This window comes from Oncorhynchus tshawytscha, linkage group LG27 (assembly GCF_018296145.1).
Source record: "Oncorhynchus tshawytscha isolate Ot180627B linkage group LG27, Otsh_v2.0, whole genome shotgun sequence".
NCBI lineage: Eukaryota > Metazoa > Chordata > Actinopteri > Salmoniformes > Salmonidae > Oncorhynchus > Oncorhynchus tshawytscha.
This window is the reverse complement of record NC_056455.1, coordinates 10,059,069-10,203,247: the sequence shown is the minus strand read 5'-3', so window position 1 is coordinate 10,203,247 and position 144,179 is coordinate 10,059,069. Positions and strand designations below refer to the sequence as shown.

General features: G+C 41.4%; 1 protein-coding gene across 2 annotated transcripts; it reads left to right on the top strand.

Annotated features, from left to right (window-relative positions):
* Positions 1-32,831: 32,831 nt before the first annotated feature.
* On the top strand, positions 32,832-123,881 carry LOC112226029 (protein ELFN1-like). Of its 2 annotated transcripts, none has more exons than XM_024390218.2 (3): positions 32,832-33,207; positions 78,440-78,535; positions 118,929-123,881. In XM_024390218.2, the coding sequence occupies exon 3, from the start codon at positions 119,318-119,320 to the stop codon at positions 121,724-121,726; it is 2,409 nt and encodes an 802-aa protein (XP_024245986.2). In that variant the 5' UTR covers positions 32,832-33,207; positions 78,440-78,535; positions 118,929-119,317; the 3' UTR covers positions 121,727-123,881. The 2 variants fall into 2 exon arrangements, with proteins under 2 accessions (XP_024245986.2, XP_024245987.2); XM_024390219.2 differs by lacking the exon at positions 32,832-33,207 and adding an exon at positions 34,122-34,251.
* Positions 123,882-144,179: the final 20,298 nt, after the last annotated feature.

The following is a 144,179-nucleotide window of genomic DNA, read 5'->3' as shown; positions in this document are numbered from 1 at the left end:
ATTTTCATGGTTTAATGTATGCCACTTTAAAGTTTTTAAAAAAATAGACAAGTCACATGCAAGCTGAACTGGGTCATGTTTATAGTGTTCCTATATAAAAAAAAGTACTTCGTAACGATTTATGCTTTGTTACATTTAAAAAAAATAGTAGCTATTTGCAAACAACACTCCTGCCTTCAGAGCCAAACTGTAAACTTAGTTTGTGTAATGGAGCGGAATGGTGCACCAATAAACTTAGTTTGTGTAATGGAGCGGAATGGTGCACCAATAAACTTAGTTTGTGTAATGGAGCGGAATGGTGCACCAATAAACTTAGTTTGTGTAATGGAGCGGAATGGTGCACCAATAAACTTAGTTTGTGTAATGGAGCGGAATGGTGCACCAATAAACTTAGTTTGTGTAATGGAGCGGAATGGTGCACCAATAAACTTAGTTTGTGTAATGGAGCGGAATGGTGCACCAATAAACTTAGTTTGTGTAATGGAGCGGAATGGTGCACCAATAAACTTAGTTTGTGTAATGGAGCGGAATGGTGCACCAATAAACTTAGTTTGTGTAATGGAGCGGAATGGTGCACCAATAAACTTAGAGATCAATAACTGCACGGCCATCACATATTCTGAAGACGGACAGTTACCCTGCATATGATTAGTAGCTTTAGTATATATATCAAATAATATAAACTGCTATATGAAAACAACAATTGACCACGAAAGAGATTTGCTTCTCTCATGTGCCTTTGAATAAAGAATGTCAGAGTACATTTCTGTGTTTTCACTCCAGGGATACCCGCGTTAATTATTCAGTGAATACATAACTATGGACACCTACTTCTTCCGCTCACTGAGTGTGTGTGTCATGGCGTACCGACACCCCGCAGCCCTACACAGTGGGGGGCCCATGGCTGACATCGATGTTAATGTACAAAATAATTTTGACAGTAACCATCCAAAAGTCATTCGTAAACCTTTTTCATTTCCATACGTACTAGGAAGCTAAGTATTTGTTTGTTGGGCTTCAAGAATGAGACTAAGTGCCTCAGGCCTTGAAAAATAAATAATTTAACTGATATTGGTAAACAAATGTTGTGTTCAAGACTACGATGACGCCACTCGCCAGTGCAATGAGTGGAACTTACTCAGGTGTTCAAAAGAACATATCAGACCGAGAGCCTAATGCTTCTCAAGTAGTTCTTTGTGAGTCGTTCAGAGAGGACACTGGACACAGTGGCTGAGGAGTACGGTTGATCCGAGTGTTCTGACCTCACAAGGCAGTCAAGCACCCAAGCTAGGTGGCCAAAGATGGCTAGCTTGCTAGCTACTTTCAGACACAAATGAGAGAACACCTCACTCTGAACATTTTACTCGCCCTAGCAGAGCTGGTTAGGCTGTTTTCATGTTATTTAGAGCGTTTGTGATTAACTGTGCTGATCGTAACAATTTAATCACGTTTTTTGCAGACGTTTACTGACACCGGTCATATTCAACAGGTGTTGCTCGTTAGTAAATGAATCAGTTATTCTGTGCATTGGCACACTCAGATGGGAGTGCTCTGAAATCAGAGTAGAGTGAGTGAATTTACGAACGCACCCTTAAAAAATGATTTCTCCAGAAGCGACAGTTACAGGGATGGTTAAAAACAGCTTGATTGCCATAGCAACATTAGGGAAACTGGGTAGAAGGAAAGGGTGCTCCAAATACTAATTCTCCTTAATTGCCGTCCTCAACATTAACTGTATAGGAAGCTATGGGGTAGACCGTCTGGATACTGAACAGCCAATGAATTAGCAGATGCAAACAGATTATCATCTTTAGTAGACAACAGCTCTTGAGGGCTCAAACAAAAAAAAGCGGTTTGAGGTTTTGTTCATAATGGTGAATCTGCATTTGAGTTGTGTGATTGCAATATCAACAGTGCCTTGTCTCTGGTAAATCTTGGCATACATCATTCAAGATTAAGTTCAAATTGTGTGCAGTGCAATGGACACACAGTGCACAATGTCTCAGGAAAGACGGTCTGGGTTGTCAACACTCAGTATAGAAAACAGTCTGGACTGCAACCTGGACCCACAGGCCGGGGTGAAAACATTTGCACACAAAAAAATGCAAGGCGACACGGTCACATACCGTAGCTACTATAGGCCTTTACATAGAATAAAGAGATTGATATTAATAGACTGGTTTTACGCACAACAACTTACTATTCGAGCTGGGAGAGAGCGCGAGGACAGCTCATGTCATGCAGGTTCAGGTAGGCTAAACAGGACAGGTGTGTGTGTGTGTGTGTGTGTGTGTGTGTGTGTGTGTGTGTGTGTGTGTGTGTGTGTGTGTGTGTGTGTGTGTGTGTGTGTGTGTGTGTGTGTGTGTGTGTGTGTGTGTGTGTGTATACAGTGCATTCGGAAAGTATTCAGACCCCTTCCCCTTTTCCACATTTTGTCACGTTACAGCCTTATTCTATAATTCATAAAATAGTTTTTTCCTCATGTTTTTTAAATCACAATACCCCCTAATAATAAAGCAAATAATAGATTTTTGGAAATATATTTTATTTAAATCCCTGACATTTACATAACTATTCATATCCTTTACTCAGTACAGTGTTGAAGTACCTTCGGCAGCGATTACAGCCTCGAGTCTTCTTGGGTATGACGCTACAAGCTTGGCACACCTGTATGTGGGGAGTTTCTCCCATTCTTCTCTGCAGATCCTCTCAAGCTCTGTCAGGTTGGATGAGTCGTCTCAGAACTCCACGTGCGTTACCACCATGCTTCACCGTAGGGATGGTGCCAGGTTTCCTCCAGGCATGACTCTTGGTATTCAGGCCAAAGAGTTCAATCTTGGTTTCATCAGACCAGAGTATCTTGTTTCTCATGGTCTGAGGATCTTTAGGTGCCTTTTGGCAAACTCCAAGCGGGCTGTCATGTGCCTTTTACTGAGGAGTGGTTTCCATCTGGCCACTCTACCATAAAGGCCTGATTGGTGGAGTTCTGCAGAGATAGTTGTCCTTCTGGAAGCTTCTCCCACATCCACAGAGGTATTTTAGAGTTATGTCAGAGTGACCATTGGGTCCCTGACCAAAGCCCTTCTCCCCCCATTGCTTAGTTTGGCCAGGCGACCAGCTCTATGAAGAGTTTTGGTGATGCCAAACTTCTTCCATTTAAGAATGATGATGTCCACTCTGTTTTTGGGGGCCTTCAATACTACAGAAATGTTTTGGTACCCTTCCCCAGATCAATTCCTTCGACCTCATGGCTTGGTTTTTGCTCTGACATGCATTGTCAACTGTGGGACTTTTATATAGACAGGTGTGTGCCTTTCCAAATCATGTCCAATCAATTAAATTTACCATAGGTGGATTCCAATCAAGTTGTAGAAACATCTCAAGGATGCTTAATGGAAACAGGATGCACATGAGCTAAATTTTGAGTCTCATTAGAAAGGGTCTGACTACTTATGTAAATAAGGTATTTCTGTTTAATATTTTGATACATTTGCAAAAATATCTAAAACCCTGTTTCTGCTGCGTCATTATGGGGTATTGTTTCTAGATTTCCGAGGAAAATGTTTAATTTAATCAATTTTAGAATAAGGCTTGACAAAAAATGGAAAAAGTCAAGACCCTTTGCTATGAGACTCTAAATTGAGCTCAGGTGCTTCCTTTTTCCATTGATCATCCTTGAGTCCACCTGTGGGAAATTAAAATTATTGGACATGATTTGGAAAGGCACACGCCTGATTGGACATGATTTGGAAAGGCACACACCTGTCTAAATAGTGGCCCACAGTTGACAGTGCATGTCAGAGCAAAAACAAAGCCATGATGTGGGATGAATTGTCTGTAGAGCGCCAATTCAGGATTGTGTCGAGGCACAGATCTGGGGAAGGGTACCAAAAAATGTCTGCAGCATTGTAGGTCCCCAATAATACAGTGGCCTCCATCATTCTTAAATTGAAGAAATTTGGAACCACTAAGACTCTTCCTAGAACTGGCTAACAGGCAAAATTGAGCAATCAGGGGAGAAGGGCCTTGGTCAGGGAGGTGACCAAGAACCCGATGGCCACACTGACAGAGCTCTGGAGTTCCTCTGTGGAGATGGGGAGAACCTTCCAGAAGGAAAATCATATCTGCAGTACTCCACCAATGAGGTGTTTATGGTAAAGTGGCCAGACGGTAGCCACTCCTTAGTAAAATGCACATAACAGCCCGCTTGGAGTTTGCCAAAAGTCACCTAAGGGACTCTCAGACCATGAGAAACAAGATTCTCTGGTCTGATGAAAAAAAGCCTGAATGCCAAGAGTCATGTCTGGAGGAAATCTGGCACCATCCTTACTGTGAAGCATGGTGGTGGCAGCATCATGCTTTGGGGAGGTTTATCAGTGGCAGGGACTAGGAGACTAGTCAGGATCGAGGGAAAGATGAACAGAACAAAGTACAGAGAGATCCTTGATGAAAACCTTCTCCAGAGTGCTCAGGACTTCAGACTGGGGCGAAGGTTCTCCTTCCAACAGGACAACAAACCTAAGCACACAGCCAAGACAACGCTGGAGTGGCTTCGGGAAAAGTCTCTGAATGTCCTTGAGTGGTCCAGCCAGAGCTGGACTTGAACTGGATCGAACATCTCTGGAGAGACCTGAAAATAGCTGTTCTGCAACGCTCCCCATCCAACCTGACAGAGCTTTTACAATCTATTTCAATTTACAACTTTAATTACTGAACAAGTAATTACTGCGACACCATATATAGCTTTGTAGAACGTTAGGCTTAACATGAAAAAATGATGACCAAACTGGCCTACCAATAAACATTTATCCATTAGATAAAGCAAAGCTATAGGCCATATGCCCAGGCACCACAGAAAGCCTATCATCAATTCAATAGGCAGCTGGACATTTCAGCACCATGGACAGCGAGCGGCAGTCTATATTTTGTGAGTGACTGTCTTGCAGACGCATTCGATTTTATTGCGGGGGTCCAGAGAAACTGGAATGTGTGTGAGTGTGTGTGTGTGTGTGTGTGTGTGTGTGTGTGTGTGTGTGTGTGTGTGTGTGTGTGTGTGTGTGTGTGTGTGTGTGTGTGTGTGTGTGTGTGTGCAAGATAAGTGCATTGGAGTTGCCAATATTTTGTATATACTGTACCATATGGCAACTGTATGTGTGAGTTGAATGTCACAGTACAGCAGGTGCGTTTATTTCTTTGGAACAAGAGGGTACTTGAATTAAGCATATTGAGGGTTTTCGTGGCACCCTGTTGTATACGAGTACGTAATACATGACAATTGAGAGGCTTTTGACAATTACAGTGTAGCGTGTTGGTTTTAAGATCCCAGCTCTTCAAGGAAATAGACACATCATATTACATGCTACATGGTCACTTGTGTTATTTTAAGAATATAGAGGCCTCCTATACAAACTCCCCGGCACTCCGAATGATTAGCTATTGCATAACCTGTAGCCATGCCAAAGGGTTAAAGCCCAGTTTTAATCTAGTTCATGCATTAATGGGTTTCAGTAGATTTCTTGGGCTGCAATCCAAGAGGACAATTTAAGAGAGTTATTGGAGACACATTAACTTGTCAACGTAACCATTCCTTCCCCTGAAAGCCTGAAGTAACATGTTATTAAGAGGAGAGGTGTACCAGAGGCTCCACTGACAGTGGAGATAGTTGGATGTCTGGAATAAATAGGATAGAATGTGGATTATGCATTTGTTTACTGCTTTTTCTGCCACACTTTTTTCTTTTGAAGATATTTTGGTCCTTTTTTTTATCTCACTGTCTTCTTTGTCAACAATTTTTTGTTGTAGCGCTTTCATTAAGGCTCTGGCTGTGTGTGTGGGTTTCCGTACAGTGTCAGTTTGTGTTAATGATAGAGACAACATGCTCTACAGAGTAATCAATGATGCATCCTCCAAACCTAGGAGGATTCAGATCATTCCCCAGTTGTCTCCGTTGTCTATTGATCAGTCTCAAATCGCGGCTCAGCTTGACATCCATTACAGTTAATTAGTGATCACAAAGTGTTGTGTTATGACATTGGCATGTTATGATGATGTCATGAAGTCCCAAAATGGCAAATAGTTTTGTATTCAAACTTTTTGCACATTGAGCAGTCTGTGCTGTGTAACTATACAGCCAGTGATGGGAGATACGTTCTACGCGAGACGTTTATGGAGACGAGCAACGCTGCAACAACCTCATTGGGACCTGATCATTCACTGCCCGTTATCATGTCAGGCTTCCTCTGTTCATCCTCATGCTTTGAATACCATGCCTTTTACATGTGCATGATAGGCTTCTATGAAACATCACATTTCTCTTTAATAACCAAATCATACTTCTCTAAAGCATATGTGGAAGATAACACCATTTAGGATCACAGCGTTCAGTGCAGCTCTGAAAAGACATGATGTTTTATTGTCTGAATGTCTGTGTTGTGGACCAAAGTATGATGCCTTAAAGTGGGAAATGATGATGTAGATAATAGAGGCTATAGTGGGAGTTCCCCATAATAGATGTTTCCAGATGATCGTTATCTCCCACACATCTGTGCTAAACACGGCATTGTTTGCTTACTGTATGCTTTTAAACGCACGCTGGAACACATCTCGGGTGTCTTTAAACATTGAAGCCTTTGAAGTCACTGCGGAGGAGTTTGATGGTTTAGTTCCCCTCGCAATGCACTTTCATGGAGACTGCAGTAAACTGTCCTTGCAAGGCAAAAGGATCTAAACTGAAATTGTCACAAAGTGCAGCTCGTCAGTTCAGTTAGGAAATGGATGCCATGAACTTCTCCTAAATAAGGGGGCTGTTTAGCAGAAGGGCTACTTTAAAAAACACGAGTGTTCCTTTTGGGGAACTGGACAGAATCTGGTAGAGTCTTCCGTAATGTAACTTGCAATCTTCTAGTCAGTATCTCATGCCTCCTACCCCCATCCCACCAACCTCTCCATCCTCTTTGATACAGTGTCCCTGGATGGATGAGTGCTGTGGAGGAAGTCAGACCAAGTGAGGGATTTGACAGAGAACCCAGAATCCATCTCTCAGGAGAAGTTATATTGGCAGGCCCACACCACCCACAGCATCCATGTTAACTTGAAGCTATACAGTATTATGATTGGATAGGGACTGATACCATAAAATAACATGTGTCCATGTAATTATTAGGAGGCAGTATCTGGGAAGCCATGAGGGATCATGGAAATATTTAAATTCTTCTGATCATTCTGTAACACTGTTGATTGTCTCCCTGCATTTTTATGTTCCTTTTGTCATACTATGATGTCTAAGAAGTAAATGACTGATATGTGGAAATTGTTTTAAAAGCATGATGAAATGTACAGCATGTAAGTTACACTCATTTTAACCACACTGTATCACGTTTCAGGTAAGACCCAGATGCAGACAGTGTCGAAGTAACAAGAGTTTATTACTAGAACAGGGGGCAGGCAAAACGACAGGTCACGGGCAGGCAGAGGTCAGTAATCCAGATAGAGTACAAAAGGTCCAGAATGGCAGGCAGTCTCAGGGTCAGAGCAGGCAGGGGTCAATAATCCAGTGTGGTGTGGCAAGGTACATAACGGCAGGCAGGCAGGCTTAGCGTCAGGGCAGGCAGAATGGTTAAAACCAGGAAAAACTAGAAAACAGGAACTAGAACAGATAGGCACAAGGGGAAAAATGCTGGTAGGCTTCCCGAAACAAAATGAACTGGCTACAGACAAATGGAGAATACGGGTATAAATACACTGGGGATAATGGGGAAGATTGGTGACACCTGGAAGGGGGTGGAGATAAGCACAAAAAGGGGTGAAACAGATGAGGGTTTGACACACTGAGTCATAGCAGAACTGCCTTTGAAACATTCAAGAAAGAAGTAGGGCATGGATCGTCTATGTTTGACAGGACAGCACTGTGCTTGCCCTCTTACAGAAACCTAACAAAACATCCCATTTACAGGACGATTAGCCACAATCTATATTCTTCCTACTTCATTCTGTACTTCATTCTGTTCCCTAAGTGCATTAACTCTATTTAGCCATCTTAAGGAAACACATTATAACGTCAAACAAACATTGAATTCATTATCAAGTTGTGAATATTACAAGGACGATGCTCCAAATCCATTACGGACCACTTTAGTGTGGGCTGAGAGGCAAGCTAATTAATAAATGAATGAAACATTCAACATTTCTCACCATTAATGTAAAGGCTAATGTGCTTGTGTTAAGAGCTTGCTGTTCTGTCCAAGCTTTTTAGTAAAATAGCAGTGGGTATTGCAATTCAAACAATCCTGTGTGGCTGTGGTTCACTTTAATTGGGATTGATGCAATGCCAAACCAAGGGGGACATTACAGATACACCAGTAAACCAGATATGACAAGATTTACTGAGGGGCAATCTTGCATTTCCTCAAAATATTCCTTTGTCCACAGATGATCAGTCAATGGGTATTTGACACGAACCAAAGGCATTTTGAGAAAATATGACATTAGTCATGTTGTTAGTGTTCCCATTGACATTGGCTGAAGGTGTTTGTTTGTTCACATTCTGTATCATAGTTTTCATTGTTATGGAGAGTTTTTTTTTAAAGTACACTATATGATTCCATATATTTTAGTAGTACACAGAATTTCATATACATTTATTAAGCATTTTTTTCCCCCAGGGGCCTGAGCATTCATCAGATTCATCATGAGGTAGTTGCCTGAACTCCCAACATGTGTTACCAAATCAAATGTTAAGGTCCATAACAGTAGTTAGTTAACCAGCTTAGCTCTTCTCTTGACTGCTGTTGAACATAATCATCAGTGACGAAAGTACATAGTATATTTTCATAGTCTCTTGCTTGAGAAATACCCGAGGCACCCTCTAATCTCAATGCAGCATGTGGTTCAAAGTAGGGATTTAATGCTTACAGGTCGAAATTAAATTAACTCTGCCAAGGGTTCCAACCAGGAATCAAAGACCCACAAAATACTGTATGTGTCCCCTTGTATGTTTTCAGTTTCCATTCTGTTTCATGTCAAGTCGTCTGATGTGTTGTCCATCCCAGCAACTGTCAGGGGAAGAAGTGGGAGGTCGGAGTTCTTCCCCTCCGCGGCAAGGCCAATCAGTAGCTCCTCTGTTCATACCGGTTATATTCTGATAGGAATTCAATACCTCTGAACGTTTATCAGTCAACTTCAAACACCCCATCTGTTCTTAGTTTTAGAAATGGGCTATTTTGGTAAGGGACTCCTACTAGTTACTTGTCTGATTCAGTGGACACTTATAAGGTTTGTTGTGTAACCCCTGTTGCTATGGTTGCTCCTGTGTAAAGCCTCTGGTACCATGTGTGTTTATGTTCTGATTTGCTCCCTGGTGACATCTGGTGACGTTTCATGTTAGTGGCCACGGTGTGTGGAGGCACTTGAACATATCTGAATCCGACCAAGATTGTATTCAGCATGACCATAGCCAGAAGTTGATGAGCAACCCCAGGTCCATATTCAATCCATTTTACTTGCAGCAGCTATGACTTAGAGGACATTGGTAATAAAGTACATTGCTCTGGTTCTGAGGGAAGGCCTTGTCAGGAAATAGAGGAGCTGTCAAAAAAGCACTGTGTTCTTATTTATTTTTGTGTGTGTTTTCAGGCACCCAGCTGCATTACCTAGGAGATGAAAAGGGGCAAAAGTAGGCAAAATACACTAGAAACTGGAATAACCAAGTGAATGTTTGCAAAGACAACAAAAAGAACACTCTCACTTGACTTTTCTTACTAGCACTGACTTGGCTGATACCTATTGAGGGACAATGTGCTTACTTTGACTGTGATTTGCGGTTGTCTCTTTTCGACCTGAGATGAATGAATGAAGAGCGTCTGCTTAACGACCTACATGTAAATGTGGAATGTACTCTTTCTGAGTTAAATGGTCCGTATGCATAGCCGATAACAAAACATACAATGCACAGAGATGCTTTTTTTGTTGTCTTGTAAGTCAGTGAAACAGAGCCTTGAATACATGCTTCTCATTCTGTAACCCGAGGTAAATGTTAATCAGACAAAGCTTATCACGGTCACACATTTAAATGACAAAATGTGTTTTTCCGCATAAAATTATCATTCTTAATACCTTCATATTCACAGACCCACTCGCCCTGCTGACCCTCACAAAAGAGTAGAAATGTCCTCTGAATTTTAACGAACCAATAGTAAGATCTTGTTGCGAGAGGGTCAAAAGGCTTCTATTTTCATTTACCAATGGAGTCAGTCTGAAATTGATGCATACTGGCCAGCAAGTCATGACAAACTAACTTGAAAATAGTTGGTTCTAAGACACTAGTGCTATCAAATGTTTTCGATGTCATTCATGGACCAAAACTAACTTTGTCTTGTTTTGCCAACCTATTAAGTATTTATCATGTTCTATTATTCATTTTGAATGAAATGTGTCATCTGTGTGATAAAACTTGCGTGGCGTATTTATTGATTAAACAGTTGGGAAGTATACAGAAAACAACCTTTGAAGTAAATAAGCCATTTTTAATGCACATACGTTTTCAGGATGCCTGTCATTTTGAGTGGGTTGCATTGATATGCCATCTTCTTTGTGTAACTATCTCAATATTTTCAGCTGTAATGCTCCGGGAGCTGTGGTTAAGTTGTTTCTGTAGAGAAATCCCATGTTGAGCTGCAGTGAATGACAACTTTTTTTTGCAAAAGTGACCTAGAAGAAAACGAGTGTATGGTGATGAGGAAAGAGATAGAAACGGGGTTTTTAAGAGCTATTCTCTTGCTGAACGGCAAATAAAAGATGCTCAACGAAAGTTCCGTGCAGAGGAGCCAGCAGCAAATTTCAATTACTAATAACGTAAATTCACTGCCTAATTGGCAGCACACCATCTGTTTCTAAGAAAATAATGAGTCTGATTTTTTTGCCATTCAGAGAAAAATATGATCTACTTATTTTTGACAGTGCAAGCTCATTTTTTTATTTGCTAGCTTTTAAGATCTGTCTTAAGCACTCTCTAAGGGATCAATATACAGCGGATCCAGAGTTTCCAGCTTTGAGAGTTTTCAAAAGAGTGGGAAGAAGTTTATGGAGGGGAAAAAAAAGGCACTCTCCAAACCGGTGAATGACTGATTCATTTCCCATCCGGTCATTCGGAACGCATACTCTTCATCGGGGTTCTGCTAGGTCCTCATCCTCCACTTCTTAATGGCTGGCTGCCCAGTTTGATTGTATGCAGATGAGAGGACCTGATGAAGATATTACCGTGTGCACAGTTATAGCTGCAGGGTTTCAGCTCTGCCACTTATTAATGATCTGTGGGAATACTTACCTATCTATGCACTGAGCAATACTGAGCTTAATAGACTGCCTTTCTTTCAGAGGTAAAGTAATCGATGCAGGGAAGGAACGCATGAACTGGTGGACAGACTAGAATCTATGTTGAGTTTCAAGGATGTTATCAGTGTTTTTTTATTTTGATGTTGTGAGTTTTTTGGGATAACCATGAGCAATGTAATACGTTGTTGTTCGTTAACGAGGTTACATCTGTAGATATGTAGCTTCTAATTAAGTTCCCGTTTGCACCTAATTAGCAGACTTTTACACAATGTCAAGGAAGGCCCTTAAACAATGCCTACTAGGTACTCTCCGGGGCTAAATACAAATATGAATACCTCAAGTAACCCAGCGAGCAAAACAATAAGTAAGAGATGCCAAGTACACAGCCTGCTCATTGCATTACTGATTTGATTGAAAAAGTGCATTTGAAATTTAGGCTGACTTTCAAAAAATACGTGCCAAAACGTACCAAGACCTATGGTGTTGTTTTTTGTTTTTTTTACTTACATGGTAACACTAAATATTAAGGTGTACTTTATGAAGAGTTTATAAAATAACATGTAACACATTTAAAGTGTTACCATTTACATAAGTGATAGACCGACATTACAGGGATGATCCAAAGAAGTACACGATGTCACTTAAAGGGAAAAATGTTCTACTTCATGATAATCATCTCCAGCACCACCCCAACATCAACATACCTGGAAATGGTTCGTTTCTATGTTTTGTAGTCAAAACAATAGAGGGAGATAAGGGTTTCCAATGACATCATCGGTGTGCATCGTGTGATTTTGACCAATTGTGAGTAGGCATTGCCTACTAATTGGTTGATGATGTCATTGGAAACGCTTATCTTTCTCTATCTTTTTTACTACAAAACATAGAAACACACCATTGTCACATATGGTGATGTTGAGGTGGTGCTAGAGATGATGTCTATGAAGGAGAACATTTTTGTCATGTCAACAGTAAGACTAGAGACAAACAACCGCTGGCAACAAACGAACTACTGTGGTTCCTACAGAGAACTTCTTGATTTGCATATTAATGAATGCTTATGTTTTATTGTGTGGTAGCACTATGTTAACCGTCTTTGAAATGGATAGTTCCGGTGCTTTGTACCTCTGCCATTTGGCTGTTAATCATAGAGAATGACTTTGCGGTGACCAGAGTGACAGAAAAATAATGAAAAACACTCTCTCTCCAATGCAGAACTTCCCATTAATTCATTTGAACATGTCTCTCCCTCTGCTCCTTTGGAGTGTCACAGCTGATGGCAGCTGTGGAACACTACGTGGGTGCAACGCTCGTTAACTGGGAGGAATAAAAATCCATTCACAGTTGAAAATATCCAATACAATTTACACAGAAGTAAAACTAGAATAGGCATATATGTTCTCTCTGCTCTTCTATTGTCAAAGGAACCATTATAACAATATTAGAGTGTTGAATCAGAGAAAATGTATTTAAGTGTGTGAGAACTGAGTTTTAGATTTATCACTGCTAAAAATCCCAGTTTGTAAAGTCTCGCAATTCAGATAACTTTAGATTTCAATTTTAAATTGTGCATCTAGATAACTTAATTTGTAGTCACAGGACAAAGCTGATCAACTGTCCAGTCTGCAGCCTCAGTGCCTTCTCCTGTTGCTCAATGTATTCAGGAATGACTGCGGTTTGCCCTTGACCTCAATGAAATATTCAATGAAAGGCCACACACATTCAGCCATCCCTCTTTATTGAGGAGTACAGGCAGGTCTGGCCCTACTTTCGGACGGGAACCATCGAACACGTTCATCTCCCGCTGACAGTGCTGAAGTCACAGGGTCACCGTTGTCCGACTCGGAACTCTTCCAAGCTGCACACAGACAGACCTGAATCATATGAATGGTCTCATTCGAACATTCTGTCTCAGAAACATTAGAGAAAAGGACTGAGATTTGCTCTGTCCCTGGACAGTGATATGTGTCTGGCTAGTGAGGTCATATTGCAGTGGTGTGTCCGCTGTCCAGGATCCAGTATCCAAGCTTGTGCCACTACCAGCAAACCACCTGTAACCTACACCAAATGCTTTTCCATTATGAAAGAACACAATCAACACTGCAGTGTGTATGGTCTTACAGTTCATTTAGATGCTAAAGCCCTCTGTTATGCAGCTTCCTCGAAATGCATATATTAGCCGTAGATATGTTCAATTGTACTAATGCACTTACCAATTACAGTAGCAGCCCTGAAGAAAACACAGCCAACATATATGTTATAGGAGCAGTATCACAGGTATACAATACATACTATGCATATGTCTCATTTCAATTTGATTCAGTCTGCAGAACTCACAGCACTGCTTGGGTACTTGGAGATGTGATCTGAAAACTGAAACCCTTGAGTCTGCACGATTCAATTAAATGCATAACAACAAACTCATGTATTTTTTGTTTATATTTCTTACAAAAAAGTTTGATGTGATGTCATATCAAAGAAGAATCCTTGTAAGTAGCCTAGTTCAGTTCCATATGTCTGGGACGGAAACAGAGATCTGTGTCATCTTTGCTAAAGCACCTGGTAGGCTTTTCAGTTGACTGCCTCATACGCTGTATTTTTCACACATGAGAGCCGCGGGCCTTAGACAGGACTGGAGCTGCTCTCAGCGGGATTGGCTCCATGCTGCCTCCTCTGTCTCTGGGGCTCCACCATGCACATATGTGAGGCCTAATCCATTCAGAGCACTGGAAACTATTCTGCCTCACATACAGTACCACACACAGCCAAGAAGCATATTTTTTCAAATCATCATACAACTGGCAGTACAAGGCAAAAAATAGGTTGTTGTGTGTGCGTGCGTGTGTGTGTGTGTGTGTGTGTGTGTGTGTGTGTGTGTGTGTGTGTGTGTGTGTGTGTGTGTGTGTGTGTGTGTGTGTGTGTGTGAGTGTGTGTGTGTGTGTGTGCACATTGTGTGTGTGTGTGTACTGGACAGGGGCCAAGCGCTGTCTATGTTTCTCTTTCTATATCGGCGCACCCTATGGTGAAGCAGTCAGGAAAACACTCTCTTAAAGGGGCAGACCCTATATACCTTTTCCTTGTAAGAGCTTTGTGCTTTTACTTCAGCATTCAAGTATTCATCATTCAGAATGGTAGATTAAGTCTCTCAGGAAAATTGGCATTTGCCACAGGCCATGAAATGAACAAAGCCAGCTGTGGAGAATAAGAGAGAGAGAGCGCAAGAAAAGAGGGAGAGGGGATTTAAAAGACACTTTAAAGTGGCGTTTCACAATAGCTGCAGACAATGAGTTACAAGGAGCAGGCAAGAAGTGGTAAGGATTATCATCGATGGGAGATACATTAAGTGTCAGCTTGTTTGGACTCCTGATCCCCCAATCCAACCTCCTTACTAGACAGTGGGCTGGGTTGTAACATGGCAGCTGTGGATGTGTTAAAATGTAGGCTAATCTCACTATGTTGACGTGTTGCGCTATTTTTTTATTTTATTTAACCCGAACAAATTTTTATTTACAATGACGGACTACCCGGCGACGCTGGGCCGATTGCGCGCTGCCCTATGGGACTCCCAATCACAGCCAAACCAGGTACTGCAGTGACACCTCTTGCACTGGGATGCAGTGTCTTAGACCACTGCGCCACTCGGGAGTTATGTAAATGTTGTGTTCTAAGTCTCCATGGTGAATATCCATCATCATCACCCATCCTCAACATCGTCATGAATACAATGCACTAAGATGTTCAGTTGGTTAAGTATTCACAACATTTCCAAATGTCTTAACCTTTTGGGTTAAATCCGGGTCACAGTGTTTCTTGGTAGTCTTAAACAACTCTACTTTGAAACAAAAGTACCCACCTCACACCATGTCAGATTTAGAGTTGAAATGTAATACATTTTGAGTTTGCATCCCAATATTACACTTTATATGCATCACAGAAGACTGAAATATAACAACACTGTTTGACAAAGAAACACCGGATTTTCAACGGCTTTTTAAAAATAATGTTGATTAATTATGAAATGATATATATTTTTAAATTGCATTTCACCCATGAGGCCACTAAATAATTTGACTGCAGGAAAAGGCCACATATCGTTTATATGAAGCCATGTCTTCTATGAGACCATAATTCTCCATTTAAATCACTCTCTGGTCATTTGCATGAGAACCAAAGGCATAGGATCGTTTTAAAATGCAAATTACTAGACATAGGTGTGTCCCTAGATGTCATTTCAATAATCTAAACTGCTTTAAAATATATAGTATCGTGCTCTTTTAGCCTTCACTTGCTTGCTAATGCTAATCAGTGCCATTATCTCATAATGCAAATGTTTGTAGGAGGCCAGAGTGGAATTCATCCCTTAGATACCACACAAAGCCGATTTGTGTCAAAGCACCGGGGCGCATTACTTTGCAAATGAAATTCAGGAAAAGCACAGATTATAATCCAGTTACTAGGAGAGAGGGGAACTACATAATAGTAACACAGCAGACACGTACAACTGAACTAGTTGTCTCTAGCATTGAATGTTCTCTAGCATTGAATAGTTACCTAGCATTGAATTGTTATCTGGCATTGAATGTTCTCTAGCATTGAATTGTTATCTGGCATTGAATTGTTATCTGGCATTGAATTGTTATCTGGCATTGAATGTTCTCTAGCATTGAATAGTTCTTATTAAAAGAGTGGATTTAAATATGTTTCCTCAAGGCTAGTTAACAAGTTCAGCTGATGACTCCGAGCCCACAGATACATGCATGTAATTAATGCAAATCTCTTCAGTGTCATTAATCTATTGCCTGCCTGCCCATGGGCACTCATACTAGTGGAGCTGGTAGATTGCTAGAAGCCAATCAATGGCTATATTTGGATGTGTTCAAAAGCAGGACCTTTTTAGAAACAAGGTAAAAAGTTGAAAGTGAAGCGAAGATGTGGAATGTGAAGGAAGTCATATTCCATTTTTGAGTTTGTGGAGAATGCCCGAGTGAGATATTTCAAGATAAGGTTGTTATTTGTTGCAGATGTTGGGTACATCTTGGAACTTGTGATATTGTGATTTTAGGGCAATAGTTTCCCAACTCCACAATATACGTATGAAATGCGCTAAAATCCAAAGATGTGGTTGGAGGCTCCTTATGGAGGGTGTGAGGCAATTGCTAAATGCAGAGGCCAAATCGAGCTCCGTACCACATCGCTGTGCGCCTCCCAAATTTGCATTGACATGATTGATTGGTTGACGGTAGGTGGAGGCGGAAGGTCCTGTAGAAACACAAACTTCCTTCCCAACAGCTCTGTGCTTCTCCACGAAGCACAATAAGTACTTCAGCAGAGGCCATATCATGGTAAATGCTGCACGCCCAATGCAGACGTTGGATTGGCCATGCCTTTTACTGTAATGGGTGCATATGTCAGTACCTTTTACAGTAATAGGCGGATATGACACGTGTCTTTTACAGTAATGGGTGCATATGGCAGTGTCTTTTACAGTAATGGGTGCATATGTCATGTGTCTTTTACAGTAATGAGTGCATATGGCACGTGTCTTTTACAGTAATGGGTGCATATGGCACGTGTCTTTTACAGTAATGGGTGCATATGGCACGTGTCTTTTACAGTAATGGGTGCATATGGCAGTGTTTTTTACAGTAATGGGTGCATATGGCAGTGTCTTTTACAGTAATGGGTGCATATGGCAGTGTCTTTTACAGTAATGGGTGCATATGCCATGTGTCTTTAGCGTAATGGGTGCATATGGCAGTGTTTTTTACAGTAATGGGTGCATACGTCGCTGTCTTTTACAGTAATGGGTGCATATGTCACTGTCTTTTACAGTAATGGGTGCATATGTCACTGTCTTTTACAGTAATGGGTGCATATATCACGTGTGCCTGCGGCTCTATTTAGTATTTTTTCTTTATTACATTATTTGCTTTATTTTGAAAGTATTAACCTTGAAGTGCTTTAAATATTTACCCTATCATGTGCTGTGCTTTGGTTTATTTCGTATTTACTAATTAAGTAACTTCTTTTACTTTGAATTGGTTAAACTCCTTGAGTGTTAGTCTCCTTGTGCAAATGAGTGTCTTAATAAGGGACCTGAGCCACGCCCCCCACACCTGAGGAACTTTGGGGCTAACGAGCTGTACCTGCACAAAGGCAGCTCTCTGACATTGTTCAGCAGAGTCAAGCCAGCAACGGGAGAGTACAGGTGCCACAGGCTGTATTCAGCCACGGTGGCGTCTGGGGAGAGGGGACCGGATGAGTGTGACCCTGCTCGGGATGAAGAGCCGACCGGAATGACCCTGCTCGGGATGAAGGGTGGAACGATGTGTGAGTGTGTACCAGTGGTTCCCAGTATATTGACGGTACTGATATAGAGTGGAACGACGTGAGAGTGTGTACCAGTGGTTCCCAGTATATTGATGGTACTGATGAAGAGTGGAACGACGTGAGAGTGTGTACCAGTGGTTCCCAGTATATTGACCGTACTGATATAGAGTGGAACGACGTGAGAGTGTGTACCAGTGGTTCCCAGTATATTGATGGTACTGATATAGAGTGGAACGACGTGAGAGTGTGTACCAGTGGTTCCCAGTATATTGATGGTACTGATGAAGAGTGGAACGACGTGAGAGTGTGTACCAGTGGTTCCCAGTATATTGATGGTACTGATGAAGAGTGGAACGATGTGTGAGTGTGTACCAGTGGTTCCCAGTATATTGATGGTACTGATGAAGAGTGGAACGACGTGAGAGTGTGTACCAGTGGTTCCCAGTATATTGACCGTACTGATGAAGAGTGGAACGACGTGTGAGTGTGTACCAGTGGTTCCCAGTATATTGATGGTACTGATATAGAGTGGAACGACGTGAGAGTGTGTACCAGTGGTTCCCAGTATATTGATGGTACTGATATAGAGTGGAACGACGTGAGAGTGTGTACCAGTGGTTCCCAGTATATTGATGGTACTGATATAGAGTGGAACGACGTGAGAGTGTGTACCAGTGGTTCCCAGTATATTGATGGTACTGATATAGAGTGGAACGACGTGAGAGTGTGTACCAGTGGTTCCCAGTATATTGACCGTACTGATGAAGAGTGGAACGACGTGAGAGTGTGTACCAGTGGTTCCCAGTATATTGACGGTACTGATGAAGAGTGGAACGACGTGTGAGTGTGTACCAGTGGTTCCCAGTATATTGATGGTACTGATATAGAGTGGAACGACGTGAGAGTGTGTACCAGTGGTTCCCAGTATATTGACCGTACTGATGAAGAGTGGAACGACGTGTGAGTGTGTACCAGTGGTTCCCAGTATATTGATGGTACTGATATAGAGTGGAACGACGTGAGAGTGTGTACCAGTGGTTCCCAGTATATTGATGGTACTGATATAGAGTGGAACGACGTGTGAGTGTGTACCAGTGGTTCCCAGTATATTGACCGTACTGATGAAGAGTGGAACGACGTGAGAGTGTGTACCAGTGGTTCCCAGTATATTGACGGTACTGATGAAGCTTTCTCCACTCTCTCCAGACGTAGCCTGCTAGACTACCGCATTGGAACCCTATGATGCCAACTAAGATGCGACAAACCACCATGCTAAACAACAATGGCCTAGTGTGTATGTGGAGTGAGTGTGCCTGTCCAGGGCCTGTCCTTGTGTTTTGTTCTGTGTTGCTTTTATAGTGTAGCCCCCTTTTTTTAAATACTAAGGAAATAAAGATATTAAAGAACTGTAGACACTGACTGTCTGTTATTGAAAGAACTTTCTGGTCCCCTATGGGATTTGTACCCACAACCCTGGTGTTGCAAGCACCATACTCTACCAACTGAGACACACGGGCTAGACATGTGGCAACATATTGGAAGCTTTAGGCTAAGGACTACATGAGGAAGTCATTTTAGGACACATTAGCTTCACTATTGCAGCAAGCTAAAAGTGAAAAGAGATCTCCTGGAGCCTATTAACAGTCACTGGGAGTTCAGCCATCGTTGAATTTAGAACAGCTTAGATTCAATCTTTTGGGGAATATAAATTGTCAAATTGCCCTTCAGCCATAAAAGATGGCTGTCAACATGGCAGCAACATTTTGAATGAAAAGTCTGAGTCTTCATATTGAGGGGAACCCAGTGTGTACAGTTCATATTGACAGAGGGAATGTGCAGGGAACTCTATGACCACACATATGTAAAGAAACATATCTAGTTCTAAAACAAAGATGAGCCCATTAGTTGACAGATTAAAAGTAATGGGAGTCTTAGGAAATATTGGACATGGTGAGTTAAATTGTCATTCCTTTTAGGGATGGGAATGATTTCTCCTAAACAGGAGATCATGAAAAGCAGACTGTATATAAAGGCAGGCAGTGATGCAGGCTTTTGTGAGGAAACGACAGACCAAGCCTTAAACTTAACTGGAGTGCTCAGTCAGCAGAACCCCTGGAAGCGGTGTCCCAGCCTACCTTGAAATGGATGAGGCTTGATACCGCTACCTTGAAATGGATGAGGCTTGATACCGCTACCTTGAAATGGATGAGGCGTGATACCGCTACCTTGAAATGGATGAGGCGTGATACCGATACCTTGAAATGGATAAGGCTTGATACCGCTACCTTGAAATGGATGAGGCTTGATACCGCTACCTTGAAATGGATGAGGCTTGATACCGATACCTTGAAACGGATAAGGCTTGATACCGCTACCTTGAAATGGATGAGGCGTGATACCGATACCTTGAAATGGATAAGGCTTGATACCGCTACCTTGAAATGGATGAGGCTTGATACCGCTACCTTGAAATGGATGAGGCTTGATACCGCCACAAACTGCAGGAGTGACGGTTGGATTTTTAATCATTCTTAAAGTAATAAAAGTACTGAAACTATGAACACAAATTGACTGTCAAAGTCGACATTCTGGACTCTTTCACTCAGTTTTGCGCACGGTATATGGTAAAGTGCACGGTATATGGTAAAGTGCACGGTATATGGTAAAGTGCACGGTATATGGTAAAGTGCACGGTATATGGTAAAGTGCACGGTATATGGTAAAGTGCACGGTATAAAGTACATCTTAAGCATGCAAATCTTTACATAATTGAGAATGTAAACATTTTACTAACATGCTATTTTAACCCCTGACCCTTTATTTTTGGTTACTACATATTCATCAATATTTTTTTATGGCCGTGACTCAGAATGCTATACTATGAATATATACGGTTATGCCATGACACATTCACTACAGTCCAGTCACTCTGCCATTTGAAAGCTTTGTTGTAAATATTGCATTTAACTGGGTAGTATTTTAAGTACGGTTCAGCACACTAAAATGTATTTCTGGGTCATGCCTTACTAAAACATTTTGGCTTGATAAAAAAAAGTCCTGTCTTAATGTCGATCTTAAATCTGCTCGTCAAATTAATAATTTTGCATTGACTTTCAGCATGTTTTTATTTACGTTGCGTAATATCCATTGCTAACATTTTATCCCTGTTTATTAACGTATACCAAATTCATTTCTAACATATTCTAGTGCAGATGGTGTGAAGAAACACAGAGGTCTCAGAAGTATTGTAAAGAAAAGAGAGAATAGTAAGTCTCAGAAGTATTGTATAGGAAACAGTAACTCTCAGAAGTGTTGTAATGAAAAGAGAAAACAGTAGGTCTCAGAAGTATTGTATAGGAAACAGTAACTCTCAGAAGTGTTGTAATGAAAACAGTAAGTCTCAGAAGTATTGTATAGGAAACAGTAACTCTCAGAAGTGTTGTAGAGAGAACAGTAAGTCTCAGAAGTATTGTAATGAAAAGAGAAAACAGTAAGTCTCAGAAGTATTGTATAGGAAACAGTAACTCTCAGAAGTGTTGTAGAGAGAACAGTAAGTCTCAGAAGTATTGTATAGGAAACAGTAACTCTCAGAAGTATTGTAATGAAAAGAGAAAACAGTAAGTCTCAGAAATATTGTAATGAAAAGAGAAAACAGTAAGTCTCAGAAGTATTGTATAGGAAACAGTAACTCTCAGAAGTGTTGTAATGAAAAGAGAAAACAGTAAGTCTCAGAAGTATTGTATAGGAAACAGTAACTCTCAGAAGTGTTGTAGAGAGAACAGTAAGTCTCAGAAGTATTGTAATGAAAAGAGAAAACAGTAAGTCTCAGAAGTATTGTATAGGAAACAGTAACTCTCAGAAGTGTTGTAGAGAGAACAGTAAGTCTCAGAAGTATTGTATAGGAAACAGTAACTCTCAGAAGTGTTGTAGAGAGAACAGTAAGTCTCAGAAGTATTGTAATGAAAAGAGAAAACAGTAAGTTGTGGTAAGAAAAGTTGATTCCAACTGTAGACACATGACCTAATGTTGTCTGCCACATTCTACACTGACACATAGCTCCCTCAGGCTTGAGCAGCTGTGAAGCTATTAATATCATATGATTTCACAGCAGGTAGCTTAAAAACATTGTTTCTATGTCAAATCATCAGTGAGTTTCCTTATCCATCAGGAACATCACCACTAGACTGTAAGATAGAGCTTTTGCACAACCGTTTTACTCTGATCCAAAGCAAACGACCCTTGAGAGCACATCAACAGACTGCAGAAGATGGGATCAATGCAATTTAGAGATTTAATATCACGCTTCATTTTGACATGGCACATGAATACAAAGCGCCAGGAGGAGCCCAGGAATTTTTTACCTGCATAAAGCATCACCTATTATTAAAACTGTGTATACGGGAACACAGCGGTTTGAAGATGTGTTAAGTTGTGAAGGACTGAGGTGGGAAATAGCTCATGCATCCTTGAGAGACCTCTGCTGAGAATGCGAAAAGGAAGCATTCACGTCACTTCACATCTCTCTTAGATATCAAGCCTCAGACAGATTCTCATTGATACAACTGGAATTTCAATTTCAGATGGGAATGGAAGTGTGTGCGGTGGTTTTGAGCTGGAGTGTTAGTCAGCGTGACTCTGGATGAAATGCAAAGACTCTCTGGCGGTGAAGGAGGGAGATGATGAGGGTTCAGTTCAGGAGAGGAGAGGCCATTGCACTGACTGCTGTCTGTCCTGAGGACCATGTACCAGGACAGGAGGATTTCACAGCTCAGATCTGATGTGAGGGACTATCTTCCTATCCTGAGAAGCTTAAAGGGACTCCTCTGGATTTTGGGAATTGGAAGTAGCATATTGTTAGCAGAGCGGAATTGCTGGAATTCTCAAGGAACTACTGGCCAGCTCCTCTCAAAAGCAGGGAAATAGACTTTCTAACTAGTAAAAAGCTGGGCGGTTGGTCATTTATAATCTTACAAAGTTATACATAGTAATCAATATTTAATATATGTGTTAATTTTACTAATAATCGTAAGAAACAAGATTCTATCCACTTCTTCATATTCGGTCAAGTTGTTACATAAAGATATAGAGATCGCACCATTATATCTGTCTCAATGACACTGCCCATACACATCAAACACATGGTTCCCATGTGGTGGATACCATTCCATTGACTCCATTCCGGACATTATTATGAGCCATCCTCCCCCCCAGCAGCCTCCACTGGTCTCTATACCTCTTTATGCGACAATGGGACAGAATATGAGGAAGTGGTTAGAATCTTGTTCCTTATGATTATCAGTAAAATTAACACATGTATTAAATATCAATTACTATGTATAGCTTTGTAAGACTATAAGATCTATTTCCCCACATTTGAGAGGAGCTGGCTAGTAGTTCATGGAGAGTTCCAGCAATTGGGCTAAGCTAATGATATGCTACCTTCAACTTCCTTAAAACTGCACTCAGAGACATATAACTGGTATCCATGAGTTTGTCTGACTCTGGGTAAGTAGGAAAAATAATTCCCCAAATCCCAAAGTATCCTTTTAAGGCACATTCATAACTTCTATGTGCTAACAGTCAAGTGCAGACATTTCAATTCACTTTCCTACAGATCTAAATGGCTCAAGGTTATTTTTGTCTTGATTTAAAGGAAAGTGTTAAATTAGAGAGCAATCTTCTTCGAGTGTGTCAGTCTACCCTCGAGCGTCTGTTACATAGAAGAAACCCAGACAGAAATTGAAACTCCATTTCAAATCCAATGGTAAGGCTTGTCAATTACAAGGAATTATAGAAAATTAAACCAACAGTTTATAAATGGGTATATTAAATATAACAATTGTGTTTTAGTACCCTCATTATGTAACAGAAAGCACAGTCCATTAATTTTAATACACTTTAGTCAGATATTTTGCTCCCAACAATTCACCCGAGCAGCAAATTGTGACAAAAAGTAATTATTACAGCTTAGACTGAACAGCTTTGAAATATTAACATTTCAAACTGGAATTTTTAAATGAAGGAAGAATGTAATTATTCTGAAAAGTTACAGCCCAACAGGACTTCATAAATGAATTCATGTCTTAATGAACAGTGATTATCAAGTCAAGCTGATGCTCATGCGGAATTTAGAGATTGTGGTTAATGGACACATCCAATCCTGATTAAAGTTTCAGCACAGTTGGATCACCTTTTAGAGGATTATCAAACCACAACAAGAAGGGTTTGTGTGTGTGTGTGTGTGTGTGTGTGTGTAACTTGTGCATTAATCCACTTTGAACCTGTCTTAGCTGCTGAGAAGTAAGTGCTCCTAGGGCACAGGGTCAGAGACCTTTTCCTCCACAGGCAAGAAAGGCCTTTCAACTAAGTTGATTGAGAATCTTCCTTTACCAACAACGTATAGGCATTTATTAGAAAACTACATATCACTTTTGCGGACCTAAAGTCGTGGGAGTATACGAGTGACCCTTGGATATTCAACAACATTGCTTCCAACTTCCAGAGAGACGTTGTGCAAAAACATTAAAAAAGTAGTTGAGAAAATGAGTCAGGTATTTTTCAAAATCGCCACCCCCTCCCTATCATCATGCGGCACTCAATCTATTTTTTTTTTCTTCTTCTCTCCCCTGCTTCGTGAGCTGGGAATCACTTGGCCGACAAAGCGTAGGAGGATGTCCCTTTTGTTTGTGCGCTGAGCGTCTGCGTGGGAGGCCTGCTGGGCTGGGCTCTCTCATGGAAGGGCCACAGAACCACACACTCCCCGGCTGCTGCTTCTGCTGCTTCTCACAGACAGATGCATACTGGTGGGCGCCCCGATGGGAACTAACCGCCTGCAGTCAGAGACAGACAGAACCACAGTCCATGCCAATGTAGAGTGATGTCAAGAAGCCCTGGAAATGGATATAAATATGCATGTGGATCTTTCTAACTCAAGCTTTGCTTGCCTTTTGTCCCCTGACCCCTAGTAGTAGCTAACGGTATACGCTTCAGGTCTGGTATTTGTCTACAACGTAGAAGAATTACATGAGATGAGAGAGAGTGCACATTAATGTTTCATCTTAAAAAGCCCCTTGAATGAGTAGACTGCACTGTATCGCTAGATAGATTCCTTTGCAGTCGGTGTTCGCAGTGCACAATGAGTCTAACAGTACTTGTACAGCATTTTACTGAAGAGAACATCAATGTGGACCTTGATTTATGGTAAGTAAAATCCCAATATCATAACCAAGTGCGTCATGGTGATGTAAGAAAACATGTTTGGAGATCTTTGGTAAGTGCTCACAGTATCACAGTTGAAGCATTCACTATACTGTATATCTATAATGACATTTCCTAGGCCTAAATAATGAATCCAGGTTCTTTAACTCCCTTGGGCATGAATGAGGTACCAGTATGTGTGCAGACAGGTGAGAGGATTGTGGACTGCATTAACAACTGCACTGGCAGGGAGTCAGAAGGTCCCATGGTTTCACGGGCCTCAGCCAAGCTAGCCAATTAATGACTTGCTTCTTTCTAGGCGTATACCATGTTTAAATGCAGCCTGCTGCTTTCAGATTTCTATGATCTAAAACCCCAACATGTGAAGGCTCAGTCTTCCTTCTTGATCAGTGTATACAACATCATTAACCTCTTTCAACGACACAGTCAGGGGAATGATCTGAAACACTTCCTCATACACTGCCTCAACTTTCTTGGGTACTGTATTTCACACTTGTCTTTGGAGATTTTACACCTTTACAAGGGTGTCAATTCATGTAAAGGAACCTGCACTGGCAAGCATTTCCCTCCTCAATTGTTACCTTTCACAAAATCCTTCTGCCAGCTATACATTCCGTTTAACCCCTTCCTCCCAGAGACTCATACGTCTCTGTCAAATAGAGTACATCGCAAGCCAGGACAAGTCAAATATAGACCCTGTAAATCTCTGAACCATGCAGGATAGGAAATTCTCAGCTGAGTTATCAGGGGATGCGTGATATTTAGCCATAGCATACGCCATATTTTCCACCCTTTGCTCCACGGCGAATGGAGAGAGGGAACAACTGGAAGGTAAAAATGACCACGGCAGTGCGCCCAGGCACTTAGCCAATTTTAATTATGTATGGTCTGCATCCACTGTCAAAGTAACTATTCTGCTTGTTGCTTATAAGTGTATCAATCTGAGGCTGGCACTATTTCCAGACATGGAGCACTGCCCCCACCGGGAGCCTAGCCCCAGGTCCTGCTCCCCGCTGCAGCCCAGAGGAGCTCCAGACCCAGACAGCTGAAAGCACAGACGTCAGGCCGTTTCTGACTGTTTTCCCATCTCCATTTAAGCCACAAATAAACCTTGTTCATTCCAGAGTCATGGGGGTAGAGGCAGCATGTCACAGCTGTTTGAAAAGCCATGTGTCTTTTGCAAGGCTTCTAGTGTAGGTGGTGTGTTTATCCCAACGGCCAGGCCAAGGGAGCCACCATGGGGCCCCACTGTTCCTTACTGAGTGAAGACTGACTGAGTTAGCCCACGCTCAGCTCTCCACTCCTCTCCTCTGAGCCTGTCGACTCATGCTGTGCTGAAGCCTTCAAAAGCCTTTACTGTAAATTTAGAGGGAAAAAAATAATTTGCACTAAATAATAGAGTGAGTTTGACCCCCCCCGCTGATTCACTCAGGGTTGATGAAAGATGATGAAAAAAAATGGACACCTCCACTGTTTGATGCTTAGCATAGAGATAAGTCATTTAAATACATGTAAAGTACAATCCAGGAAGCTGCTAAGGACAATGCACTGTAGAAGGAAAGTCTCTGGAACGCTTTTGACTCTGCTGTATCTTCTATATCAATGGTGGATTGTATTGGCTACATGTTAAACAGTAGGGATAAACCCATTGTGTGATTGTATCTGATTTTGTGTTGTCTTCTTGGGTTTGCATTTTGCATGACAGGTTTTCCTTGAAACAGAACCATGTAGCATTTCTTGTGTTTTAGTAGGTGAATGGATGCTGGATATTCTCCTCAGTGAATAAATTCCTTGACTAATTTAATTTAGAAACTTTTATAAATTTGAGAGAGTGAAATGTGAGGGTGAATCTGAACAGGGATACTGTTGTTCATAGAGTCTATCGCTTCAGACAGCCTATTTAAATGAATTCAAATGGAACTCCCACAAAATAAACTGCTTTGGCTCTGTGTTTGAACCCAGCCCCACTCATTGTAATACATAGTGTTTATGTAAATCATTCCTTGCACCTCATCTAACTACCCCAGAGTTAGTTGGCTCATTTCAATTCTTTGGTAAAAGTTCCATGGTAAAAGTTCCATTAGTTGCTGCATAAATCTTTCAGTCAGAGATTCCTTCTTCTGTCTGTTTCTCGTTACTGTTTCATTGTGCACTCTGTAGATGAAGTCCAGAACGTTCAATGAAGGCACTTGAATTAACTCTGGTTGTCTCACTTTTTACTTGTAGCTTTTAGAGTACTACCTATGTTAGCCTGTCTATGTCTCACACATCTATGTATCTCATTAATAATTCTTTAGAGGCCTCCCGAGTGGTGCAGCGGTCTAAGGCACTGCATCGTAGTGCTAGATGCGTCACTACAGATCCGGGTTGGATCCTGGGCTGTATCACAACCGGCCGTGATTGGTAGTCCCATAGGGCGGCGCACAATTGGCCCAGAGTCATCCAGGTTAAGGGAGGGTTTGGCCGAGGGAGGGACTTCACTTGGCTCATCGCACTCTAACGACTCCTTGTGGCGGGCCGGGCACCTGCAGGCTGACCTCAGTTGTTAGTTGACCAGCTGGGTTTTTCTTTATTTTTACTATTTTCTACATTGTAGAATAACAGGGGGACATCAAAACTATGAAATAACACATATGGAATCAAGCTGTAACCAAAAAAGTGTTACTCAAATATAAAATCTATTTTGATTTGTTTATCTTCAAATAGCCACCCTTTGCCTTGATGACAGCTTTGCACAATCTTGGCATTCTTTCAACCAGCTTCACCTGGAATGCTTTTCCAACAGTCTTGAAGGATTTCCCACATATGCTAAGCACTTGTTGGCTGCTTTTCCTTCACTCTGCGGTCTGACTCATCCCAAACCATCTCAATTTTGTTGAGGTTGGGGGATTGTGGAGGCCAGGTCATCTGATGCAGCACTCCATCATTCTAGTTCTTGGTCAAATAGCCTGGACGTGTGTTGGGTCATTGTTCTGTTGAAAAACAAATGATAATCCCACTAAGCGCAAACCAGATGGGATGGCGTATCGCTGCAGAATTCTGTTGTAGCCATGCTGGTTAAGTGTGCCTTGAAATCTAAGTAAATCACAGACCCTAAATAAAGCAAAGCTTCCCCACACCATAACAACTCCTCCTCCTCCATACTTTACGGTGGGAAATACACACGTGGAGATAATCCGTTCACCCACACCGAGTCTCAGAAAGGCACAGCGGTTGGAACCAAAAATCTAAAATTTGGACTCCAGAGCAAAGGACAAATTCCCACTGGTCTATTGTCCATTGCTCGTGTTTTTTTTGGCCCAGGCAAGTCTCTTCTTCATATTGGTGTGCTTAAGTTGTGGTTTCTTTGCAGCAATTCGACCATGAAGGCCTGATTCACACAGTCTCCTCTGAACAGTTGATGTTGAGATGTGTCTGTTACTTGGACTCTGTGAAGCATTTATTTGGGTGCAATTTCTGAGACTGGTAACTCTGCAGCAGAGGTAACTTTGGGTCTTCCATTCCTGTGGCAGTTCTCATGAGAGCCAGTTTCATCATAGTGCTTGATGGCTTTTGCGACTGCACTTGAAGAAACGTTCAAAGTTCTTGACATTTTCCGTATTGACTGACTTTCATGTCTTAAAGTAAAGATGGACTGTCATTTCTCTTTGCTTATCTGAGCTGTTCTTACCATAATATGGACCTCGTCTTTTACCAAATAGGGCGATCTTCTGTATACCCCCCTACCTTGTCGCAACAAAACTGATTGGCTCAAACGCATTAAGAAGGAAATAAATTCCACAAATGAACTTTTAACAAGGCACACCTGTTATTTGAAATGATTTCCAGGTGACTACCTCATGAAGCTGGTTGAGAGAATGCCAAGACTGTGCAGGGTGGCTACTTTGAAGAATCTCAAATATGAAATGTATTTTGATGTATTTTGATTTGACACTTTTTTGGTTACTACATGATTCCATGTGTGTTATTTCAAAGTATTTATGTATTCACTTATTTTACAATGTAGAAAATAGTAAAAATCAAGAAAAATCCTTGAATGACTAGGTGTGTCCAAACTTTTGACTGGTACCTCTAAGTGAATTTGTCCCAATACTTTTGATCTCCTAAAATGGGGGACTATGTACAAAAAGTGCTTTAATTTCTAAACAGTTCACCCGATATGGTTGAAAATACACTTAAATTAAAGCTGTCAGTCCGCACTTTAACCTCAGAGTATCAACTTGAGTGATAGTTGATTTCATGAAAATGGGAATGTTTGGGGAATGTTCTGTAGTGGTTTGTTACAGATGTTGTGCACAACGTTTCAGTGGATGTTAGGAGAACATTGGAATTTTTTCCTAACATCCACTGAAACGTTGTGCACAACGTCTGTAACAAACCACCACAGAACATTCCCCAAACGTTATCATTAGGTTTCCAGGTAAAGAACAGACAAAATGTGTTCTGAAAACATATCAGACAAACGTTTTATACAAATATTCTATAATCATCAACACAACTGGACAGTTTTTGTGTAAGGAGAGAACATTTGCCGCAACCTGACGAAGGTTTTGGGAACTATCACATAATGTTAGATATTTTTGAGACATGATTTCCATTGCACTCGTTAGATGGTCTGGAGTCTGCAATGTTATTTTCACGTTAGAGTACACATTCATGTTCTATTAAAAGCCCTGTCAGTGTCAAACAAAGATATGCTTTGGTTATATTATTTCTTTACGTATCTGGATTAATAGCTTTATCTAGCTTGATCTACACTTCCATTCGTATTTACATATTAACAAAGACAAACATTATTCTACGCTTATGAATACTGTCGTACTAGGCCAGTGCATAATTCATGTGATTTTTATAAGAAGAAGAAGGGAACGTCAGGACAGCAGAGCAATACGTTATCCTCACTGACTTTACTGAGCAATACTGATTTAGGTTTGGATCAACTGGATTACTTGGGTTGGTCCTTTAAGTGAAATACAAGTTTGAAAAAGATCAATGGTTATGCCCCTTTGTATAGAAAGACCCTCCTTTAATCTGTTCCATTTTTTTTATCCGGTGAGATTTCCATTCCTAAAAAGAGGCCTTTTGGTCACAGGGCTCAAACCCTCTAATCCTCTAAACATGGATTTACTCAATCCAGTTTAGACAATACGCAATACCGTGGGGCAATGAAATCAAATATCACTCATTTAACATTTAGAAAAGGGCAAATACCGTTTTTGGTTGCTCCCACACTTTTACAACGAGACAATCCCATCCACTTCAAAAACCCAAATCAATACATTCTCCACTGGGCTATATCAAAGGCGTCGTAGTGCTTCATCTGTTACACCGGATTAATGCTTTAACGCGGAGACAATGACAACCATGTTACAGGGGGTGTTTAAACAAACAATTCAAACAACCTCCGAGTTGATGGGATCTCATTTACCTTGACGCAACACCATCAATAGGATAGCTGCTGCAGTAGGCGTCTGTTCGTCTGTCCCACCGCCCAGATGTTAAGATGGATCTGGAGCATTCAGTGTCAGCAGATGCTCCATTATACCAACTGTGACTCACCATGTCCTGCCCTGAATTATAACTAGCCCTGTCGTCTCTTCTCCTCAGCCCCAAACAGGCTTAGCCAGTAAATGGAGGATTTGAATAAATAACACCCGACATTCCCACCTATTGGCCTGCTTTGCCTTCTTTCCCCAAAACTCCATTTACTGACATTAAAATATTCTCTTTTGCATTGAAAGCTACTTAAAATATTTAATGTTGGCTTTACATTTATTTGTTTTTTATTTATCCGTTATTTCACCAGGTAAGTTGACTGAGAACACATTCTCATTTGCAGCAACAACCTGGGGAATAGTTACAGGGGAGAGGGATGAATGAGCCAATTGTAAACTGGGGATTATTAGTAGACCATGATGGTTTGAGGGCCAGATTGGGAATTTAGCCAGGACACCGGGGTTAACACCCCTACTCTTATGATAAGTGCCATGGGATCTTTAATGACCTCAGAGAGTCAGGACACCCGTTTAATGTCCCATCCGAAAGACAGCACCCTACACAGGGCAGTGTCCCCAATCACTGCCCTGGGGCATTGGGATATTTTTTTAGACCAGAGAAGAGTGCTCCTACTGGCCCTCCAACACCACTTCCAGCAGCATCTGGTCTCCCATCCAGGAACTGACCAGGACCAACCCTGTTTAGCTTCAGAAGCAAGCCAGCAGTGGTATGCAGGGTGGTATGCTGCTGGCAGGTATGCCTAACAAGCAGTTATTCCTAGAACCTGTACTGTATTCCCCAGTGCATCTTGGTGTCAATGTCTATGAACAGACAAACATATCAAAGAACTGTGGACGACATGCCGTGGTATTGTCATTTTCCCCTTTACTTCACTGCTTCACTGCCTCAGAAATCAATCCCATTTGTTCCGTCACAGAATAAAACAGAACCAGTATAGAACAGAAAGTTCCTGTTCATATGATGTATCATTTGAAACTGTTCAGATCCAGATACACTAGCATTGACATCTACTTCTTCATTCATCTGATGTTAGTGCCATGTTTACTGTTAGCTGCCCTGCAGACTTTGGTTGACAGTCCATTCACTTTGGTTATGATCAAAGGCATTTTTTTGTGGGAAATAAATTAACATTGAAAAGATACAGCACAGCTCCTGTACTGTAGGTTTTGATGGACTGTGCAGAGATAACAAACATAATTGGGTATGTTGTTTGTGGTTGTTTGTGATTAGTGGGGGAGGGGGGGGCAGAAGTCATCCCAAATTCAACCTAGGCAGGTTACAACCTAAATTAATTAGTGCTGCCTGCTGAAACAGAATAAATAGTTTTTACTGGAGGCCAAGGGAGGATGGAGGAATAACCCAAATGTCTCAGAGAGAGAGAGCTGTAGCCCCTGATGCCTGACTGAGGAGTGGGGCATGTGGAGCTGCTGCACCAGGCCCAAAGACATCCAGGCAGCTAGGCAGCACTGCAACAGCCAGGGCCAGGGAAACCCAGCACAGCACAGCAGCAGGCCTCCCCCAGTATCATAAAGATATTAGTGAGAGTGACACTGTGCTCCTGCCAACCCCAGTGCTGCAGCAGCAGAACCATGCTGCCCGGCCGTCCGCCTGCCTACAGTATGTCCAGAGCCTGAGTGCTGCAATGATACAGGGGCAATGCAGCCTCCTGCGCCAGCTCCTCACAAGCCCACTCCCTCACTCTGACAGACAAGCATCTGCAGCCTGGCCAGCCGGCCACACCGGTCATCCCCCATCCAGCCTACGTCACCATAGAGGACATCAGGCTGCACTCTCTATAAATCAAATGTAAGAGCTCTCATGGGCATCAACGGCTGCCAAAGTCCAGCATCAGGAGTTGAACGACCTGTGGTTGTTATGGCATGGCCCAAGTAATACTGGGTGGTCTTAATGTACAGTTCATTTCAACGTCTTTATATCAATTTCAATAAATTTGTGTTTGTATTTTGGAAAGCTATACCAGCTTATCTTTCTGCCAAGTTTACAAAATTAAGCAAAAATATGATGTAATTGATTTATAAAAAATATATACTTATTGCAAAACAGTGTCCCTTTAAGTATTTAGTCAAATAATGTGCCTCAGTTTGAATGAGTGCCATGTTTGCATACAAGTGAACCATGCCTATCAACATTATCTTGATGAAGTTCCACCATAGAACAAATATTTTTCTACATGAACATGTTGTGAGGCCAGGTTAAATATGTAGGCCCTATGATATATATGGCTGATCTATACTATATTTAGAGGTGCAGTGGCACACTTCAACAAAAGGATTTACAATTACCCTTCAGACTGTGTTGAACTCCACCATTTATAGACTTGCGGTGACAAACAATCTTATTATGAGATTTATCTTCACCCCAACTGGGTTTGAGGATCAACATGCTTCTTCTCCTGTCTCATAGTTCTCGACTGAGCTTCCCAACTGAAATAATAACCCGCCGATTATGGTTAAAACGTGGTGTCAGCCCCGATATGATTGAAAAAATGAGCCCTGTCGCGGCATAATGGAAACTCCCGAATCCTGTTCGGAATACATAAAGGCAAGGAGTGAAAGAGATTTCGATCAGGGCTCTCTGGCTTGAATTAATCACTCACTGTTTAATGGATCTTTGAGGCTTGTGCTTGACGCAGTGAGGAGCTGCATTTCTTCTATTCCCGAGACCAACAGGACCCTGGATTTTTCATCAGAAACCTGCTGCCTCCTTGAAAATGTCTTGGGGTTCATGGTGACATAGGGTTCCAGTTTTTGATCGGGAAAGGCTAGAGGGTTTCTGCTCCGCTGTTGTAAGCAGGTAAGCGCTTAAATGTTTCTGGTTAGTGGAGGAATGCTGTACTCTAATACGCTTCAATGCCGCAGTAGACACAATACGACTTAATGTTCTAACATATTCAAGGTACACGTTGTAGTCGTGTCTTTAAATATCGGCACAGTACATTGAAAGTCAACGATGTAAAAGTGATTGCGTGTTATTACCGAGAATAGTTTTCACACATGAGCCATATTCCAATGGCTACGTGTGTTAGCAACACATTGTAGCATATCACTTATCCTTGAGTTAGCTGTAGAAAATGTAGACCTGGTTTGAAGTTGCATATCCATGCATAAAACTTAAACACATTTTGCACATGCCTTTATGATGACATGCATAGTTTAAGTGGTTTGGAATGTGTTTATTTTATCAGTGAACGAACAAATCTAGGTATTTAAACTGTAGCACGTTACAAATAATATTCACGTAGAGTGGTTTCTAAGTTATTTGATATAGCTAGGTTTATAATAATCTGTCCCATATAGAGAAATACACAACCATATTGACTAAATAGAAAATTAGGGTTGACATGCTCCAAACATCTTTATCTTATCTCATTTAATGTTCATTGTATGTAATATGCAATTGGAATGCAAAAGTAAAAGGGACGCCAACATTGAAGTAGCCACTATTGTCTGAAATGCATTTCAGCACCATGGACAGCGAACGGACCCTCTTTACCGCTAGAGTTCGCCTTGAACCATAGAAGATATTTCTCTCATGGCTTCGCTTCATGGGGTTTCTGAGAATTATATGACAACTGTGTTACTTTCCTATTTAATTAATTTATGAACAATTTGCTAAATGTACACTAGTGCGCAGATCCTTGCTGACGTCAAGGCGACACCTTATCGGATAATTTCTCAGAGGTCTTAAACGTTCAGAATTTGAGTTTGCGTGCAGGATTGTAGGTTACAGAATAAGCAACATACTGTATGACATCCAGAGTACAGCCCGATGTGCTAGGCGCGCCAGGTCCGTGAGGACACGAGGAACTGACCCAGTCAACAGGGCTAATCTGTACTGGTGAGTCTACATGACATACCCTACAGTACACATAAATACTTAGCCTACTGTAACATATTGCTGCACCATGTGCAGTTAAACATCGCGGGTATAATTAATCGGTGACTATGTAGACTCTTAGTTGCATGCCTCTGAGCATGGCAATAGATTTTGTAATTCATGTGAAATAAGGGTTTGTGACGTATATAAACACCCAGGCAGGCTAAATTAGGGTATGGATTTATCCCTATAAAACTGACATCAGATGATTGAATTATCTCAGAGATTTTGGATTGCAGTTGATTTTATTCAACGACAAAATATTTGTTTTTATCCTGTGATTCATATCCGTCGTCACATAATTCATCCGGTTGAAGTCAGACCTATACAAACAACAATATGGATATAGGCAGAGCTAGTGTATGGGGCAGGGGGTGCAGCCTACATCTACTTGGTTGAATATAAGGCGTCTTTGCTATTCATCTTGTATGCAAATGTATATTGTATAGCCTAGGTGTTTGTAAATATTGTTTACAAATATTGTTTCTACACGTCTTTTTTTTTTGCAAATCTTTTTTTCTTCTTCTTCTTCTTTTTTTCTTCTTTTTTTTTTAACCAATATTGCAAATATTGTATATTGCATTATTTTTGTGGATCAACTGCACCATTTGATGAATGTGTGGCATTTGATAATGAAATTCTAAATTGATTCACGATATTGAGTAGGCCTTATTTGCATGAGTGCTGAGAAAGTGTGGTTCGCTTACAAAGGTTGCCATGACAAGAGCCTAATGCTCAGCTGATACTCAGCCAAACATATTACGACAACAGCCTGAGCTGTTGCGTGTAGTGGTGCGTAAACCCTCGGCTTACACAGTTGACAAGTAAAATAAAAGGTATACTCGTCTGTTACGCGCTCACCTGGCACATGGCACAAGTGCATTGTATCAATATGTTGAACGAAACATGTATACATAAAGACAGTAGGCTACGAAGACAATAATTAAAACAAATCTATGTTTTTTTCTTCCTATTGTTTACCCCTCATTTTCATGACACCATTTATTTTCCACGTCTTTGTAAATAGTGGTGGGATGAGCAACCTAACTTGATGTTTGCAGCTAAACCGAGAGAGTTTTGACGATTTTAAAACATCCTCACACAGTTTCATAGCTACTGTCGCTGGAGCTTTGCCTCACATTATAGCATCCCGCATCTCCTTCTCCTGTCCCTGTCTTTCTTATCTTGATTATGCAGCTTGAAGATTGAGTCAGCTGTTTTGTATGCAAGTTGCCTTAGCTTGGTTATTTGTGGAAGAGAGTGAGATCGTGCTGCAGATACTGAAAAGAATTACAGCTTCTCATGACGGTAAGGAGTGGAGGAGACGAAGCTGTCCTGATCGATATTGCCATTGGAAAAAGACATACAGTACCTTCAGAAAGTATTCACACCCCTTGACGTTATTCCACATGTAGTTGTGTTACAGCCTGAATTTAAAATGGATTACATTTTGATTTTGTGTCACAGGTCTACACACAATATCCCATCATGTCAAAGTGGAATTAGGTTTTTTGAAATGTTTATTAAGTAACGAAAATGAAAAGCTTGAGTCAGTAAGTATTCAACCCCTTTGTTATGGCAAGGCTAAATACGTTCAGGAGTGAACATTTGCAATAATAGTGTTTAACATGATTTTGCACCCCACACATACAATTATCTGTAAAGTCCCTGAATCTGTGTTTGTGAATTTCAAACACCGATTCAACCACACAGACCAGGGAGGTTTTCCAATGGCTTGCAAAGAAGGGCACCTATTGGTAGAATAAAAGCAGACATTGAATATCCCTTTGATCATGATGAAATTATTAATTACACTTTGGATGGTGTATCAATACACCCAGTCACTACAAAGATACAGGCGTCCATCCTAACTCAGTTGCCGGAGAGGAAGGAAACCGCTCAGGGATTTCACCATGAGGCCAATGGTGATTTTAAAACAGTTAAAGAGTTTAATGGCTGTGATAGGACAAAACTGAGGATGGATCAACAACAATGTAGTTGGTTCACAACACTAACCTAAATGACAGAGTTAAAAGAAGGAAGCCTGTACAGAATAAAATATTACAAAACATGCATTGTGTTTGCAACAAGGCACAAGTCACAGTTGTAAATGAGAACTTGTTCTCATCTGGCCTACCTGGTTAAATAAAGGTGAAATAAACTTTTTTTAATTCTCAATACAAAGCGTTATGTTTGGGGCAAATCTAACACAAGAAATTCACTGGGTACCACTCTTCATATTTTCCAGCATGGTGGTGGCTGCATCATGTTATGGGTATGCTTGTGATCGCCAGGGACTAAGGAGTTTTTTAGGATAAAAATAAACCGAATACAGCTATAAGCACAGGCAAAATCCTAGAGGAAAATCTGGTTCAGTCTGCTTTCCAACAGACACTGGGAGACAAATATACCTTTCAGCAGGACAATAACCTAAAATACCAGGCCAAATCTACACTGGAGTTGCTTACCAACACAACATCGAATATTCCTGAGTGGCCTAGTTACAGTTTTGATTTAAATCGGCATTAAAATCTATGGCAAGACTTGAAAATGTCTGTCTAGCAGAAATCAACACTCAACTTGACAGAGCTTGAAGAATTTAAAGAATAATAATGGGAAAACATTTTACAATCCAGGTGTGCAACGCACTTAGAGACTTACCAAGAAAGACTTACAGCTGTAATCGCCACCAATGGTGCTTCTACAAGGTATTGACTTAGGGGTGTGAATACTTATGTAAAGATAAAATATATATTTCATCCATTTTGAATTCAGGCTGAAACACAACTAAATGTGAAATAAGTCAGGGGGTATGAATACTTTCTGAAGACACTGTAAGTAGTGATGCTTATAATGATGATGATGAGGAGGAGGAGGAGGATGATGAGTCTACTGGTGGTGATAGGTTGTCAATGTAGTTGTCGAACTAAAGTAAACTCGTGCATAACTTTGCGAAGACATAGTACCTTTAATCCGGCATGGTAACTGGTGATTTCCTGGACAAAGCAACAAAGCATTATTCTCTTGTTGGAAAAAAAGTGATAAAAAGTACTACACAATAAGGAATCATACTGAAGATGAACGAAAACATGACTGTCTTGTAGGAGGCATCCATGCTTTGTTTCAGAATTGTTTGTAGTAGATGCGCTGCATGTTGTAGAGAAATTACCTAAGCATGACATACTGGCGTGCTCAAACCCAGATGCTCTGGGTAAATGGTTAACAATGTGTAAAGTGTAATCAAAGAGACCAGTCATGCTTTGTGGACAGAGCTAAGAAACATATGGTACAACAGCATGCCAAAATCTGCAGTTACAATACCACAATACTGTAGCGGACCCAGCATCCGTACAACAACATTATCCTCCTCAATAGGGCCTCTTAGTGGAATGTCTTAAGCTTCTACAAACTCTACGCAGACGCAAGATTCGGTATTGCAATGTCGTTTTTCATCACAAAAGTGGAAGCTCCTTGTAATAGCTGAAGATTGAGTGTGAGACATGCCTTATTTGACACGGAGAGGGGGGAAGCTAAAAACGCTAGCTAGCTTGCTATGTTTTTAGCCAGGCTAAAGTCATCTAGCCAGACTGCCAACTAAACTTGACAAAAAATGAAACAGAACAGCATCCTCTCACTGTCAACTGTGTTTATCTTCAGCAAACTTAACATGTGTAAATATTTGTATGAACATAACAAGATTCAACAACTGAGGCATAAACTGCACAAGTTCCACAGACATGTCACTAACAGAAATTGAATACTGTGTCCCTGAACAAAGGGGGGGTCAAAATCAAAAGTAACTGTCAGTATCTGGTGTGGCCACCAGCTGCATGCAGTGCATCTCCCCCTCATGGACTGCACCAGATTTGGCCATTCTTGCTGTGAGATGTTACCCCACTCTTCCACCAAGGCACCTGCAAGTTCTCAGACATTTCTGGGGGGAATGGCCCTAGCCCTCACCCTCCGATCCAACAGGTCCCAGATGGGCTCAATGGGATTGAGACCTGTCTTGCAGGAAATCACGCACAAAATGAGCAGTCTGGCTGATGGCATTGTCATTCTGGAGGGTCATGTCAGTATGAGCCTGCAGGAAGGGTACCACATGAGGGAGGAGGATGTCTTCCCTGTAACGCACAGCGTTGAGATTTCCTGCAATGATAACAATCTCAGTCCGATGATGCTGTGACACACCGCCCCAGACCATGACAAACCCTCCACCTCCAAATTGATCCCTCTCCAGAGTACCATCCCCCCTGGTGAGACAAAACCGCGACTCGTCAGTGAAGAGCACTTTTCTTGCCAGTCCTGTCTGGTCCAGCGACGGTGGGTTTGTGTCCATAGGCAACGTTGTTGCCGGTGATGTCTTTTGAGGACCTGCCTTACAACAGGCCTACAAGCCCTCAGTCCAGCCTCTCTCAGCCAATTGTGGACACTCTGAGCACTGATGGTGGGATTGTGCATTCCTGGTGTAACTTGGGCACTTGTTGTTTCCATCCTGTACCTGTCCCGCAGGTGTGATGTTCGGATGTACCAATCCTGTGCAGGTGTTGTTACACGTGGTCTGCCACTTCGAGGACGATCATCTGTCCCTCCTGTCTCCCTGTAGCGCTGTCTTAGGCGTCTCACAGTACGGACATTGCAATTTATTGCCCTGGCCACATCTGCAGTCCTCATGCCTCCTTGCAGCTGCCTAAGGCACATTCATGCATATGAGCAGGGACCGTGGGCATCTTTCTTTTGGTGTTTTTCAGAGTCAGTAGAAAGGCCTCTTTAGTGTCCTGAGTTTTCATAACTGTGACATTAATTGTTAGTGTCTTAACGACCGTTCCACAGGTGCATGTTCATGAATTGTTTGGTATGTATGGTGTATGGTTCATTGAACAAGCATGGGAAACAATGTTTAAACCCTTTACAATGAAGTTAATGTGAACTTCTGTGAAGTTAATTGGCTTTTTCTGAATTATCTTTGAAAGACAGGGTCCTGAAAAAGGGACGTTTCTTTTTTTGTAGTAACCTTTTGGTGTTGGATTGGCAGCTGCGAGGTCATGGAGTCCCATTTGGTCTAACCCAGAAGTGGGTTGGTGCTGCTGTGAGAGCATCAGTACGGGGCCTTGGCCTGAGGGACCATCACGCAGAGAAGCATAGGACCTGCAGCGATCACAGCCTCAATACAACACCAACGATCTTGTGAAGAGGTTAAGACCTGTTGGTATTATAGTTTATAGTACTGAGGACTTTGAGTCCAGTTATGGCTACAATATGATGTCATGAGTAGTGTTTGCATTGAGTATTGACTAGTATGTGGACAAACCAAGAGGTTTTGAGTGAGACCAGCATAGTCCAAGTCAGCCTCATCACCAAGAGGTGTTTTGGTAAATTATGCAATAACACCGGCTGGAATCTATAAGATTCAAATATTTTTTTTTACATATTAATGTAGGGGGCATAATACCTTATGTGCTTTACTTCATGTTTCATCTCATCTCATACAGATGAGGAATAGGATTAGGCCTGCTATGGAAAATAGATATCTGAAATGCTATCATGTCAAACATGTTACATGGCAGGATTATGAGAAAAGTTGTGTGCAATTGTGAAATGATCATCTTTAAAATTCAGACAAGATAATGAAATGGCACATGTGAGGGAAGTGTCTGTGGTACTAATAAGATATCAGCTTGAAGTAGCATATGTGCTGCAATTCCTCCCTCTCCTTTGGGATAACAAGTATCCCACTGGGTACACTATGTCATTTCAACGTGGGTAATTGGGTCATATTTGGTTGAGATGTCGATCAATGAAATTACAACCTATATTCACCCATTCAAAAAGACAGCCAAAAGATAGTTGAATTTCCAATGTGTATTCACTCTTCTTTCAACCATCTAAAAGCCCAACCAAATTCAAATGGAAAACAATGTTGGATTTGTGGTTTAGCTGTCACCCAAATGTCTATCCTTCTGCTTTCAACCATTATTTAAACCAATCATTACATTTGAAATCAACCAGAGCTTGAATCCCTAGGCCTATTGTATTGTCTATTTCTGGTTGAATTCTGGGTTGAACTGAAACAAATAGCTGTTGATGACTTTTGCAAATGCTATATTGTCCTAAATAGCATCATTGATGATATACTGTAAGTGATAAAATATGGTCACGTTTCATTTGCTCTGTTAAAACCTACCTTATGGAATGACTTTGACAGCAACAGTGAATCTATTTAGTTTTAAATGTTAGAGCTCTCAACAATTATTCTCACAATAGCACATTGGCAATGGTCAGTGACACATATCTTAGGTTAACAGGGCTGGGCTTGGTTAACAACCTGGATGGGAGAGCAAAGGGTCACTGTAGATATATCAATTCTCTTGTAGGACTTTATTTTTCTTCTGATAGTGGATATAATGCTGAAGATCTGACGTTGTTTTAAAGGTGAACATGACATATATTTTAAAGGTGAACATTAAATATATTTTATAAAAGGTTTGTCCAAGCTGATATTTGGTTACCATGATGACATAATCACCCTCAAAACAAGTTTCACCCTCAAAACAAAACACTTTGATGACTTTTTCAAATCCCATGTATTTTCCACGCAGATTCCATGTCACAATACGTTGACACATTCCATTGAAACCATTTTGATTCAACCCATTTTGATTCAACCAGTTTGTACCCAGTGGGATGTGCCTTTTGATAAATGTCTCTCATTAACATTTGCAGACTGTAATCTGTTTGTTTGGAATGGATGGAAATGATTGGTGAATTAAATTGTAAATGTTGAAACCCCTCCATTATAGTCAACATCACACCCTTGTCTCTTGTCATTTAAAGACAATGAACACTGTGACACAGGCATTGTACCACACTGTGGTGGCATATGCTAGACTGAGTCATAGTTCTGTAGTCAAACTACATCCGTTTAAATTACAGGTGAGATTCCAGTTTGCAAATCCCAACTGAAGAAACTGCGTAGTTCTACACTGTAAAACACAAGTTCAACATTTCATTGAAACATGGAGGGTCTATAAAATGCCTCTGATTTGAAGGACATGTTTGTCATGAAGACATTGTCTGAATTGTATCTCAGGACAATTGATATCCGAAATAAATTTCTATTGACAGTCCCTGAGCATTCAGTGGCAAGAAACAATATGACTGAAGGTTGAGGACTTTCTGTATCTAATGGAGCCTGGAAATTGCAGATAAGCTGGAAATACAAAAGCTGATGTCCTAAAGCTGGATGGTTGCCCTTGGGTCCTGTTGTATTTCAATTCTGCAAAGCAAAGATGGCACAATTGCCGAGATAGTATCTTTTAGAAAGCATACAAAATGTCATTCGCAAACTTCACCTTGAATCAGCAGCTTGTTTGACTCATTAACTGTGTATGGTGTCTACTGAGCTGTGACCTGGACCCGTCTCAAGAAGAAATGTGTTGGCGTTTACTTAGGAGACTTTATTGAAGTTGGCAGAGGTGGCCATTTAGATCCCTGATACATTTAGAAACAAATGGGACCAGATGATGCAAAGCATATTTTGTACTTGAGAAAAGTTTGCGTCCAGTGTCAGTTTCAGAGTGTTGCTGGGTTGACGATTAAGTGCTGTCTCCAGTTCACAAAGGTCGAATTTCCTCAAGATCACTGTTGTTTAAAAGCAAAAGCAGTCGAGCCCCTGATCATGCCGTAACACCCTGCTGAAGAAGAGTGTCCATGTGAAAAGGAGACAGATACATTATAATAGGAGTCTAATTGTTGAGAAGTTTTCCTTCGCAGGGGTTGGCTCGGCTGGTAATTTGAATCAGTCACAACTCATATACGAGTGCACAAAGATGAAAATCGTTCTGGTGTGCCAGGCATGTAGTTCCTCAGCCTCATGCTGACTGATTTATGACGGAAGAAAACCTTTAGCAAACAAGCATCACACAAGTGGCACGGCAGCGAGGCATATTGAACGTCCCTCTCCCCCTCCCCCGTCCCCCTCTCCCTTGCCATCTTCTCTGCAAAGTAATTACAGGGCAGGGCTACAAAATACCACGGGGGCTGTATACCTGCAGGCTGCAGCACCGCACGGGTTGATGAATATCCTGCGCATGAGAACCCATTAAAACGGGCGATACATAACGGGTTTGTCAATGTGCTCACTTCAGAGGCTTTCTTATTGATCTGGCTTTATTGAGTGACTGTACGAGAAACAGTATTTCCTTCACTGAATTACATACTCTTGGATGGTGGAATATGCATACGATGCACACTGCAGAAATTCAGGGTGAAAGGTCAACCGCATAATACAGAGGAAAGATAAAGCAATGTATGTACATGCCAAGAAACTGTCAGAAATAGTAACAATAATAGCAAATGTATTCTATTAAAAACATATCCAATCAGGCATAACAACACAACATCATCTTTTTTGTTTACTTGTTTTAAAAACCTGTCAAAAACATTTTTTCTTCAATACGTTATACAGTTGTCCCACCAATACATTTACAAATGACATGAACATTGCCGCTTTGAAACAGCACACTGTCTGTGAAGTCTCTGGCCGAATACATTGTTTGTGTCAATGTGTTATGCATATCAGATGATAGGAAAAGCTAAAGAAGTTGAAGCCAAATATATTGATGTTGTTCATATTGTTTAGTTGTATAGCAAAATATGTGTTCCACTAGGTATGATGCTTGAGTCTATTATTCACGCTTAAGTGATTAGACTGGTTGCAAGGGGACTGGACACTACTACAAAATGTGAGGTGGGACCAACACACACGCACACGCACACGCACACTCTCTCTCACACTCACACACACACACACACACACACACACACACACACACACACACACACACACACACACACACACACACACACACACACACACACACACACACACACACACACACACACACACACACACACACACACACACACACACTCATCAGCAACATCCTGATCAATGAAAAGGCTGGATACCAGTCACTTGAATTAGAACCTCTGTGAAATACAAAACCTCAGGAGTAAGACCCCCAAAGTCCAAATAATTCCGGTTCCTCTGTAGCTCGGAAATAAATTGTATGAATGTATTAAAGCTGCAATATGTGACTTTTTGACGTGTAGAAATATGTGTTATAGATCTGTCATTCTCATTGAAAGCAAGTCTACGAAGCGGTAGATCTGTTCTATGTGCGCTATTTCGTTTTTGCGTCTTTTACTTTAGATTTTGTACACAAGCTTCGAACAGCTGAAAATATTATATTTTTGGTTATGAAAAATATATTTCACAGAGGTTTAGATGGTACAATGATTCTCTCTACTATACTTGCTTGTTTTGTCACGTAAACTAAAATTAAGCAAATTTTAGCTACCACAAAAAATAGGTGAACTATCAGTAAGTCTTAAAAAAAAAGTACATTTAGAAATGCAGTGAATTTACTATGTCTTACTTCAGGTAAATATATATGTATATAAGTTTAACACCCTTTAGATGAGATTGGATTCATAATAGTTTGATAATTACAATTGCATGTATGGTATGATGGTGTGCGAATCAGTAAACTGTAAATATATTATTTAATATAGTCTATTGTCTTTACAAAACAGCAGTCTCTCAGCAAGATCATGTAATAGATCATTAAGATTAACACTTGCCTACCTAGAGGGAGTTTCCATACAGAGTTCCATCACAGTGCAGGTGGGTGATTCACTTTGCAGTAATGACTGAGGTTCCGGCAGAGAGGTGAGTGTGCACTGCCCAACCCTGTGCTGCATGTTTTAACTATAGCCGCTTCAAGCCGTGGAAGTGCCAAACCCTCCTCACCATAATCAATACTTATCTCTCTCTCTCTTTGAATGTCAAGTGATCACATTGCCTCAGATCTGCCCCTGTGCATGCTAATGCTGTGGATAGATGCTTGTCTTTGCCTGAGAGAGATTTTATGATTGACAGTGCTTTCAGTATTTATGTGAATTATTAAGAGATCAAATGCAATGTGAAATCCATGCAATAGCACATGTCTTTGTGGTGTTCAGTATGGATCTATATGTGTGGGCTTTTGATGATACACACCCTGTAAAGCAATTGGTAGTTGTTTTTTATGATGTATGTATGAGGTATGTTTTAAAAAGTGAAGAAGTGAAGTCAATGGAACAGGTGGGATTTGATGGAGACAGCCACACTGCCATCTGCAATGAAATACTTCCTGCCTCTTGGAATGGATTGTCTAATGCCCTGCTTATCTAATTAATAACGTGCTTGTCTGCTAAACAGACATGGAAAAGTTGACAAAACATGAACGTTACACACTGTAATTCTGTCAATTCTACCGTGGGAAATCAAGAGAGCGAAGGAGAAACCGAATTGAAAGGAACTCATTGCCTTAGAGAAATAGTCCAAGTTGGCGCTGCCGCAGCACAGCAGAGAAATAGTCCAAATTGGCGCTGCCGCAGCACAGCAGAGAAATAGTCCAAATTGGCGCTGCCACAGCACTATTTCCCCCCTTTTGATATCATGTAGCTGCACTCCCACCTATATGTAAGGCTGATTTACACACGTTGAGTCTGGCTTGTTTATCAGGACAAATTATGCTTCCGCCCCATCTGACAAATCCCAACAGGTTATTCTTGCAACCTTCCGTTCTGCATCTTTGCACGGCCATCGCTGATGGGTAATCTGGCGCCTGTGGCTATGAAGAAAACACTCTCCCTTTGATTTCAGAAGATTTCTTATCTCCCCCGTCGTCAGGGAATGACAGGTAATGCTTTACCCATAAGGGGTCGTAGACGGAAGATTGACTTAGTTCGTTGCCCTGCACGTTGAAGTGCCAACAGAGGAACTCAAGGATAACTCCGGGACATTAACAGTTAGGAGGTTTGAAAGATGTTGATTCCTTGGGGACAGTGGTCACAAAACAATGTTATTTTACCCTTCTTACATCTTAATATGAATCGTGTGATTTGCTATATTTAAAGAGTTGCAGTTGATCCTAGATGGAACACATCCCTTTGTATTATAGTGTTTTATTATCAGTTAAGCATTTAACTGGATTAGTGTGATGCGTTTTCCTAATGAAGAGTAATGCTACACAGGTGGCTGTTGGTGATGAACCATTTCATCCAATGGCAAATGCTTGATACCTCCAAAAGGCCACCGTGTGGCTGTCGAGGCAGAGTGCTCTAATCTGGCAAAAAAAGAGAATAAATCATCAACATCTGCTGTGCGAAGGTTAAGCCCAGCATCTGTTCAACTACTGGGAGCCCTCTGGTGTAGAAGGTCTAAGTGGTTTTCCCTCTCTCTTAAAAATGGATCCCCAAACAAAACAAAACTATGATTCATGAATATTCATTTGGAGCACCATCAATAGTGTCTGTCCCGGGGTCCAGTGAGGTGTTTGGATGGGCATGTGGCTAGATGAGCACCCTTATGATGGATGAGGTGAGGTAGGAGACATGGCAGTGAACAGTGGTGACAGCGCCGCTAGAGCCAAGCCATCATCAGTCATAGGTCATGTGAGCAGGGTTAGTGAAGCATGACTTCTATGTTGAGCCTCTATGAGCAACCTTTGACCTCAGACATAGCATCAGTAACCACAGTGTCACACCAGACGAGAGAACGGGGATGACACTTGACATCAATGCCTACGTCATTTGAAGAAAGATGATTGATAGCTTACAAAGCCATGGACCGGGAGCTACTTTTTCATGTGCGACATCCATGTTCTCAATTCAGCCCCATTTTTAGGGGCACCATTTAGGACCCAAAGTCCCTTTTTAAGGTAGCGAGGTAATTAAGCAAAATGCATTTTAAATTCTATTGACTGCAGACTCTGAAGCAGCTGTAGCTTTAATGCAGCTCTTTTAAGGGTCTCTAAGCACTTCTGTCAAGATGCACCATAAATCAACATTTTGGCCTGCTGAGGCTTCGCAATTACCTAAGCTCAAGTATTGATTCATAATTAAAGACTATTAGAGATTTAAAATCATTCATGCAATGTCTGCATTAGGAGTTAAAATAATCCCTGTTCCCCTCCTCCTCCCACTGCACACCCAGACCCCACCCCCTCTTTATGGACATTTCTATATACATTTATTGGTATTATTATCCATGTTTTTACTATATTTTTTATTTTGTTATTTCAATGCATTGTTGGAGTTTGGCGCTCAAGAATGACATCTGTCACTCTATACATGCGACTATTAAACTAATGTAATCTAATCTAAACTCAGGATTTCCATCAGTATTACTGGAGGAATCTAATGGATTGTCAACAAGAGAGTGAAGAGATGGCATTGTTACCATAGGAACTGCCTCTAAACATACTAGCATCTACTTATTAAAATGTGCCAGTATTCACACCGTTTTCCGGCCACAGTGTATGATAATAATTATGTTGGAGAGCATGTTTTACTTACTGGTCCTCCCTGTTCCTTAGACTGTATGTATGGAAAACATGTCATTACATTATAAGGTAGTGGTCTTTCAACTGCTTTTACTATTGGTAGCGCATATGAAATAAAACATGATTTGCATATTGATTTGTTTGTAGAACAGTAGTGCTGTCCTGATTTTCAGTACTGTCAAGTATTGTGTGTGTTGAAATCCTTGAATTAAAAAAGAAATAATCGAACTTAGTTTTGGAATAACGTAATCCTTTTTTGTCCCAATTTAGAAACAGTTTCTGTTGTCACTATTGTTTTGTCTGAGATCTTTAAGAGCATGTTGACCACAGCCTAGTCATTTCCAAAGAAGTGGCCGCCCAGATGATGATCGATTGCAGAGTAATGAAGGTGGACACAGCATTGGGCTTTCAGGGCAACAGCTTCACACAGCAACACCAAATGAATTAAATACATTTAGCTCACTATATGTTGTGTGCCCTGAGCAATGAAGTCGATCCCTTGCCGTGCCAAGTTTGGAGAGTGCCGTTGCACAGAGCCGTGCATCATGATTCAGATTAGTATCTAGATTCCTCTGAGAAGTTGGAGTGCCTAGTGAAAGCCTACCCACCCCTTGCACAGTCTTCACATTTTGCTGACGTACAATTTTACATTAGGAAATACATTAGATGTGTTTCTTACCGATGTACACAACCTACTCCACAAGTGAAACAACTATTATAGAAAATTGTCCAAATTAATACAAATAAAAAACAACATGTATTGATGACTTATATATTAGTACTTGGTGAAAATACATTTTACAGTCATTACAGCTGTGATTCATTTTGATTAAGATCCTACCAACCTTGCACAACTCTTAGGGAAACATATAACCATGGTTTTTGTCAAAATTGCTCAAGCTCAGTACATTTGGTTGGGAATAATTGATGGACAGCAATATTCAAACCTTGTCTCTGATTTTCAAGTCAGGAATGGGACTGGACCATTCAGGAACACTGAGCACCTCTTTATCATTAGAATCTGTATAGTCGTCCGGTTGTAACTGTACAACTCTATCCCAGGGTTAGGTTTTCAGAAGACTAGGGTGGGCTTTCCTCTTTTTGCCTGGGCTTTGCTACTTTCATATTTATTTTGATTCTGACAAACTTCCCAGTCCCTGCCGGTGACGGGCATACTGTACGTATAACATAATGCTGCCACCACAATACTTGAAAATACAGAGTATCAACCACATAGCATTCACTCCACATTCACTCCACATTACTGGCCTCTATGACAACGTCAAAATAATGAATCCACTCCAAATCATCTGTTCTGTTTGCAACAAGGCCATTAAGTAATACTGCAAGACAATTTGGCAAATAAATACATTTTGGGGCCTAAATTAAAAACTACAGGTGTGGGACAAATCCAATACAACACAGAGTGAAAATATTGTGGTGGCAGCATCATGTCAGTGGCAGGACAGGGAAGTTTTTCAGGGTTTAAAGAAATATGATAGCAGCAAATCAAAGGTAAAGAAAGTTAGAGGAAAACCTGCGTTAGTCTTCTGAAAATATAACCCTGAGATAAAAATTCAACATTTCAGCGGGACAATTACCCAAATGTTAATGCCAAAGACACACCAGATTGCCTTTCGAAGAGTTGTTGAGTGGTCCTGAGTGCTCCAGCCTCAGTCCTGACTTAAATTAGATTGAAAATCAGAGACAAGGTTTGAATATTGCTGTCCATCAATGATTCCTAATCAAATTTACTGAGCTTGAGTTATCTTGGCAAAAACAACAGACATACAGTTGAAGTCGGAAGTTTGGTAAACCTTAGCCAAATACATTTAAACTCACCTTTTCACAATTCCTGAAACTTTAATCCTAGTAAAAATTCCCTGTCTTGGGTCAGTTAGGATCACCACTTTATTATAAGAATGTGAAATGTCAGAATAATAGTAGAAAGAATTATTTATTTCAGCTTTTATTTCTTTCATCACATTCCCAGTGGGTCAGAAGTTTACATACAGTCGATTAGTATTTGGTAGCATTGTCTTTAAATTGTTTAACTTGGGTCAAACGTTTCACGTAGCCTTCCACAAGCTTCCCACAATGAGTTGGGTGAATTTTGGCTCATTCCTCCTGACAGAACTGGTGTAACTGAGTCAGGTTTGTAGGCCTCCTTGCTCACACACTTTTTCACTTCTGCCAACCAATTTTCTGTAGGATTGAGGTCAGGGCTTTGTGATGGTCACTCCAATACCTTGACTTTGTTGTCCTTAAGCCATTTTGCCACAACTTTAGAAGTATGCTTGGGGTCATTGTCCATTTGGAAGACCCATTTGCGACCAAGCTTTAATTTCCTGACTGATGTCTTCAGATGTTGCTTCAATATATCCACGTAATTTTACCACCTCATGATGCCATCTATTTTGTGATGTGCACCAGTTCCTCCTGCTCAAAGCACCCCCACAACATGATGCTGCCACCTCCGTGCTTCAGAGTTGGGATGGTGTTCTTCGGCTTGCAAGCATCCCCCTTTTTCCTCCAAACATAACAATGGTCATTATGGCCAAATAGTTCTATTTTGATTTCATCAGACCAGAGGACATTTCTCCAAAAAGTACGATCTTTGTCCCTATGTGCAGTTGCAAACTGTAGTCTGACTTTTTTATGGCGGTTTTGGAGCAGTGGCTTCGTCCTTGCTGAGCGGCCTTTCAGGTTATGTCAATATATAGGACTCGTTTTAATGTGGATATAGATACTTTTGTACCTGTTTCCTCCAGCATCTTCAAGGTCCTTTGCTGTTGTTCTGGGATTGATTTTCACTTTTCGCACCAAAGTAAGTTCATCTCTAGGAGACAGAACGCGTCTCCTTCCTGAGCGGTATGACGGCTGCATGGTCCCATGGTGATTATACTTGCGTACTATTGTTTGTACAGATTAACTTGGTACCTTCAGGCATTTGGAAATTGCTCCCAAGGATGAACCAGACTTGTGGAGGTCTACATTTTCTTCTGATGTCTTGGCTGATTTCTTTTGATTTTCCCATGATGCCAAGCAAAGTTTGAAGGATGGCCTTGAAATACATCAACAGGTACACCTCCAATTGACCTAAATTATGTCAATTAGCCTATCAGAAGCTTCTAAAGCCATGACATCATTTTCTGGAATTTTCCAAGCTGTTTAAAGGCACAGTCAACTTTGTGTATGTAAACTTCTGACCCACTGGAATTGTGATACAGTGAATTATAAGTGAAATAATCTGTCTGTAAACAATTGTTGGAAAAATTACTTGTGTCATGCACAAAGTAGATGTCCTAAACGACTTGCCAAAACAATAGTTTGTAAACAAGAAATGTATGGAGTGGTTGAAAACTATTTTTAATGACTCCAACCTAAGTGTATGTAAACCTCCGACTTCAACTGTATGTTTCCCTAAGTGTGCAAAGTTGTTAGAATCTCATTCAAAATGATTCACAGCTGTAATAGCTGCCAAAGGTGCTTCGACCAGGGGGAGGAAGACATATACAATCAAGACATCTTCGTTTTTGTGTTATTACTTTTGTAATAAAATATAAACAAATCTTTCACTTTGAAATTGTGGAGTAGGTTATGTAGATCTTTAGAGAAAACATCTAAATGTAATTCCTTTTTAGATCAAATTTTATGGCAGCAAAAGAAGAGTGTGCAAGCGGTGTGTAGACTTTCACTGTAACTGAGTTATGTTCTGTAGACAGGAGCCACACACATTTCAATATTTACACGATGCAACCGCCATGAGCGAAGCCATGCAGTGTCACTTAAACCAGAGGAAGGAACAACATCTCTATGTCTATAACTTATTTTCCTTCCCGCCCATGTGATGTAGGAATAGACAAACATCTTGGCAGCATGCTAGGTTCTTTGCAAAGATCCCTTTTTTAATGATTATTATTCAGGCCGACAGCTGGCAAGAATAGTGGTGCTTCCACAGCTGCGGCGCATCAATCTGACGGTCCACCTGTTGTCTCCTCACTCACACGCCCTGCGCTGCTCGTTAAACAGTGCTGCCTTTCAGGCCGCATCAGTTCAGCCTGGTGATCACCCACTGTGAGACCAGAGCACTGAGAGAGAGGGAGAGGAGTGGGAGAAAGGAGAGAGAGAGGGATTTGGGGTGCCACATTGCTGAGCCTGTGAGGTGTTATCCCTGAGATAAATGTGAGGTGTTATCCCTGAGATAAATGTGAGGTGTTATCCCTGAGATAAATGTGAGGTGTTATCCCTGAGATAAATGTGGAGATCTGTGTAAATCCTGCATGTCCTGCATGTCAATTATGCCATCCTACCTTTTTAGCAAGACCATGTGATTCTTTGTGCCGAGCCAGTGTGAGATGGGGAAGAGAAATATAGAAGGATAGAAGGATATGTCCAGATCAAGGGGACATGGAGATAGATTTCTAAACTATTTTGCCTTGCAAAAAAATATTAGAATTCACTCACAAACTCTCAGCTAAGAACTTCAAATGATATTCTTAATTAATGTGCACCAGTCTGGTTTTAGACCTGGACATAGCACCATTGAAGCAGCTATGCAAGTCTTAGATTCTGAGTTAAATTGCTTATTTCATAGGAATCACTATGCTCCCACATTTATAGACCTATCTAAGGCCTTTGATACTGTCGACCACCACTCTTTCAACGGTTGTCTGAAATGGGCCTCGACCATGCGTTTTGCAAGTGGTTTGGGAACTATCTGTCAGACAGTACACAATGTGTGCTTTCTGATTTTGTCAAGTTACCTCGATAGTAATAAAGGTGTCCTGCAGGGGTTGATTTTGGGTACCTGTCCTCTACTGTAATATTGGTCTATCTGCAAAAACCTGTAATATTCATCTGTATGCAGATGACACTGTTATGTACGCTGTTGCCCCTTCTGCTGACCAGGCTATGTTAGACCTGCATTCTGATTTTGTTGCCTGGCAGAAAGACCTTGCTGATTTAAAATTGGCACTTAATGCAGGAAAAACTGAATGTATGATTTTTTCCTATTCTCATAGAAATATTTCAGATGGTTTACACATTTATGCCTGTAAATATCAAGGCATTTTGATTTATAGAAATAGATCACGCCTCTCCCTAAACAGCCACTACTCTAAAACCCTTGGATACAGTGTACCATAGAGTGCTTATCACAGGTGACAGGTTTAATACTCATCACTGCATCCTTTATCAAAAGGTCAGCTGGACCTCTCTAAATTCCTTTAGATCACTTCATTTCTCCCATTTTGTTTACAAAGCTCTGCTGCACAAGCTTCTAAAATATCTCACTTCTCTGTTAAAGTAGAATAATACGAGGCACAAAACCCGCTCACGGGGGTTGGTTAACTCTTGAGGTCCCTCGTGTCTCTACCAACCTGGGTAAATCAGCCTTTCGTTTTAATGTTTGGAAAAATTATAATCCTCATTACATCTTGAATCCCTGGTGCCAATAGTGTAGTTTCGAACGAGGAATGAATTCACTGAGGTATGCGAGCGTTTTGGTTGATTGGAATCATTTGTTTGTGTTGTTGAAATGTAGTGTATCTGTTGAGTTATTTTCCTGTTTTTGAGAATGAGAATGCAAGTTAAAAGTTACATTTATGAAACCAAATCCATTTGGAATCCACATCTGTGTTAGAATCTTAAATGAAACTGCACCCCCTGCAGTCTTCTGTTTCCTTATTAGTATTATTGCAGTGACTGGCCTGAACCTTTACTCTTTGTACCCACAGGCAGTAACCCAATGGCCATGTTGTAGGTTAACAACTGCACACCATAATCACATTCCTGGATCATAATTAACCATGTCTGATTGCATTTTCTAATTTGTTTCACTTAAATATGACCAGATTAAAGGATGTTTGATCTTTGAATTAATCATCAACTAGTATTATTTATTTATCCACCAACAGTATCAATTACGTAATGTGAGGTATGCATTCCATTACTTCTTTCCAGTAATAAGAGTGTGAACACATCCCTAGAAACACAGAAGTAAATAAGGGCATCTAAAGTGGTCTGTGATGCATAAATTAAGTTGGCACATTAATCACACCATAGAAGAAGGCTGAGAATCCAATTAATTCTCTTTGATTCTCCTATAAGATCTGAGCTGATTATCAACTATAATCCCTTCTGAACACCATGGAAAGCCACATTAACCACACCCCAAACACAGGAAACTGTTTCATCCTGGAGGGGAGGAAGAAAGTAAACCACGGCCGATGCTCGTCTTTGGCCCCTGTTATTTCTGAGATTTAAACTCAACAACTGTATCCTTACATACCGTCTAATCTGATGTTCACGACTAAATGCTTATCCTGGGTGTTACATGCCCATGTCTGTTTACTTTTAATTAGGCCGGTTTTGGGCTTTCGCTTCTCATTACCCTGGCTGTTTAGTGAGCTCCAGCATTATCAGCTGTGCTGAGACAGGGCTGGGTCTACCAGGGAGAGATAGCAATGCCTCAGTATTTATAGTATACTGCTGGTCTCAGCTTCCTAAGAGCATATCTGAAGCCTGAAGGCATGCCGAATAGTGAACCGCATGACCAATGGAGGAGCAACTATGGTGGTTAAATATGCAACAGGCTCTGCTCTCCGGCTCGTTTCCACAGGATCAGGAACCTATAGGCCTTCACCTGCAGTCCCTCTACTGCGAGGAGACACACTGTAGACACACATTGCTTTGAGCACACCTCCCTTTCCACTTCGATGACTCCTCACGTCAACTCCGTTGGCCGTGAACCTGTCCAACAGAAATGAGCCAAGGCGCGTCACGTGACACATTCATCTTTTATTTAATCACTGTTAAAGAGGGATGGCGCGGTGCTTTTCCCCACACACGGTGTGAGGTGTGCAGAACGTGCCACTGCTTCTCTTTCATTCAAAATGACAGATGAGTGTGTCAGTCTTTTTACTTAGGCAGAAGAACAGTGGGACTTGAAAGCTTTTCATGCGTGTTTGTGCGTCATGGTCTCTCCAGGTAGAAGTGGCAAAGTCAGTGGGTTTAAGTGTGTGTGGACTTACACTTTTAGAAAAAAGGGTTCCAAAAGTGTTCTTCGGCTCTCCCCATAGGATAACTTTTTTAGGTTCCATGTAGAACCCTCTGTGGGATTGTTCTACATGGAACTAAAAAGGGTTCTTCAAAGGGTTCTCCTATGGGGACAGCCGAAGAACCGTTTTTGGTTCTAGACAGCATCTTTTTTTCTAAGAGTGTAGGTGAGACGTCCAGGCTGTGAGCCCTGGGGCTGTAATGATACTACAGTCATGGGGACCGCTGTCTGTTTCTTTGTTATTTCTCTACCTAGAAGACCGTTTGCGTTCATACCATGCACAACATCCTTGTTTTTGTTTGTCTGGTTGCAGGTGACACTATCCTAGGTTTGTACATGACAATGGTTTGTGTCCTTTTATGTCCACCTGTGTTTATTTCATGATGTTTTGCCAAGTAAGAGCTTGAAAATATTCCTTTGAAAGATGTGAATGAATCCACTCTCTTTAGATACACAGGAAGAGGGTGTGAAATGTGTTACTCTCGCTGCACATTCACAAACAGAGATATTCATGTCCTTAAAACTGCATGGGGTAGTCCATAGAGATCCTATTTAATTCCTAATTCTGTGGGGTCGTCTTTCGATCTCATTTGAGGACGAGATCGAAAGGATGAGATTGATTTTTTGCTGGGGAGACAAAGATGTGCTGCATGATGCGCCAACATACATATTTTATTTTCATGATCAAGCAGATATTTTTCTTGCGTGTCAAAATGTTTACTTTTCCAAATCTCCTGGGTGTTTTATGTACTTCCTGAGATGTTTCATTTACTGTCTGACAGCGTCTGAATCTCAGCCTTTTGAGGTGACATTCTTTTCTTTTTTGTGTATATTTCCTTTTGAATACCTGTGTGTTTAGAACAAAGACAAACTATGAAGCGTTTTTTTCCCCCCTAGGTGTTGAACAATGTACGTCCTTGAGTATTTTGTGGTTTAACTTCCAAATATGTAGCACTTGTCTGTATATTGCTCTACCTGTGATGTGAATGTTAAAATCCGAACACTCTTGGCTTCACCCGGCTTCTCAAACACATGAACAAAACGTTGGTCTCTGGCCTGATGTTTTTTTTGATGCAGGCAGTTTTGGTGAATTGGCAACACAGGTACATTGGACTGGACTGAAAAGCAATAGCCACGTATGTGGAATTACATAACAGTGCCTCTCTCACAACCCTGGAGCAGTGCCAGTGACAGCCGTGAGACACCAGCTAGGCTGGGCCTCTTTTCTCTCTCGAATGCCCTCAGGATATACTCCGGCAACAACCTCCCCTAGTAACCCGTCCTCCATTTTCCCCCATTCGTTTTGGCCCCTATTTAGAGATGTGCTCATTCCAAACGGTTAAGCTGTTAGTGTACAATTCTGGCCTTGATTCTGTAAACTGTGTTATTTGCACCGGTTTAATACAGTTGGCATAGTATATGATTCTACACCGTGAGTGTAACAATTATACTGTCCTTAGGAGCAACTAAGGAGTTCTCGGGCCTATTGTCAGTAGGCAGCATGATAGACGCTACAGTGACAGTCACAACATTATGTTGGAACATTTGGAAGGCAGCTGAGAACCCTGCAGAGCTTTGGCAGAGTCAATTGTTATATACCCTTCGAACTTAACTCTGGACACCGACGCTAGTTCCACTGTGTTTTTTTTCATTGTTTCCCTCTAATCAGGGACTGATTTAGACCTGGGACACCAGGTATGTGTAATTAATTATCAGGTAGAACAGAAAACCAGCAAGCTCTGGGCCTCATAGGGTAAGAGTTGAATAATCCTGTGAGAGACAAACGACTTCCTGTGAAAGTTCAGAGTTTAGTGGTGGAGATGTTATTCTCCCATATTGTTACTACCCTTATCATCCACTCATGTGATTATTATATATTACATAATGCTACCCATTGTGGTCTATAATAGAGGGGCAAAGTGCTCCTGAATGAATTGCCGTGGCTGAACCTGAATGAGTGCGAGGGGGGGGCTATACGTCCACGAATGCTCCGCTGAGGCCAGCTGCAAGCTGTTAACTCTCCCATGCACTCGTCTGAATTACCTGTCGGCATCGATTAGAGGGTGTCAGCATGGACGGTATCTTGGATTTTCTTGCCTTCGGAATTAAGATAATCTCCTGCCGCGCTGTTTGTGATGCCCCTTGTTGACCCTCCTCGAGAATGTGATGTGAGGTCTGTTAGCTCTGCTGTTGGTCCCCTAGCGCTAATATCCTGCAGCCACACACAGCCAATCTCTCCACCGCACACACTCTCGTCTGTTCATGTCTCCACTCTGCCCCCAATCCTCATCCCCTCTCACCTTATCTTTCACTTCTTATTTTCAGTTATTCTTATCTCTCCTCCCCTCTTTTACCTCACTTGTCACTTTTCATTCGTCCTCACCTTTACTCTCCACACCTCTCTCTCTCTCCCGCTCTCTCTCCCGCTCTCTCTCTCCCTCTCTCTCCCTCTCTCCCTCCCTGTCTCTCCCTCTCTCTCCCTCTCTCTCTCCCCCTCTCTCTCTCTCCCTCTCTCTCCCTCTCTCTCTCTCCCTCCATCTCTCTCTCTCCCTCCCTCTCTCTCCCTCTCTCTCTCTCTCTCTCTCCTCTCTCTCTCCCTCTCCCTCTCAATTAAATTCAAGGGGCTTTATTGGCATGGGAACCATGTGTTAACATTGCCAAAGCAAGTGAGGTAGATATATACAAAAGTGAAAAAAACTATACAAATTAACAGTAAACATTGCACATTCAGAAGTTTCAAAACAATAAAGACATTACAAATGTCATATTATATATATATATATATAATATATATAATATGTATATATATATATATATATATATATATATATATATATATATATATATATACAGTGTATATATACAGTGTTGTAACAATGTACAAATGGTTCAAGTACACAAGCGAAAATAAATAAGCATAAATATGGGTTGTATTTACAATGGTGTTTGTTCTTCACTGGTTGCCCTTTTTTTGTGGCAACAGGTCACAAATCTTGCTGCTGTGATGGCACACTGTGGAATTTCACCCAGTAGATATGGGAGTTTATCAAAATTGGATTTGTTTTCGAGTTCTTTGTGGATCTGTGTAATCTGAGGGAAATTTGTCTCTCTAATATGGTCATACATTGGGCAGGAGGTTAGGAAGTGCAGCTCAGTTTCCACCTCATTTTGTGGGCAGTGAGCACATAGCCTGTCTTCTCTTGAGAGCCATGTCTGCCTACGGCGGCCTTTCTCAATAGCAAGGCTATGCTCACTGAGTCTGTACACAGTCAAAGCTTTCCTTAAGTTTGGGTCAGTCACAGTGGTCAGGTATTCTGCCACTGTGTACTCTCTGTTTAGGGCCAAATAGCATTCTAGTTTGCTCTGTTTTTTTGTTAATTCTTTCCAATGTGTCAAGTAATTATCTTTTTGTTTTCTCATGATTTGGTTGGGTCTAATTGTGCTGCTGTCCTGGGGCTCTGTGGGGTGTGTTGGTGAACAGAGCCCCAGGACCAGCTTGCTTAGGGGACTCTTCTCCAGGTTAATCTCTCTGTAGGTGATGGCTTTGTTATGGAAGGTTTGGGAATCGCTTCCTTTTTGGTGGTTGTAGAATTTAACGGCTCTTTTCTGGATTTTGATCATTAGTGGGTATTGGCCTAATTCTGCTCTGCATGCATTATTTGGTGTTCTACTTTGTACACAGAGGATATTTTTGCAGAATTCTGCATGCAGAGTCTCAATTTGATGTTTGTCACATTTCGTGAAGTCTTGGTTGGTGAGCAGACCCCAGACCTCACAACCATAAAGGGCAATGGGCTCTATGACTGATTCAAGTATTTTTAGCCAGATCCTAATTGGTATGTTGAATTTTATGTTCCTTTTGATGGCATAGAGTGCCCTTCTTGCCTTGCCTCTCAAATCGTTCACAGCTTTGTGGAAGTTACCTGTGTCGCTGATGTCTCTCTCTCTCTCTCTCTCTCTCTCTCAGATACAATATGTCGGCAGGGAATTCTAGTGTGCCTTTTTACCATGCAGAGGCAGAACGTCTAGCTCGTTCAGTACATGATATTGGTTTGAAGAGGGTCAAATAGCGCAATTGAAAATGGTCAATTACCATTAAAGTGCATAGTCCAAATGTGTTAAGCCTGTAGCAAAATATCACAGTTCAAGGTACAGGAAACAGTCATTTTAGCTCTATATGATACACTAGTCTTGTATCTAACCTGAAATGAGTGTCAAGTTAAAATGGTGGGCAAAGGTTGATTCGATGTTACATCATTATTCCTATCCTGCTGTCTTCTCCTTTCAAATCAGCAGACTCCAGTGGCCTCTTGCTTTGCCACGACTTCTTGTCTGTCTGTCTGTCTGTCTGTCTGTCTGAGTGGGTGGGAGTGACTCAGCCTCTTAACATTCTGCAGACGGATTCTTAGAGCCTTTATCAGCTGGATTCAAACACAGCACAGTTGAACGAAAGTGTCCTCGTCAAGCCATTTTGTTATTGTGTTTATCATTCCTAATCCCCCAGGTAATCCCATCGACTGGCTCCATTATGCCCACACGGCCTATACCTTCCAGGGTGAGGGACAGCCAACTCCCTCCCTCTCACTCTCTCTCTCTCTCTCTCTCTCTCTTTCTCTCTTTCTCTCCATTTAACTGTCTGGCTCAGATATGAGTTCATTAGCACTGGATGGTGATGGTCAACAACTTTTCATTGTCTTTCCCTGGGTGACAAACTGTCCCCAAATGAATAACTCTGTAGATTCATGAGGTCTGAGAATAACACTCTCTTAATTGGATTCATTTACAGATGATCATCGTCCTCATTAACACTATTTCTGCACAATGGTGGAGACTCATCCTTTTATTGCCTCTCCTCCCTCCGGAAATATACAATTATCTTTTTTAAATTGATTTCTGCCACATGCAGAGTTGTAACAACTCACACATGCCCACATAAAACTGCTCTGGACAGAACACGCACACGCACACGCACACGCACACTAGGTTTATCTCCCCTTTGCATGCACATATATCTAGGTCAGAAGGAGGTTCAAAACATGTGTCTCTTTTCATGTTTGTCTGACTCTAATCCACACTAATCCATTATTTGTCATGCTTAGAGTGCGCTGTAAGTATTAGAGTTCAGTAGGAAAAGGAGATCATGGTGGGACTGGAGAACAGGACTTGGGGCCCTCTCTACTGCTAGTTGACATGATCACAGTCTACAGTGCCTTGAGCAGATCCCTCCCGCCAGTACTGTCCATCGATCTTAGATTTCCCAAGATCCCTCTGAGGGCTGGTGCCTCAACCAACTGTCCAGGAATTTAGGGAGTAGCACACAGACGTAATGTTATGCAGGACACCTTTCCCTCAAACAGCTCCTGCCCTGTGTCGAACCTTCACCTTGGCTCCTTGCAGTGGTCAAGAGGCTGCTAATGCCTCTCCATTTCCTACAGAGCGTCGTAAATTAGGTTCTCAGCATGTTGTGTTGGCACAGAGTTGGATTAAGTGCAAGACTGTTCAAACCAAGTGAGCAGTATTCAAATCACACTGTGATTGCTTTCAATGGTATTTCTCTCCTCTCCATTCTTTTCCTGGAAATTGGAAATTGTCAGGTAATCCAATATATATATATATATATATATGGACTATATGGACTTTCCCACAGCCATCGGAGATTCTTCACAGTATATTAGAATGAAAATGGCAATCTGCTCTGCTCAAATGCATGTTAAACATTTTCATATCCTTCGTACGACATTTCGTCTCACCTTTACCCGGATCACTTCCTTTTAACACCAATTTTCAGCCATACTGCTCGAGAATTCAATATCTGAATTCCTGTTACTTTACGTGAATTCAGTCAGCCAGATGAAGACATCTAGGCGTAGTCGTGTGACAAGCAGCACCTCAACAGTGAGGTGCAAAACGACTAGCTATTCATGTTCAGGAGTCGGACTCATTTGTGAGAGACTCATGGTTATCAGTCAAACAATATGACATTTTCATCTGGGGATAATGTGTTAAGCAGATCCCTCTTCCCCGAGGCCTAGAGAAAACGCATTCTCAGACTGAAGGGTACATTTGTCACACTGAGAATTTGATCGGATTTGTAAGTTCCAGAGGTGAAACTCTGACCTGTGTAGAGAGATAACAAGATATTTGTACTGGTTTGGGGCAACTTTCGATCCACAGTGTATTTTGCACAGAGGAAGAGCTAAGGCAGAGTAAGAAAGAGAGGGCGTGGGAGAGAGAGAGAGAGAGAACAAAAACAAACTCTACTGATCTACTGACAGACTCTTACAGTACTTTTCCAAAAGAAGGCTCAGTCAATCCTAATTCAAGGCAGAGGGGAGAGGGGAGAGAGGACGACATCCATCTCTGGGCTCTCTTTCTCCGCGGTGCTCCTTTAACACATTAGAGTGATGGACAAGTGTGTCAGCCAGCGTGGATCTGGGAGGTGACGTACGGGGATAATTTGCTGTCTTACATCTCAGCTGCTTAATGGAACCCAGTGGCAGGAGAGCTGAAGGGGAGGCACTGAGGGTGTGGAGATACAGTTCACCAGGACAAGCTGTGCTACTCACCTCTTCCTAAAGCTTACTCACCTGTATGTACAAGCAAGGGTTCCGTTAAAACATCATGTACAAGGTCTATTTACAGTAAAACATTTCCACATGACTTTAGAGATGTGTAAAAACATTTAAATCAAAGACAAAGAACTGGTAAATGTATATGACTATAGCATTCAATACTATTTTGCCTGCGATTAAATTGTATCGTAGAATAACTCTGAATAAGAATAACACATTAGAAAAGTAATACCAGCTTGAGTAGTGAGGATGTATTTCTCTCTAGACAGAAAAGAAAGATCTGCTTTGCAGTGGTTTGTGAAACCAAAAGGCTGTCCTCTTTCCTCAACAATTTGCTCAGACATGCCTTTCCCACATTGCGTCTCACGTTGTCCCTTTTCCCTCGTGGAAATTGTCTTTATGGGCTGCGTCATAATACAGATCAATGGCACGTGTCAGAACATCAAAGGAGAGTATTAAAAGTGTTGTGACTGGACCATGTTTACAGAGAGATTATACAAGCGCAAGTGGAAGCTCATTCTCTGTCTATTGTTAATTAGCTGTGCTGTGAGATAGCTGAAATATGAAGAATCTCATCAGGCCTTTATTGTTCCAGCTTGGAAAAGGTCAAACATTCCATTCCCTGAAGTTTACTCTCGGGGGGCTCGGAGCTAAAGCAAACAACCAATAAAGATATCTTCAATAGGGATATTTAGTTCACATTAATATCTGGGTTGGGTACATTCCAGGCTTACTTACTGATTGCAGGCATGGGAGAAATAATTAAATGAAGACACCAAATGGGCAGTCATTAGGGAAGCAAGCCATTTGTGGGCCTGTGGATCGTGCATTCTGCTGGCTCCTACAGGACGGACCATCCTCATGGAATCATTGTCCTAATGAGGTTGGCACTATGTTTCCCCGTGCCAGCACAGTGACAAATCACTGTCAAGCTTCCACTAAATGAGGCATTTTAACGACAAACAGTCAAATGCCTCACATTACAGATGGATGTGTGTGTCAGGGAAAGGTGCACTCTTGTTTTCTTTCTGGCGGAAAGGGAAGTAGACATCTCTTCTCTAACTGAACTTTTCTAATCCATTAAAGGTTACACCCCTTGAGTCAACATCGCTCCCTTGTTATTTGAGCTTTATCAAAGTATTCACGTTGCATCAACATATTGAGAGCTTGGGACTGTAAAGGCTCTAAAAAAAAAGAGTTTTCTTAGATAATTGGCTTTAACATTTTTGATCCCTCATTGGTTTGAAAGGTGTCAGCAATTTTGGTCTAGTATTCTTTTGAACTTGACATGAATTGGGGGTACAGTATTTACAGTACTATATACAGTTGAAGTCAGAAGTTTACATACAACTTAGCCAAGTACATTTAAACTCAGTTGTTCACAAGTCCTGACATTTAATCCTAGTAAAAATTCCCTCTCTTAGGTCAGGTAGGATCACCACTTTATTTTAAGAATGTGAAATGTCAGAATAATAGTAGAAAGAATTATTTATTTCAGCCTTTATTTCTTTCATCACATTCCCAGTGGGTCAGAAGTTTACATACACTCGATTAGTATTTGGAACACATCTTCTTGCTGAGCGGTATAACAGCTGCGTGATCCCATGGTGTTTATACTTGCGTACTATTGTTTTTACAGATGAATGTGGTACCTTCCGGCATTTGGAAATTGCTCCCAAGGCTGACCCAGACTTGTGGAGGTCTACAATTTGTTTTCTGAGGTCTTGGCTGATTTCTTTAGATTTTCCCATGATGTCAAGCAAAGAGGCACTGAGTTTGAAGGTAGGCCTTGAAATACATCCACAAGTACACCTCCAATTGACTCAAATTATGTCAATTAGCCTATCAGAAGCTTCTATAGCCATGACATCATTTTCTGGAATTTTCCAAGCTGTTGAAAGGCACAGTCAACTTAGTGTATGTAAACTTCTGACCCACTGGAATTGTGATGCAGTGAAATATAAGTGACATAATCTGTCTGTAAACAATTGTTGGAAAAATAACTTGTGTCATGCACAAAGTAGATGTCCTAACTGACTTGCCAAAACTATAGTTTGTTAACAATAAATTTGTGAGGTGGTTGAAAAAAACAAGTTTTAATGACTCCAACATAAGTGTATGTAAACTTCTGACTTCAACTGTACATGTACAGTGCTGCTTGTGTAACATGACATTTGTTTTGCCCCAATGGCAGTATGGTTCATAAGCCTGATCTATATTCAAATTAGCAGAGCCACATCTCCACTGACACATAAATGGCAGACCCGGGATTCGAACTGCAAACCCTCCGGCTGTTGGCTTGCCTCTCTAACCACTAGGCTACTTGCTGTTACAGTGATCCATAATGAACACGGTGCCACCATGGTCCTCTAGGGTGTGTCCCTGGAAGCTACGGTAGTTCTCTATTGCACACAGTCGTTTGCAGAAAGGAAAGTCATCCTTGTGTAGCAACATACCAATGTCTCATCAGTCCCTGATGGTTGTCTAGGTAAGGGTGTTGGAGGCAAATCTCTCACCTCCCATCCTCATTGGAAGTGTAATGCATTGTAAGCACAGTGGTTCTCTATGTGCCTGGTTCCCAGCCAGGCACAGTGCAGTACGGTTGGGGAGAAAGCGTGAACATTGCTACAGTATATTCTACACATTACTCTCTCGGGTGCACACAATCTCTGCCATGACTTTCATAGGTCCCATGAATAATGCAATTGTTTCAAAGGAAAACATTTAAATTACCCAAGAGCAAAGACAAATACCTTTTAAGTTCCATTTCATATTACTTACTACTGTAAATTATTGATTTTCTGACGTAGGCTTGCATGATAACCATGTGAACTGTGAATCTGAGTCTACTTTACACTCAGGCACTTTTTAGATTTCGATGAATCCACCTCTCGGTTCAGAAGGTATGGTACCTTTATGGCATAGAAAGGCGTGGTCAAGACTTCCCTAGATAAGGTGGGCGTGTCCTTACAATCTAGAACCTTAAAACCTCAGATAATACTGAGGGAAATGACATTATGTTGAGTGTGTGCGATTGCTTTAGGCAGCACATCTTGGTTCTTTAATATAGCCCATGGCTTTTGAATGGTGGTGAGGAGATATGGTTTGTTAATGGGGTGTTAATGGACTGCTCGTTTGGTTATCAGGATAGAAACAGTATTACTACTACTAAGTGCTTATATAACCATAGTAAGCACAATGTCACTCAGGCACGTACTGTTATGTTTAACTGGTACAGTAGTATGCACTAGTGCTAATAGTGTTTCCAATCCATTAGCACTGGAATAATAGAAAAAGAAGGACATATAAAGTACCAGTCAACGGGTTTTTCTTTATTTTTACTATTTTCTACATTGTAGAATAATAGTGAAGACATCAAAACTATGGAATAACACATATGGAATCATGTAGTAACCAAAAAAAGTGTTAAACAAATCAAAATATATATTTTATTTGAGATTCTTCAAAGAAGCCCCCCTTTGCCTCAATGACAGATTTGCAAACTCTTGGCATTCTCGCAACCAGCTTCATGAGGAATGCTTTTCCAACAATCTTGAAGGAGTTCACACATATGCTGAGCACATGTTGGCTGCTTTTCCTTCACTCTGCGGTCCAACTTATCCCACACCACCTCAATTGGGTTGAGATCGAGTGATTGTGGAGGCCAGGTCATCTGATGTAGCACTCCATCACTCTCATTCTTGGTCAAATAACCCTGATACAGCCTGGAGGTCTGTTTTGGGCTATTGTCCTGTTGAAAAACAAATGATAGTCCCACTAAGCGCAAACAAGATGGGATGGCGTATCGTTGCAGAATGCTGTGGTAGCCAAGCTGGTTAAGTGTGCCTTGAATTCTAAACAAATCACAGACAGTGTCACCAGCTAAGCACACACCATCCCACCTCCTCCTCCATGCTTCACAGTGGGAACCACACATGCAGAGATCATCCGTTCAACTACTCTGTGTCTCACAAAGACACAGCGGTTGGAACCAAAAATATCATATTTGGACTCCTCAGACCAAAGGACAGATTTCCACTAGTCTAATGTCCATTGCTCGTGTTTTTTGGCCCAAGCAAGTCTCTTCTTCTTAATGGTGTCCTTTAGTAGGGCTTTCTTTGCAGAAATTTGACCATGAAGGCCTGATTCATGCAGTCTCCTCTGAAAAGTTGATGTTGAGATGTGTCTGTTACTTGAACCCTGTGAAGCATTTATTTGGGCTGCAATCTGAGGTGCAGTTAACTCTAATGAACTTATCCTATGCAGCAGAGGTAACTCTGTGTCTTCCATTCCTGTGGCGGTCCTCATGAGAGCCAGTGTCATCATAGCACTTGATGGTTTTTGTGACTGCACTTGAAGAAACTTTGAAAGTTCTTGAAATTTTCCATATTGAATGACCTTCATGTCTTAAAGTAATGATGAACTGTGTTACGATTGTTGTCGGGAGAAGGAGAGGAGGACCAAAGTGCAGCGTGGTACGTATCCATAATGATTTTAATAAAGATGAATACTGGAACAAAAACAACAAACCGACAAACGAACAGTTCTGCAAGGTGCAACAACAACACTAAACAGAAAATAACTACCCACAAATCATAGTGGGAAAACAGGCTACCTAAGTATGGTTCTCAATCAGAGACAACGATCGACAGCTGCCTCTGATTGGGAACCATACCAGGCCAAACACAGAAATACAAAACCTAGAACAAAAACCTAGAATGCCCACCACCAACTCACGCCCTGACCAAACTAAAACAGAGACATAAAAAAGGAACTAAGGTCAGGACGTGACAGACTGTCGTTTCTTTTTGATTATTTGAGCTGTTCTTGCCATAATATGGACTTGGTCTTTTACCAAATAGGGCTGTCTTCTGTATACCACCCCTACTATACCTTGTCACAACACAACTGATTGGCTCAAATGCATTAAGAAGGAAAGAAATTCCACAAATGAACTTTTAACAAGATTCCAGGTGACTACCTCATGAAGCTGGTTGAGAGAATGCCAAGACTGTGCAAAGCTGTCATCAAGGCAAAGGGTGACTCCTTTGAAGAATCTCAAATATAAAATATATATTTTGATTTGTTTAACACTTTTTTGGTTACTACATGTTTCCATATTTGTTATTTCATAGTTTTGTCTTCAATATTATTAGACAATGTAAAAAAAAAAAAAGTAAAAACAAAGCAAAACCCTTGAATGAGTAGGTGTTCAAACTTTTGACTGCTACTGTATATCGGGTAGAGAGCAGCTTTCATGCAGTAGGTGTGATTTAAAATGAATACTGAGGCAGTAACACTGCTGTACTGTACACCAGAGGCAGTAACGCTACTGTCCACCAGAGGCAGTATGCTACTGTACACCAGAGGCAGTATCACTACTGTACACCAGATTCAGGAACACTACTGTACTGTACACCAGAGGCAGTATGCTACTGTACACCAGAGGCAGTAATGCCACTGTACACCAGATTCAGTAACACTACTGTACACCAGAGGCAGTATCACTACTGTACACCAGATTCAGTAACACTACTGTACTGTACATCAGAGGCAGTATCGCTACTGTACATCAGAGGCAGTATCGCTACTGTACATCAGAGGCAGTATCGCTACTGTATACCAGAGGCAGTAATGCTACTGTACACCAGATTCAGTAACACTACTGTACTGTACACCAGAGGGAGTAATGCTACTGTACACCAGATTCAGTAGCACTACTGTGCTGTACACCAGAAGGCAGTAACACTACTGTACACCAGATTCAGTAGCACTACTGTACTGTACACCAGATTCAGTAGCACTACTGTACTGTACACCAGAGGCAGTAACACTACTGTACTGTACACCAGATTCAGTGACACACTGTACTCTACACCCGATTTAGTAACACTACTGTACTGTACACCAGATTCAGTGACACACTGTACTCTACACCCGATTTAGTAACACTACTGTACTGTACACCAGAAGCAGTAACACTACTGTACTGTACACCAATTCAGTGACACACTGTACTCTACACCCGATTTTAGTAACACTACTGTACTGTACACCAGATTCAGTGACACACTGTACTCTACACCCGATTTAGTAACACTACTGTACTGTACACCAGATTCAGTGACACACTGTACTCTACACCCGATTTAGTAACACTACTGTACTGTACACCAGATTCAGTGACACACTGTACTCTACACCCGATTTAGTAACACTGCTGTACTGTACACCAGATTCAGTAATGCTACTGTACTGTACACCAGATTCAGTGACACTGCTGTACTGTACACCAGATTCCGTAACACTACTGTGCTGTACACCAGAGGCAGCTAAAGTAATGGTAGTGGTGCATAGGAAACAAAGCATTTGGGCTTGAGGGTTTAGCTTCACCTCTTGTAAATTGTAGTCGTTTACTTGTCTATAGTAATTAGTCGAAACCTTTCCATTACTGCGGGCTAACAAACAGCAGTCCACTGAAAATGAAGGATGCTGGAGATGCTGGTACAGATTACAGCTTGTGGACATCTTTTTGCCAATTACTCCAATCTGTAGCTACTCCTTGTCTGCGCTCCAGGTGCTATACATGTTGCACCGTTGAAAGGCGAGCTCATCAATCTATTTTGGGGCATTGACTGGTGTTCCTTTGCTTTGAGATTGTAAACGGCTCTGTCCCCTTGTGCTGCTGTTTGATTGACATGGCAGGAGTCCCAGTCTGGGCCAAGCCTCAGCAGGCTCTCAGAGTGTCTCTCTAATGAAGGCCTCACGCTTCAGGCACACGGACACAATACAACACAGATCCCTGGAGCAGGCAGTGGGGCTGGGAGGAGTGGCGACAACAAGCAAACAATGAATTGTGTGAATTTGCCGAGTCGCAAGTCACTTGTGGAGTGTCTTGCAGCAGTGTTAAAAAGGCAGTGTTAAATCAAGACTGGATCGTTGGGCTCAGGCATTGCCTCCTAGAAAGAGAATAATAATAATCATTGAATACATAATGTTTTCTTTTGTAAGCACTTCTGTGCAAGTTCAATCATGCTTCAGAATCATTCTAGATGCATGACATTGACCCAAAAGATATATGATGATTGTCTCGTGTCCCGTTTTGTGTCCTCTAAAATAGCGGAGAATGTGCAATTTACATTAATTTGGCATAACTTTCATTCAAATAAATGTAAGAAAATGAATTTCTGCATCTTAATAGTTGACCTTGTATCAAAGCATAATTAAATAGACTAGGGTTATTAAGGATGGTTAACATGTCAAGCAACCATTTAAAGAGGTCTAAAAATCTTTGATATATTTGGATATATTCTAGTTATTGTATCAAACCTGTATGGTGTGAGCTATAGAATACTAGACCACAGCTGTGTTTGGAACATGTTGTTGCACTGTGTTGCTCTGGATTCTAAGCTACAGTAGACGTCAACACTGTGGCTTTATCAGACCCAAAGGCACATTACCAGCTCTCTCAAGCCCTTTAATGAATCAACTGTGGCAACAGTCATTAATATGAAGACGTCGTGTAATGCTTAGAGTGCAAACACTTAGCTACTGAATCTTTCCACTATTGAGCACTCTTGAAGTACACTGAAAAAAATCAGCTGTGGGAAGATTTTATTACAATTGGTCAGTTTCTTGATTTATGTATCCATTTGTGTTTGATCACTTAGAGAATCCAAGAGGCTCATCGTTTTAGAGAACCCAGGGTGTGATTTTCTGCCAAAATGAATGCTCTCAAGGCTAATATAGTGTCAAGATTTGGTTCAGCAATATGTGCAAGGCTATTGACATTGGTGTCTATATTCAGAAGGGCCACCCAGCTCTTGTGAAAGATCCAGGTTATTGTGTGGTGATTTATTGAGCTTATATTGCAGCCAGAACAAAGTGCCCTAACCTGGCAAGTAGGATGTCGTGGTGGTGAGTGATTTCCAGAGGCTTCAGTGGGCCACATTGCAGTAGAAGCCCAGTGTGCTCTGAATGATAACATGTTCATAACGGAATCAGAAGCAGCAAATTGATTTTCCACTTTTTGTTTTATCAATTTTGAATATTTGAATGGGCATACATTAACAGTGTGGGAGGGCTTGTCCGGATGGCAGGATGACTGTTCACTTTCACTGATTGCTTTGGAGGATTGGACAAGGATGTGTTAAAAGTACAGGGCACTTCTCTCTGTTCCGTAAAGCAACTAGGAGATGGTGTCTCGTAACATAAGCTTGTTAAACAAACTCCTGAAGCAGGAGCAGAACGCCTGGCCCGCTTACCGTCCCTCCTGTAGAGAGTAATGTACGTGTGCATTGGGCTTGTTCAACACAGCCCTAATGATTGGTGCAGCTCCTACTGTCAGCCACCCTCAACGTTGCACGTCCTTACCTTCAACTCGATACTTGAAAGGAGTTAGGTGAAGTAGGGGAAAGACAGCCTGGGTCATTTCTTCATTGTGGATTGTCCACGAGGAATGTACCAACCTCTCGCATTTTTCACTGCAATACAATTCAGTAAAGCCACAGGCACACTGCGAGTTAACGCTCGCCAAGTAATATGCAATCTGCAATTGTTTTGTTTATGCATTTGGAGAGGACAATGTTATTTGTTCCAGCGTCATGCCTCAGGACATCAACGTGCAGCATAGGGTGCAGGGACTTACACCTCACAGTGCTCTGCTTCCATCAATTAGAGTGCAACTGGCCTTAATGGGGGGGCTCACTATACAATATCCTCATGGAATATCAATCCTGTTGACCCTTTACAGGCCACATCCTTCATTCAGATCTACATGTAGAACTTCATTCCACACATAAGGGAGGCATTTATTATACATGTGTAAATGAGAAGATATTTGTTTCCATGGTGCTGTAGCTCATGATTCTGTGGCGCTGCGCGGTCTGACACAATACATCTGCAGTCCACTGTCACCAGGAGTTCATTTTGGATTCGCTAGTTGTTCTCCAAGTCTAGAATAGTACATTTCGAATATGTCCAACTTACTCTGATTAATATTCTTCTCAGACAGAGAGAGGAACTTTATGACTCAGCACTGTGATGCTCTGCAGTGCTCCAGTGATCCTGCTCAATGTCCCCAGAAAACCACTAATGGCACCGATGACAATAGTTATCTCCTCTTTCTGGCAGGGAGAGTTGTTGAGCAACCAGGAGGTACTGCCTTCTCACTCTAATTTCAAGCTTGGGGCATATCAGGAGATGATCTACCCCTTACTGTTTTGATGTTTTGCTGAAATTCTCTGGATGAGATCTTCTTCTTGGACGTAGCTCTGTTGTGCCTCCAGAGTTTTGTTACCAAATTTGTTCCCACCTGACTTCCTTACAACATTAACTTGAATATATATATATATATATATCAGTGAGCAGTGTCGGTTATCGACGTTCTTGGTTGTGATCCAGGTAGCAGGCTTAGCTGTATCCTTCAACGAAAGTGTACCCCACGAGGCCTGTTGATTAGCCTCACTTTTGTTTTGTGTTTCCTGATTAGCCCGCTACAGTACTCCAGCCCTGTAGCGGGGGTTACAAAGGAAATGAATCTTCCACATGAAAACAGATACATAAATATGATGTGTTGCTTGATATGTTTCATTAATAACTGAATACCAAGAGCTGGTTAAAAATAGATGTTCTTCAGGCTGCTATATTGTGATAGCAGCCTGATAGCAACCTGATAGCAACCTGATAGCAACCTGATAGCAACCTTATTGTGAAAAATGCATCAGGCACCAGGGAGCAGGCTACTCTTTTCATGGTGTTGTGTTCTAGTTTCAATGGATTATCTAATAATTATTTCAACTCGACTTGAAAAAGACTTCACACCAGGAGATCAGTTGTTTGTGTCAGCATGTTCACTTGAGGTGTTTCAGAGGTTTACAGATGGAGTCATGGGTTAAGAGATTTAATGACAACTGTTCTAAAGCTCATCTCATCACTGATCTCTTCTGTTAATTATAGCGGGTCACACTTATAACAAACTATACTATCAACAAAATATCCGCTGATAAGCAACTGCATGCTAAGGTTACATTTACGTTTAGGGTTAGGGTTAGAATCAGGGTTAGGATACGGATTAAGGTTAGTGTTAGGGTAAGGGTTAAGTTTAGGGTTAGGATAAGGGTTATGGTTATGGTTATGGTTAGAACTAGGATCAGGGTTAGTGGATACAGTTGAAGTCGGAAGTTTACATACACTTAGATTGGAGTCATTAAAACTCGTTGTTCAACCACTCCACAAATTTCATGTTAACGAAATATAGTTTTGGCAAGTCAGTTAGGACATCTACTTTGTGCATGACCCAAGTAATTTTTCCTACAATTTTTACCAGACAGTTTGTTTCACTTACAATTCACTTTATCACAATTCCAGTGGGTCAGTAGTTTACATACACTAAGTTGACTGTGCCTTTAAACAGCTTGGAAAATTCCAGAAAATGATGTCATGGCTTTAGAAGCTTCTGATGAGCTAATTGACATAATTTAAGTCAATTAGAGGTGTACCTGTGGATGTATTTTAAGGCCATCCTTCAAACTCAGTGCCTCTTTGCTTGACATCATGGGAAAATCAAAATTAATCAGCCAAGACCTCAGAAAAAAAATTGTAGACCTCCACAAGTCTGGTTCATCCTTGGGAGCAATTTCCAAATGCCGGAAGGTAGCATGTTCATCTGTACAAATAATAGTACACAAGTATAAACATCATGAGACCATGCAGCCATTATACCGCTCAAGAAGGAGACACGTTCTGTCTCCTAGAGATTAACGTACTTTGGTGCGAAAAGTGAAAATCAATCCCAGAACAACAGCAAAGGACCTTGAAGATGCTGGAGGAAACAGTTACAAAAGTATCTATATCTACAGTAAAACGAGTCCTAAATCGACATAACCTAAAAGGCCGCTCAGCAAGTAAGAAGCCACTGCTCCAAAACCGCCATAAAAAGCCAGAGTACGGTTTGCAACTGCACATGGTGACCAAGATCGTACTTTTTGGAGAAATGTCCTCTGGTCTGATGAAACAGAAATAGAACTGTTTGGCCATAATGACCATTGTTATATTTGGAGGGAAAAGGGGGATACTTGCAAGCTGAAGAACACCATCCCAACTGTGAAGCACGGGGGTGGCAGCATCATGTTGTGGGGGTGCTTTGCTGCAAGAGCTACTGGTGCACTTCACAAAATAGATGGCATCATGAGGTAGGAAAATTATGTGGATATACTGAAGCAACATCTCAAGACATCATTCAGGAAGTTAAAGATTGGCCGCAAATGGGTGTTCCAAATGGACAATGACCCCAAGCATACTTAAAAAGTTGTGGCAAAATGGCTTAAGGACAACAAAGTCAAGGTATTGGAGTGGCCATCACAAAGCCCTGACCTCAATCCTATGGCAATTATTTGGCAGAACTGAAAAAAATGTGTGCGAGCAAGGAGGCCTACAAACCTGACTCAATTACACCAGCTCTGTCAGGAGGAATGGGCCAAAATTCACCCAACTTAATGTGGGCAGCTTGTGGAAGGCTACCCTAAACATTTGACCCACGTTAAACATTTTAAAGGCATTGCTACCAAATACTAATTGAGTGTATGTCAACTTCTGACCCACTGGGAATGTGATGAAATAAATACAAGCTGGAAAAAAAATTTGCTGACATTTCACATTCTTAAAATGAAGTGGTGATCCTAACTGACCTAAGACAGGGAATTTTTACTAGGATGAAATGTTACGAATTGTGAAAAACTGAGTTTAAATGCATTTGGCTAAAATGTATGTAAACTTCCGACATCGAGTGTAGTTAGCAGAAATGTTACTGATCTATCCAAATAAAGTGTTACCTTATAGTGAGCCATGCATGTTCGAAAAATACCCAATCCATCAATCACTTGGTGTCTTCATGTAGCTTTGTCTTTGTTGTATTGAAAGCACACAATGTTGGAAGAATCCTTTCTATTTCTGAAAAGAACCTCTATCCATTAGTATCTTAAGGGTTCCCACACTTTCCTTTTTGTGCCTCAGAGCAATCCTAGATACCATTATACACTGGATTTCCATGCAATTCTAGCTTTTGAGGCCCCGGAGAAAATCTGCTCGAAGCAATAATAGCCCCAGTAAAAAACACATGCAGTGAGCCTGTTATACTGTCATGCTAATCTTTCCACCCTACATATCCAGTATAATAACACATTATTGCCTGTGTCACTTAAGAGATCCTTCTTTGATGAAGTACAAAAGTCATTATGGCCTTTTAGAAATCTCTATGAAGATGCTCTTGGTGAATGATTCTTGAGAGCAACAACAGGCAAGGGAGTACATTAATCTCTTTGTCACATCTGTGTGTATGAGGCCATTCTCAGGAGCACATTACTATTCGTACACAGAGCCTTCCCAAAGAGGTAAAAATCAGCTACTAAATGAATAATTCCCCCGGCGAAGTACACAGAAACCCCCTGAGGGCATGTCATTTAATAGCTTCCCCTAGCATTCCTCAGCGTACCATTCAGTCCTTTTTTATGTTAGAGCCGAACAGCCATGTTCACAACCACCAGTCCCTATACTCCATTAAAGTCGATATAAGAAAAGATGTTGAAATTCAGCCATGCACAGATCTGCATAGTCCTCTTTTACAGGGCAATAGTTTAGTGTACAGCTTTTAGGTGTTATAACATTGAACGTGACATTTGTTACATTGACAGGTTGAAGCATTAACTCTCCATAATGGAACAGTGAGCAGACACTGGCGGGGGGGGTCCATACAGTCATGACAATGTCATCTTGATGTATTCATGACGTGATGACATTTTTAGATGGCTCATGAATGTTATATGAACGTTAGCATTTCGACTGACAGGTCGTAAAAGGTGAAAGCCATCAAGTAATGATGGGATGTTATTGTATCACAGCGTACTTGAAGAGTTTCACTCTTTTGGTAGTTGTAGCGTTTGTCAGAGCATTAACATTAGCAAACGTGTATGGGGTTACAAAATATGGCTATATACAGTACAGTACACATTACACAAATGCACCACTTAACCTCCAAGGTCCAATTAAGACATAGTGTGCATGATGCCAACGTTTGCTGCTGCTATCAATTCATGCAACCCTTTCTAGGCTAGTCAGTCAACCTCACTATTACAGCTGGTCATGAGTATTAAGCTGAAAAATGAGTTAGTCAAGCTGACAAAAATTTCTGACAAAAAATAAAACGAATAAAAAACTTTGAACTGTGCTCCTCTCTTGTGTCCTGAGGTCCTTCCTTTAACTAAGGTAGTGCGTTATTAAGCATGTTGTTATGATTCATTTTTAGCTGACTAGCATTTTGGTGGTTGGTTCAATGAGATCGCCTGAAGATTCCAGTTCCCCATGGACTAAAGACATGTATCTCACACGTGTTGTGTTGGTCTCACACTTCTTTCAGTATAACAACTCATCTTAACATTCCAAGTACACATGCTTGTACAATAATGCCATATATCTTCAATATTTAACCAGTAAACTTGTAGTAAAAGTATCTGGGAACCCATTTTGTTTGAAATGTGTTTGGAAGAGACAGAGAATATTTACATTGCCTGATGGTAGACAATAATACTGTATAATCTATTTTTGGCATGTTCATTTCAAAGATTTCAGTGTGTTTTGTGGCTTACTGTTTGCAGGTCCATCAGAAAAGTCCAGTCTCTCAGTCTCCCTAGGGGGAACCAACAGTGTGGCTCCTCGCCTCCATGCCTCCAGGTCTAACGGAGAGACTGATTCACTCAGATGTGAAATCAAGTTCACAAAAACAGGGTCTGTTTTCCTACTGGATCTTGAGCATAGCGCAACAAAGTGAGAATTCAACAAATACGAAACAAATAGTTGCCTCGGAAAATGATCCTTTAGGTCTTCCTGGAATCAGTCTTTTCCACCCAAACATAATTTATTAGCCTGAATCCATTGTTTTTAGATTAGCTTGGCTGTACTGCATTTAGAAAGGTTGGTTGTATTGCACCACCAGAGAATATAGTCACTTTTCAATCCAACTGATGATTAATTCTGTGGTCTAAATATTTCCATTTTAGAGACCAGTATAATGATGATTTAAATGGTTTGACTATGCAGCTCTGTTTACACATGATTGATATCCAGATACAATGGATCCCTCCGGAGGTAGTCAGGAAGAATTGATCACAATCAGATCACAATGAGTCTTATAATCATCTACGCCTCTCTAAATATGTGTGCACAGTCAGAATGTCGACAAGATCAGGACAGTCCATGTTAGAACCAGGTGTAAACGGGGCTTCTGTTTCCATCATGTGAAGGCTGTTCTTTGTCTTAGGGCGTCCCCGCGGTGATTGTCTAAGCATAATCCCAGTGTGTGCATCTCAGCCCATCATAGAGAAGAATTATAGGGATACTCATGAATGCACGACTGTATACCTCTCCTCTTACAGTGGCCTCCAAGACGGCCAGCCACTAGAGGCAAAGCCCTCAGCCCTCTCTTATAGCCGTCTTTCTTTTAAGACACCTCAAATCAAATCAAACTTTATTGGTCGCGTACACAGTTTAGCAGGTGTTATAGCAGGTGCAGCGAAATGCTGATGTGACTAGGTCCTAAAAATGCAGTTAAACCTCACATCATTCTTATGGTTTCACTGTATGTTACTGTGCTGTGTAGTGCTGCATTTGTCTCCAACTCCGCCTTTTGGGAATATTCCATTGGAATTATGCTCTTGTACAAAAAGCCAACGCACTTAGAAATTCATTTTCTTCTTCTACAAATCTTTTGTGAGTCTATGGCATTTTTTCATACCTGGAAGATTATTTGAGTTTTTATCTCATTTTTGTATTTGTATTTTCTGCAGATTAAATATAGGATATTTCCAGAGCAAAGATACACATACTAACCCATATTTTCTTTCTGTTCAAAATGATCTTTAAATTAATTGGCCAGGGGTTCTTTCATTATTCATTGAACTTTTGGGGAATTCCAGTGCTCTTTTTGTTTTCAGATGAATCCATCCATTCCATCCTGAAATCTCTCATCCCGTCTCTGTTGTTTTCTTTGTGCAGTCATTAAAGTCTCCGCCTTAACCAACCAAGCACATTGAGGTCCCTCAGAGAAGGGTTGCAATGCAATACTAACTTAACAATGTAATTACCATCCCTATTTTGTGCTGCACTGCTTTGAAGTATTAATCATAGAGGAGAATACACAACAAAGTTTGTAATTGGGAAATGTTGGATTTCCACATTAACGGCCCCAGTTTCATCTTCTAGTGTTCAGCCTTGTCATGTTCTTCTTTAGCACAATATTAATTGTATTTTCTTGTCGACAGACCGAGGGAGTGGAATGGACAGATGGTTATCTCACAACTAACTGGCAACATCTTTCTACTACACATCTTCCACAGTGAATCCAGTACAAGACCAACCGAGCCAGACAAAACAATGTATTGGGAATCCATATTGTTGACATCCCATCCAAGACATCTAATCGGTGTGATGCGTGTAATCTGTGTGTCTTGAATCCCGGGCCTTAACTTAATTCCACTACCACGGATAACCAATGCCACGACATTACCGTTACTTCCTGTGGTTAACTTTATAATTTGTGTGATATTCGACATTGAACAGATTGTAATGCAATCTGTGTATCTTGGCAGACAGAATGTTCTACGTGCAGTATCTTCAGAGCAATAATTTATTAATGGTCTAGGAAATTCAACCCCATACTCATGGGGAACATCATTAACTTGAGACAGTAATACCTAAGGACTTCACTAATCGCTTGTAGCAATGTCCTGTAATATTGCTATCATTATCACGGATTGAAACAAGGTATCCAGGGTGTCCTCAATAATGAATACATACAAAGGGAATGCATTTCCAGTGCAACAAAGCTCATTTTATGGAGCGCGATCTTGGAGGAGAGTGCATGCCAGTGATTTGTGAGCAATTGCTTCAAACTGAAGTGGACCACAGCAGGGCTATTTTGGTCCACATACCCCTGTGTGCCCCTCTGCACTTGTCAGCAGCTGAGCAGAGTCAGTCAGTCAGATTGGACTGAGTTGATGCCCAGCCTTCCAGTGCTCAGGGTCAGTGTGCCGGTGATGTGCCATAAACTCATGCTCTCTCTCCCTCCAAGGCCATATGGGGCCTTCACCTCCTCCTGGGCTCCAGCTCCCCCTGCGGCCCTCTCCCCGCCCCCACCCCCTCTCCCCGCCCCCGCCCCCACCCCCGCCCCCGCCCCACCTCAGAAACACTTACATCACAAATAGGTCAGAATCCTGTCAAAACTACACGTACTGTATGAGTAGAGAAGAGCATCAGCCTCTGAGATAACATGGGGGGAGGGATGATTGGGCTCTAATAGGAGATGTGATGTGATTCCTGTTTACTTGTTATTTTGTTTCCTTCATTTAGTTACTTCATTGATTTTTTACAAATATGTGCAGGAAACACCATTTACTTACATTTGAAATCCCCCTGGGGTTTTTATGCTTCTCGTCCGTTTATATTTTTTTCTCTGTTTACATTTTTTTTCCTCTGGAAAATAATGTATTGAGTTACGGTTGTGTTTAGTAACAGTGAAAACCCATGTAGACGTGTTGTTTTTCATGTCAATATTTGAGAGACCCTTGTATTCCCCCAGGGTTCTGAGTCGAGGGAAGGGTTTTGCAGTTTTGCAGTGTAGGCTAGATGGGGCAGCTAGCTGGGGCAGCTGCAGGATCAACCCTGCCAAGGACACAGGGCTTCCCAGGCCTGTTCAATGCCATAAAATGGGCCATTGAACAGCTAAATGGAGTCATTATGATGAGTAATTAAAAGAATAGCGCCCAAGACTCCCCAAACTCTTCTTTTGGTTCTTGTTTCCGCCGTTTTTGGGGGGTTTTCATAGGCCCGCCTGCGCTATATGACAGCTGCCTCGGGGCACTCAAACTATCACCTCTTTCAACAGAATGCAAATTGCATCCTTACCAGCTAATTGAATGGTGTTATCTATCATCCTCGGATTTATTGAAATTCTAGCAGTGTTTCAGATTTCCATTAGCTACTGTTCTACATTGAATTTCTGTCTGTGTTTTTCCCAAGATACTGCATGTCACGCAAACAGTGGATCACAGGAGAGGGGAATAGAGAATCATTTCATTTCGACAAGAGTACTGATATGAATACTGATAGCGCACTCATCTGAAGCTTGAGTTAATATGTATGTAGGTGTCTCTATATAGGAACTTTTCATTAGTGCAGTGTTGCATAGAGACTTCATAAACAATATCCTACCAACATGAGTAAAGGCAACAGCAGGGCTATACATAATATTGTATTTAGCTAACAAATGACATATACTGGGTACAAAGTATCCATTTCTCATCATTGTCTTGCCTTTCCGTAATATGAACAGAGAGAGCACCCATGTTCCCCCTGGGCAGTAAGTATGGAAAATAGTCATTGGGTTTATACGGGAAGCCATTTAGAGGGAGGAAAGCAAATTGAGTTTTGTTTAATTAGTATGAGCAGTTTGCTGATCACAGGAAATTGCATGGCCAGAATATGGTATACAGGATTTCATTAGCTTGTCCCTGTTAATTGAGGTTTATAGAGTGAATCAAATCACTCCTTTGAAAAAATTGTTGTGCTGTTGGACGTGCTCATGAATTGCTATTGCAGAGAGCCCCGGCAATGATAGGTCATTATAGGTAATAGGGGTCACCCACCTAAGATGAATTCCCCTAATCAATCCTTTATGACAGTGGCTCCCAACTCCAGTGCTGGAGTACATCCAACAGTATACATTTCTGTTGAAGCCCCAGACAAACACACCTCATTCAACTTGTTAAGGGGTTGATGATTAGTTGATAAGTAGAATCAAGTGTGCTTGTCCTGGGCCACAACAGAAATGTATACTGTTGGATGTACTCCAGCACCGGAGTTGGGAACTACTCCTTTATGAGCACTACTAAAACCAATGACCCTGTTCTGAACCGAAACAGCAGTGTGAGCTGGTGAGCTAAAATATGGATTTCTACGTGGATTTCTATCTTTGTTTGGACAGAAATGTTTTAAAACCACTCCAACGTTATGAAGAGATTCATTCACACTTTGCACTCAGTTTGATTTACCCTTCGATTTTCTGTGTGTTTCCCCAGAGGACCAGAAGAAGGATCCATGAGGACTGGACTGATGCTACTGGAGGATCCCAGAGATGCTTTTACTTATCGGAGACATTAACCCAGATTGCAGAGGTAAGTCCAGTGACTGGCATGAATTCAACCTTAGCATGACTCCCTCCAGGTGTTACGCTGCCCTGTAATGTGTGTCCCTAAGAGGATCCCGGGGAATCCATCTCTAATCTACCGGTCACAATATGCATGGATAACTACATGAGACAAGACAAGCCCTCACCGGACATGGTATTCTCCAACAAAAGAAAATGAATTTGAAGGGGTCAGTTCTAAATTCACTGGGTGGGGGTCATAAAAATAAGTACCTCCCCAACGTTACAAATATTTTCACCTGACCCTCACTTTGAACTTTAAAAATAAATATGCACACCCTCAGAGAATTGATAAAAAATGATGCTTATGTCCACGAATAACGGGAAGTCTAGCGACCCTGCGTTTATAAACGTGGATAAACATCAGCTTTGCCACTCTGGCATGTTTTTGGGTTCACCGACCACCACGGACGAGCTTGCTCCCCCTGCTTGTTTCACTAGGCCTACACTACGACCAGAGCCGGCTGCAGACCATGATAAGCTCGGGGGAAATCAGATTTTCTACATTTTGATGCCATATTTATAGTTATGTAAAATATATGCAACACATTTTCCATTAACAGGTTTCTGTGCCAATGCACCATACAACCAATTAACAAAGCATAGCTCTTAGTCGTGGTATATTGGCCATATACCACATCCCCTCGTGCCTTATTGCTTAATTGTTCTTACCAGGTAGACTTATATTTAAGTTAATAGTACTCTCTGGCTCTGGAATTTTCTGGTGGACAGCTCTAACAAATAACAAATAGTTGGATAGGTACCTGGGAGCTAAATCTGTGAACTTGGACCAGACCAAGTTGAATTAATACTACCATTTTTTTCCACAGATAGCCAGCCTAGCTGCTTAAAATGATTGACCTCCAGATGAGTATGAGAGGGTAGTTCAAGCACAATTCTTACAAGCTTGTTTTGGCTGGTCTGTAGCTTATTCTTTAGATGTTTGGGGCTGCTGTTGAACCTTGATGTGTAGGCATAATCAAAGTGACACTGGATTAGAGCACTTGCCAGAGTCTTTATGGTGTTTATAGCTAGGTTTCAATCCAATTGCGAAAGATTTTCATGCAAATGTTCAAACATTTGCATAAAAACAATATTTTCCCCATCCAACACAATCTCACACTCAATTCGTGCAAATATGTAGAAATAGCATTTAAGCAGATTTCGTGCATTTTTGTGCGTCGTAATTCGTGTGAAACGACACGTTTTTATGAGACTTCATTCATAGGAAAATACATTTTGGGGAGGCAAACTTCGGAAAACAGTGTTTTGAAAGTTATTAGAGCAATGCATGATGGGCAATGGTGTTTTACACTCCCTTTTTTTGTTTACCACTTTTATTTATATATATACCATGCCTTCTGAAAGTATTCAGACCCCTTGACTTTTTCCACATTTCATTATGTTACAGCCTTACTCTAAAATGAAAAAAAAAAAAATACTCAGCAATCTGTACAGAATACCCATAATGACAAAGCGAAAACAGGTTTTTAGAAGTGTTTGCGAATGTATTAAAAAATAAAACAAATACCTTCTTCACATAAGTATTCAGTCCCTTTGCTATGAGACTTGATTTTGAGCTCAGGTTCATCCTATTTCCATGGATTACCCTTGAGATGTTTCTACAACAGTCCACCTTTGGTAAATTAAATTGATTGGACGTAAAGGCGCACACCTGTCTATATAAGATCCAACAGTTGACAGTGCATGTCAGAGCAAAAACCAAGCTATGAGGTCGAAGGAATTGTCCATAGAGCTCCAGGATTGGAGCGGCACAGATCTGGGGAAGGGTACCAAAACATTTCTACAGAATTGAAGGTCCCCAAGAACACAGTGGCCTCCATCACCACCAAGACCCTTCCTAGAGCTGGCCGCCCAGCCAAACTGAGCAATCGGCGGAGAAAGGCCTTGGTCAGGGAGGTGAACAAGAATCTGATGGTCACTCTGACAGAGCTCTAGAGTTCCTCTGTGGAGATGGGAGAACCTTCCAGAATGACAACCAACTCCACCAATCAGGCATTTATGGTAGAGTTGACAGACAGAAGCCAATCCTCAGTAAAAGGCAGATGACAGCATGCTTGTACTTTGCCAAAAGGCACCTAAAGACTCTCAGACCATGAGAAACAAGATTCTCTGGTCTGATGAAACTAAGATTGAACTCTTTGGCCTAAATGTCAAGCGTCACATCTGGAAGAAACCTGGCACCATCTCTACGGTGAAGCATGGTAGTGGTAGCATCATGCAGTGGGAATGTTTTTAAGCGGTAGGGACTGAGAGACTTTGATCGAGGCAAAGATGAAGGGAACAAAGTACAGAGAGATGATGAAAACCTGCTCCAGAGCGCTCAGGACCTCAGACTGGGGTGAAGGTTCACCTTCCAACAGGACAACGACCCTAAGCACACAGCCAAGACAATGCAGGAGTGGCTTCGAGACAAGTCTCTGAATGTCCTTGAGTGGCCCAGCCCGGACTTGAACCTGTTCAAACATCTCTGGAGAGACCTGACAATAGCTGTGCAGCAACGCTCCCCATCCAACCTGACATAGCTTGAGAGGATCTGCAGAGAAGAATGGGATAAACTACCCAAATACAGGTGTACCGAGCTTGTAGCTTCATACCCAAGAACACTCGAGGCTGTAATCGCTGCAAAAGGTGCTTCAACAAGGTACTGAGTAAAGGGTTTGAATATTTATGTAAATGTGATATTGTACAAATGTATGATATTTTACATAAATTTGCAAACATTTCTGAAAAACTGTTTTTGCTTTGTCATTATAGGTCTGTACCAAAACAAGTCGAGCTTCTACTTCTAAAAATTCACCTTCACAGAAACGAGTAACTCACCGTTGCCGCTTGCTATAGACCCCCCTCTGCCTCCAGCTGTGCCCTGGACACCATATGTGAATTGATTGCCTCCCATCTATCTTCTGAGCTCGTGCTCCTAGGTGACCTAAACTGTGACATGCTTAACACCTCGGCCGTCCTACAATCTAAGCTTGATGCCCTCAATCTCACACAAATTATCAATGAACCTACCAGGTACAACCCCAAATCCGTAAACACGGGCCCTCCTAGATATCATCCTAAATAACTCGCTCTCCAAATACACCTCTGCTGTTTTCAACCAAGATCTCAGCGATCACTGCCTCATTGCCTCCATCCGTAATGGGTCTGCGGTCAAACAACCACCTCTCATCACTGTCAAATGCTGTCAAATGCTACCTAAAACACTTCAGTGAACAGGCCTTTCTAATCGACCTGGCCGGGGTATCCTGGAATGACATTGACCTCATTCCGTCAGTAGAGGATGCCTGGTTATTATTTACAAGTGCCTTCCTGACCATGTCAAATAAGCATGCTCCATTCAAAAAAATAGGAATAGATATAGCCCTTGGTTCACTCCAGACATGTCTGCCCTTGAAACATCCTGTGGCGTTCTGCATTAGCATCGAATAACCCTCGTGATATGCAACTTTTCAGGGAAGTTAAGAACCAATATACACAGGCAGTTAGGAAAGCTAAGGCTAGCTTTATCAAACAGAAATTTGCATCCTGTAGTACAAACTCAAAAAGGTTCTGGGACACTGTAAAGTCCATGGAGAATAAGAGCACCTCCTCCCAGCTGCCCACTACACTGAGGCTAGGAAACACTGTCACTACTGATAAATCCACAAAAATTGAGAATTTCAATAAGCTTTTTTCTACGGCTGGCCATGCTTTCGACCTGGCTACCCCTACCCCGGTCAATAGCCCTGCGCTCCCCACAGCAACTCGCCCAAACCTCCCCCACTTCTCCTTCATCCAAATCCAGATAGCTGATGTTCTGGAAGAGCTGCAAAATCTAGACCCCTACAAATCAGCCAGGCTAGACAATCTGGACCCTCTCTTTCTAAAATGACCCGTCAAAATTATTGAAACCCCTATTACTAGCCTGTTCAACCTCTCTTTCGTATCGTCTGAGATTCCCATAGATTGGAAAGCTGCCGCGGTCATCCCCCTCTCTAAAGGGGGAGACACTCTTGACCCAAACTGCTACAGACCTAAATCTATTCTACCCTGCCTTTCTAGGGTCTTTGAAAGCCAAGTTAACAAACAGATTACCGACCATTTCGAATCTCACCGTACCTTGTCCGCTATGCAATCTGGTTTCAGAGCTGGTCATGGGTGCACCTCAGCCATGCTCAAGGTCCTAAACGATATCATAACCGCCATCGATAAGAGACATTACTGTGCAGCCGTATTCATCGACCTGGCTAAGGCTTTCGACTCTGTCAATCAAAACATTCTTATTGGCAGACTCGACAGCCTTGGTTTCTCAAATGATTGCCTCGCTTGGGTCACTAACTTCTTCTCCGATAGAGTTCAGTATGTCAAATCGGAGGGCCTGTTGACCGGACCTCTGGCAGTCTCTATGGGGGTGCCACAGGGTTAAATTCTCGGGCCGACTCTCTTCTCTGTATACATCAATGATGTCGCTCTCGCTGCTTGTGAACTCTCCTTCTGTGGCCTCCAACTGCTCTTCAATGCGAGTAAAACTAAATGAACGCTTTTCAACGGATCGCTACCCGCACCTGCCCGCCCGTCCAGCATCACTACTCTGGACGGTTCTAACTTAGAATATGTGGACAACTACAAATACCTAGGTGTCTGGTTAGACTGTAAACTCTCCTTCCAGACTCACATTAAACATCTTCAATCCAAAATTAAATCTAGAATCAGCTTCCTATTTCGCAACAAAGCATCCTTCACTCATGCTGCCAAACATACCCTAGTAAAACTGACCATCCTACCGATCCTCGACTTCGGTGATGTCATTTACAAAATAGGCTCCAATACCCTACTCAATAAATTGGATGCAGTCTATCACAGTGCCATCCGTTTTGTAACCAAAGCCCCATATACTACCCACTCCTGTGACCTGTATGCTCTCGTTGGCTGGCCCTCGCTTCATACTCGTCTCCAAACCCACTGGCTCCAGGTCATCTACAAGTCTCTGCTAGGTAAAGCCTTATCTCAACTCACTGGTCACCATAGCAGCACCCATCCATAGCACGCGCTCCAGCAGGTATATCTCACTGGTCACCCCCAAAGCCAATTCTTCCTTTGGCCGGCTCTCCTTCCAATTCTCTGCCGCCAATGACTGGAACGAACTGCAAAAATCTCTGAAGCTGGAGACACTTACCTCCCTCACTAAGCACCAGCTGTTAGAGCAGCTCACAGATCACTGCACCTGTAGATAGCTCATCTGTAAATAGCCCATCCAGTCTATCTCATCCCCATACTGTATTTATTTATTTATTTATCTTGCTCCTTTGCACCCCAGTATCTCAACTTGCACATTTATCTTCTGCACATACTACCATTCCAGTGTTTAATTGCTATTTGTAATTAATTTGCCACCATAGCCTATTTATTACCTTACCTCTCTTATCCTACCTCATTTGCACATGCTGTATATATTGATTGTATGTTTGTTTATTCCATGTGTAACTCTGTGTTGTTGTATGTGTCAAATTGCTTTGCTTTATCTTGGCCAGGTCACAGTTGCAAATGAGAACTTGTTCTCAACTAGCCTACCTGGTTAAATAAAGGTGTAAATAATAAATGATAGTGTGTATATTTATTAAGAAAAATAACAATTTATTTCATTTTAGAATAAGGCTGTAATGTAACAAAATGTGTAAAAAGTCAAGGGGTCTGAATACCTTCCGAATGCACTGTATGTTGAATTTTATGAGGGTTCCCAGATTGGAGAAAAAATACCGTTTTTTGTTTTTTGTGGTATCGATGAAGATATTTAATTGGGGAATGTGGACACAATTTCATGTTGGGAAATTATATAATACACACCATTATACACTTACACTTACACACCAACACTTACACACATATGTACACACACTCACTTTGTTTTTACTGATGTTATAGCCAACTCTTGACTTTTGTATTCATCATTTTTTATAAAAATGTTGTATCTGTCATGTATTCCTAATCTTTAACTGGTTAAATGTTTGCAGTTGCATGTTTCAGTAATGATTAACATGGTTAAATAGCCCTAAATCTCTACCTGATTTAGCTTTTGGAATATTTGGCATTTTTATACATATTCTGTATTTCCACTGAAGAAAGCAATAATTAATCAACACTCTACTGTAAATAAATGGACCCTACCTGTTATAAAATGGAAATTGCTCACCATAAATAAATGAAGCCATTCGGCAATTGGTTTCACAGCTCTATAATAATGATACAAGTTGAATCAGCTTAAAAAAGTTGTATTTACAACCTATGGGGTATAAGAAGTTTGGAAATGTGGTATATGAGAGTCTGAAATTAATTGAATAACCTAACCCTAGGCTATGTTCAATGTCAGCAGCAATTTCCAGTGAGAAATGCTCAGTCTGAGCCATTCAGCTATGGGTTTCACAGCTCTAATAACAATCATACACGTTATATCACCCTATAAAAGGGTTCATTTACAACGTTTGGGGTATAACATGTTGGGCAGAGTGGTATAGGAGAGTCTGACATATAGCCCCTAATTAGAGTTCAGTCTTTGCCAATGAGAACCAAGAGAGGCCTAGCTTCATCCTTCATGACTGGGAAAGGCCTTGATTCTAGGCCATAGAAAATCCTACATCCGCCTCATTAGATCAGAACAGGATGGATCAACAGTGATTCATATTAGTGGTTTGCATCCTAAATAACGGATAGTTGTGTTTTGCTGCAGAGCTTACATTATTAATTAATTATTAATACTTACATTACACTTACATTATTTGTCTACCATATGATGTGGATCATTGTCAGGTTATTATATGCATAAGCTTTAACAAAAGAACATCATGTATGTAATAACACTTTAAACAGGTACTTTGTAAAGGTGTAGAACGTGTTTGTTTTGGGTCCACACAGGTAAGTGAACTTATGCAAATTAGACATACAGAGGATTTTCTTCTGAATAACTGGTCTGGGTTTGGCACTTTCCATTCAGCTTCAGGCAACTTTTTTTAAATAAAAATTTTATTTTAAATTTTACCTCCCTTTTTCTCTAACTATTAGTAGTTACTATCTTGTCTCATCGCTACAACTCCCGTATGCATCCTCCGAAACACAACCCAACCAAGCCGCACTGCTTCTTAACACAGCGCGTATCCAACCCGGAAGCCAGCCGCACCAATGCGTCGGAGGAAACACCGTGCCCCTGGCGACCTGGTTAGCGTGCACTGCTCCTGGCCCGCCACAGGGGTCGCTAGTGCGCGATGAGACAAGGATATCCCTACCGGCCAAACCCTCCCTAACCCGGACGACTTCCCACCACTAGATCACATAACTAGGTGCGAGCTGAACGTGATCCCAACGCTGCCATCAATGTAGCGGAAGAAAGGGAAAGCTGCAATGAGGACTCTAACCAGGGCTCATACGTGGCAAAGTGAGCTCTAACGGCCGTTGCCATGAATTCCTAGTAGGCCTCTGGGCAGAGGCAGTAGGCCTACAATGCTGGAATAAGGCTTGTTACAATAGCTTAAGTATATAACATGATTGACACGACCATAACAATCATCGTGAAACGGCCTTGGAAGTGCCATAAGTGTAAGTCAACATAATTCATTATTTTACATGAACCTGTTTATTAACTGCATTGAAATGGCATAATTGATCACAGTACAGACTCGTTATAGTTGCAAATGCCATGCAGTTTCACCAGGGGAATTTAAACCAAACAGATTTTCAATTTTTACGGGTCTTCTGTTTCCCCACACTTATTGGTTATTTAATTCCCATTATTGGTTATTTAATTCCCATCATGATAATGTATCCCCATTCCCCAATCAAATACCTTCATCGATACCACAGAAAATAAAACGAAAAATCGGACAAATACAACTTTTTACCTTGTTGTAACGGCTCTCTTCTATCTCCTCCTCTGACGAAGAGGTAGAACAAGGATCGGACCAAAATGCAGCGTGGTGATGATTCATGATATATTTTAATGAAGGAAAACCTATACATGCAGAAACTACAAAACTAACGAAATGAAATAATGAAAACCGAAACAGCCTATCTGGTGAAATACAAAAAACACTAAGACAGGAACAATCACCCACAAAATACACAGTAAAACCCAGGCTACCTAAATATGGTTCCCAATCAGAGACAACGAGAATCACCTGACTCTGATTGAGAACCGCCTCAGGCAGCCAAGCCTATGCTAGACACACCCCTAATCAGCCACAATCCCAATGCCTACAAAAACCCCAATACGACAACACAATAAACCCATGTCACACACTGGCCTGAACAAATAATAAAGAAAACACAAAATACTAAGACCAAGGCGTGACAGAACCCGGACTCCCGGACGCACCTCAAAACCATAGGGAGGGTCCGGGTGGGCGTCTGTCCATGGTGGCGGCTCCGGCTCCGGCTCGGGACGTGGACCCCACTCCATAAATGTCTTAGTTCCTCCCCCTTGCGTCCTGGGATAGTCCACCCTCGCCGCCGACCATGACCTCGTAGTCCTCACCCAGAACCCCACTGGACTGAGGGGCAGCTCGTGACTGAGGGGCAGCTCGGGACTGAGGGGCAGCTCGGGACTGAGGCAGCTCGGGACTGAGGGGAAGCTCGGGACTGAGGGGAAGCTCGGGACTGAGGGAAGCTCGGGACTGAGGGGAAGCTCGGGACTGAGGGGAAGCTCGGGACTGAGGGGAAGCTCGGGACTGAGGGGCAGCCCGGGACTGAGGGGAAGCCTGGGACTGAGGGGAAGCCCGGGACTGAGGGAAGCCCGGGACTGAGGGGAAGCCCAGTACTGAGAGGAAGCCCAGTACTGAGAGGAAGCCCAGTACTGAGAGGAAGCCCAGTACTGAGATGAAGCTCAGGCAGGTAGTTGGCTCCGGCAGATCCTGGCTGGCTGGCGGATCTGGAAGAGTCTGGTTGACTGGCAGATCTGGAAGAGTCTGGTTGACTGGCAGATCTGGAAGAGTCTGGTTGACTGGCAGATCTGGAAGATCATGGCTGACTGGCGGATCTAGCTGCTCTGGCTGCTCCATGCAGACTGACAGCTCTGGCTGCTCCATGTAGATTGGCAACTCTGGCTGCTCCATGCAGATTGACAGCTCTGGCTTCTCCATGCAGACTGGCAGCTCTGGCTGCTCCATGCAGACTGGCAGCTCTGGCTGCTCCATGCAGACTGACAGCTCAGGCTGCTCCATGCAGGCTGACAGCTCTGGCTGCTCCATGCAGGCTGACAGCTCTGGCTGCTCCATGCAGACTGGCAGGTCTGGCTGCGTTGAACAGGCAGGAGGCTCCGGCAGCGCTGTAGAAGAGGAAGGCTCTGGAAGCGCTGAACAGGCGGGAGACTCCGACAGCGCAGGAGAGGAGGAAAATGCTGGCTGCGCTGAACAGGCGGGAGGCTCCGGCAACGCTAGAGGGAAGGAAGGCTCTGGCTGTGCTGAACAGGCGAGGCACACTGAAGGCCTGGTGCGTGGTGCCGGAACTGGTGGTACTGGATCGAGAACACGCACAGGAAGCCTGGTGTGGGGAGCTGCCACCGGAGGACTGGTGTGTGGAGGTGGCTCTGTATAGACCGGACCGTGCAGGCGCACTGGAGCTCTTGAGCACCAAGCCTGCCCAACTTTACCTGGCTCGATGCCCACTCTAGCCCGGCCAATACGAAGAGCTGGTATGTACCGCACCGGGCTATGCACCCGCACTGGAGACACCGTGCGCTCCATAGCATAACACGGTGCCTGCCCGGTCTCTCTAGCCCCCCGGTAAGCACAGGGAGTTTGCGCAGGTCTCCTACCTGGCATCGCCATACTCCCTGTGAGCTCCCCCCCAATACATTTTTGGAGGTGACTCTCAGGCTTCCATCTGCGTCGCCGTGCTGCCTCTTCATACAAGCGCCTCTCCGCTCTCGCCGCCTCCAGTTCTTCTTTGGGGCGTCGATATTCACCAGGCTGTGCCCATGGTCCTTTTCCGTCCAATATCTCTTCCCAAGTCCAGAAGTCCTTTGATCGCTGCTCCTCACGATTAACAGGGAGAGTTGGCTCAGGTCTGACTCCTGACTCTGCCACTCTCTCCCTGAGCCCCCCCCCAATACATTTTTGGGGCTGACTTTCAGGTTTCTTTCTGCGCCGCCGTGTCTTTCTCTTCGACTCCATTCTCCTATAGCCCTCTTCGCACTGCTCCAGCGAATCCCAGGCGGGCTCCGGCACTCTCTCTGGGTCGACCGCCCACCTGTCTATTTCCTCCCACGTCGTATACTCCATACTCCTGCTGTCCATAACGTCCTCCCATGTCCATTCCTCCTTTCGCTGCTCCTGCTGTCGCTGCCTGTTACCACGCCGCTCGGTCCGGGTGTGGTGGGTGATTCTGTAACGGCTCTCTTCTATCTCCTCCTCTGACGAAGAGGTAGAACAAGGATCAGACCAAAATGCAGCGTGGTGATGATTCATGATATATTTTAATGAAGGAAAACCTATACATGCAGAAACTACAAAACTAACGAAATGAAATAATGAAAACTGAAACAGCCTATCTGGTGAAATACAAAAAACACTAAGACAGGAACAATCACCCACAAAATACACAGTAAAACCCAGGCTACCTAAATATGGTTCCCAATCAGAGACAACGAGAATCACCTGACTCTGATTGAGAACCGCCTCAGGCAGCCAAGCCTATGCTAGACACACCCCTAATCAGCCACAATCCCAATGCCTACAAAAACCCCAATACGACAACAGAATAAACCCATGTCACACCCTGGCCTGAACAAATAATAAAGAAAACACAAAATACTAAGACCAAGGCGTGACACTTGTCAGCTCGGGGATTCAATCCAGCAACCTTTCTGTTACTAGCCCAACGCTCTAACCACTAGGCTACCTGCCGCCCATGATTAACAATATTGGGTTGTAAACACTTGTTTTTTTATATAAATAAATTTGTGATACAAAAAAAGGCAGTGTAGAACACCATTGCCCAAAATGCATTGCTCCAATATCTTTCAACAGATTGTTCCAAAGCTTGCCCCCCCCCCAAAATGTATTTTCCTACAAATTAAGCCAAATACTTTTTCTACATATTTGCACAGACTGAGTGTGAGATTGTGTTATCCCATCAGAGTTGTGTTTCCATCTAATTTAATTTGTTGTGGATAAAATGATGTGCATAAATACATAGTGCAAATGAAAATAACTTTTGTGGTTCAATTCTCATGTACCGAATAAATAAAATACAAGTTAAATGGATTTCCATTGCATTTTAGGTCTAGGTCTACTGGTTTTGTCACCAAAAATGTGGTGTAGGTATAGTGAATGTGTCCACTCTGGTATTGGCATGTGTGCTCTAGACAACAGCTCACAAACACAGTGTGCGTGTGTGTAGGCTACATGATCAGATTATTATGGACAAAAGTGCAACATTATTTTTATTTGTCAAACTGCAGCTAAGCATCGATTCTTTTGACACATTAGAACAAGACCCTCAATATTTATTGAAAGGCGCATCAAGCTCATCACTGTGCACTTTCACCACCCTGTGAAGTTCATCATTATTTCACCTGTAATGTAATAAATGGTATGCTTTTCCATGATATCCTGACATTTTTCATACGACATGTACTTTCCTCGCATAAAAAGGTTGAATGGAAACCTGGTTAATGTCAAGCCATTTTGAGGATGCTGAAATTATATTTTGGATGAACGTGAGCATGCCTACAAGTGAATTTCGAACCAAACATTGTGATTGGTTGTGTTTGTGCCACATATTAAAAGTAATACATTTAAATAGTTAAATTACACATACAGTATTTAGGCTTGGGTTGGAGAGGAGGCAGAGCATGTGTTAAGCGTCCCTGAATAACTGGACCTGCCAGGAGCGTGTATGTGGCCACACTATTATAGGACGACTTGCGAGAATGATGATCTGCAACAGACAGCGCAGCTTAGTAAAATAGAAAATAAAACAGAAGTCAAAATACACCCAGACGGGCTTGCTACTGTTCCTTTCTAGACCTTATAAACTGTAGAGAGAAGACCCACCCACTGATCCACCGATCCCATAGGGCGGAGCAGAACTGGCCCAGAGTCGTCAGTGGTTTGGCCGGGGTAGACCGTCATTGTAAATACAACATTTGTTCTTAATTAACTGACTTGCCTAGTTAAATAAAGGTTAAATAAAAAAATAAAAAAATAGAAATTGAATTCAAAAACATTCAAATTACAGGGCTTTCCCACTGCTTTTCAAATGACATTTTCACTGCAAGTATAATAATGCAATTATTAATTGTAATTGCGGTGTTGTAGACTACTATAGGTAGGATAATTGTAATGTCCCTAAACTAGATCAATAGGAAAGATTTTTGAGCTGCATGTCTCATGTCTTCACTGTCCTTTCATGCGCAATTATGCACCTGGTTTCTCCGCTGCCTATCAGCTGTACCTATTTGTTCTTGTGGATTCATATGGAAAATTGATGCAGCTTTGAATGCTTTTATGTGTGGTATGATTGCTAGTTAGCCAAATGCAGATCTGGACAAACGATCCACCTACCACTATTGTCACTATGAATGGTGGATAGAGTACAGGATAGACAGTAAGTCTGGTAGACTTTATACAACGGATGGGTCAAATCCTGAATTCTGATTGGTTAAAAGAGCATTCCAGCCAGTGTCTATTCCACCAGCTAAATCTATGACACGAAAATGACTATTTACTCTCCATCTTACTGTGCAATCCAGTGTCTCATCAGCCCAACCAGGCAATTTAGAAACTTGATTTCCACTTTAAAAAGCATCTAGACATTATCTTACATTTCTTTTAGACCAACATTTAGATTTCAACAGCGAAGATTTGTATAAACCTTGCTGTCTCTCTAACATTTCGATCTCCAGCTGTCCCATAGTAAAGAAGGTGTAGGGGTCGGTAGTCGAGATGAGACAGACAGGCAGACAGCGATTCTCAGACAGTCGAAATCATGAATCAGCGGGCATAATTTTTATTGATATATACAAAGAAATGTCAATTGAAGACAGGTAAAACAAAACGAAGTGCAGGTAGTTTGCAATCTTTCCAGCTTCAGTTTGAAGTGAAATTGTTAGCTGTGTTGTTGGCTAGCTCCTCTGAACAACAGTGTCCTGACGAGAGAGCACATTTTCTATGCCAGGTGAAATTGTGCCTCATTAGCTCATTGTTATGGATATATCCAAATAAATGTCACGAGAAAACAGCTTAAACAAATGTAAATGCAGCTACTGTTGTTATTCTGGCTGCACTGTTTGACATGACAGTAAATTAGCTGTAGTTGGCTAGCTAGCAAGCAAGGGTTAAGAGCGTTGCCAGCCAGTATGGCAACACAGAACAAAAAGACTGAATGACAGGGTCAAGTCGCTGGCAATCGAACTGATATATGAACGACCAGCCGGCTTGGGTAGCAACCCTAGATTTGTGTCGGGACTAAATCTTGTTGAAGGAATGATTGGGTAGAATGATTAAGTTCATAAAAATATTTTTTTTCATGAAAATATAATTTCAATTTGTTACTAATCCGTTGTATAAAAGTGATAATGCCCTTAATGCCGGTGTTTGGAGGATACATTGGCACGATTTGCCGGCCCTCCACTTCGTCTCGAGCCTAACAACACCCGTGCCAATGTATCCTCCAAACACTTGCTTTGAGGGCATTATGACTTAAATATTAACCTGTCATATAGTTAGTGTATGGAAAATAGTGCATAAGTGCAGTACCAAGCAGATGAGGAAATGTGTCTAGGATGGCAGAAATGATATGGTAAAACCTGCAAAAGAGTGAATGTAAACCAGGGAAGAAACACAATACCCTCCCTATGCTTGAGTGCCAGCAATCTAGAGACTGAATGGTAAAGGGATTCAGACTGGTCAATCTGAACATATTCTCTGAGAACTTGTAGTCAGTACCTCAACAACTGTCATGTTTTTCACATTGTGGAGAATCCGAGGACAGTGGAGAATAAACAGCATGGGAACAGGAATTTAACCAAGGTTAACTGCTAGAACGCCTCAAACTCTCCTTGTTAAACCCTAAAGGGATGGAATCTGTTGGTAGAACCACAGATAGCCGTGTTGTCTGCTGTTAAGGTAAAGGCTCAAATCTCTGTCATTTTTTTAAAGACAATACAACACTATCAGAACTCAGGATAAGACCCAGATGCACAGATGTTTATTGACCCAAACAGGGGGCAGGCAAAAGACAATAAAAGGCAGGCAGAGGTCCGTAATCCAGGGCAGAGACAATAAGGTACAGAACAGCAGACAGGCTCTGGGTCAGGGCAGGCAGAATGGTCAGAACCATGGAAACTAGGAAACAGAACTTGAGAACGCAGTGAGACAGGAAAAGACACTGGTAAGACATGACAAGAGAAGACGAACTGGCAACAGACAAACAGAGGTCACAGGTATAAATATACTGGGGATAATGAGGAAGATGGGCGACACCTGGAGGGGGGTGGAGACAAGCACAAAGACAGGTGAAACAGATCAGGGTGTGTCGAACACATTGTGGTATGCTGCTCTCTGTCAATCTTTGAAGAAGGCATCTAAGAACTTACACAATTGTGTATGGACTGAATTGTAGATACCATGAAGAGCAATCTTTCCTGAGTCCATAATGTCAAACCATCTATAGTTATAATATGCTCACCAATGCAAGGGTTACTAAAATATGATATTTATTATGCACATCAGGAGCAGGATTAGAACTCTTTAATCTATTAGCTTTTCATGTTTTAATGATTTTTTACCTGTTACAATTTTTGATTATAATTTCAAACTGGAGCTAATATTGACACTGTTTCCCTTTGATTTCAAACAATGTCAGTGTCCATGGCAACTAGATTTCAATGTGAGGAAAATTGCCTTTTGATCTGTCTTTGTCAATCACTAGCGAGAGTGGCACATTTGGAAGGACTTCAAAATGTTATCACAGTTGAGCACATCAATGTGAACGCCTGGATAGCTAGATCAATAGACTGGCGTTGATTTAATCTCTCCAGTATCAACAGTGGTGATGTACTGCCCTCGGGAGCCCTACTTTAGTAAAAAAGCAACATGTTGACTTCTCATCTGAGGATGACCCAAAGGGGTCGACTTCAAGTCCATGCACTCATTCTATTTAGTTCCTCTAACTGAGCCTTGAAACTGAGGAGACAATACAGACTGTGAGTATGGTTTTTAATGACCACTTTGAACCTGTGATTGACACTTTGCTTTGACGGATGTTGAGGACGTCTGGAAGTTAAACAGTTGAAAAGAGGTGAGGGCCCTCTGTGCCAAGCTGCTTTCTTTGACACGTGTCACAAGGGACAGAGCCTGTCCAGAAAGAATGCTGTGGTAAAACTATGGAACATCGCCTATTGTTCCCATGGTACTGTAGAGGCAATTGAGATCAAGATTCACTGTGGCATTACGTGCAATATGACACAAAATGGAGAATAGTAAGAAACCAGTGTGGCAGTGTTTAAAACCTTTACCCTCTAAGTTATAGAGACAGGGGAGGTTTTATTTGTTTTTATTTATTCTGTACATCCAGGCCTTATCATTAAAGCCCCTGTGGGGACAGTAAATCTTCCCCTAATAGTGAGACTAGAGGACTGAGAACCCCCCCTGGAAGACATGCTCATGACATCGGAGAACGTTGACTGACATCGACTCGGAATAGATTTCCACTGCTAACCTTCATGCTCCCTTCACCTCTGGCCTTGAATCACATACAGGCTTCCTATTTATTGTTTGTCTCATATGGTTGTGCTGTCAATATACTATCCCTCACACACATACTGTGCAGTAAGGTCATTCTTCCTCAAAATTACATTTATCTGAAAAAATAAATAAATACGTATTATAAGAATATCATACTCTGTGAAGGCTACTGTATTGGTGAAGTTATTGCAAAATACCTCAAACTTAAATGATGAGGTCCGTCGCTGTCCTATAGGGCTGTTATTTTTCAAGCCACATGCAGTATGTTTCACACAACAAAATACTGTTTGATGTAAATATGTTTCCACTATGTCATGAATGCTGTTCTGCAGCAAAAATCTGCACAATTGCATATGCCAAATGTCACAATTTCCATCATCAAGGGGATCCCTGGTGCTTTTCCCTGCCATGGCCATTAACTCCCCTGCACAATCATTTTATCTATATGAGTCATTTAAAAAGAGTAGAGTAGGTCGTTGCAGCATCAGCTTTAAACTGGTTCTCATCTCTACTGACTGACATTTAGCACCGTAGAGCCACTGCACACTGGACTGTGAGAATATGAAGAAACGCCAATCACACCTCTGATAAGGTGCAGTTTGTGAAATATTATCTCTATGTTAGTGAGTTGGTGAGAGGAACAAGAACTATCAGCCTGGTCTCATAGACTAGACGTAACATAGTAAATGGAAATCAGGGACACACAAATAAGTATGATATGTTACGTTTGGTATGGTTAGATAAGATGGTTACTTAAGGCTGGTAGAGGTGGATAAGTGGGTGTATAACACAAATGTCTAGCAACCCAGAGGTTGTGAGTTTGAAACTCATCATGAACAACCTACTTTGTAAGTCATTTGCAACATCTTAGCATGTTAGCTAACCCTTCCCCTAACCTTAACCCTTTTACCTAACTCCTAAACTTAACTCTAACCTTAACCCTTACCACTAACCCCTAGCCTAGCTAACATTAGCCAACTAGCTACTATTTGTAAAATTCGTAGCATACAGTACATTTTCGAAATTCGTAACATTTTGTAAGTTAAGCAAACTCGTAACATATCATACAAATTGGAATTCATAACATATCATACGAAATGGGGGATGGACATCCACAAATTAATACATGCCATATGAGAAGGATACACTTTTCCCAGCTCTGCTGATTTTGCTGCGAGGAGGCAGAGTCATTAGATCATTTATTTTGGTACTGTCCATACTGTTTGTAGCTCGTTTTTTGGTCACAGGTCCAGGAATTGCTGAAGAATTGCAACATTTACCTAGAACTCATTTGAAAAGCCATAGTCAATCGATCAATAATATACTAATTATTTTAGCAAAACATTTTATCTTTAATTTACAATCTGTAGAAACTATGAGAATAGAAAGGTTCAGTACATTTGTGAAGCATCACAGCATAGTCGAAAAATAAATGGCAAATAGAAATCCAATATGGATGATGTTAAGAGATCGATGGGAGAGGTTGAATAGAGCTGAAGGGTGGGACTAATAACAGGATAACCAATGTAAAACATACGGGGTCTGTCAAATGTATATAGGTTCAGAAATGTTGTGAAATTGCAAAGTTACAAATATATGGCAAATAGAAATCAAACTGGATGAACATCAGAAATAGAGGAAGGCCAGGACTAGAAACCAACAAAATATAACTATTGTAAAATAGATTGTCTGTAAAATGTGTATAGAATGTATAAGCCGTCAGTAAAAGCCTAAGTGTTATTGTTTGTTAGTTTACTCCAATGGAGGGAGGGGTGGTAGGTATTGGAGTGGCCATCACAAAGCCCTGACCTCAATCCTATAGAAGATTTGTTGGCAGAACTGAAAAAGCGTGTGCGAGCAAGGAGGCCTACAAACCTGACTCAATTACATCAGCTCTGTCAAGAGGAATGGGCCAAAATTCACCCAACTTATTGTGGGAAGCTTGTGGAAGGCTACCTGAAACGTTTGACCCAAGTTAAACAATTTGAAGGCAATGCTACCAAATACTAATTGAGTGTATGTTAACTTCTATATATTCTATATATACCACAAAAAAATATATGGGGGATTGGAATTTATGCAGACAATTGCATTGATGGATGCAACAACCTACACGCAGTTTTAAGCTTTGAAAAAAAGAAATGGAGTGTATTGGATTTACATACAGAATAATACAAAATGCTCTGAGACCAGGTCGGAACTATCAGATACCAGTCTTCTGATTCGCTTTTTTATATACAGTACCAGTCAACAGTTTTGACACACCTACTCATTCAAGGGTTTTTCTTTATTTTTAATATTTTCTACAATGTAGAATAAAAGTGTAAACATCAAAACTATGAAATTATACATATGTAATCATGTAGTAACCAAAAAAGTGTTAAACAAATAAAAATGTATTTTTTATTTGAGATTCTTCAAAGGAGCCACCCTTTTCCTTGGTGACAGCTTTGCACACTCTTGGCATTCTCTCAACCAGCTTCATGAGGAATGATTTTCCGATAGTCTTGAAGGAGTTCCCACATATGCTGAGCACTTGTTGACTGCTTTTCCTTTCACTCTGCGGTCCAACTCATCCTAAATCATCTCAATTGGGTTGAGGTCAGGGGATTGTGGAGGCCAGGTCATCTGATGCAGCACTCCATCACTCTATTTGGAAAATAGTCCTTACACAGCCTGGAGATGTGTTTTGGTCATTTTCCTGTTGAAAAACACATGATAATCCTACAAAGTGCAAACTAGATGGGATGGCGTATCGCTGCAGAATGTTGTGGTGGCCATGCTGGTTAAGTGTGCCTTGAATTCTAAATAAATCACTGACAGTTTCACCAGCAAAGCACCACCACGCCATCACACCTCCTCCTCTATGCTTCACAGTGGGAACCACACATGCAGAGATCATCCGTTCACCTACTCTGCGTCTCACAGACACGGCGGTTGGAACCAAAAATCTAAAATTTGGACTTTCCCGCTTATGCCCATTGCTCATGTTTCTTGGTCCAAGCAACTCTCTTCTTATTATTGTTGTCCGTTAGTAGTGGTTTCTTTGCAGCAATTCAATCATGAAGGCCTGATTCCCTCAGTCTCCTCTGAAGAGTTGATGTTGAGATGTGTCTGTTACTAGAACTCTGTGAAGCATTTATTTGGGCTGCAATTCATGAGGCTGGTAACTCTAATGATCTTATCCTCCACAGTAGAGGTAAATCTGAGTAATACTTTCCTGTGGCGGTCCTCATAAGAGACAGTTTCATCTGGCTCTCATGGTTTTTAGCGACTGCACTTGAAGAAACTTTCAAAGTTATTGAAATGTTCCGTATTGACTGACCTGTTCTTGCCATAATATGGACTTGGTCTTTTACCAAATAGGGCTATCTTCTGTATACCATCTCTACCTTGTCACAACACAACTGTTTGGCTCAAACGCATTAAGAAGGAAAGAAATTCCGCAAATTAACATTGAAATGCATTCCAGGTGACTACCTCATGAAGCTGGTTGAGCAAATGCCAAGAGTGTGCAAAGCTGTCATTAAGGCAAAGGGTGGCTACTTTGAAGAATCTCAAATATAAAATATATTTTTGGGTTACTACATAATTCCATATATGTTATTTCATAGTTTTGATGTCTTCACTATTATTCTTCAATTATTCTTCAATTTACAAAATTGTAAAAATAAAGAAAAACCCTTGAATGAGTAGGTGTGTCCAAACTTTTGAATGGTACTGTATATATGTTGGCACCCAGAGAAAGACAAATGGCACCTATTTTAGTAAGTTTCATACATAACTGATACAGGTATCAATGCTAAATTGATACTGTGGGGCAATGTATTCAGTGCTGAGACAGGTTAAGGGTTGGAGGCATAGGAGTGACCTTTTGATGTCTTTGAGGTGCTTTTATCACTTGCAGTGAAGCAAACATATGTACCATTTCCCCAGTGCAATCCCATCCACCTGACAGAGCCTGGATTGAGAGAACGACATTTTAATCAACAAACAGGCTTGATGATGCATTCCGCCAATGTTTTTTTCCTGCAGCCTGCTAAATATGATGCATTGCAATTCATATAACTACGGCCTGAACTCAAGGAAAAACACAGTTATGAGAATTCAAATGAAAACATCCACAAACACCTGTGAAAAGGCCAGGGCCCAGAGGTGCTCAATCAACACAATTGATTTTCCATGTTCTATATTTAGTCTACAAGAAACAGCCTTCAAATATCCTTGAACTTAACAGCTGGAGTTGAATGTAAAGCAGCAATGGACCTACAACACCATATACTACCCATTACAAGCCACTAGAGATGGTGGTCAAGACGGCTCCGGTCCTAATGACTATACAAAACATTAAGGACACCTGCTCTTTCCATGACATAAACTGACCAGGTGAATCCAGGTGTAAGCTATGATCCCTTATTGATGTCACTTGTTAAATCCACTTCAATCAGTGTAGATGAAGGGGAGAAGACAGGTTAAAGAAGGATTTTTAAGCCTTTAGACAATTGAAACATTGATTGTGTGTCTTTGCCAATCAGAGGATGAATGGGCAAGACAAAAGATTTAAGTGCCTTTGAACGGAGTATGGTGGTAGGTGCCAGGCTCACCGGTTTGTGTCAAGAACTGCAACACAACTGGGTTTTTCACACTCAACAGTCTATTGTGTGTATCAAGAATGTCCCCTCCTGTACTCCCTGTACTCCCATGACTGCATGGCCAATACCAGCATTACGTTTGCCGACAACAATACAGTGGTAGGCCTGATCAATGACAAATATGAGCCTTTATGTCAGAGAGGAGGTCAGAGACCTGGCCGTGTGGTGCCAGGATAACAATCTCTCCCTCAACGTGATCAAGACAAAGGGGATGATTGTGGACTACAGGAAAAGTAGGACCGAGCACGCCCCCATTCTCATCGATAGGGCTGTAGTGGAGCAGGTTGAGAGCTTCAAGTTCCTTGGTGTCCACATCACCAACAAACTATCATGGTCCAAACACACCAAGACAGTCGTGAAGAGGGTAAGAAAAAGCATATTCCCCCTCAGGAGACTGAAAAGATGTATGGGTTCTCAGATCCTCACGTTCTACAGCTGCACCATCGAGAGCATCACTGCCTGGTATGGCAACTGCTCGGCCTCCGACCACAAGGCACAACGGAGGGTAGTGCATACTGCCCAGTACATCACTTGGGCCAAGCTTCCTGCCATCAAGGATCTCTATACCAGATGGTGCCAGAGGAAGCCCCCCCCCCCCTCTTTTACACTGCTGCCACTCTGTTTATTATCTATGCACAGTCACTTTAACTCTACCTACATGTACAGGTGAAGTCAGAAGTTTACGTACACCTTAGCCAAATACATTTAAACCCAGTTTTTCACAATTCCTGATATTTAATCCTGGTAAAAATGCCCTGTCTTAGGTCAGTTAGGATCACCACTTAATTTTAAGAACGTGAAATGTCAGAATAATAGTAGAGAGAATTACTTATTTCAGTTTTTATTTATTTCATCTCAATCCCAGTGGGTCAGAAGTTTAGATACACTCAATTAGTAGGTTGTGGCATTGCCTTTAAATTGTTCAACTTGGGTCAAATGTTTTTGGTAGCCTTCCACAAGCTTCTCACAATAAGTTAGGTGAATTTTGTTCCATTGCCCCTGACAGAGCTGATGTAACTGAGTCAGGTTTGTAGGCCTCCTTGCTCGCACACGCTTTTTCAGTTCTATGGGATTGAGGTCAGGGCTTTGTGATGGCCATTCCAATACCTTGACTTTGTTGTCCTTAAGCCATTTTGCCACATCTTGGTAAGTATGCTTGGGGTCATTGTCCATTTGGAAGACCCATTTGCGACTAAGCTTTAACTTTCCTGACTGATGTCTTGAGATGTTGCTTCAATATATCCACATAATTTTCCTACCTCATAATGCCATCTATTTTGTGATGTGCACCAGTCCCTCCTGCAGCAAAGCACCCCCACAACATGAAGCTGCCACCCCCGTGCTTCGTCGTTGGGATGGTGCGCTTCGACTTGCAAGCCTCCTCCTTCTTCCTCCAAACATAACGATGGTCATTATGGCCAAACAATTCCATTTCTGTTTCATCAGACCAGAGGACATTTCTCCAAAAAGTACAATCTTTGTCCACATGTGCAGTTACAAACCATAGTTTGGCTTTTTTTATGGCGGTTTTGGAGCAGTGGCTTTTTCCTTGCTGAGCGGCGTTTCAGGTTATGTCGATATAGGACTCGTTTTACTGTGGATATAGATACTTTTGTACCTGTTTCCTCCAGCATCTTCACACGGTCCTTTTCTGTTGTTCTGGGATTGATTTGCACATTTCACACCAAAGTAAGTTCACCTCTAGGAGACAGAATGTGTCTCCTTCCTGAGCGGTATGATGACTGCGTGGTCACATGGTGTTTATACTTGCGTACTATTGTTTGTACTGATGAACGTGGTACCTTCAGGCGTTTGGAAATTACTCCCAAGGACGAAGCAGACTTCTGGAGGTCTACAATTTTCTTTCTGAGGTCTTGGCTGATTTCTTTTGATTTTCCCATGATGTCAAGCAAAGAGGCACTGAGTTTGAGGGTAGGCCTTGAAATTCTTCCCAGGTACATCTCCAACATGGGCCAGCATTCCCGTGAAAAGCTTTCGACACCTCGTAGAGTCCATGCCCCGGCGAATTGAGGCTGTTCTGAGGTCATAAGGGGGGGGGGGGTGGACCTCAATATTAGGAAAGTGTTCCGAATGTTTGGTATACTCAGTGTATACCCATTGATTCTTGAAGAATATAACTTATGCCTCATGAGCTTAGCTCAACAGTCATACCCCATCAGAACCCAGAATACAAGCATGTTTTACTCCAATGTCTGTAAACAATGTAAATGTAAACAAACACTGTATAGGCTTAAAAAAAATGGTTAAAACTATAATTTAGATATCATAGATGGTCAGTCCTTGTATCCACATCTCTGTCTATGAATTTGAGAGTGGTTACATTTCTTCAGGCCCTCCCTCAGGTTTGTACCAAAACACAGGCGGGTGACACTTTGTTATTGCTTCAATTAAGGGTTCTAGCTTTAAGTGCCCGGTTCTAGTCCACCTGGGACAGTAATTAATTGAAGTGAAGAGTCATTTGAATGGATTACCACAGACCATCTATGATTAGCCCATGAAATATGGAGTTCTAGAGGGAACATAGGTGGACACATAAAGTGATCATAAAACAACATTATAGAGTCAGCCATTGATGCTTCTCAAACTCAGCAGAGAGGGAATTTAACCCTTTCTTTCCCATTCTTCAAAGGCATGCTGTCATGCAAGCTGCTGTTGTGACTTGCAAACTGAAACATATATATAGGCCTTGTTCCTGTGGTGATTTTTCCATCCCTGCGTTCCAGTAATGCGAAGATAGAAATGATCAGTGCTCTCAAGGGCGGAACGAAATAGAATGCCTGTTTATGTCTCAGTCATTCTATTTCATTCAGCCCTGAGAGCAGTGATCAGACCTGCTTATGTTCTCCGCAGGCACTATTAATGATTACGTTAGCGCCATATCACCATGGTAATGTCTTAAATGCAGTGTGACATCATAAAACCAAAGTGGGGTATCGTTGCTTACTATTTCACTGTGACCTTGCCACAAGATGGATGAAGCATGCCCTATTCCTCATGAGGGGATCGTCCATATTGAAAAGGGTAAATGGTTGGTTTGCACTTCATGATTAATAATGAGTGCGATTAGTGTCGCGGCGCAAACTAGCCTGTTAATAGAGGCTGGCGCAGCCTGCTCCGCAGCGAATTAGCATTGAGAGAGGCAATCATGGGGAAAATAAATGTAAGTTAAAACAGGGAGATGGATGCCGTGTTGAGAGACAGCTGTCACCCATTTATTACAGACACCCCTGACGATTCTCTCCTCACTGCTGACAGTAAGCTGTGACGAGGTTGCCCTGCGTGAAACTTCATTTGTGCTCTCTGTTCCGTCGCATCCCATTCACGTTGAAGCCAGCTAGACACCCCAGTTGACCTTCAAGTCATGTCAAGCTCTCGGATAGAGATTGAACGGTTGGTTGGTAACATTGTGACAATTGGAAATCCATTTAACATGTGAATATCTGATGCCCTGATTCACATAACGAGTGACGGATTGCACAAGGAATGTTTAATTTACTCGCAGAGTACATGAGATTGAAGAATTGCCTTCACTTCACTGTGTAGCGTACTCAGGCGAGGAAAGGAACGGTACAGGCTTTGGTTCATCTTTCACAGCTCACAACAAAAGCTTAGACCTGAGGCCACTCACCTTTAAAGTAGGATACTTGACCATCTGTTTTTATGCCTCCCCTCCCCCACACTCATCAAGAGGTGCATTTCCTTTTTAAATTATATATATTTATTTATTTAACCTTTATTTAACTAGGCGAGTCAGTTAAGAACAAATTCTTATTTACAATGACGGCCTGTTAACTGCCTTGTTCAAGGGCAGAACGACAGATTTTTACCTTGTCAGCTCGGAGATTCAACCTAGCAACCTTTCTGTTACTGGCCCAACGCTCTAACCACCACCTGCCGCCCCTTTGAAGATGTATTTGTAACATTTGCTATTCAATCTTGTGTTGTAAGAACACTGAGAATCGTTCTGCTGAAGTCGTTTGGCAGTTTCGGAAATGCTGAGACTGTGTGTGAAAACACATTGAAGGAACAATTGGGCATACCTGTACTTAAAACAATTCATAATATTTGGTGAGACCCTATTGGTCATCGCTGCTGTTTGGTGACTTGTTACTATTGTCCCAGACATAAACCACTGTTAAATAAGTCTGTTCTGTAAGTAATGTATGGCAACACTGAACATGACTCAGAATGCACAGTTCTCTGAATGAGAACATTATTCTCCTTAACTGCCTGAGAACAGGCTATTGACCAGACGGAGAGATGTGTGTTGGTGTTTTCTAATGTAATGTGATCTTGCGTTGAGAATTTCCTTGAAATAGCTTGAAAGGTTTTTAAAAAATATATATTTTGGAAACTGTTTGTGCCGAATGTACAGTACTTGAAGAAAGAACATATCATAGACTGTCATCTCCCTTTTACAGGCTTCATTTTACATGTCTAGGCTGCCGTAGTAATGCTTTTGAGATGTGTGCAGTGATCTCAGTGATAACCGGATTGTGGGAGGTGAGATAGTAGACCGTGTGAAGTGGGAAAAGTGCCATCTACTGGCAGAAGAATCCTTTTAAGTTTGAATACTGGTTATCCTAATCCATTTTTCCTCACTCCAGGGCTTAGTCAACCCTTGGCTCTAACAATAGTTTACTATTTTGGTAAACACTTCAATGTAATCTGCCTTTTCAGGGATCAAATTGGTATGAAAGACTACATTTCTACTGTCCAATCTTTACACCCTGTAGTTAGCTCATCAATGTAATATGAACGGATGAGTACAGTCATTCCGTGTCTAAATTCAGTTCAGCCTAAATCCCACCACATACTGTGCTGTATTGCAGATGCTTACCCCCAAGGGAGACTCTTATTTGAAATAATACTGATGATCAATGGAAGAAAGCTACAGTTCAGGCTTCTCATTTCCCTGCAGGTATCGAACCTGCATCTTCAATGGGTCCTGGATTATTTTGATGAGGATGACTCAGTTCACAGGCCTTTCTTTTAGAAGTAGCCTAAAGGCACCAGTCTCTGTATCCCATCCAATCCGTTTTGGATGAGGCTCCATTTAGCGTGACTAATTGAAACCTTAATTCATTTGGGCGAGTGCCCCGTCTGCTCAAAGGATTGGGTCTGGGACAAAGTTCAGAGGAGAGTTAAGAGGACCTTAGAGAGGACTCCCATATTGCTCTATAAGGGTAATTGTGTCAAAAGTAATTAGAGAATGGCATCCAATCTAGTCTTGATCTTTACATCTATACCTGAGCCTCTCCTTCAGAATAGATTAGATTATAGTTGCTGACGATAAACCAGCATTCTCCCTGCTGGAGCCTCCCTACAGCACATTCTGCACTGTAAGCTGGTTTATACTTCATCAGACATGCACTACAGATACATGTCATGACTATTAACTCGAATCGGATCATCACATCAAACGACAAAATAAACTGCTGTCAGACCGTCCAGGAGTGTGTCGACATACATGTGGATTTTTTTATTTAAGTGGCCCCCGCTATGGAGCCATCAATCCTAGCATTCTGTGATTATTACAGAGAGTTTGGAGGGAGTATTTAAGAAAATAACCTGTCTTTTCTATTCGGCTGTCTCTTTCTGTATCTGCACCTTCTTGTCTCTCAACTATTTATGGAACAGGCAAAGACCTTGAATGTGTCACTGTGTGAACAAAACAGCTATGGGACCTGATTGTGCAACATGTCTCTGCAGTGAACCGTATCATAACTCGGTTCAAGGAAACCCAACAAAGATACTCGATAGCTAATTAAATTCAGAACATCATGAATGGAGGGATCATTACACCACATGCGCCCTTTGTACACTTCCTACAGGATTCATATTGTACAATGGACACAGCTCCGGGAGACACTTTATTATTAATGTTGTTGGGGCAATTATTCAAGAGTAAGTCTCAAAATGACAGAACAAGCGTTTGTTTGAAGTCTTTTGTGAAGTTGGTTTAGATATATTTCGGTAGTATGGAGTCTCTTTGTTTTGCTTTACATAACTCAAAATATTCCATTGTACTCTACCGCACAAAAGTAGCCCTCCTAACTTCATATTTTGATGTGAAGTAACTCCAGTAAGTGCATAAACATGTTAGAAAAATGAATACATATACTGTAATGTATATTTGCTAGTGTGAGTAGCTGTGAAGCTGTCAGGCCAGGAAGGCACCAGTCACTGGGAATACAAAATGACATGACACTTGCCAGAGGAACACCTGATGTTGGTTGGTTGGGTATCCCTGTTTGTGAGGGAACCTGTGGATCACTGTGGGTGGGCGGATGGAGGGTGCAGTTTCCACAGCGAGGCTGCTGCCAGGGAAGGAGACATTTCTGCCAGGGAAGGGAACTGCTGTATATCGAACCAGAAGGGTGCCGGCATAGCTGTGACATTACTTGGGAGGGCTTTAACTTCAGCACTTGATTCTTTCATTTCACAGGGAATGTAGCATCACATTTAATGTCTGTTCTGCCTTTTACGTGAGGTAGCATCTGCTCATACACAGCCTCGCAAAATGCTCATCCCATTATCAATGAGTTTTTGGGAGAACATTCAAATGGACAATAGCAATAAAAATGCAAATGCTGACAAGTTTTATCAGAACATTTTGTGACAGATCAATTCTACCAGCAGTCAGCATTTAAATGCTTTTCAAACTGTTGCATCACTCCCACGTTAACTGAGATAATATTCTTACCACCAGCATGTTCTTGCCTACCTCCCCTCTCAGTGTATAACTTTACTATTCATTTTTTGTGATACTGCATGCCAGACATCCTACCCTGTCAGTTCAGTATAGCTTAACCTTAACTAAAAAAAAATCCCTTCCATATTGTCCTCTCTGGAATATATACCATGTCAAATTCTTTCATTTCAAAAGACAAAAACAATTTTATTCCCCAACATAGCCATCTCACGAGACAGCTTTCAATGTCTCCATTTTGCCTCCAACCTTCCTATTTCCATCGCTTTCTCCAGCCAAGAGTCTGAGGCTTTCTGTATAGATCAAATGTGGCCAGTGGAATAGTCTGACAAGCCCAATGTCCTTGCTGCCACTGTGCCTCTCAATGATTGATTCCATTCCTTACTATCTCATCCAATCCTGAAGCTTTCCTTCATTCCGTTGCTGGCTGCTATCATCTGCTACTCATATCTTCTATGTTTGGGAATGGAGGTTAGAGATATTGTACAGTATCTCCATAGTGACAAGGAGATGTAGCCTATCATGCACAGTCACAAACATAGATTATTCTGAACATGCTTCTTGTACTGAAATGACTACAGTACCGTAGCAGAATGACTAAGTAGATTATATTTCCTTATCTGTTGCTAAGTTGGAGGATACAGTATATTCAGTAACCACTACTGGTATTTCCATCTTCAACTCTACTGAATCAGATGTCTGCATCGCCAAGTATTGAGGAGTCCTATTACAAGCTGAAAGGAAATGCTCAGATAATTATTAAAGAGAAGTTGAAATATACACAAAGTAGAAAATACGAGCACTGCAGAATACTGTATGAAACTAAAGCAAAACAAAGAAATACACATAAAGGCTCACTACCCGTAGTCTTATGCTAATGCTTCTATGTTCCACGTCTTAACTCCCAAGCCAACTTTTAATAAAGATGCACTGCACATCATGGTGGTGGCTGCAGGACAGTATGAGTTCATGGTACAGCTGCCACAGCACTATTATAAGGCAGGCTGGGTTTCTTTATGGGTGATGTATTGGAGAGGAACGGTGACCTCTGAGGGCTGCCAAGGTCATAGTGAATCAGATGCGCCATGTCTATTGTTGGCATAGTTCCTTGTCACCACAGACTGGGAGAGCATTGGGGGTTGATATGTGTAATGCAGTTCTCTGGTTCGCTGGAGCTTGTAAAGCTGAATAGTGACTTGCAACAATTAGCCGAAAGAGTCCAGAATGCAGTTCCATTCTTGAAGTACATATAAAACGTAAACAACCAAACAAAGCCATTATCATAAGACATGCAGCATGAAATATTCTGTCAGGGAATTGTGATTAGTATTTAAAAAGATAAAGAAGAGCAATTTGCTGGTGTATTCGTATAAAAAAAAAAGTTTATATTTTTTCACAAACCAACAGTGCTTTTGCCTTGAACATTATGTAATGTTTTTTTTAACATGTGTACAAATCCTCAACGATAGATTGCCAAAGTACCTTCCTTATCTCCCAACATTCCATGTATTAATCAATAGCTAAAATACCACAACTTAATATGTACATTATATACAGTAACTCCACTGAGTGCTGATAATGTAAAATGATTGGCACAAGGACTACAGACTGTGTGCGTAAGAATCTGGCAGAAGAATGATTCAAGGAAACAACAAATACAGCTCTGAAATAAGCCCTACGTGTTGGCTGTGAAATAGCTTCTCCCCACATTCTGCAATGTTATGTTGATGTAGGTACTTGGTCCTTGGGCAGGTGAGTCACAGTGTCACAGACGTACAGTGTACTCTGCTGTAGTGGTTCCAGGTGCTGTTGGGATTTCAACCGTGAGAATCTCTTCGCTAGGCTAAAGATCCTGAACAGTCATTCTGAAAAGTTCTGAAAAGTACTCATGGCTAACTACCAGGAAGTTTGAAAAGACAGGCTGAGTGGGCAGAGGGCTTATATTCACGAGCCCACCTTGACTGACAGCTCTTTGAAACTCCTATGTCAAGAAACTTGGATGCAGTGAACAGTGTTGCAGTGAGATCATCTCAAGCTAATTTGGTGATACACAAAGCAACTCAAACAACATTGAAATTGCATCAATGATATATATAGATTTTTATTCATCTCCCATTTGGCATGTTTCTTTTGAAGCCGTTCATAGCAACACTGACAGACGTGTTGACTTGACAACTGCGTCTGAGTTTTGAACGACAACCCCTGCTCTTTTCTGTTCCATGTTGGCTGAAGACCTAGTTAGCCAGTAACTAGCTAACACCCGAGACAGATGACAGGTGAAACATATAAGTATCTTTGCCGTAGATGAATAGGGTAAACTCTGAATTATATTTGCTGACACCTTAGTCGAGCTATTTAAACCACGCCCCTCTGCAAACACACCGATGTTGGTTACAAGCCGGTACATATTTAAATTATGTAAGATAATATCACGTTACCATTGGTGTATTAAAATGAGAGTTATGGTGATGTCACCTTGTCCCCTTAATAATGATTCAAAGTTTTGGACATGGGGGAGGGGGCCAGTAACTTTAAGATCAAACTTTGTCAATGTAGAAGCAACAGTCATTTTTCATACGTTGGTCATCATATTTTGATCTCGTTTCCCTCAAATATCATCCAATTTCATGAAAAACAGGATTTTGACTGTTCATGACCTTTAAGCTCAGGCCCCCAGGTGTTCTCTGTCTCCCACCAATCTGTTTTTGGCCACTCTGACATTTGTTTTTGGCCAAGCTGGATATCACACAGTGTCAGTGTTCTGTCCCTAAACACGCCATGTAACCTCACAGGTTCCTGGACGGATAAAAAAAATGTTAATGTGTAATTTGATGGACTTGAGTGGAGAAAAGGGAGGAGACAGTGAATCATTCTGCTCATATCCTCTTAATGAGAGTGCTGAGGCAGGGTTCGCTGTCACTCAGAACCCTGGTTCTCTCCCACGGCATAATTTGATTGAGGAACTCCACTCGGTTTCAGAAGGTTAATTGGTGGGGTAGAAAGCTGCTTTGGCAGAGCAAAGTAATTGACAAGAAGAGGGAATTAGTGCCGTTGTTCCTGTACACGCATAGTTAGCAGACGTTTAACTTTATGCACTGATTTTACCTCACAGACAGCCCCTATATACAGTATGACACAACATGTACTGACAACAGCAGCAGGACTGTGCAGCAGGCAAATGGAACATATCAATACAAACACTCAGGCTTTACAATATGTGCTCCGTCTAGCGTCACACTTAAAGGGATAGTTCACTTAAAATACAAAATGACACATCGGTTTTCTTACCCTGTAAGCAGTCTATGGACAAGGTATGACAGTAATCCATGCTTTGCTTTTATTTCCCTTGTACCATTTTTAAATGCTAACCTTTTAGCATTTTTGGCTCAAAACCCATTCAAGTTATGGTACCGATATTAGCATTTTTCACGCATCATGTCCGAATCACCCGAAAGTACCGAAATTGACTGTGAAGCTAAACAAAGTCACAGATTATTATATTATCAGTACCATGACTTGAATGGGATTTGTGCCACAAATGCTAAAACGTTGGAAAGAGTGCCAGGTAAACTAAACCAAAGCATGGGTTGATGCCAAACCTTGTCCAAAGACTGCTTACAGCGTAAGGAAACCAATATGTAATTTCGTAATTTGGGTGAACTATCCAGGTAAGGCTGTACAGTAGATCCCAGTTTGGTCTGCCATGTCTTGAGTCAGCAGCAGAAGAGGTGTCGGCATACATCCTCCTGCCCACCAGCAGCTGGTGAGCTCAAAGACCAGAGACGTGAGTTGATGGTCTGGAAAATTGCAATAAAACCTGCAGGTATTATCCCAAGTTGTATCTTACTCTTACATGAACGGAATTAAATTAAACTGTAAGTGTTGGTTGTGCTCTCCTTGTTCTTATGACAAATACAGGCTGTCTACAACCTAATTGTTTTCTCATTGGATTTGTTCTACTGCTGTTGGTTAAGACAATTCTGACAATACCTCGGTTGGTTTGTCGGTTTGTAATAGGCCTTAGTATAATTGAATTGTCTACAAGTTTACTCAATACAAGTCTGTGGCATAATGCACAATTATTGTTGGGACAAATCCATAACTTTTTTGTTTGTTTATGTAGCAAATCAATGAATGTTGTTGAAGGAAGGTTTTGCATATTAGATCTACAGTTTCAGACCATGATATTTTCTTTTTTTGCCCATAGTACCAACTGAGCAAACTGTCCGAAGTGCTTTCATACCACAGTTCCCAATAACTCCACTTTGGATATGACTTTAGCTCTAAAAGCTCTCTCCATTAAGGCTACTGTTTCCATCAGTGCACACTGTAATTCTAAGCCATTGTCCATGGCGTATCATCTTTTTTTAAAGGGCCATCCAGAATGGAGTTTGTGCTTTGTAATGAGATTTCTTGATCCCTGGAAAGGTGAGAATCGTACTAGGTCATCAGCCTGTTGAAGGACTCGATCCACTGAAGAACAATTGAGTGTGGTATTGGGAATTTACAAGAGATGCCAGAGCAGTAAGAGTCATTTAACGTTTTTACAAAGCATCACATCGTCAGGAATACCAAATAGCCTCTGTTGTAGAACAGAACATTTGTGTCAAATTCTAATTCTCGAGGTCTGGACTTACATAGTTGGCCTCAACCCTTGGCCCTCAAGCTCTTAATTAGCCCAATCATTCACTATTTAAGCAAATGTTCTACCTTCAGAATGACCAAATACACTACACTTAAGCTAGATTTATGACTGAGGTGGATGTATGAAATGCTAATATATGTGGCTAATTGGCTATTTAGAGTAATTAGCTGGGGGAGATGGAAACAGGCATGCAAAAGGGTGAGCACAGTTTCACCCTCATTTGGGTGGGCAAGTGGAGCTGTTTTCAGCAACTTAAAAAGTGCTCTCCCAGTAGATATGCATTGGAAATAGATTCCGCACAAATGGTCAACATTTACATATACTACAGTTCATCCTGACGAAAGGATAAATGTTGCTCTTTAGGATTCCCCCTGTGGGGAAGAGTTGTGTAAGGCTGTGTTTACACAGGCAGCACAATTATGATCTTTTTCTACTAATTGGTCTTTTGACCAATCAGATCAGCTCTTTGCCAACAATTGGGCAAAAAATCAGCATTAGGCTGCCTGTGTAAGCACAGCCTTTACTTCCTTCTTCCAGCACTTCATACAGATGCAAGATCTTAATTTGATCACCCAGTTGCAGGAGAACGTTCCTGCAATGCAGAAAATGTAAAACGTGTAGTATATTTGAGGTTAATTATAATCCACATAATAATCCACATTTCCTGTTACTGCAGGATTATGTTCCTGCTGTAGAAAACGGACTCAAATTAATATCCTACGTCTTTATGCATTGGTTGACCTTTTTTCCCTTGCTGCTGTCCATCGTGCTGAAGTTGTCGGCTGGTTTGTAGTGCACTGTCCATACATAGTGCAAGTGTGTCATTCCACCACAACCACCATCCCCCAACACCACCACAGGATATACCGTATGTGACAACACTGAAAAGCAATCTAGCAAAACATTAAGAAAACTGGTATAGCTTTTGCTACACGTCCTTTTCTGCCTCTGCTGTAGAAGGTCATGAGTACTGCATTTCAAGTGGTTTCAAAGAACGTCTGAAGAGCACATTGAGAGCACGAACCTGGAAATTGTGTGCATCTCCACATTCACAACTTTATCATTATGTATTTCCTTTATTCGTTTTCGTCACGTTTTTGATCACTGCGGTGACATTCATTCTCCTCCATTGAGATAAATACCATTGTGAAAGCTTTTCCTGGCTGAATTTATATGAGGCGATTCCAATTATTATGGGGAAAGAAAAGGGCTTTGTCTGAAAAACAATTCAAATCACAGAGATGCGGCACAATACCCCTCACTTATCAGGGAAGTAAAGTTAGATATAAACTCATTAGTGTGCAGTGCCTTGCAGCTGTTTGTGCTCCTGTACGAAGCCCTTTTTCTGAAGAGGCCTGGCATGTCCACAAAGTATGCCATTGATGCCACAAAGGAAGCAAGCGCATTTCCAAACAAACAGGATTGGGGGCTAGGGAGAACATTCCATTCAATTCCAGGCAATATTCCTTTTAGTAATTAATGCATGACTTTAATATCCTTGGATATAGCTGAAGCATGCATCTACCTCCTCCCTTTCTCTCCAAAGCAATTCAGTACCTCAGTGAGCACAATGTTTTTCTCCCCCAAGAGAAGCAGTTCCATTTCAGCTCAATTGATTCTCCACTTCTGGTCGCCCATCTTTACCTTTTTCATTCTTTCCCAGCAAGAAGCGCATGCATTTTCAATGACATCAAATAAAGGGCAGTCATTGGGAGGGATGAGGACGGTCTCAGGGGACTGAGGCACCGTCACCATCCGATAGAGAAAGACGGAGCAAGATATAAAGACTAACAGCAGAGACGGGGGAGTGAGGCCTTGGACACATAGACATGAGAAAGAGATAACATGACTATATATAGCAGTACAGATATGACCAGATTAAACTGAGAATCCAGTCTCGCTGTGCCCTTCTGACCAATACAGGCTTTCTAATACAATTTGCAAATGTGTGTTTTCCTCCGAGAGAGCAAGAGAGAAGGAGAGACAGAGACAGAGACAGAGACAGAGACAGAGAGAGAGAGGATACAGTATGACAGCTTTACATACAGTATACCTCATTGGGAGACAGTTGCACTTGTTACTGTATCTGTTTCATCCACAAGGCTTATGGGAGATTCTGTCATGTCTTTGCCTTGAAGCCCAGGCTCGCCGCTGCGGAGGAGAGAACCCCAGAGGCTCGACATATGAGAGTAGAAGCCTGTCTCACAATCACAGACTTGAATTCAGTGCATTGAAAGACTTCCCCTTCAAGGTAGCATGAGCTCTCAGCTCCCGAAGCACCCTTGTCTGCCCCCTAACATCAAACAGTAACGCTAGTTGGCCTCACAGTTACACGGTGTTAAGTCAGTTGTCATATGGTAAACATTGGGTCTATGTATTGTGCCAATATGTTAATTGTAGGCACTTTGAAGGCAACTACTTACAACAAAGATCAAATAGCATCTACACTCTGAGTTAAACATAATTTGAAAGAAGTATCTTTCCTCAACGCTGACTGCTAATGGAGAATACAGTATCTCTCTCAAATAAAATCCATCAATAACATATTCAATGCAAAAACGTGTGGCTACGTAAGTATATGAAAGTGCCCTGAGCAAGCAAAACAAATGGGAATTTACAACAACTTAATGTAGGACCATTGAATCAGGGTGTCATTAGTTTTTCATAGGGGATGACAAGAAAATCCATCATTAATCTGTATGCAGCAGGGCCCCAATGGGAACAAGTAGACTGGGGAATGGCTGCCTGGGCTGCCTGGGTGTCCACTGGGAGAGGAGCTTGGCTCTGATGCCCTGGGTGTTCTGGCCTACTGCCCTCAGGGCTACACTACCACTGGACCATAAAGATGCTGCCAATGGGGAAAGATTCCAGGGCTGCAAATAGACCAATAGGCTGTTCTGAGGATGAACATGCCATGCTGCCCTAACTGCCTTAAGCTCATTGTTAGTATGTGACATGTTTTACAAGCATTTCGCTACACCCACAATAACGTCTGCTGAACACGTGTATGTGACAAATAATAACATTTGATTTGATTTAGGTGAAACTAATGCATCCACCTGGATTCCAATGTTGGTTGTTCTTTTCCCACCATCTCCAAGCTCTTTTTATTAGTGAGCACTGCAGTATTTGTTGGTTAAGCATATAGGCACCAGGGTGGCATTAAAGCACTCGGAGACACTAAACCTAAATGTATGATGAGAGGTTTGTTTATGCAAAAGGTAGTTTACTAAATCACTAACATTCATATGCAACAGCGGGTGACTCTAACGAGGCGAACTAGCAGGGTTGTAATTTATGCTGTGGACCGCAGTAGCGGTGGTGGAATTGATGCGGAGCCCACTGGAGTGAGTCACAGTGGACAAACAAACCCCTCTATGCATTATTAATGAGTCTTTTCAGGTTTAACGTCAACTTCCATGTAACACTTAAAGGGGTCCCGCAACAACACCATGCTAAGAGAGAGCTGAGGACGGGTCAGAACGGCTCTCAGACACTGCCAGCCGGTATTTACGATAAAGGTCAGAGAATGAGGGGACAATGATAGGAGACAATTTTCTCTTTAAAAAGTTTAGCCTCGCCAGATATTTCCCGGAGCCATACTTTTCATATTCATTTCATGGAACATTTGGTTTGGGTTTCCAAACGGGAACCTTCTTTATTTCAGAGGGTTTAAAAGTGATTATATTTGAATGCCTCTTGGTAAATGCACTTTTGTGGTAGGTGGTTTTTGTAGTGGTAGTCTTTTGGCATTTCCTTGCAGAGCGTTCCACACAGTGCATGGAGGTGCACAATGTACTTCCTGGTTCTATGTCTAGGTTAGCAGCTGATAGAGTGACTCCACCCACTTTACCATGCCCATGATATAGTGGGAAATAGGTATACTAAACTAAATGTCACTTAAATACTTTGGACAGATGCCATCCATCTACTCAAAAAATGTTGTCTTAATGTGCTTTTGATTCAAATCTGGGCCACATGCATTTTTCAGCCAATGGGCTCCTCTTCAGTGCGAACAAAATCCTCCAGTTTTAACGGACAGATATTAAAAGAGAGCTCCACATCAAGTGTGGCCATCAGTGGAGCCTGGTGGGAGGAGCTATAGGAGGACGTTCCATTGAATTGAGTCAATGGAACGGTTTCCACATGTTTATTGTGTTTGATACAGTTCCACTACTGTATATAGCCTCGCTACTGTTATTTTTCATTGTCTTTTTACTGTTGTTTTTATTTCTTTATTTCTTCGTTTTTTATGTAAGTAAACATTTCACTGTAAGGTCTATACCTTTCGTATTCGGCGCACGTGACAAATACACTTTAATTTGATTTGATTTATTCCATTCCAGTCTTTACAATAAGCCCATCCTCCTATAGCTCCTCCTACCAGCCTCCTCTGGTTACCATGTCATACAGCAGTGGAACACAGGGATGTGAGTGGGCCCGGCACGGCCCCAGCCTTATAGAAACCTGTCAAACCCAACATTTTATGTTGAGCAGCTCACAGCATATTACTGCCTCAAGACATCCCCAAGCTCAATGGAAACAAAGTCAATTATTGTAACACTGCTTCGAAGTCCCCCACAAAACGCATACCCAAAATGGGGGATCTTTGGTATGTATGGGGACAGATTGTGTATGGGAATGGTGAGGGTGCAGAAATATGAGAAGGGGAGACAACCCAGTTTGCTACTGTGCTGTATTACAGTGTGCTTCCTTATTTAGTATTCAAATGTATCGGGTTTACGATTCCCACATAACACAGGCACGAGTAGACAAAGCTGGGCTTTAGATTTGTGTGTAATCTCTCCCTCGGGGCTCATACAAATCCAAGCAAAACAAACAGTCCCTCAGTAGGTTATTTCAGCACTGCTCCCTCCGATCCAATGGTACACATTTACTGTCAGAACTCATCCATAGCCACAGTATGCTTTCCCCCCACACAAGGCAGCGCTACGAATGGCTCCACTCTTTTGTTTCAGTTAGGCTTAAACATCTCAATCAAAATGGAAAATGCATAGCTTGACTCAGTTACAGCAGTGATTTGAATGAAAGGTGCTAAGCGTATAATTAATCATTGCACGGATATAACAAATGTTCTTTTCAAGGTAGAGCATATTGAGAAGATGAAAACACTGGAAGGTTTCCACTGACTGATGACTGTGTCAGTACTACATAGTGATGAATCTTAGCCTCAACAACCCTGTTTCTGTCCCAATCAGCACTTATGTGCAAACACGCTGACCAGTGTAGTCCTGAATAGGTTTATGTTGAACAATGGACATACTTCCTCTATTATCAGTGATTCCCATTAGAATCAAGCCAGCATCATGTACACTGTGTGGTAAGAGGATACTAAACAATGGAAATTGTATTCATATTGTCCTTTAGTTCGTGGATTGCGGACAGTTTTGTTTTTGAATATGAACTGTTCCGTATTGTGCCCTAGAGATCATGGTATGGCTGTTTGTTATTTTGACTTCCTGAAAACATATGCTCACTTCCTCATTTATGATAGCAATGCTAGATGGCAACACAACATTTGTTTAGGCCTAATTGGAGCGCGGTGGGCAGACCACACGAAAGGTCAACAGACTGCTGGAATGACCTTACGTCCACGGTTCCAATTTGAGGTGTATTCCCTCTGCACTTAACTGTCACAATTATCCTGTTGTAGCAACATGATTGTCCCCTTTATGTAAAGGCCCGTGTCCTCTACCACCTAGGGACACCTTTCTTCTCACCCTCTGTGGCCTCCCACAAGGCAACACATCCACTTCCTGGCCTGTGTCAGCAGCTGCATCAGAGGGCTAAGAGAGGCCAGTGATGAGGGCGCACACCACATACCTCTGGGTTTAAAGTATTCAACTGCTGTCCTCTATGATTAACCTATCCATCACTTGAGTTTCCAGCCCACTTTCATGGTCAGTCACTCCCACACCATTCGCAACGAATTAATGGCTGTAATAACACAGTCACCGGATCTAGAAGAGTTGAACATTTGATGTTACTTAAGGGAAGTCCACAAGTACCATTTCTCGAACAGTGACTTGCATTTCTAATATATTGTATTCGATTGGATAAAAATTTGATTTGCTTTCTTAAAAAAAACAACAACGTTATCTACAGTAGGAATCCTTCCAGGTCTTAATATGTATAACATGAAAAAGAAATGACTTCTCCTCATAAACATGATTTTCACAATTGAAACATCTCTCATTGGCTTTGTTAAATTATGAATATACACAAATCCCTCTCTGTCTTTGCAGGTTGGAGGTTGCTTGTCTTCTTGATTCTCATTGTTCTTAGAAATATACAAGTGTGACAGCAGTAAGCATGGCAGACGAGATACCGGGTGTTGTTCTGTACAGTAGCCTACACATCTCTGTGAGGTCCAAACAAATATCTCCCTCTGAGATGTCTGGGCTGCTTTAAGTGGACCGGAGAAGAGAACGTGTAATTCATCGCTCTGAGCCGAGACCCGATCGCTCTGAGCCGAGACCCAATCGCTCTGAGCCGAGACCCCTGCCTTGGTGGTGAGCGTTTCTTCTGTGGCTATGTTTGCCATCATATTGAATTTTAACAATGAAAAATGAATATCTGACTGAGTCCAATCTGATTTGAAAGCTAGTTAAGTGGCTCAGGTTTGGATAAAAAGCAATACTAGGTGCCACTGACAATGAAGTATACTGTAGCCCTTGGGTCAGCAAGATGTATTGACTAGACATTAGTGAATGCAGATGAAATGTTTCCCCTCTCACTCAGAAATGTCTGGCATGCAGTAAATCCTTTTCATTCCTCCATAAGCATTTTGCAGCCTCAGTTCTTATTCTCAAAAAGCAGAACAAATACTTTTATATTTGGCATGCAGTCATAACATATAAATCAATATCGTAATTGGCACGTGCAGTAGCCTATCCCATCATTTAAAAAAAAAATTCAGCACAATGAAATCCGTTAAGAAATGGAAAAAAATAATCACGATTTAGTATGGTGGGAATAGCAAAGTTATAAGGTAGTTCTTTGAATGGAACTAGTGTATGCAATTCATAGTCCAAACACAAAAGTATTGTTCCAGGAAGATGTGAAGTGTCTCCGTGTTCCTCGCTGGCCACGTGTGTTCCTCGCTGAAGACGTGTTCCTCGCTGGCCACGTGTGTTCCTCGCTGAAGACGTGTTCCTCGCTGGCCACGTGTGTTCCTCGCTGAAGACGTGTTCCTCGCTGGCCACGTGTGTTCCTCGCTGAAGACGTGTTCCTCGCTGGCCACGTGTGTTCCACGCTGAAGACGTGTTCCTCGCTGGCCACTGCTGCTGATTATGACCACGGCTGTGCTGGTCGACCGTGGTGCAAGTTAATACCTAAGACTATTACGAGAATGACTCATATACTTAAACATTTGACTTTCCTTCCTCTCGGCACCTCCCATGCTGAGGTCACCTGCTGTTTATGACTAATAATTCATTAATACCTCTCCATAAAAACAGCATCTATAGGCTCCAAGGTTTCCTCCTGCAGCTATCAACTTTGTTCGGAAACCTTGGGCTGTTTGGACTGTCTGTGTGCTGTGTCTTTTTTTGATCAAATTGATTGGGTCAAATGATTTAACCAGACCCAATGGAACACTGCAATTTCCCAGGGGAGCTGACAGGGTTAAATTGACAATGAACAGTTTGCTATTTTTGGTTCACGGTTTGTATCCGCAGTAGTTACCGTAAGATGTTTAAGAGATACATCCATGACACTGAAAGACATTAAGTTCTATTTCTGTAAGGTTCTATAAGGTTCCCGAGTTCCTGGTTCTATAAGGTTCTTGAGAAGACCGTTTCAAAGGAACATTTCAGTATGGTGCAGAGTAATTAATGAATTCCATGCTGCATCTAAACATTAGTTGGACTCAGTTCTGTTTGACAGTCCACAGGTTAATGATGTGAGAATAGGGACCCTGCTTTCCCCGACCTGTCAAGTGGTAATTGGCCAAAGGTTTCCTTTAATAGCAATATGCCACAGGGAACGCAAAGCACCTCTGAAATTGTGTACGAAATAATTGGATGGCGATGAAAGAGGAAGCATACACATGAATCCTATTTTGCCGTTAAAATGATATTTGCTATTTTTACTTAACGTGCAAAACGAAAATGTGTCTTGATTATTTGGATCCGTAATGTTATTTTTCACTGTCTTTTTACTGTTGTTTTTATTTCTTTACCTACCTATTGTTCACCAATTGTTGCACTATTGGTTAGAGCCTGTAAGTAAGCATTTCACTGTAAGGTCTACTACACCTGTTGTATTCGGCGCACGTGACAAATAAACTTTGATTTGATTTGATATGTGCAGTATACATGACAGATTAACAGGATGTAGAATATAAAATACAGATTGGGTACCATGTTGTTTGACTGCTACACATGGTCTATAGAGGAGAAATATAATTCTATTTGTGCAACATGTCATGTATTCTGAATATTTCTGGTCAAAAGAATATATACTTTTTACATTTTGTGGTGTAAATGTGGTTATATTCAAATTGAAAACCTCACATTCAAGCAGTTATTGATTCCCCTAACGTGTGCCTGCTTCTCTTTTCTTCACAGGGAGTTCCTCTGAGCCCATGAATGTGACACAGCAAGAAAGACAGAGGAAGAAACAATAGGATGAGACCGATCAACGATGTTATCCCTGGGGAAATAAGCACAAGACAATCTGAGGTGGTGAAATACTGAATCTCAGCGAACCATCTCTAGAACTTCATTCCAGGCTAAAGTCATTGGATGGATGCTGGTCTAAATGCACATGCCCAACATCTTTTTGTAAATGGCTGGAACATTGGGACCGAATTATCCTTCCCTGGACACAAGGCCAATATATTGATTGTCCTCCCAGAGGAGAACACTTGAAAGTCCAGCTAGATTACAAAGAGTTCAGTTCAGCATCTTTAGAAACCACAGTGGTGTTCCCGTCTTAGAGCTTTTTGGCCCTGCCCATGACATCAAGAGGAGCACCAATGGCCTGCGGTGGAGCTATGGTAATGAGTGCCTTTTTCTGGTCTGTGGCCATAGTATATTTGACCCATATAGGCAGAGTCAATGGGGACTGCTGGCTCATCGAAGGCGAGAAGGGTTTTGTGTGGCTGGCCATCTGCAGCCAAAACCAGCCTCCATACGAGGCAATCCCCACGCATATCAACAGCACCATTGTGGACCTTCGGCTCAATGAAAACAAGATCAAAAGTATCCATTTCTCTGCCCTCAGCCGCTTCGCCAACCTGACCTACCTAAACCTGACCAAGAACGAGATCAACTACATAGATGACGGGGCCTTTTCTGCCCAGTTCAACTTACAGGTCCTTCAGTTAGGCTTCAACAAACTCCGTAACCTTACTGAGGGCATCCTCAGGGGTTTGGGCAAGCTGCAGTACCTCTACCTCCAGGCCAATCTGATTGAGACTGTGACACCCAATGCCTTTTTGGAGTGCTATAGCCTGGAAAACATCGACCTCTCCATGAACCGTATCCAGCAACTAGATGGGACCACGTTTACCAGCCTGACTAAACTGACTACCTGTGAGCTTTACACCAACCCTTTCAACTGTTCCTGTGAACTACTTGGCTTTGTGAAGTGGCTCTCTGCATTCCCCAACAGGACAAATGAACGGATGGTCTGTGACTCCCCATCAGGTGTCTCTGGCTACAGTCTGCTCAGCCAGAACCCTAACAATCCGACTTTTCGGAATGCCCTCCATATGCTCTCCACTGTGTGTACAGACGACTATGTGACGCCGTACATACCTGTGCCTCCTGAGACCACCACACTCCCACCAGACTACACTCCCTGTGGGCTGGAGGACTGTCCCTCTGGAACTGAGCCAGATGAGAGTATGAGTATCAACCCAACGGTGATTAATGTGGATATAAAACCCAGTATGAAGCTCAAGCAAGTCTCTAAAACAAGCGCCACCATCACTGTTCAGATCCCCCATCCCTTCAAGAAGATGTACAGCCTGGTTCTCTACAATAACAGTTTTTTCACTGATATTCAAAACCTCAAAATTCAGAATGAGGACATTGAACTTAAAAACCTGAAACCCCATACTGAATACACGTACTGTGTCGCTTCTATAAAGAATAATCTTAGATTCAATCATACTTGTCTGGCAGTCTCCACAGGACCCTGGAATGGGAAAGAGAGATCACAAAACCATGCAACAGCTACCCACTACATTATGACCATCCTAGGTTGTCTCTTTAGTATGGTGATTGTCCTAGGGGTGGTCTACTATTGCTTGCGTAAAAAACGTCAGCAAGATGAAAAGCACAAAAAGGCAGGCAGCCTAAAGAAAAGTATAATTGAACTAAAATATGGACAAGAGCTCGAAGGGGGAACCATTTCCAGGATGTCACAGAAGCAAATGATGGGTGGGGAGAGTATGTCCCGCATGCCATACCTACCATCTGGTAGTGAAATGGAGCAGTACAAACTGCAGGAGATAAGAGATGACACGCCTAAAATGGCCAAGGGAAGTTACATAGAGGTGCGAGGAACCGGGGACCACCATGAACGCAGAGAGTGTGAGATGTCCATGCCTGGGATGTCCATGCCTGGGAACAGCCAAGGGTCAGTGGCCGAGATTTCAACCATTGCAAAAGAGGTGGATAAGGTCAATCAGATCATTAACAACTGCATCGATGCTCTGAAGTCAGAATCCACATCTTTTCAAGGGGTGAAATCAGGAGCTGTGTCCACCCAGGAGCCCCAGCTGGTCCTAATATCAGAGCAGCCGCAGAGCAAGTCTGGCTTCCTGTCCCCGGTGTATAAGGACAGCTACCACCACTCGTTACAGAGGCACCACAGCTCAGATGTCCCGCCAAAGCGGCCCAGTACTGCCACTGGAGGTCCAATGCGGAGCCCAAGGCCTTACCGCTCAGAGTCCAAGTACATAGAGAAGACCTCGCCAACGGGTGAGACCATCCTCACTGTAACGCCAGCCGCTGCCATCCTTAGGGCAGAGGCGGAGAAGATCAGGCAGTACAATGAGCACCGGCACTCCTATCCCGACAGCCACCAGCTGCAGATCGAGGAGCTGGAAGGGCCCGGAAGCCACAAGCCCTCCATCCTGGAGCCCCTAACTCGGCCCCGTCCCAGAGACATGGCGTACTCTCCGCTTTCACCTCAGTACCATAACCTCAGCTACTCCTCCAGTCCTGAGTACTACTGCAAACCACATCACACTATCTGGGAGCGCTTCAAACTCCGCGGCAAACGGCACAAAGACGAGGACGAGTACATGGCTGCAGGGCATGCGTTACGTAAAAAAGTGCAGTTTGCCAAGGATGAAGACCTGCATGACATTTTAGACTACTGGAAAGGTGTATCTGCTCAACAGAAATCTTAATCTCTCCAAGTATTTTCTACTGGACCACAACTTTCAGAAATGACACAGAAACCTTATATGTGAAACTCACTATTGATTGGATGGATACTTCCATATTGCGATCAACTACTTAAACGTATATATAGCAACATATTTTGACTGTGAGTAAAATAGGAAAAGAACCTTGGGAATGACCTTCTTGGAAATGACCATCTTAAATTTGTCACATTATGTATGGAATTTATGGGAATAAACTGTAATCTAACGTTTCAAGAAGAAAACATATTGCAAATTAAGAATATACATATTATATGTTGCAATGGATTATAGGTATTTGGGTATCGCATGGCCAAGTCCTGTGACAGTGGATTTCCTGTTGTGTACTTTGAGAAAATACTGTAACAAATATTGAAAAACATGTCTACTGAAACCTCAATATTTTTTCTTCAAGAACTACTGAACAATCATACGAAAAAGAACATTTTTTTCTCCTCACATATATTTAATTCTACAATGGAACTATGTACTGATACAGTTTCTATATCTGCAATGTTTGCTGTTAATAAGATTTAAAAAAATGATGTTTGATTCAGGTTTAGCCCATGGATTTCAAAGACAGCTCATTATTTGTTTTCTAATGATTTCCATGTCCTAACTGATAAACATTACACTGGTCAGATAATTGGTATTATCTTACCCAGACCACTTAACTTTCCCTTCCCCTATTTGCAGCACTTTCACATAATACATTTTAGAGGCCACTAAACAAACTGCACAATATTAAAAGGCTGGAGTTTTCTAAATGTAATATTCCACATAAGACAGTTCATTGTATTATTCTGATGCTGATGGTCTGTCTTAGGCATCGGCATCGTAAGCCATTAGTCATATCTTTAGAACCAAAGTAGAAAAAGCTGAAGTGTTTACATTTTCTTTCTGCATGGTCTAAGAAAGTGTTTCCCAACTCCGGTCCTCAAGTACCCCCAACAGCACACATTTGAGTTGTAGCCCAAGCACAAAAACCCCTGATTCAACTTGGTCAAGGGCTTGACGATTAGTTGATAAGTAGAATCAGGTGTGGTTGTCTGGGGCTACAACAAAAATATGTACAGTTGGGGGTTGGGAAACACTGGTCTTAGATGTGTGAACATAGTAAATCAGGTTCCATATGCATTTAATTTGAATATGTTCTCCTGTGTTTCAAAGAGCCAAAACATTTTAAGAGTTAGTTTTGTTGAAAGTGTAATTCACCTTTATATTACCAATATTTTCCACAGAAGGCAACTTTAGTTTCCCACCTGTTGTTTAGGCAGAATGCTGCGAATGCAGTTCACATTCTCTACTGGAATATCTGTCCTATAGCCCGATGGATGAATGTACAATATAGATGATGACATCTGTATGTGGCAGCTTTTTAATTTGATTTCGGAGCAATTTTTTGCTATTTACAACCATAATCTTGAGTTTCCTTTGTCTCTACTTGGTTTTTCAATTCATATATTTCCCATAACTTATCATATTTTATATTTGTCTCAGCCAACAAAGTAAAAAAACAGCAAAGTTGTTGGTTTCACTGAAAGCTCTTGTTGAAGGATATTTTCCTATACTGTGTGGCTGTTATGACACTTTTGTAAATTAGAAGTCACCTATCAGAGGTATATCCACATGCCTAGGTTAACTATGAAATAATATCCCATGAATGCCTGAACTAAACTTCTGCCGCTGGATTTGTATATTATCTATACACTATTTTTGAGTGGATACAAGAGGTAACTTGGCTGTCTGAGTTCTTATTTCAACCGCCTTAAATTTCTGGGATATGTGTGTGACTGTAATTTTCTTTATTTTTCTTTCAGTGTTGATATTGTTGACAAGTCCTTATTTGATGTAATTTTTCTAAATGCATTTCAATAGATTCCAAGAGCTGTCAGATTTATAGATAAATTAGCAAGTAAGCTACATGTTTTTATATTGCATATTGTAGCACTTCTGTGGCTCATAAAAGCTAGAATTGTTGGGAAACCGGTGGAAAAAACAGTGAAAAGCTGTTGTTTAAGTACACCAGAAACAAACAAGAGCACAATAAAGTGTTTTTATTTCATTTCTTAATACTATGTTACCTGCTTTCAGACAAAGTACTGTGAAATAAAGGGAAGGGTGCACCCATCAGTATCTTCATGATGTTCTTTTGCTGCTTTTGAATTCTGAATCAAGGCATGAATCCTGAATGTATGGAATCCTGAATGTATGGAATCCTGAATGTATGAGAAGACTTGCTTATTTGTGTCACACACATCATTATCATGCTTTTATGATAGGTTAGTGGTTCTACCAAACTATGAAATGTCCATAATATACTGCAGTCCAGGGAATTCAGCAACTGCACCACTCTTCATGTATAGCTAAATATTCTAATGTAAGCTACCCTGTAATACAACACCTTTTCCATCAGAGTATTGGCAGTGTTTCCAATGCTCTGCTGAACATATCCAAGCAAGTGCTTATGAAGAAGTGACTGCATGCATTTATCTTGGGAGCTGAAGATATTTATTACATTCACAAAAAGCTGAGGGCTAGATTCAGTATGCAGCGCTGAAGATCTGCGCTGAAGAGCGATATACATTTCATTTAATGTTCCTGCGTTCACGGAGACTGCATTCACGATAAACGCTACATGTCGTCTCAATCGGTAATTACCTTTACATTTCAATCGCACTACAGCGCTTATCTTCAGCTGTATGGATTGAATCGAGCCCTAGGACTGCCTATACTTTGAAAAACAAACATCAATTTTCTTGTCCCCAAAGGTTGTCAGATATCTTAACCTTAAAAGTGCCAACTGTGGAACACTGAACTTCAAAACCTGAAACCCCATATTGACTGCACATACTGTGTCGCTTCTATAAGCAATTCTCTTAGAGTCAATCACGCTTGTCTGACAATCTACACAGGACCGTGGAATGAGTAAGGAAACCAATATGCTTCCAAAACATTCAAAGCAAAAGCAGGTTGACATTTATTGTCATGAATCTTGCCCTGAAGAAAGAACTGAGCAATTTTTCACTATATGGGCAAGCTGCTAAGTCAAAATTGGCTATATCATAAAAATTCATGAAAACAAAATATAAGGTTAGACATTAGGGTTAGCAGTGTGGTTAAGGTTAGGGTTAGGTTTAAAATCAGATTTTATGACTTTGTCGCTGTGCTAGTGACCATTCTGCAGAGCTGCCTCCAGGGCAAGATTCCTGACAATAAATGCCAACCTGCAAAGCAAAATCCAAAGCATGTATTGCTGTTATACTTATGTCCATAGACTGCTGGCAGGGAAAGGAAACCAATATGTCATTTCTAATTTGGGTGAACTATCACTTAAAGTGTATTTGGCTTAGAAAGTTATATTTTAATATTTTAATTATTACTTTTCTTGAAAAATCACTATCATTCACAAAATGTAAGGGTCACCTAATACATAGATGTATTCTGTTTGTTTTGTAGGTTAAAACAGCACTTTAAAAAAAAAGAATTGTGAGGAATGATGGGAAATAACACAGGTATTTGTTATGAAAGTGTATCTTCATATCTCAGATAAGATTTCAGCAACTGAAAGTGACTGGAAAGCGTCCAATAGATAAGGATTCAGGAGATTGTTAGCAATTGTGGTACCGTTTGAAAAAAAGCTATTTCCTTTTCTCTCAGACATGACGTAACTGTCTCCAGAGAATCTCAGGTGTTATCAGATTATAGTGCAGACCACTTGACTTTTTCCACATTTTGTTACGTTACAGCCTTATTCTAAAATGGATTAAATAAATAAAAAATATCATGAATCTACACACAGTGCCCATAATGACAAAGTTCGTAGACATTTTTGCGTATGTATTCAAAATACATGTTTTTATTTAAGTATTCAGACCCTTTGCTATGTGACTCGAAAGTGTGCATCCTGTTTCCATTGCTCATCCTTGAGATGTTTCTTCAACTTGATTGGAGTCCACCTGTGGTAAATTCAATTGATTGGACATGATTTGGAAAGGCACACATTTGTCTACAGTGCCACATTTGTCTACAGTGCCACATTTGTCTACAGTGCCACATTTGTCTACAGTGCCACATTGTCTACAGTGCCACATTTGTCTACAGTGGCACATTTGTCTACAGTGCCACATTTGTCTACAGTGCCACATTTGTCTACAGTGCCACATTTGTCTACAGTGCCACATTTGTCTACAGTGCCACATTTGTCTACAGTGCCACATTTGTCTACAGTGCCACATTTGTCTACAGTGCCACATTTGTCTACAGTGCCACATTTGTCTACAGTGCCACATTTGTCTACAGTGCCACATTTGTCTACAGTGCCACATTTGTCTACAGTGCCACATTTGTCTACAGTGCCACATTTGTCTACAGTGCCACATTTGTCTACAGTGCCACATTGTCTACAGTGCCACATTTGTCTACAGTGCCACATTTGTCTACAGTGCCACATTGTCTACAGTGCCACATTTGTCTACAGTGCCACATTGTCTACAGTGCCACATTGTCTACAGTGCCACATTGTCTACAGTGCCACATTTGTCTACAGTGCCACATTGTCTACAGTGCCACATTTGTCTACAGTGCCACATTGTCTACAGTGCCACATTTGTCTACAGTGCCACATTTGTCTACAGTGCCACATTTGTCTACAGTGCCACATTTGTCTACAGTGCCACATTTGTCTACAGTGCCACATTTGTCTACAGTGCCACATTTGTCTACAGTGCCACATTTGTTTACTTTTTCCACATTTTGTTACGTTACAGCCTTATTCTACAATTAATTAAATAAATGTTTTTCCTCAGCAATCTATAGACAATACACCACCAAACAGCTTTTTAGAATAAAAAAATAAGCATTCAGACATTTTGCTATGAGACTCGAAATTGAGCTCAGGTGCATGCTGTTTTCATTGATCATCCTTGAGATGTTTCAACAACTTGATTGGAGTCCACTTATGGTAAATTCCAATGATTTGGACAGGATATATTTAAGGTCCCACAGTTGACAATACATGTCAGAGCAAAAACCAAGCTATGAGGTCGAAGGAATTGTCCATAGAGCTCCGAGACAGGATTGTGTTGAGACACAGATCAGGGGAAGGGCACCAAAAAATGTCTGCCGCATTGAAGGTCCCCAAGAACACAGTAGCCTCCATCATTCTTAATTGGAAGAAGTTTGGAACCACCAAGACTCTTCCTAGAGCTGGCAGCCGGGCCAAACTGAGCAATCGGGGGAGAAGGACCTTGGTCAGAGAGGTGACCAAGAACCAGATTTTTTTATTTGACCTTTATTTAAATAGGCAAGTCAGTTATGAACAAATTCGTATTTACAATGATTGCCTACCCCGGCCAAACCCGGACGACGCTGGGCCAATTGTGCACCACCCTATGGGACTTTCAGTCACGGCCGGATGTGATGCAGCCTGGATTCAAACCAGGGACTGCAGTGACCCCTGTTGCACTGCAGTGCCTTGGACTGCTGCGCCACTCGAGAGCCCAGATAGTCACTCTGACAAAGCTCTAGAGTTCCTCTGTGGAAATGAGAGAACCTTCCAGAAGGACAACCATCTCTGCAGCGCTCCACCAATCTGGCCTTTATGGTAGAGTGGCCAGACAGAAGCCACTCCTCAGTAAAAGGTACATGACAGCCCGCTTGGATTTTGCCAAAAGGCACCTAAAGACTTTCAGACCATGAGAAATATTATCTGGTCTGATGAAAACAATGTTGAACTCTTTGGCCTGAATGTCAAGTGTCACATCTGGCGGAAACCTGGCACTATCCCTACGATGAAGCATGGTGGTGGCAGCCTCATGCTGTGGGGATGTTTTTTAGTGGCAGGGACTGGGAGACTAGTCAGAATCGAGGCAAAGATGAACGGAGTGTAGTATAGGGAGATCCTTGATGAAAACCTACTCCAGAGTTCTCAGGACCTCAGACTGGGGCGAAGGTTCACATAAGTAGTTCAGCAATGCTCTCCATCCAACCTGACAGAGCTTGAGAGGATCTGCAGAGAAGAATGGGAGAATCTCTCCAAATACAGGTGTGCCATGCTTGTAGAGTCACACCCAAGAAGTGCTTCAACCAAATACTGAGTAAAGGTTCTGAATACTTATCTAAATGTGATATTTCAGTTTTTTATTTTAATACATTTGCAAAAACTTCTAAACCTGTTTTTGCTTTGTCATTATGTGGTATTGTGTGTAAATTGATGAGGGGGAAAATGATTTAATATTTTAGAATAAGGTTGTAATGTAAGAAAATGTGAAAAAAGTAAAGGGGTCTGAATACTTTCTGAATGCACTGTATATAACACACTGACTTCTGCATGTGATATCATGTTCTCTATTTCAGAAATGAAAACTGAAATACTAGCCCTTGCACGCTTCAGCAGCTATACCGATAATACCATATGCAAAAGGCAAGCTAATATCCTTGAATAATTGAACTGTAATACACACCTTCCATCTCCTGTTATTAATTGTGATGGAGTGAAAGAGGCCTCTTATAAGTGTTGAAATGAAACTCGGTGTAAACCAGACAACAATGTATCTTAGGTAAGACTAAAAACACATGTACATTTGCACATTTGTGTTAATTAAAACAGCAAGTTATGTATACTCTGTTCAAATTCAACTCCATATGCTCATTGAAACTGTTAAATAAATCTATTAGCCTATAAAATATTCAGATTCGACTTAGTATTTATATTTATATTAGTATTAGTAATAGTAATAGTATTTATGTTACCCTGCATATAGTACTTTCAGGAAGTCTTCACACCTGCTAACTTAGACTTTTTTGGCAGTGGCCTACACACAATAATTCATCACGTAAAAGTGGAATTATGTTTTTAGAAAATGTTATCAATTTAAAATGAAAAGCTGAACTGCCTTGATTCAATAAATATTCAACCCCTTTGTTATGGCAAGTAAACATGTGGTCAGAAGTAAACATGTGCTTAACAAGTCACATAAGAAATTGCATGGACTCACTCTGTGTGCCATAATAGCGTTTAGCACTATTTTTGAATGACTATCTCATCTCTCTATCCTACACATACAATGATCTATAATGTCCCTCAGTCGAGCAGTGCATTTCAACCACAGAGTCATTCACAAAGACCAGGGATCTTTTCCAATGCTTCGCAAAGAAGGGCACCTATTAGTAAATGGGTAAAAAAAAGCAGACATTGAATATCCCTTTGAGCATGGTGAAGTTATTAATTACACTTTGGATGGTGTATCAATACACCCAGTCACTACCAAGATACAGGCGTCCTACCTAACTCAGTTGCCAGAAAGGAAGGTAACCCTCTGGGATTTCACCATGAGGCCAATGGTGACTTTAAAACAGGATGGAACAATATTGCAGTTACTCCACAATACTAACCTAATTGAAAAGAATGAAGCCTGTACAGAATAAAATATTCCAAAACATTCATCATGTTTGCAACAAAAGCAATTTACTGTCTGTCCTGAATACAAAGTGTTGTGTTTGGGGCAAATCCAAAACAACACATTACTGAATATCACTCTCCATATTTTCAAGCATAGTGGTGGATGTATCATGTTATGGGTATGCTTGTAATCGTTAAGGACTGGGGAGTTATTCAGGATAAAAAAGAAATGGAATAGAGCTAAGCACAGGCCAAATACTAGAGGAAAACCTGGTTCAGCCTGCTTTCCACCAGACACTGGGAGATGAATTCACCTTTCAGCAGGACAATAACCTAACACACAAGGCCAAATCTACACTGAAGTTGCTTACCAAGAAGACAGTGAATGTTCATGCGTGGCCGAGTTACAGTTTTGACTTAAATCTATTTGAAAATCTATGGCAAGACCTGAAAATGTTTGTCTAGCAATGATCAACAACCAATTTGACAGGGCTTGAAGAGTTTTTTAAATAACAAAAGGCAAATGTTGCACAATTCAGGTGTGGAAAGCTCTTAGAGACATACCTACAAAGAGTCACAGCTGTAATCACTGCCTAAGGTGCTTCTACAAAGTATTGACTCGGGTGTGAATACTTATGTAAATGAGATATTTCTGTATTTAATTTTCAATGAATGTGCAAAAAATGTTTTCACTTTGTCATTATGGGATATTGTGTATAGATGGGTTACAAAAATAATGAATGTAATCCATTTTGAATTCAGGCTGTAACACAACAAAATGTGGAATAAGTCAAGGGGTATGAATACCTTCTGAAGGCACTGTAAATGTTTTTCGAAGAAGGTAATAATTGGAAGTATCATTCCGGGGCTTCGACCTGCTCCTAATTGTTGCGATTAGCCAATGTTATTAGAGGCTATTTGTATCAGAAATCTGAGTCTAACATGAAGGTCTTCTTTGATTGCTTAGTCAAGGGCTAATTATATTGACTTGATAAGCATTTTGCTGTTGGAGGAATTGAATGAATTTGACAAATAACACTTATGAGTAGTTAATAGTTTCCTCAGTGTGATACTGTTAATGGACTCCCTTGTACTCCTCTGTAAATCCCCTGTCAATATCAATCCTCATCCAATGCATCTAAAACTAGGGACTCATATCTCCAGGAAGGTATGGTACTTTTGACAGCAGAAATAATGGGATGGGTAGTGTCATCGGAGATTATTCTGGAAAAGAACTGATAAGTATGGAACCATTGCTTTAGGGCTTTATGGAAAATAAGATAAACCAGGCCCTCTTTGAAAGCATCCAAGCATCAGCTTCACCCTGCCTTTAATCTAGCCAGGCTCCAGTTTTTTAAAGGAATATCTGATTTGAAAGTGCACTGTCAGGGAGAGAGCACATTCCCGACCTTAGGGTTCGCCCAAATTAATTCAGTAAATAAGGCTTTTTTTGCAGTAATTTACAGTATGAAATGTACCTTGCCAGTAGTAGTATATGTACAGATATTTAACAAGGAAGTCTAAATAAATAGTTTGGTCTAAGATGTTCCTATATGGCCAATTCAGATTTCTATTCATTGTGTTTTACTGCTTTTAACCTTATGCTATATGAATCATTGATAAAGTGAAACTTCACACAGTTCAGTAATTAGTCAGCATATGCCTTTCTTCCACCACACCACATCCAGGGAAATGAATGAGGTTTTTACTGGCAAAACTTTCCAAAGGTCGTTTAAATGATGTGGCCTATGTCTCTAAGCACTAAATGTCTTATTAATTAACTACTATTACGCGTCGACAGCTAGTTGTGTGAGGAGAAGCACTGTGTGTGCACTACTGTACACTGTCAAACTTGTTTCAAAATCCCTTAAGCACTTACAACCCTCACATTATCCATTGTCAAATAGTAAAGAGCTGGTGGTGCAGAGCTGAGTCACTTCTTTTGAATTGTGAGTCTCAAAGTGGGGATATGCCAACTAGGCTGTACAATGGCTGTACATCATAGGCCGGTCTGATCATCATTCATTTGAATTCACAAGGTTATTTTCATGGGAAAAAACGAATTGGAATATATAAGTTGCATTAAGGCTGCAATGGGCTAAAACAAACGTTCATTTTGTCTCGTCAAATCCTTCCCCACAAGGGAAGATATGGTTATTTTCTCCCAGCCAGCCTCTCCGTCATCCCCCACCAAAGTTAAGAGATGGAAGCCAACGAGTTTCCCCTGGACATGGTGGAGAGCGCATTAATCAGCTGTAGACAGAGCGTGACTAAGGCTCAGAGAGGGGAAGTTATGAAAAGTGGAAAAAGAGAGAAAACACCAAAAGTTCCTCTCCACTCTTCAGAGATGTATCTAATGTTTAATAGGATATGGGTGATCAATTACAGAGTATACAGGATCTACAGTGCACTTCCAAATGAGATCTCCACTGGCAAAGCTCAAAGCTCAAATGGATGGTATAATTACTAGGTCGTGTCCATATAAAGCTCTTAAGAGAAGAATAAAAGCTAACAGATGAAGGATGTGATGATATTCAGAAGATTACAAACAGTATAGCTAGCTATACAGCCTCACTTAAAAAGCTTTTCGAAAATATCAAATTCCACTGTGTGATATGATGTTTGCACTTCATAGATTTGCTTATAGCTAATTCGATTGGATGTGCTTGAGTCAAGATCAGGTCTAAATGAATTGGAAAATCCCTTTCACTTCATTTGAAGCAAAAAACACAACCGTCCTAAAGTAAATCAGTCAATCTCGATGCATTTGCTGCCATATGCAAAGGTATCTATCCATGAGCAAGTCTATTAGGTTATTATTATCAAAGGGGCGTCTTGGCCTGTGATGTACGAGTGTCTCGATCTTGTTGGGTTGAATCCCTCCACTCTAGTTAAAGAAGATGGATGTTGATGGATGTTGCAAAAGGAGCCAGGACCTGCTCATTAATACAAGGCACTGCAACCAGAGTGAAGCCCCAATGACAAGCAGGGAGAGCGAGTGAGCCAACCATCAAATGAGCGCTGTGCAAAGGCAGGTCACAGGGACCGCCAGTCAACACAAGTGGCAGGTAGAAAGAAGGGGAATCGCTGAGCGCGCCATATGTTGGAGCAGGATTAAACCATATTGCTCATTAAGATATAAAAGAGTGAGCAAATCAAAGAGCCTTCACACCGCAGACAGGAGAACATAAGAAGAGTAACCCACACAGGTCACATGACTTTTTGTTCCAGGAACTTTTGCTTCTGGTGATAATGAGCACGCCGGTCTCCTCTCCACATCTCGGTCCTCATTTATTTTATTCTCGAAACAAAGACGCTTCTGATCATAGATGAGTACAAAGGAGAGGAAGCTGGGGGGGAAAATCAATGGCTCCATTCTTGAGGAAGATAAACAGCTTTTAGGCTTTAATTATGTCCCCCTTGTAGCTTTATTAATTTGCTTACAACTCAAATCAGAGGTGAGGGCTCCCCTGCAAATACTTACGATAGATGAAATGCTTTTCCTTTCAAAAAAGACATTAAACAGTACAGTATATTAGGGATAACTCAGGTCAGTACACTCATGTTCTAACAGCGTTGCCACAGATATGCACAGATCATGTACTGTAGGCTACTACACAAAAACAAAACACTGAGCATCACAGTTCTCTTTAGGAAATCAGGAAATGAATTACATTGTATAATATCTCACCCACTTACAACGATAGGAATTACAGTAAATGCAAGAGTTCACAGTTAAAGTTCTATGAATGTAAAGGACTGTCCCCAGGAGAAAAAAATGCAATGGCTGACACGTTGGTAAACATAGCAAGGAAACTATTCAATCTACTGCCTAGCAGGCAGGTTGAAAACACTTCCTCAATGCAGAATATCTCCACGATCAAGACAACCTCTCTATCGACTCTCAATCAATACACCTGCAATTATGAGTCTGAGATGGTGCTTAATGGTTGATAACACTTCCTCAATGCAGAATCTCTCCACTATCAAGACAACCTCTCTATCGACTCTCAATCGATACACCTGCAATTATGAGTCTGAGATGGTGCTTAATGCCATAAACAGAAACATTGTCAAAATATAAAAACCGAAGGCAAATGTTCTCATTCTCTGTTGTTATAATCATAATTGTTTGGTTGGCTTAAAGCAATGGGTTGTTGAGCACCCTCCTGAAAGGAGACCTTTTATTGTTGTGGTGTGTAAGTGATAATATATCAAACACTGCAATCATAGACTTGATTTGGACCCTACAGGAGTTCATTTGTGATTTCTGAGGCACTTGTTCTTTCCTTCCTGGGCTGAAGCCTCTCTGATGCAAATGCCCAAATCTACTCTTCAAATCGGTCCAACAATCAGACACACCAACTGGGTGTCCAGAAGCTGTCACTGATTGCAACGCAGACAGTGTGGTGATTGGAAGAAATTATACCTTTTTGAGGATGATCATGATAACTATTAATTCACTCTAAATGTATGTTGGATATACCAGCCTGGCCTCAGAGCCATACGCAACATACTATACGTATGTCTGAGCACCTCCAAGACATATGATACCTACTAATGGTGTAGTTACTTTAGAAAGAAACGAAAGTAGGGAGATTGGTCGGGGAGGATGGGTGGGCGTAATCCGCGACCATTTAACAATCCAAAGGTTGTGTGTTAGAGTCTCGTCGGGGACAAGTGTAACCTTTTATTTAACCCTTATTCTAAACTTAACCCAATTCACCTAATCTGCTAAGTCAATTCCCCTAACCTCTGTCGTTTTAGTTCCCCTAACTTTGCACGTAAATTATCCTAACCTTTGTCGTTAGTTCACCTAACCATCAAAGTCAATTCTCGCTGTAATTGTCCTTCGTTGTTAAAACCTTCAAGACGGAAAGATACATCATCCAATTCGTATGCTATTGTATGACCAGGTAAGATGCATGACACTATACGTCCTCTAATATGTATGATATTGTATAACTGCTATTCCGTTCATAATGTATGTAACAAAACATATCCTACAAATGGAGTGTCACAGATTTCCATACAGAACAATATGAATTGCCGTGAGACCAGTAGTCAAAATGTAACTAGTTTGAGTGTTACTGTTTGGGACTAGGAAATCACACATTACATAGCTATCATTACTACGTATGCATTCAGCAATGCTAGCAACATCATTGTCTTGGCAAATCCCCATCTTCATTGTCGGTCACGATTATTTTCTTCCTTATGCGAGGGAAAATGGAGGATGACTTTGACATCTTAGAACAGACAGATCTTTGGTTTGTATGGCAGCTAGCTATCTCTGAAGCATCCTGCAGATCAGAAATGGCTTCCTATTGAATAATATACTGTATTTGTGCAATGATGAATGCAATTCACTGTGACTCGGGGTAGGTATCCAACTGAGATATCTATGGTACTGTATAGAACGAAAGCACAAATTAACATATCAAACCAAATTTGAATACATTTTGTTGCTATTTACATAGTACATACACTTTTTGTGGTGCGGTAAGATTCAAGCAAAGAGGAAGACACTCTGGGGTTTGAGTTGATTGCAATCCATGCTGAAATTGCAACACACAATAAAGACTAATGACTGCCTGGGCCATCTCCAGGATCTTATGTACAGTTGAGGGACATCTCAAAATGTCCCTCTTTAGTCTACAGTGCCTACTTTACGTCAACCCTGATTCTCTATTCTCTCTATTTGCTACGGAAATCTGCTCACACCATCATCATATAATAAGAAGCAAAATGGAGAGAGCTTGTCAACAAAGACAGCAGTTTGAGTCACTCAGGAAATGAGAATACTGTGCATTTCACTGCTTAAAACTCTCATCTTTGAAACGGTTGTATCCTCTTAAGTGACACAGCTCCCTCTGTGCAAATAAATGTTACCATAAAGCTGCCTCTCCATAGCGATAAGTACCGTTCCTCTTCCTCTCAGTTCTCCCCTTCATTTTTATATGGAAATCCGACATCAGAGTCTGGCAATAGAACTGCTGTGGGGTAGGAATGATATGGAGGATCGGAGGGACATCAATAGAACTGCTGTGGGGTAGGAATGATATGGAGGATCGGAGGGACATCAATAGAACTGCTGTGGGGTAGGAATGATATGGAGGATCGGAGGGACATCAATAGAACTGCTGTGGGGTAGGAATGATATGGAGGATCGGAGGGACATCAATAGAACTGCTGTGGGGTAGGAATGATATGGAGGATCGGAGGGACATCAATAGAACTGCTGTGGGGTAGGAATGATATGGAGTATCGGAGGGACATCAATAGAACTGCTGTGGGGTAGGAATGATATGGAGGATCGGAGGGACATCAATAGAACATTTGCCTGCAGTATATTAATTGTCACAATACTAGTGTAGTTTTATTTGTCACTGGACAGAGTAGTTTGAAAGAGATAGTTCTCCTAAATTACAAAATTACTCATTTGTTTCCTTACATGTGTGACACTACCAGTCAAAGGTTTTAGAACACCTACTCATTCAAGGGTTTTTCTTTATTTTACTATTTTCTACATTGTAGAATAATAGTGAAGACATCAAAACTATGAAATAACACACATGGAATCACATAGTAACCCAAAAAAGTGTTTATATTTGAGATTATTCAAATAGCCACCCTTTGCCTGGATGATAGCTTTACACACTCTTGGCATTTTCTCAACCAGCTTCATGGTTAGTTTGGTGATATTGTCTTCGCCCTCGATTCCACCTGGAATGCATTTCAATTAACAGGTGTGTCTTCTTAAAAGTCCATATTATGGCAAGAACAGCTAGAATAAGCAAAGAGAAATGACAGTCCATCATTACTTTAAGACATGAAGGTCAGTCAATACGGAACATTTCAAGAACTTTTAAAGTTTCTTCAAGTGCAGTCGCAAAAACCATCAAGCGCTGTGACGAAACTGGCTCTCATGAGGCCCGCCACAGGAATGGAAGACCCAGAGTTACCTCTGCTGCAGAGGATAAGTTCATTAGAGTTACCAGCCTCAGAAATTTCAGCCCAAATAAATGCTTCACAGAGTTCAAGTAACAGACGCATCTCAACATCAACTGTTCAGAGTAGACTGGGTGAATTAGTCCTTCATGGTCGAATTTCTGCAAAGAAACCACTACTAAAGGACACCAATAAGAAGAAGAGACATGTTTGGGTCTGGAGTCCAAATTTGAGATTTTTGGTTTCAACCCACCATGTCTTTGTGATACGTGGTGTGGATGAACGGATGATATCTGCATGCGTATTTCCCACTGTAAAGCATGGAGGAGGAGGTGTTATGGTGTGGGGCTGCTTTGCTGGTGACACTGTCTGTGATTTATTTAGAATTCAAGGCACACTTAACCAGAATGGCTACCACAGCACTCTGCAGCGATATGCCATCCCATCTGGTTTTGGCTTAGTGGGACTATCATTTGTTTTTCAACAGGAAAATGACCCAACAAACTTCTAAGCTGTGTAAGGGCTATTTTTACCAAGAAGAAGAGTGATGGAGTGCTGCATCAGATGACCTGGCCTCCACAATCCCCCGACCTCAACCAAATTGAGATGTTTTGGGATGAGTCGGACCACAGAGTGAAGGAAAAGCAGCTAACAAATGCTCAGCATATGTGGGAACTCCTTCAAGACTGTTGGAAAAGCATTCAAGGTGAAGCTGGTTGAGAGAATGCCAAGAGTGTGCAAAGCTGTCATCAAGGCAAAGGGTGGCTATTTGAAGAATCTCAAACATAAAATATATTTAGAATTTTCTACAATGTAGAAAATAGTACTAATGAAGAAAACTTCTTCATTGAGTAGGTGTAGACTCATTTAAGCCTGATGCACCTCCTTCTCGGAGTGCAGGTTTTGCCTTGTAAAATACCAGTGTTTCTCTGTGGCCATCTGCAGCAGCAAATTCCTTATACCCATGAAGGTTGACTGAAATAAAGCACTCTAATATCACCTAGTATACACTGTGCAAGAAAATGGGATGAATACAAAGGATGAAACAGCTCTTTGGGATTTCCCTCACGTCTTCGTAGGATACTGTATAGTAGAATGTCATGCTGCCTTTCTTTTCCCTGATTAAGAAGGTAGATACTCACATATTGTCTGTGGTTAAAAGGAACAAGAGTTTCCCCACTTTAGGGAGACAACATACATGAATCAAATAGATTTCTGATTATACTTGGCAACCAGTTCCAACACCTACATAATAATCGTTTTTTTCCACTGCTCATTCATATTATTTTGTGTTTGCTATTTTAGTCAGTTACCTTAGAGACAGACACAACTCACTTTTGGTGGCCAGTCATTTTGGGGTCATTCATAGTTCAAAATACAGGGATGTTGCTCTTGGGGCAAATCTGCTCTGTCTAGGGAATAACAAGTTAAGTGCTTCAAAGTGTTGATGGAGCAATCATTACTTCTTGGCTATTAAACATTTGTCATAGCTAACCTCTACCACTGAATGTTTGGGCCAGCCGCTCTACCCTCTGCCTCATCATCACATACCACTGTGCTCCTGGGCAATTGTGAGAACAGATCCGACCCATGTAGATATTAATGCACTGTCAGACTACTTCACAGTGGCTGCACTCAGGACAGAGGATCATCAGTCTTACACCAGGCTTTGCAAATTCTTCAATGACCTCCTTCGGCTTGCGGCATTTCAAGAGTTTTCCCCAGTAGCTAATCTAACTTGTTCAGTCAACCCTACCAACTCTGCATAATTCACAAACTTTTTCAAGCGCAGCGGCGACTGTATGTTTACAGATAGGAATATAAACAAAATTGTAATAATATGGGTTTACTTCAAGGCAACTTACCACATGAGACATACTGTATCATGTATATTATTATAAACTGTTCAATCCCTGAATGCTGATTGGCTGAAAGCTGTGGTATATCAGACCGTATACCACGGATATGACACAAAATTGCTTGTGTACTGTTTGTTCTAATTACATTGTTAACCTGTTTATAATTGCATCAAGACACCTTGTGGGTTAGTGATATATGGCAAATATACCATGGCTGTCACGCCTTGACCTTAGAGATCCTTTATTCTCTATTTTGGATTAGGTCGGGGTGTGAATAGGGTGGGCATTCTAGTTTCTTTATTTCTAAGTTGGCCTGGTATGGTTCCCAATCAGAGGCAGCTGTCTATTGTTGTCTCTAATTGGGGATCATACTTAGGCAGCTTTTTCCCACCTGTTGGTTGTGGGATCTTGTTTTGGATTAAGCACGACAAAGCTGCACGTTTGTTTCTTTGCTCGTTATTGTTTTTGTGCCGGTTCTCATAATAAAAGATGATGGACCCAAACCGCGCTGCATTTTGGTCCGATTCTTATAACAACGTTCGTGACAATGGCTAAGGGTTGCATTCAGGCAATCCGCATTGCGTCGTGCCTAAGAAAAGGTGCCTTAATGCAATCATAAACTGGTTAACAATGGCTTTCAGCCAATCAGCATTCAGGGATCTATCAGTTTATAGTAACACACATTATATGTCTCATGTGGTAAATTGCCTTGAAGTAAACCCATATTATTACAATTTTGTAATCTGTAACTATACAGTCACCACTGCATTTGAAAAAGTTAGAGAATTATGCAGACTTGGAAGAGTTGACTGAACTATGTATGTAATTAAGCAATAAGACACAATAAGCAATAAGACACAATAAGACACAACGCAGCGTGGATTGCCTGGATACAAACCTTAGTCGTGGTATATTGACAAAACATCCATTTTTACTGCTCTAATTACATTGGTAACCAGTTTAAAATAGTGATAAAGCACCTCAGGTGTTTGTGATATATGGCCAATATACCAAGGCTAAGGGCTGATCTTAAGCACGACGCAACACGGAGTGCTAGGACACAGCCCCCGTTGCTTCGTGCTTAAGAACAGCCCTTAGCCGTGGTATATTGGCCATAAACCTCACCCCCTATGACCTTATTGCTTATATAGACCACACCCCCCGGGCCTTATTGCTTAAGTATACATTGCTGACTACAATACTCCTATGCTTTCCCTCAATACACCATTCTGCTCTGTCACTGTAAACACATAACTCTGCACTTAGTGAACCTTTATATAGCCTTTGACTCCCTCCGTATTTGTTGTCAGATTAACTCCTCATATGCTTACATGGTACATTGTGGATTTCTTAAGATGTTTTTAACATCAATATACATTGGAACAAATGAAAAGAAGCCCTTGCAAGGATTCTTAGCCACAGGCCCAATTGGACAGCTGACATATGCTCAACACTAAAGCAAATGAAGAGTAGTTGGATACGTTGTCAGGAGACATTAGACTCCCTGCTTCACTAACAGCCCTCCTTGACACATGTAACAACATCATGGACTATACAGATACTAGCGTTGCTATGCGTATCCTTTCCATTGTGGTGTATGTCATATTTTGTATTTAGATTATCTTTCATACTGCCCTAACACCAGTTATTTACACTGGTTTTGTCTGAATATTTGTCATACCATGCATGTACTGTACAAATGCAATAGCTGAAAACATACTCATTATCCTGACTCATTTAACATCCAACGGTATACATACTAATTAATGTAATATAACAGATACATTACTGTTGATAGAAATCAATATATATATGTTTGTTGGGTCATTAGACTACCGTATGAGATGTAATGTCTCTGGACCTACTCACTGTCACAGTCATACTCTGGACCTAGTTTTGTCTCATGGAATAAATGTTGTGGATCTTAATGTTTTTCCTCGTAATCCTGGACTATCGGACCACCATTTTATTACGTTTGCAATCGCAACAAATAATAAACTGCTCAGACCCCAACCAAGGAGCATCAAAAGTCGTGCTATAAATTCTCAGACAACACAAAGATTCCTTGATGCCCTTCCAGACTCCCTCTGCCTACCCAAGGATGTCAGAGGACAAAAATCAGTTAACCACCTAACTGAGGAACTCAATTTAACCTTGCACAATACCCTAGATGCAGTTTCACCCCTAAAAACTAAAAACATTTCTCATAAGAAACTAGCTCCCTGGTACACAGAAAATACCCGAGCTCTGAAGCAAGCTTCCAGAAAATTGGAATGGAAATGGCGCCACACTAAACTGTAAGTCTTCCGACTAGCTTGGAAAGACAGTACCGTGCAGTACCGAAGAGCCCTCACTGCTGCTCGATCATCCTATTTTTCCAACTTAATTGAGGAAAATAAGAACAATCCCAAATTTATTTTTGATACTGACGCAAAGCTAACTAAAAAGCAGCATTCCCCAAGTGAGGATGGCTTTCACTTCAGCAGTAATAAATTCATGAACTTCTTTGAGGAAAAGATCATGATCATTAGCCAAAAGGGAATATTTCACATTCTTTTTGCCATAAGATTAGTCTAGCCCACATATTGAAGTTATGGTATTGCAGATGCATGAGTATTTGTACAATTGTCAGGAGGCATTAGACTCTCTGATTCACTAACATCCCTCCTTGATACATGTAACAACATCATTGACATAAAAGTGCAGGAAAATCAAACACAACAAAACAACAACAAATAATTGTGTGGTTTTGTTGTGTTTTGTTTTCCTGCACTTTTATGTCAGAATCCAGACATGCTGCAGTCAAAAACAAACCATTTAAAATATATTTTTCAGTGAGAAACAGAAACTACATCAACAACTGTTAACAACTGTGAGTCAGACTTTAAGACCAGGGCTACATTTATGATTTGGGGTAGAGAGAAAGAGCTTGATGAGATAAGGCTTCGTTCACTGTTGGTGGGCAGATGAGGTGTACACAGACAGCTTTTCTTCCACAGTAATTGCCTTGAAACAAGCCTGCCACTATCTGGGGAATATCACAGATCCACTGTTGTGAGAAGCTGCACTCACAACATGGCCAGCAGCTGTACTGTACAACCGTGCATATACTTTTCTTTGAAAGCTAAGTACGACGGGGCCTATTCGCTACTTGGAAAATCAATGTTCCACAACAATGTCCTGCAAAGGGTGCTGTCTAGTCACTTTTAAGATCCCATGGCATTTATTGAGGGAGAATGGATTGGCACAATTTCTCATTCCTCACTTCTCTAAATGAGATTCCCTATGTACGGTGAGCGTTCTGGCACAAAATGGTTGACTTGTATCAAACAGGTGGTTCCTACACATTTAAAACTGAAATATCCTTCCACGACGAAAAGCTATGTTTTGTCTCTTTGTGTAAAATTGAAAGATTACATTTAGCAAAGGATTATCCATTGTGAACGTCTTGTTACAGTAGGAGCATTATGCAGGAAAGTTGGCGACAAAAAGTCCTTATCGAAGAACAAAAATCATTACTATTCCCTCAGCCAGGTAAAGAAGCATAATTGAAAGAATATTCCACAACAGTCTAATTATCGGGGCTGTGTGAAAATGATATACTTCCAATCTGATAATTGGACCTCAACGGTTGGACGTAAATAATATTCAAATGAGGGGTATGACCTTCATACTGTGTGGGGTTGAAATAATTCAAAGTAGCTTATACATGTGTGTTGGCTTGCAATTAAGTGAATTGAGTCATCCACTAATCCACTGGGGATTTATACATACCGTAGCTTAACTTTGCTCTTAGCATTGTTGCTGTAGTCTACCTAGGCACTTCTAGCTGTTAGCTGTGGAGTTACAGGAGCCAGAGCAACCAACACAGTTTGTGTTATAATATATTTGTATTGACTCATTGAATGAGTAACAAAGGTAGAGCTAGCAGTGGGTGACATTCACTTTTAAATCCGAGAACATGACAGTAGCATTCACTCAATTTCATAGTTGAAATCAAAGGTGTGCTCTTGTGTAGAGCTAGCTATGAATTAGATGAATTTGAAATGCAAACTATGATTTTGAGTCAACCTTTAATCTATGAGGCAGGGGACAAAAAGGTAAACAATAACAACATAAGAGAAAGCAAAAAGCAATGGGATACAAGAATGAATCCACAGAAGGATGACATGAAAACAAACCTTAAATAGTATTTTCATTTGCAAATCATTAGTAATCCCCACATACTGGGCCATATTCAAGCCATTTGGCAGTCTCAATTCTCTCTGCAGCACTCCATGTGCATACTAAGGCAGGCATATCAACGATGTAGCCCGAAATCCCTCTCACTATGAGTTCAACAGTTGGACAGTTAATGGAACATAAACACTTTGTATGACACTTGCAAATGAAACCCCATTTTGCTCCCAGTCACCTTCAAGTACACTCTTTGAAAAGAAGGTGCTATCTAGAATCTAAAAGAGTTCTTCAGCTGTCCACATAGGATAACCCTTTGAAGAACCCTTTTGGTTCCAAGTATAACCCTAGTGGGTTCCATGTAGAACCCTTTCCCCAGAGAGTTCTATATGGAACCCAAAAGAGTTCTACCTGGAAGCAAAAAGGGTTCTACTGTCACGCTCTGACCTTTAATATCTCTGTTTTCTTTAGATTTTAGTTAGGTCAGGGTGTGACGAGGATGGATATGCTAGTTTTTGTATTGTCTAGGGTTTTTGTATGTCTAGGGTTTTGTAGGTCTAGGTATTGATATGTCTATGGTGGCCTGATATGGTTCCCAATCAGAGGCAGCTGTTTATCGTTGTCTCTGATTGGGGATTATATTTAGGTGGCCATTTTCCCTTTTGTGTTTGTGGGTTCTTGTTCTATGTTTAGTTGCCTGTCTGCACTACTCATATTAGCTTCACGGTTCGTTTTGTTATTTTGTTTGTTTGTTTGTTCAGTGTTCATTCTTAAATAAAGAAGAATGTAAGCATACCACTCTGCACCTTGGTCTCCACCTTACAACGAACGTGACAGAAGAACCCACCATAAAAGGACCAAGGAGTGTGTTCAGGAGGAATGGACCTAGGAGGAGATACTGGATGGAGCAGGACCCTGGAGGCAGGCGGGGGAGTATCGCCTTCCGATGGAAGAAATAGAGGCAGCGAAAGCGGAACGGCGAAATTACGAGGAGAAATACAAACGAGGCAAGCACGAGAGGCAGCCCCAAGAATTTTTTTTTTTTTTCAGTCAGGACGCATTGAGCCCGCTCTACGTTACAGATCACCAGTGTGCCTCCACGGTCCAGTACGTCCTGTGCCTCCTCCCCGCACTCAAATCAAATCAAATCAAATCAAATTTTATTTGTCACATACACATGGTTAGCAGATGTTAATGCGAGTGTAGCGAAATGCTTGTGCTTCTAGTTCCGACCATGCAGTAATAACGAGCAAGTAATCTAACTAACAATTCCAAAAAAAAAACTACTGTCATACACAGTGTAAGGGGATAAAGAATATGTACATAAGGATATATGAATGAGTGATGGTACAGAGCAGCATAGGCAAGATACAGTAGATGATATCGAGTACAGTATATACATATGAGATAAGTATGTAAACCAAGTGGCATAGTTAAAGTGGCTAGTGATACATGTATTACATAAGGATGCAGTCGATGATTTAGAGTACAGTATCAACGTATGCATATGAGATGAACAATGTAGGGTAAGTAACATTATATAAGGTAGCATTGTTTAAAGTGGCTAGTGATATATTTACATCATTTCCCATCGATTCCCATGATTAAAGTGGCTGGAGTAGAGTCAGTGTCATTGACAGTGTGTTGGCAGTAGCCACTCAATGTTAGTGGTGGCTGTTTAACAGTCTGATGGCCTTGAGATAGAAGCTGTTTTTCAGTCTCTCGGTCCCAGCTTTGATGCACCTGTACTGACCTCGCCTTCTGGATGGCAGCGGGGTGAACAGGCAGTGGCTCGGGTGGTTGATGTCCTTGATGATCTTTATGGCCTTCCTGTAGCATCGGGTGGTGTAGGTGTCCTGGAGGGCAGGTAGTTTGCCCCCGGTGATGCGTTGTGCAGACCTCACTACCCTCTGGAGAGCCTTACGGTTGAGGGCGGTGCAGTTGCCATACCAGGCGGTGATACAGCCCGCCAGGATGCTCTCGATTGTGCATCTGTAGAAGTTTGTGAGTGCTTTTGGTGACAAGCCGAATTTCTTCAGCCTCCTGAGGT

What these genes read in the sequence shown, in the direction of transcription:
- LOC112226029 (XM_024390218.2), top strand. Translation starts at nt 119,318, where the DNA reads ATGACATCAAGAGGAGCACCAATGGCCTGCGGTGGAGCTATGGTAATG.